The sequence below is a fragment of the Oncorhynchus mykiss genome, chromosome 21 (assembly GCF_013265735.2).
Source record: "Oncorhynchus mykiss isolate Arlee chromosome 21, USDA_OmykA_1.1, whole genome shotgun sequence".
In the NCBI taxonomy this organism is placed as follows: domain Eukaryota; kingdom Metazoa; phylum Chordata; class Actinopteri; order Salmoniformes; family Salmonidae; genus Oncorhynchus; species Oncorhynchus mykiss.
Genome location: NC_048585.1, coordinates 55479570 through 55623748, shown reverse-complemented (window position 1 = coordinate 55623748; position 144179 = coordinate 55479570). Strand labels below are relative to the sequence as shown.

The following is a 144179-nucleotide window of genomic DNA, read 5'->3' as shown; positions in this document are numbered from 1 at the left end:
CTCCTATATACTAAGATAAACACAGATATACTCAGATATACTCAAAAATACTCAGAAACACTCAGGTGTTATCGTTGTTTTCTGTTAAGAGAATGTGTTTCTTGTTAAAAGGCTGAACTGCACTATGTGTAAGCATAGGCACTATGTGTGATCTTGGAATTAAGTGTACTTATTGGTATAATTCTATAATGGCCTATAGTTATCTTGACTTAATCCTATAATGGCCCGTAGTAAAAATGGCATGAGGCAGTCTTACAATTTCCTATAGTAATCTGTACTTATTATTTTTTCGAAATAATGTATAGGCGCGCCGCCAATATAATTGATCCAAGGAACTAGAGGGAAGGGGAAACCCCGCCCAGAGGAAAGAACTTTGATTTGGAAACAATGGTGGAGTAAAGCCAAGGGGATATGGTTATTAGCATAAAGTGGAGGGACTATGAAACTTATATAAGCATGAAACTGTATAAAAGGAGTGTACTGAGGCTGAGTCCGGTATTTGCTCCATGAGCAAACTCGGCTTGTTACTTTGTAATAAAGTCTATTTGAATTCACAGGCCCGGATATCTGAGAAATATTACTGAACCAATATTTCCATTACAAAAATGGCGAGTTTGTCAGGAGTGGCAAAAATGGACCAGAAACTGTGAAAATCTGCAGTTGTGGACGATTTTGGACGAACTACAAAAAACAAGTGGCCACTTAAAAAGGTAAGAAAAGTTATTGCTTAAATAGTACAGAGTTTCTGTGGTTCGCCCCAGGACTTGGCCTCAGCGGTAGGACACCAAGTGGGTCTCTCCAAATTTAACAAACTAAAGATATTGGCAGCTTTTGAATTCAATAGATGCATGCAAAATAATGGAGAAAAACGCGCATAAAAGCTTTGACGGTTGCAACAGTGAAAATATAGTTGAAAAATTGGTGCAACCACTGCAGGGGGGGTAGTTTTGTGCCACATCTGTTTTGATTAGCTCAGTTGAGTGGGGTTATTCACCTGTTATATTCGGGTGATTCATCTGACCAGTTTGTTTAGTCTGTTTGAGTTTGAATTGTTTTGTCTGATTCAGTTTGGCCGGACATGTTTGTTCAACCTGTTTGAGGTCGGGATCACAATTCGTTGCGAGCGCAATTCATTCATCTTATTCAATCAGTCCGGGTCAGGTGGGTCATTAAATTCATCAGGCTCCCTCAGCCACTCATCTGGGGCATTTGTTGGATCTCGTTCAATTCATCTGTCTTCCCTGCTGACTGTTCTGCTCAATCCATTTTGGGACGCCAATTGTCCGTCTGCACTGGCAAATAAAATTAAATAAAAAGCCCTCAGATACTGCTTTACTATGCCGAGGAAGTGTATCAACAAAGGGCTGCACAGGCAAGCAAAAAGACCTCCGCTGAGTTCGGACATTTGGAACAGCAAAAATCCTGTGGTTACCATTTTGTTGTGTTGAGGAAGTGAATCAGCAAAGGACTGTTCAGACAGGTAAAACCCTGTATAATACCGCCTTTCTGTGTCAAGGAAGTGAATCAAAGAAGGTCTGAATTTCCAGGTCGCCTAGGGAAATTGTAAGAAGTGTGTAAATGTGAGTGTGAAAGTCTTCTGTCGTTCGTGGAGATGGGATTACGCACCTCTCCTGGATCACTGCTTAAGTGCAGCCGTGTAGTGAGGACGTGCCCGGGTTTCCACTGGGGCAGGAGAAAGAGTGAACCTCTCCTGGACCATCACCTAAGTGTGACCTGGTAGGGAGGATGCTCTTGGCCTGGATCAAAGTACGAATGTGTGGTGATCAAAAATGTATAGAAAAATGCATGTTACCAGGAGGGCTGGAGTTAAAACTTCTTCAGGATTGGTGGGTCCCCTGCGGGACGGTTGAGATAATGTAGGCTAATGCGATGTGCATGAGGTTGTAAGTAACAAGAACATTTCCCAGGACACAGACATGTGATATTGGCAGAAAACTTACATTTGTGTTAATCTAACTGCACTGTCCAATTTACAGTAGCTATTACAGTGAAATAATACCATGCTATTGTTTAAGGAGAGTGCACAGTTTTGAACATAAAAAGTTATTAATAATCAAATTAGGCCCATTTGGGCAGTTTTGATACAACATTTTGAACATGGATGCAATGGTTCATTGGATCAGTCTAAACCTTTGCACATACACTGCTGCCATCTAGTGGCCAAAATCTAAATTGCACCTGGGATGGAATATTACATTATGGCCTTTCTCTTGCATTTCAAAGATGAAGGTAAAAAAAATATTTCAAAAAGAGTTCGTTTTTTCTTTCTATTATCTTTTTCCAGATCTAATGTGTTATATTCTCCTACATTCCTTTCACATTTCCACAAAGACAAAGTGTTTGCTTCAGGGCCTGAGCTACAGGCAGTTAGATTTGGGTTTGTCATTTTAGGCGAAAATTGAAAAAAGGGGCCGATATGGACTAGCCATCCGGACAGAAATTATCAAAAAATATAAAAGTGAATGGCGGAACAGAATGAGAATAGAGAACAAAAAAAGTTTGGATACTATAAGAAGATAAAGAGATAAAAACACATTGTTGTGAAATTATTAGAATACGAGGATTTGTTTGAACAAAAACACATTTCAACAGAGGAACTCTGCCTCTTCACTGTTGACATTGAGACTGGTGTTTTGCGGGTACTATTTCATGAAGCTGCTAGTCGAAGACTTGTCTGTTTCTCAAACTAGACACTCTAATGTACTTGTTCTCTTGCTCATTTGTGCACCGGGGCCTCCCACTCCTCTTTCTATTTTGGTTAGAGACAGTTTGCACTGTTCTGTGAAGGGAGTAGTACACAGCGTTGTACAAGATCTTCTGCTTATTGGCAATTTCTCCTATGGAATTGCCTTGATTTCTCAGAACAAGAATAGACTGACGAGTTTCCAACGAAAGCTCTTTGTTTCTGGCCATTTTGAGCCTGTAATCGAACCCACAATTGCTGATGCTCCAGATACACAACTAGTCTAAAGAAGGACAGTTTTATTGATTCTTTAATCAGTATGACAGTTTTCAGCGGTGCTAAAATAATTGCATAGGGGTTTTCTAATGATCAATTAGCCTTTAAAAAATGATAAACTTGGATTAGCTAATACAACGTGCCGTTGGAACACAGGAGTGATGGTTGCTGATAATGAGCCCCTGTACGCCAAGGTAGATATTCCATTAAAAATCTGCCATTTCCAGCTACCATAGTCATTTATAACATTAACATTAACATGTCTACACTGTATTTCTGATAAATGTTACATCATTTTAATGGAATTTTCTTTTGCTTTTCCTTCAAAAACAAGGAAATATCTAATTGACCCCAAACTGTTGAACGGTAGTGTATATACTCACATATACAAAGATATACACAGATATACTCAGATCCACTCATATATAGTCATATATATTGAGATATCCTCAGATATACACATATATGTATTCACACATGCCCAGATATACTCACATGTTCACAGATATACATAGATATACTCAGATATACACAGGTATGATCAGATATTCTCAGATATACACAAATATTCTCAGATATACTCAGATATACACAGATATACTCAAATATCAACAAATATACTCAGAGACACACAGTTATACTAAGATATACACAAATATACACATATATACTCAGATATGCGCAGATATACTCAGATACACTGTGATATACTTATTTATACTCATATATATACACACATATACTCATATATACTCAGACTGACAGATATACAAAAATATACTCAGATATACTCAGGTAAATTCAGATATACACAGATATACTCAGATTTGCACATACAGTGGGGAGAACAAGTATTTGATACACTGCCGATTTCGCAGGTTTTCCTATTTACAAAGCATGTAGAGGTCTGTAATTTTTATCATAGGTACACTTCAACTGTGAGAGACAGAATCTAAAAAAAAAAAAAATCTAAAATCTAAAAAATCCAGAAGTAATTAGTTTGCATTTTATTGCATGACATAAGTATTTGATACATCAGAAAAGCAGAACTAAATATTTGATACAGAAACCTTTGTTTGCAATTACAGAGATCATATGTTTCCTGTAGTTCTTGACCAGGTTTGCACACACTGCAGCAAGGATTTTGGCTCATTCCTCCATGCAGACCTTCTCCAGATCCTTCAGGTTTCAGACTGTCGCTGGGCAATACAGACTTTCAGGTCCCTCCGAAGATTTTCTATTGGGTTCAGGTCTGGAGACTGGCTAGGCCACTCAGGGACCTTGAGATGCTTCTTACAGAGCCACTCCTTAGTTGCCCTGGCTGTGTGTTTCGGGTCGTTGTCATGCTGGAAGACCCAGCCACGACCCATCTTCAATGCTCTTATTGAGGGAAGGGGGTTGTTGGCCAAGATCTTGCGATACATGGCCCCATTCATCCTCCCCTCAATACAGTGCAGTCATCCTGTCTCCTTTGCAGAAAAGCATCCCCAAATAATGATGTTTCCACCTCCATGCTTCACGGTTGGGATGGTGATCTTGGGGTTGTACTCATCCTTCATCTTCCTGCAAACACGGCGAGTTTAGACCAAAGTTTAGACCAAAAAGCTCTATTTTTGTCTCATCAGACCACATGACCTTCTCCCATTCCTCCTCTGGATCATCCAGATGGTCATTGGCAAACTTCAGACGGTCCTGGACATGCGCTGGCTTGAGCAGGGGGACCTTGCGTCCATGAATTAAAGCACACTCTGGTGAATACTAAACAAATTGTAACCTTTATTTAACCAGGAAGGGTTCATTGAGATTAAAATATATTTTTCAAGAGCGCCCTGGCCAAGATAGGCAGCACCAAGTCATTATAAAAAATTACAGACAGACAACATGAAAAACTACAAGTAATCTAGTAAAAACCATTGAATTCACAAGAGTATAACAAAATCATAAACAGCTAATTAAAAACATTGACAGGTCATGGAATCAGCCTCAAAATCCTTCATCGGTGATTTAAAAACACCAATCGGGACAAGTTCTTCCAGTTTAAAAGTATTTTGTAAGGCGTTCCAAGACGATGGCGCAGAGTACATAAAAGCCCTTTTACCAAATTCAGTTCGGACATTTGGAACAGTTAGCAGGATAAAGACCAGCGAATGAAGAGAGTACCCACCAAATTTCCCAAATAAAAAGGTAGTAAACCCAAAATGGCTTTGTAAATAAAAGTATGCCAGTGACTGAGCCTACGAGTGACTAGAGAAGGCCAGCCAACCCTGGTATACAACGTGCAGTGGTGCGTAAGGGTTTTGCAGTTTAAAATAAATCTCAAAGTGCCATGGTAAAGAGTGTCAATTGATCTCAAACACTGAGCGGAAGCATTCATATATAAAATATCCCCATAGTCTAGTGAAGGCATAAATGTAGCTGATACTAGCCTCCTTCTGGCTTCAAAAGAAAAACAGGCCTTATTCCTAAAATAAAATCCCAATTTCAGGTTAAATTTTTTTGTAAGTGGTTGAATATGCAATTTACAAGAGAGGCCATCATCAATTCAAATTCCATGATATTTATATGAGGATACAACCTCAATCTCCTTGCCCTGAAAAGGTAGTAATAGGTCTATTTCTTGCATTAAAAAACACCTTAGTTTAGTTTTGTCAGTATTGAGGATAAGCTTCAATTAACACAAGGTATGTTGAACAGTATAAAAAGCAGTGTGCATGTTCTGGAAAGCTTTTGTAAGAGATGAGTCACAACAGTAAATAACAGTATCATCAGCATAAAAATGAAGTTTTTGTCTAAATAATTTATATAAATAGCGAATAAGAGACATTGATAAAATAGAGTTAGTAAATAAAAACTCTTTTAGCTGTTCACTCACAAGGGATTCAAGTATTTTAACCAAGAGTGACAGCTCCTTGAGATTGGCCTATAATTATTTAAAAGAGTTGGATCTCCCCCTTTTATTAAAAGTGGTAGGACAAATGCTGATTTCCAGATCTTTGGAATGTAATTTACATTCCAGGGTTAGATTGAACAGATATGTAAGTGGTTCAGCTATGAAATCAGCTGCCAGATTTAAAAAGCAGGGATCCAGAAGATCAGGACCTCCAGGTGTTCTCTGATCTAAGGATTTCAGGGCTTCATGTACCACCTGTACTGAGAATGGCAAAAAGCTAAAAGTTTGACCAGCTCTCACAGGGTTGTACAGAGACAGAGGACACTGAATCAAACAGCCTACCAGATGATACAAAGTGCTCATTGAAATAATTCAGCATTTCAGTTTTGTCATATACAGCAACAGAGTCCTATAAAAACACATGACGGTAATTCATTAATATTACTGTTAACAGACATAGACCTAATAGCCTTCCAAAACTTTCTAGGGTCATTCAGGTTATCAGTGGTAACAGACATAATATATTCAGACTTGGCCTTCCTGAGAAGAAAATAACACTTATTTCATAACTGCCTAAAAATAAGCCAATCAGCATCAGCACATGATTTCCTTGCTTTAGCCCAGGCTAGTTTACAGTCGTGAATAATACAAGACAGCTCAGAAGAAAACCATGGATTATCCCGCCCTTTAACCCTGAACCTATGGAATGGGGCATGTTTGTTTACTATTTGGGAAAAACCATCATGAAAGAATTTCCAGGCAGTTTCCACATCAGGGATAAGCTCAATCTGCTCCAGTCAAAATAAAACAAATCATGAAAGAAAGCCTGCTCATTAAAACACTTCAAATTTCTCTTATGAATAAAACGTGGGCAAAGCTTTGGCTATCACCTCAACAGTTTATGTGGTAGACAGATACTAAACCAGGCTTTGGTTATCACCTCTACAGTTTATGTGTTAGACAGATAATATACCAGGCTTTGCCTATCACCTCAGTAGTTTATGTGGTAGACAGATTTGTGGTGACTCGCCACACTGTGGCTATTGCAATGAGTCGATGTAGCATGGCCAAAGGCTACCTAGCAGCCCCAACCTGAAAACAGTTGATGGGTCACATGAAAAATGTGTGACTTTAGCAAACACAACAGTTAACAGAAACCAGTTATGTCGCACATAGGCAAAGAGAGAGAGAGAGTAGATATGGGTTATCAAATCCCATACCGTCCTCCCAAGACCTTCATTCCTCCACCGCATGAGAGCGAGAGAGATTGAGAGAGAGAGAGAGAGAGAGAGAGAGAGAGAGAGAGAGAGAGAGAGAGAGAGAGAAAGAGAAAGATTAAAGGCTTTGTGTCTATTTTCATCCTACTTTTCAAAGTATAAGGGTTTGTGTTTTATTACACTGGAAGAGTATAGCCAGCTCTCCACTCCGCCTTCCCCAGCGAAGCCTCCCTTACCTGGGATAAGGACAGAGGGAGACTTGGCTCTGCCTTGATGGCTCTGCTTGGCTCTGCCTTATAATTACTGTCCAGTAGTAGTACTACCGATGTCTGAGTTCAGGAGGCCTCAGCAGTCACAGATGGACCGCAGGCGCCTTGATTAACTAGTATGTTGCTGATATGGTTACTAAACAACTTAAAACAGCTACAAAGACACCTACTAATGTTGTTGTCAGACAAACATGAAGTTATTCAGGTGCTGAACATACTATTTCAAGAACAACCCATATTAACCATGAACATCAGGAAGGATGAAAACACAAATGTTTGTTTTATTCACTTAAAGGGTTAATTGTTCATTGCAACAATCCACACAATCTCTTTTGCATTAAGTACTTGAGCAGACACGCTCTGGACAGAAAACGGTGCATTGCCCTTTCACCATTGTTAGGTCGAAAATCTATTAATTATTGCTTTCTAATCGATGACATTTCCGTTTCCCCCTTCTAAAATACATACCCCCCTCCGCTCCCAGCTGTGCCCTGGACACGATTTGTGAATTGATCGCCCCCCATCTAGCTTAAGAGTTTGTTCTGTTAGGTGACCTAAACTGGGATATGCTTAACACCCCAGCAGTCCTACTATCTAAGCTAGATGCCCTCAATCTCACACATATCATCAAGGAACCCACCAGGTACAACCCTAAATCTGTAAACATGGGCACCCTCATAGACATTATCCTTACCAACTTGCCCTCCAAATACACCTCCGCTGTTTTCAATCAGGATATCAGCAATCACTGCCTCATTGCCTGTATCCGCTATGGTTCCGCGGTCAAACGACCACCCCTCGTCACTATCAAACGCTCCCTAAAACTCTTCTGCAAGCAGGCCTTTCTAATCGAACTGGCCCAGGTATCCTGGAAGGATATTGACCTCATCCCGTCAGTCGTGGATGCCTGGTCATTCTTTAAACGTAATTTCCTCACCGTCTTAGATAAGCAATGCAGAACTAAGAACAGATATAGCCCTTGGTTCGCTCCAGTGGGGGACTGCCATAGCATCAAATAGTCCCCACGAAATGCACCTGTTCAGGGAAGTCAGGAACCGATACACACAGTCAGTCAAGAAAGCAAAGGCTAGCTTTTTCAAGCAGAAATTCTCATCCTGTTGCTCTAACTCCAAAAGGTTTTGGGACACTGTAAAGTCCATGGAGAACAAGAGCACCTCCTCCCAGCTGCCCACTGCACTGAGGCTAGGTAACATGGTCCCCCTATTACCAGCCTGTTCAACCTCTCGTATCGGCCGAGATCCCTAAAGATTGGAAAGCTGCCGCAGTCATCCTTCTCTTCAAAGGGGGTGACACCATAGACCCAAACTTATACAGACCTATATCCATCCTGCCCTGCCTATCTAAAGTATTCGAAAGCCAAGTTAATAAACAGATCACTGACCATTTAGAATCCCACCGTACCTTCTCCGCTGTGCAATCCGGCTTCCGAGCCGGTCACGGGTGCACCTCAGCCACGCTCAAGGTACTAAACGATATCATAACCGCCATCGATGAAAGACAGTACTGTGCAGCCGTCTTCATCGACCTGGCCAAGGTTTTCGACTCTGTCAATTATCGTATTCTTATCGGCAGACTCAATAGCCTGGTTTTTCTGACGACTACCTCGCCTGGTTCACCAACTACTTTGCAGACAGAGTTCAGTGTGTCAAATCGGAGGGCATGTTGTCCGGACCCCTGGCAGTCTCTATGGGGGTACGACAGAGTTCAATTCTCGGGCTGACTCTTTTCTCTGTATAGATCAATGATGTCGCTCTTGCTGCGGGCAATTCCCTGATCCACCTCTACACAGACGACACCAGTCTGTATACTTCTGGCCTTTCCTTGGACACTGTGCTATCTAACCTCCAAACGAGCTTCAATGCCATACAACACTCCTTCCGTGGCCTCCAACTGTTCTTAAACGCTAGTAAAAACCAAATGCATGCTTTCCAACCGTTCTCTGCCCACACCCGCCCGCCCAACTAGCATCACCACCCTGGACGGTTCCGACCTAGAATATGTGGACAACTATAAATACCTAGGTGTCTGGCTAGACTGTAAACTGTTCTTCCAGACTCATATTAAACATCTCCAATCCAAAATCAAATCTAGAATCGGCTTTCTATTTCGCAACAAAGCCTCCTTCACTCACGCCGCCAAACTTACTCTAGTAAAACTGACTATTCTACCGATCCTCGACTTCGGCGATGTCATCTACAAAATAGCTTCCAACACTCTACTCAGCAAACTGGATGCAGTCTATCACAGTGCCATCCATTTTGTTACCAAATCACCTTATACCACCCACCACTGCAACCTGTATGCTCTAGTCGGCTGGCCCTCGCTACATATTCGTCGCCAGACCCACTGGCTCCAGGTCATCTATAAGTCTATGCTAGGTAAAGCTCCGCCTTTTCTCAGTTCACTGGTCACGATAACAACACCCACCCGTAGCACATGTTCCAGCAGGTATATCTCACTGATCATCCCCAAAGCCTTTCCTTCCAGTTCTCAGCTGCCAGTGACTGGAACAAATTGCAAAAATTGCTGAAGTTGGAGACTTTTATTTCCCTCACCAACTTTAAACATCAACTATCTGAGCAGCTAACCGATCACTGCAGCTGTACATTGTCCATCTGTAAATAGCCCACCCAATCCACCTACTTCATCCCCATACTGTTTTTATTTTATTTACTTTTCTGCTTTTTTTGCGTACCAGTATCTCTACTTGCACATCATCATCTGCTAATTTATCACTAATTTATCACTAAATTGTAATTATTCGCTCCTATAGTCTATGTATTGCCTACCTCCTCATGCCTTTTGCACACACTGTATATAGACTCTCTTTTCTCTACTGTGTCATTGACTTGTTTGTGTTATTGGCTTTGTTTATTGTTTACTCCATGTGTAACTCTGTGTTGTTGTCTGTGTCACACTGCTTTGCTTTATCTTGGCCAGGTCGCAGTTGCAAATGAGAACTTGTTCTCAACTAGCCTACCTGGTTACATAAAGGCAAAATAAAAAAAGAAATCTTCATAGGCTATGGCAGACTTGCTAAAAAGATCATTAATCTTAATTTCCGCATCTTTCCCCTCCGAGGGATGGTTAATATTCCATTGGCCGGCAAAATAGCTTTTCAAAATCGCCGTTGTTTGACAACACATCTGACTCTAACATTCTAGAAAAGAGGTCAAAATCAATCAGGCGCCCAGTGACCTTTGACATTCAATAAACGTTGGTGAATATTGATGTGCATCACCAATCCCTGGGTAGAATAACAACTTGCACTTAACTAAAAATGATAGCAATTAAACAGGCCCGGGGCTTCAGCCCTCTCATACACAATATGCATCAGTGATGGATCAGTGATGGGGACAATGAGAGCGGGAGAGAGAGATGGAGAGGGAGGGAAGGAGGGAGGGAGAGCGAGAGAGAGATGAAGAGAGAGGGAAGGAGGGAGGGAGAGGGAGAGAGAGATGAAGAGGGAGGGAAGGAGGGAGGGAGAGGGAGAGAGAGAGATTAAGAGGGAGGGAAGGAGGGAGGGAGAGGGAGAGAGAGATGGAGAGGGAGGGAAGGAGAGGGAGAAATACAGAAAGAGGGGGGACAGAGATAGATACAGAGAGAGAGGAAGGGAGAAAGATACAGAGACAGCGAGAGAGAGATACACAGGGAGAGAGAGGGGGGGGCATTAAATAAATATGGTAATTTGTTGTTTGCTATAACTTGGCTCTACCTCAAACGCTTATGCACAAAGTGAATGGAACCTTTATTAAACTCGTTCTCACAGTGTTTTGGAAAGGACATAAGGCACATACAAGCAGCATCTCTATCAAAACTACAGTCTTGTTACCTACTGCGCAACAGTGTACTCATCGGCTCACATTAAGTACATCTTTGTATAGGCAGTATTGCCTGCATATGGTACTGTGGGTGTACTGTGTAGTATGTGTGATAGTGATCAGTGTTTGTTACTTCCCCCTTCCACATGACTGCGTCCTGGGTCTCCTACTACGGTAGACCATGCAAATCACTCTGGCACCACATCTCAATTTGTTTGTATTGAAATATAGAGTCAAATGGAGTCTTCTCTCAGCCAGGGTAACTTATGAAGCCACTGGTTCATGAAGTGAGAAAATTACACGGCTATTATTTCCATTTGCATTTCTATCTTACCTGTATGTTATACAGTGCCTTGCGAAAGTATTCGGCCCCCTTGAACTTTGCGACCTTTTCCCACATTTCAGGCTTCAAACATAAAGATATAAAACTGTATTTTTTTGTGAAGAATCAACAACATGAGGGACACAATCATGAAGTGGAACAACATTTATTGGATATTTCAAACTTTTTTATCAAATCAAAAACTGAAAAATTGGGCGTGCAAAATTATTCAGCCCCCTTAAGTTAATACTTTGTAGCGTCACCTTTTGCTGCGATTACAGCTGTAAATCGCTTGGGGTATGTCTCTATCAGTTTTGCACATCGAGAGACTGACATTTTTTCTCATTCCTCCTTGCAAAACAGCTCGAGCTCAGTGAGGTTGGATGGAGAGCATTTGTGAACAGCAGTTTTCAGTTCTTTCCACAGATTCTCGATTGGATTCAGGTCTGGACTTTGACTTGGCCATTCTAACACCTGGATATGTTTATTTTTGAACCATTCCATTGTAGATTTTGCTTTATGTTTTGGATCATTGTCTTGTTGGAAGACAAATCTCCGTCCCAGTCTCAGGTCTTTTGCAGACTTCATCAGGTTTTCTTCCAGAATGGTCCTGTATTTGGCTCCATCAATCTTCCCATCAATTTTAACCATCTTCCCTGTCCCTGCTGAAGAAAAGCAGGCCCAAACCATGATGCTGTCACCACCATGTTTGACAGTGGGGATGGTGTGTTCAGCTGTGTTGCTTTTACGCCAAACATAAAGTTTTGCATTGTTGCCAAAAAGTTCAATTTTGATTTCATCTGACCAGAGCACCATCTTCCACATGTTTGGTGTGTCTCCCAGGTGGCTTCTGGCAAACTTTAAACGACACTTTTTATGGATATCTTTAAGAAATGGCTTTCTTCTTGCCACTCTTCCATAAAGGCCAGATTTGTGCAATATACGACTGATTGCTGTCCTATGGACAGAGTCTCCCACCTCAGCTGTAGATCTCTGCAGTTCATCCAGAGTGATCATGGGCCTCTTGGCTGCATCTCTGATCAGTCTTCTCCTTGTATGAGTTGAAAGTTTCGAGGGGCGGCCAGGTCTTGGTGGATTTGCAGTGGTCTGATACTCCTTCCATTTCAATATTATCGCTTGCACAGTGCTCCTTGGGATGTTTAAAGCTTGGGAAATCTTTTTGTATCCAAATCCGGCTTTAAACTTCTTCACAACAGTATCTCGGACCTGCCTGGTGTGTTCCTTGTTCTTCATGATGCTCTCTGCGCTTTTAACGGACCTCTGAGACTATCACAGTGCAGGTGCATTTATACGAAGACTTGATTACACACAGGTGGATTGTATTTATCATCATTAGTCATTTAGGTCAACATTGGATCATTCAGAGATCCTCACTGAACTTCTGGAGAGAGTTTGCTGCACTGAAAGTAAAGGGGCTGAATAATTTTGCACGCCCAATTTTTCAGTTTTTGATTTGTTAAAAAAGTTTGAAATATCCAATAAATGTCGTTCCACTTCATGATTGTGTCCCACTTGTTGTTGATTCTTCACAAAAAAATACAGTTTTATATCTTTATGTTTGAAGCCTGAAATGTGGCAAAAGGTCGCAAAGTTCAAGGGGGCCGAATACTTTCGCAAGGCACTGTACAACCTTGTATATCTACAACTGCATCATCTAATGAATTATCTAAGTGGGTTTCAAACATGGACAGAATATAAATGTTTTCTGATGTTAGTAAATTGTCAATATGATGAATTTTGTTTTGTTTTCTCAGGCTACATACAGTGCCTTAGGAAAGTATTCATAGCCCTTGACTTTTTTCACGTTTTGTTACATTACAGCCTTTATTCTAAAATTGATTGAATAGTTTTTTCCCCTCATCAATCTAGACACAATACCCCATAATGACAAATCAAAATTGTTTTTAATAAATGTTTGCTAATTCATAAATTAAAAAAACTGAAATATGACATTTACATAGGTATTCAGACCCATTACACATTCGTTTGTTGAAGCACCTTTGGCAGCAATTAAAGCCTTGAGTTTTCTTGAGTTTGACGCTGCAAGCTTGGCACACCTGTATTTGAGGAATTTCTCACATTCTTCTCTGCCGATCCTCTCAAGCTCTGTCAGGTTGGATGGGGAGCGTTGCTGCACAGTTATTTTGAGGTCTCTCCAGAGATGTTCGATCGGGTTCAAGTCCAGAATCTGGCTGGGCCATTCAAGGACATTCAGAGACATGTCGTGAAACCACTCCTGCGTTGTCTTGAATGTGTGCTTAGGAACATTGTCCTTTTGCAAGGTGAACCTTCACCCCGGGTCTGAGGTCCTGAGCGCTCCGGAGCATGTTTTGATCAAGGATCTCTCTGTGCTTTGCTCTATTCATCTCTCCCTCGATCCTGACTAGTCTCCCAGTCCCTGCTACTGAAATACATCGCCACAGCATGATGCTGCCACCACCATGCTTCACCGTAGGGATGGTGCCAGGTTTCCTAAAGACGTGATGCTTGGCATTTAGGCCAAAGAGTTCAATAATTGGTTTCATCAGACCAGAGAATCTTTTTTCTCATGGTCTGAGAGTATTTAGGTGCCTTTTGGCAAACTCCAAGCAGGCTGTCATGTGCATTTTACTGAGGAGTGGCTTCCGTCTGGCCACTCTACCATAAAGGCCTTATTGGTGGAGTGCTGCAGAGAAGGTTGTCCTTCTGGAAGGTTCTCCCATCTCCACAGAGGAACTCAAGAGCTCTGTCAGAGTGACCATCGGGTTCTTGGCCACCTCCCTGACCAAGGCCCTTCTCCCCCAATTGCTCAGTATGGCCCGGCGGCCAGCTCAAGGAGGAGTCTTAGTGGTTCCAAACTTTGGAATGAAGGAGACCACTGTGTTCTTGGGGACCTTCAATGCTGAAGAAATGTGTTTCTACCATTCCCCAGATCTGTGCTTTAACACAATCCTGTCTCATAGCTTTACGGACAATTGCTACGACCTCATGGCTTGGTTTTTGCTCTGCACTGTCAACTGTGGGACCTTTCCAAATCATGTCCAACCATTTTAGTTTACCAGAGATGGAATCCAAACAAGTTGTAGTAAATCTCATGGATTTTCAATGGAAATAGGATACACCTGAGCTCAATTTCGAGTCTCATAGCGAAGGGTCTGAATTCTTATGTAAAGAATGTATTTCTGTTTTCGCTTTGTCATTATGGTGTATTGTGTGTAAATTGATGAGGAAAAACATGTATTTAATCAATATTAGATTAAGGCTGTAATGTAACAAAATGTGGAAAAAGTCAAGGGGTCTGAATACTTTCTGAATGCGCTGTATGTTAATATGGGCTATGTTTGGTCCCTTTCTGCTTGCTTGTTTGCTTTTAGTGCTATTCTGAGAGGCTGGTCCGAGTTAGGCATATCAGTGACATTTACATTTGAGCAAATGGTACTGAGTGGGCTTCCCACAGTGAGCTTCTTCCTAAACAGACAGTTCCAGGGCAAACAGTGGAATTCAATTCTATAGGCATATGATTATTGCTGACCATACCCTTAGAAATAAAGGGAGGGAGATATAAAGGGAGAAGGGGGACCGAGAGACAGAGGGAGAGAGATACACAGAAAGAGAGAAAGAGAGAAAAACAGAGAGAACGAGAGAGAGAGACAGAGAGAAAGAGAGAGCAAGACAGACAGACAGACAGAGAGTGAGAGAGAGACAGAGAGACAGAGAGAGAGAGACAGAGAGACAGAGAGAGAGAGAGACAGAGAGACAGAAAGAGAGGAAAACAGAGAGTACGAGAGAGAGAGAGAGAGAGAGAGAGAGAGAGAGAGAGAGAAAGAGAGAGCAAGACAGACAGAGAGTGAGAGAGAGACAGAGAGACAGAGAGAGAGAGAGACAGAGAGACAGAGAGAGAGAGAGACAGAGAGAGAGAGAGACAGAGAGATAGAAAGAGAGGAAAACAGAGAGTACGAGAGAGAGAGAGAGAGAGAGAGAGAGAGAGAGAGAGAGAGAGTGACGGACAGACGGACGGACCAAAATGCCGCTTAACAGCTTCTACCCCCAATCCACAAGACTACTGAACAATTCATCAAATGGCAAGCCGGACTATTTACACTGACCCCCCCTTTTTGTTTTTTACAAATTACTTCGACTAACCTGTACCCCCGCTCATTGACTCGTTATTGTTTAAAAAATGTAATCAAAATCAAAAAGTAACACAAATCAAATCAAATGTATTTATAAAGCCCTTCTTACATCAGCTGATATCTCAAAGTGCTGTACAGAAACCCAGCCTAAAACCCCAAACAGCAAGCAATGCAGGTGTAGAAGCACGTTGGCTCGGAAAAACTCCCTCGAAAGGCCAAAACCTAGGAAGAAACCTAGAGAGGAACCAGGCTATGAGGGGGGGGGGGGGGGGCAGTCCTCTTCTGGCTGTGCCAGGTGGAGATTATAACAGAACATGGCCAAGATGTTCAAATGTTCATAAATGACCAGCATGTTCAAATAATAATAATCACAGTAGTTGTCGAGGGTGCAACAAGTCAGCACCTCAGGAGTAAATGTCAGTTGGCTTTTCATAGCCGATCATTAAGAGTATCTCGACTGCTCCTGCTGTCTCTAGAGAGTTGAAAAAAGCCGGTCTGGGACAGGTAGCACGTCTGGTGAACAGGTCAGGGTTCCATAGGCAGAACAGTTGAAACTGAAGCAGCAGCACGGTCAGGTGGACTGGGGACAGCAAGGAGTGATCATGCAAGGTAGTCATGGGGCATGGTCCTAGGACTCAGGTCCTCCGAAAGAGAGAAAGCATACTTAAATTCACACAGGACACTGGATAAGACAGGAGAAGTACTCCAGATATAACAGACTGACTCTAGCCCCCCGACACATAAACTACTGCAGCATAAATACTGGAGGCTGAGACAGGAGGGGTCAGGAGACACTGTGGCCCCATCCGACGATACCCCCAGACAGGGCCAAACAGGCAGGATATAACCCCACCCACTTTGCCAAAGCACAGCCCCCACACCACTAGAGGGATATCAACCACCAACTTACCATCCTGAGTCAAGGCCGAGTATAGCCCACAAAGACAAGAAAATGACTCGTTATTGCCATGTCATTTTATTGTGTTACTTTTTGATTTTGATTAATTTTTTTTACTTTAGTTAATTTAGTAAATATTTCTGAGCTGCTTTGTTGGTTACGGGCTTGTAATTAAGCATTTCACTGTAAGGTACACCTGTTGTATTCGTAGCATATGCCAAATACAATTGAATTTGTCTTGTTAGATATTGCACAACAGTGTACTCATCAGCTCACATTAAGTACATCTTTGTATAGGCAGTATTGCCTGCATATGGTACTGTGGGTGTACTGTGTAGTATGTGTCAGAGTGATCAGTGTTTGTTACTTCCCCCTTCCACATGACTGCGTCCTGGGTCTCCTACTACGGTAGACCATGCAAATCACTCTGGCACCACATCTCAATTTGTTTGTATTGAAATACAGAGTCAAATAGAGCCTTATCTCAGCCAGGGCAACTTATATAGCCACTGGTCATAAAGTGACAAAATGGTCTGATTGTGATTATGAAATGTAGTATACGATAGATATATAACTTATATATAGTCTATTTAGTATACCATAGATATAGAACTGATATATAGTCTAGTTTACCATAGATTTAGAACTGATATATAGTCCATGTAGTATACCATAGATATAGAACTGATATATAGTCTATGTAGTATACCATAGATATAGAACTGATATATAGTCTATGTAGTATACCATAGATATAGAACTGATATATAGTCTATGTAGTATACCATAGATATAGAACTGATAAATAGTCTATGTATCACAACTCAGGATATGACCCAGATGCAGACACATGAGGCGGATGGTTCGGTTCTCAGAATATTTCTTATCACAAAGGGTCAGGCAAAAAGGACAGGTCGAGGGCAAGCAGATGCTCGTAATCCAAGGCAGAGTCAACAAGGTACAGAACAGCAGGCAGGCTAAGGGTCAGGGGAGGCAGAAAGGTCGGAACCGGGAAGAACAGACAACAAAACTAGAGAGAAGGTAACACACGGAAAACATGATGGGACAACTTGTCTCGACAAGTCGACCCCTGGAAACAGGAGACAAAGGGCTCTGAGACAAAGTTTTAATTATAGGAACATGGAAAGTGGGATGTATACTGAGGGTACTGGGCAACGGAAGATGAACAGGAGAGGGGCTAAGGACTTTAGAGATGGGGAATGGAACAATGAAATAGGGGGAAAGTTTGAGACTCCACCCGGAGGAGCAGATCATGGCTGGACAGCCATACCATCTGCCCTGGCCGATAGCGGGGAGCTGTGGTCCGGTGGCATTCCTCCTGTTTCCACCTGGAGGTGGTCTTAAGAAGATCGGACCGGGCTCTCTTCCAGGCACGACGACAGCGGCTGATGAATATCTGGGCCGAGGGTATGCCTACCTCTTCCTGTTGCTCAGGAAAGAGCGGGGCCTGGTAACCCAAGGAACACTCAAAGGGCGAGAGTCCATTAGCCGAGCAGTGAAGGGAGTTGTGGGTGTGCTCCACCCATAAAAGTTGCTGGCTCCAGGTGGTGGGATTGGCAGAGACGAAGCAGCGAAGATCTCTAGGTCCTGATTGACTCACTTCGATTGGCCATTAGACTGGTGATGAAACCTGGATTACAGGCTGGCCGATGACCCAATGAGGGTGTAGAATGCCTTCCAGAACATGGACGAGACCTGAGGACCCCCCGATCGGAGACCATGTTGACCGTAAGTCCATGGATCCGGAAGACATGCTGCACCATACGCTGGGCCTTCTCCTTGGCTGAGGGTAACTTGGGAAGGGGAATGAAATGTGCATATTTGGAAAACCTATCCAACACAGTATGGATGGTGTTGTTGCCCTTTGGCGGAGGGAGACCAGTGACAAAGTCCAGGGATACATGGCACCAGGGGCGATGAGGAACAGGGAGGAGTTGAAGGAGGCCAGCCGAAGCTTGCCACGGAGTCTTGTTCTGTGCGCACACAGTGCAGGCGGTGACGAATGTGGAGATGTACTGAACCTTGGTGGTTCACCAAAAATGTTGGCGGATGAAAGCGGGAGCCGGGATGACAGGTGAGTTTAGAGGGTTGGGCCCATTCCAGGACTGAGGACCGGGCCGACTCTGGGATGAAAATCCAGTTCATCCCAACATCCGGTACCCCTGACTAGTGTAGCTGATAGGAGGTAGGGAGGATGATCTCAGGGTCAGATTGTGTAGCAGCGGAACTATACAGGCGGGAGAGGGCGTCAGGCTTCACATTCTTGGACCGGCGGCGGTAGGCGATGGTAAATTTTAATCGAGTGAATATCAGAGCACAACGATCCTGCCTTGAGTTGAGGTGCATGACAGTGCAGAGATGTTCCAAATTATTGTGGTCAGTCCACACTAAGAATGGATGTTCCTCCCCTTCAAGTCAGTGCCTCCACTCCTCCAGTTCCATCTTGACTACCAGAAGTTCCTGATTTCCCACGTCATAGTTAATCTCAGCAGAATTGAGACAAGAGGGAGAGGGAAGCACAAGGATGCTGCTTTTGGTCCTGGGCAGAACGCTGGGACAGGAAGGCCCCAACTCCAATGTCCGAGGCGTCAAACTCCACCACAAACTGACGGGACAGGTCTGGATGGATTAGGATGGGAGCTGTGGTGAAATAGTGCTTTTGATCTAGAAACTCCCGGTCAGCAGCAGGGGACCACATGAACGGAAACTTGGGAGAGGTGAGTGGAGAGGGGGGGGGGGGGGACCAGGGTGCTGTAGCCCTGAATAAAGTGGCGGTAGAAATGAGCAAATCCCAGGAAACGTTGCAGCTGCACTCTGGATGTGGGTTGGTTCCAACCCACCATCACGGTCGTCGTGTCAGCATACATCTGAATGTTCCCTACAGCGATGACGTATCCCAGAAAGGAGATAGTGGAATGACGGAACTCACATTTCTCAGCTTTAACAAACAGCTAGTTCTCCAGGAGGCGCTGGAGGACTTGTCATACATGGAGAACATGCTCTTGAGCCGACCAGGAACAGACAAGGACGTCGTCGAGATAGACAAACATAAACCTGTTCAACATGTCACGGAGCACATCGTTGACCGGGGCCTGGAACACTGCGGGAGCGTTGGTCAGACCAAACGACACAATCAGTTACTTGTAGTGTCAGCTAGCCGTGTTGAAGCCTGTCTTCCACTCGTATCCTTCCTGTATCCGAAACAGGTGGTAGGTCCAATTTCGAAAAGATGGTAGTCCCCTGCAGAGCCTCGAAAGCCGAGGAGAGGAGTGGAAGCGGGCAACAATTTTTTTCTGCGATGTCAATGTCTCGGTAGTTGATACACGGGTGCAGGGTTAGTCCTTCTTTTCCACAAAGAAAAACCATGCAGGAGAGGCAGAAAGACACATGATCCTGGCAGCTAGAGAGTCCTCCTCAATGTACAACTCCATGGTCTTGGTCTCCGGGCCAGACAGGGAATAAATCTGTCCCCGAGGTGGTGTGGTGCACGGGAGAAGGTTAATAGCGCAATCGTAGGGTCAATGTGGAGGAAGGTTGTGGTGCGAGCCTTGTTGAAAAGCTCCCGGAGACTCTGGTACTACACGGGAAAGGTGTAAGGCTTTTTTTTCCCAAGGCTTTTCCCAAGCCCACAGAATGATGTCCCAGGGCAGGCTGCACCGCCTTAATGCAATATGTGCGGCAGAACGGGCTCCAAAACAGGATAGAACCAGTAGCACAATCGATCGGGGGTTGTGCCTCTGGCGCTATGAAAATCCAGATATCACAGGTGTATGAGGAAATTCCATTATTAAAAACTGTGTCAACTCACTGTGATTTCCCGACACTCGCAGGTTAATGGAACTTTACTGTCAGTGACCCTGCCAATGGCGCGTCTGTCCAAAGGTCTGGCATCATTGGGGGTGGAAAGGAGTTGAGTAGAGACACCCAGCTCAGATACCAGGGTAGCGTCCATGAAGATCTCGTCAGCCACAGAGTCAATGAGCACCTGGTGAGACTTTAACCTGTCAATCCACAGCAGGATAGCGTGGAGAGGAGTATGAGAAGTAGGAGTTTGTAGACTCCCTGTATGTCCCTCCAGTGTATTTGTATCTTTTACGGGACAGGTGGATATGTAATGTCCTGTAGTATCACAATACAGGCTACTTTTGGAGCTCAGCCTGCGTAAACGTTCACGAGACAAAGTAGCCCTGCCCAGTTGCATGGGTTCATTCCCCAATGACCCCCGTGGGGGCTCGGGTGATTTCGGGTTCTCTCGGGAATGCAGGCGTTGGGAACTTCAGGGTTTCTTTCAGAGGCGAGGGAGAAACCGTGGACGAGCAATTGTGGCACAAAACAGACCTCTTTTTCCTCCTGCGTTCCCGTAGGCGCCCATTGATCCTTATAGTCAAGGCTATGAGGGAGTCAAGGTCCCTAGGGTAACTCCCGTGCTGCAAATTCATCTTTCATTTCCTTCAATAATCCATGAAGGAAGGTGTCGAACAGGGACTCAAGGTTCCAGGCACTCACGGCGGCCAGTGTGTGAAAGTCTACTGTGTAGTCAGCCACACTGCGGGAATCTTGATGCAGACGAAGTAGCTTCTCTCCCGGACACCGGGGAATCGAACACCTTCCTTTCCTCCGCCACAAAATCCTCCAGAATAAGGTAATCGGTGGATTGTTGATCCCAGACTGCCGTAGCCCAAGCAAGCGCCATTTTAGACATCAGCGTTGTAAGATATGCTATCTTTGACCGATCCAAAAGAAACGAAGAGGGCTGTAGTTCAAAAATGAGGGAGCACTGGGATTTCTGTTGTGTCTTACTCTAGTAATGAGTTGAACATATGGTCATGGCTTTCCTCCAAGGTATGGAGTCCCTCCATAAGGTTCTGAAGTAACTCCTTGTGTCTTTCAATGATGTTTTTCTTGCAGGGAGACAGCGTTGTGGAGCTGGTCTGAGTCTGTTGGGTCAGTCATGGCAAGTTCGTACAATCACGACTCAGGATATGATCCAGATGCGGACTGAGGAGGCGGTTGGTTCGGTTCTTAGAAAATGTATTATCAAAAAGGGTCAGGCAAAAAGGTCAGAGGGTAAGCAGAGGTTCGTTCGTTCCAAGGCAGCATCAACAAGGGACAGAAAGGCAGGCAGGCTAAGGGTCAGGGCAGGCAGAAAGGTCGGAATTGGGAAGACTAGAAAACAAAACTAGAGAGAAGGTAACACACGGAAAACATGCTTGGATGACTTGACGAGACAAGATGAACTGGCAACAGATAAACAGAAAACGAAGGTATAAAACACAGGATAATGGGGAAAAGGTAGCCTAGTTTTTAGAACATTGGGCCAGTAACCGAAAGTTGCTAGAATTGAATCCCAGAGCTGACAAGGTAAAAATCTGTAATTCTGCCCCTGAACAAGGCAGTTAACCCACTGTTTCTAGGCCGTCATTGTAAATAATAATGTGTTCTTAACTGGCATTGCCTAGTTAAATAAAGGTTAAATAAATAAATAACAATTAAATATAGAACTGATATATAGTCTATGTAGTATACCACAGATATAGAACTGATATATAGTATGTAGTAGACATATGGTAGAACACTACAAATAAGTCAATACAATAGGCCAAATGTTGTTTATAATGTTCTAAACTTTAGTACAGGGGTATAACTTCATTCAGTGCATGGGTAAAATCAATTGCCCTTTTGGATCTTGTGTTGTGTAGTATTTGTTTTCGTTGCTTTAGCTGCGAGTGTTTGACTTTGCCTGCCTCGTGCAAGGGAATAATCCCAAAAGTGCAAACCCCTCCCATCTGAGCACTAAAATTAGGCTCCATCAAACCGACAAAGTATTTGAAAAGAGAACAAATACTTTTTGAATCCAAGTATGTTATGTTCATTGGACTTGGTGGTCTGGGGGATAATGGTTAGGCTCGATCTGAGTAGGCTACATTCATATTCAACCACCACCCCTCTCTCTCTCACACACATACATATATCCTCACACACACACACACACACACGCACAAAAACATGGCTGAGCAATGCCCCCGTATTTCCCCCAGACAGAAATAATACCCCTGTCACCATCATAATGGGGACATTCTGCACTCACCCATTTTCTCTCTATCTCTCCCTCACCCTCTCCCTCACATTCTTTCTTTGATTGATTGTTTTAATTTAAAAACTACGGTTATCTATTTATTTTCCATTTATTTATTTGCTTGAACGAGCTCCTATCGGTCAGCGGCAGGTCGCGCAATTCCCGTTTCCAGCATCGCCCCAAAATGCAGAATGACTCTAATAATGGCCTTTTACAATCTGTGTCTCTGTCTCTCTCTTTCTCTCACTCTGTCTCTATCTGCCTCTGTGTATCTCTTCCTCTCACTCTGTCTCTCTCTGTTTCTGCCTATTTCTCTGTCTCTTCCCCTATCTTTCCTTTCTCTGTCTCCCATCCTGTATCTCGGTCTCTCTCTCTTAATCTCTTCCTCTCCCTCTCTCTCTCATCCTCTCTCTGTTGCACTAGCTCACTCTCTCTCTCTCGCTCATCCTCTTCCTCGCTCCCTCTTTCTCTCTCTCGCTCATCCTCTTCCTCTCTCACTCTCTCTCTCTCTCGCTCATCCTCTTCCTCTCTCTCTCTCTCTATTTATTTGAACACTCAGGGACAGAGAGACAGGTTAAACAGATGCAGGCTGTGAAAAAAGTATAATGGAGAGAAAATGTATTGGATGCAAAAAGAGAGAGAGTGGAAACGGAATGCAACGGGATACCTGGATGTGAACCGTGTTTTAACACGATGATCTGCCTTGGTCAGTGTACTGGAATGAGACAGAGAGCATATGGGTGACAACACGGAGATAATCTGTAAAATTTTCTGTGAAGCCGATATTCATCATGCATTATACACATACTCATAACAAGTAATAATGTTATATTACATTCCAGTACTCCTAATGCAGTATAAGTATAATCATAATCACTTACAATGTAGAGCAACATTGTGCTTCATAATTACAGGTCTCAAAATACCATGTGATTCTCCTGTGATGGTGAGCTAGCTACAGTGGGGCAAAAAAAGCATTTAGTCAGCCACCAATTGTGCAAGTTCTCCCACTTAAAATCAGTACACTTCAACTATGACAGACAAAATGAGAAAATCCTGAAAATCACATTGTAGGATTTTTAATGAATTTATTTGCAAATGATGGTGGAAAATAAGTATTTGGTCAATAACAAAAGTTTATCTCAATACTTTGTTATTTACGCTTTTTTGGCAATGACAGAGGTCAAACGTTTTCAGTCTTCACAAGGTTTTCACACACTGGTACTGGTATTTTGGCCCATTCCTCCATGCAGATCTCCTCTAGAGCAGGGATGTTTTGGGGCTGTTGCTGGGCAACACGGACTTTCAACTCCCTCCAAAAATTTTCTATGGGGTTGAGATCTGTAGACTGGCTAGGCCACTCCAGGACCTTGAAATGCTTCTTACGAAGCCACTCCTTCGTTGCCCGGGCGGTGTGTTTGGGATCATTGTCATGCTGAAAGACCCAGCAACGTTTCATCTTCAATGCCCTTGCTGATGGAAGGAGGTTTTCACTCAAAATCTCACGATACATGGCCCCATTCATTCTTTCCTTTACACGGATCAGTTGTCCTGGTCCCTTTGCAGAAAAACAGCCCCAAAGCATGATGTTTCCACCCCCATGCCTCACAGTAGGTATTGTGTTCTTTGGATGCAACGCAGCATTCTTTGTCCTCCAAACACGACGAGTTGAGTTTTTACCAAAAAGTTATATTTTGGTTTCATATGACCATATGACATTCTCCCAATCTTCTTCTGGATCATCCAAATGCTCTCTAGCAAACTTCAGACGGGCCTGGACATGTACTGGCTTAAGCAGGGGGACACGTCTGGTACTGCAGGATTTGAGTCCCTGATGGCGTAGTGTGTTACTGATGGTAGGCTTTGTTACTTTGGTCCCAGCACTCTGCAGGTCATTCACTAGGTCCTCCCGTGTGGTTCTGGGATTTTTGCTCACCGTTCTTGTGATCATTTTGACCTCATGGGGTGAGATCTTGCGTGGAGCCCCAGATCGAGGGAGATTATCAGTGGTCTTGTATGTCTTCCATTTCCTAATAATTGCTCCCACAGTTGATTTCTTCAAACCAAGCTGCTTATCTATTGCAGATTCAGTCTTCCCAGCCCGGTGTAGGTCTACAATTTTGTTTCTGGTGTCCTTTGACAGCTCTTTGGTCTTGGCCATAGTGGAGTTTGGAGTGTGACTGTTTGAGGTTGTGGACAGCTGTCTTTTATACTGATAACAAGTTCAAACAGGTGCCATTAATACAGGTAACGAGTGGAGGACAGAGGAGCCTCTTAAAGAAGAAGTTACAGGTCTGTGAGAGCCAGAAATCTTGCTTGTTTGTAGGTGACCAAATACTTATTTTCCACCATAATTTGCAAATAAATTCATAAAAAATCCTACAATGTGATTTTCTGGATTTTTTTTCTCATTTTGTCTGTCATAGTTGAAGTGTACCTATGATGAAAATTACAGGCCTCTCTCATCTTTTTAAGTGGGAGAACTTGCACAATTGGTGGCTGACTAAATACTTTTTTGCCCCACAGTATGTGTACATACAATATTCATCCAAACCATAATTCTCAACTTGACTCAGGAGTTAGCTAGCTCGCAAGCTGGTCATAGAAGTTGAACATAAAATGTTTGGATTAACATTGTAAATGTACACGTAGCGGCTAGAGTGGATCCCACTATCTGTCTATACATTCAGAGCTTTAGCAACAGCTTGTGGGTGTATGACGTCTGTCTGTCATTGGCGTTTCATCACTTTACAGTACTATGTCACGATTATATTTAGCGTTATGAATAGGGGTTCCATAGAAAGTGTTACCAGGATGTTGTTTTTTAGTTGAAGAACAAGTCTTCAACGGCAATAACCAGTACATTTTCATTATGCCAAACATGACGTCTCAATGTTTTTTTGGGGGAATCACGGCTTTCAATTGTCATGGCAAACAATGGTGTTATGCCATAACAGTTGCGCTCTGATATGTTGACACCCTTGCACTTTACAATTTACAATGTTCTCTTTTCTCTTTTCAAAATTTGGTTGAATGGCAACTTTTTCGCTGTAGGGTCCTGCAACTTATCACAGGTGACATAAATTACACATAAACGACAATCACTTGCCTCCAACAGTTGTTTCACTTTCAAATGAAAAATATACATTTCAATTAAGATGTTTATGTCTTGGTCCTGCGCATTTGTATATAAAACTAAAACACACGTGAACATCCAAAGTGTTTATTTGAGAAGAAATTGTGAATCGTGTCAGTGTATAAATCATTAGGGACACCTGCTCTTTCCATGACATAGACCAGGTGAATCCAGGTGAAATCTATAATCACTTATTAAATCCACTTCAATCAGAGTAGATGAAGGGGAGGAGACAGGTTTAAGACATGGATTGTGTATGTATGCCATTCAGAAGGTGGATAGGCAACACAAAAGATGTAAGGGCCTTTCAACGGGGTATAGTAGTAGGTGCAAGGTGCACCAGTTTGTGTCAAGAACTGCAACACTGCCGGGGTTTTTCACGCTTGTATCAAGAGATCTAGCCAACTTGACAGAAATGTGGGACGCATTGGAGTCAACATGGCCCAGCATCCCTGTGGAACGCTTCGACACCTTGTAGAGTCCATGCCCCGACGAACTGAAGCTGTTCTAAAGGCAAAGATGATGATCATTACTTATTAACCACTGAGTACGGGTACACACCTTTGGACCTTCCGAAATGCAATTTCTACAAGAACCCAAGAGTCTGTGTTCCAGGTCACATCAGGAGTAGTAAATATACAATAATGAGTTAGGCCCCTAGATACGGCCCCTGTATAGAGCCACTACATACAGCCACGAGATACTAGATTTGGGCCCTAGATAAGGCCCCTAGCTTTACCTAAGCAAAAGGGTGAGTGAGTGTATTTGATGGTGGTGTGGTGGTGGTGGTGGTGGTGCAGTTAGTCACTAAGCATCTCAAACTCATACCGAGTGGAATGCTCAGTCCACAGTGGCCCATTGACCAATGGGAGAGCTGCAGGCTTTCCATTTAGAGACCAGAGTGCATGGTCAGGCCTCTGAGTGAAAGGACTTTATTCCCATGGCGGAAAGGAGGTAATTCTAGGAGCTCATGGACACGTTCATAAGGCAACTCAGAGTAGGAGCGCTGATCTACACCCCTAGAATCTAAAAGGGTTCTTTGGCTGTCCCCATAGGAGAACCCTTTGAAGAACCCTTTCTGGTTCCAGGTAGAACACTTTTTTCACGTGGTAGAACCCTTTTGGGTTCCATGTAAAACCCTTTCTACAGGGTTCTCCTTTGGGGAAAGCCATAATACCCTTTTGGAACCCTTTTATTCTGAATGTAGGATCCCCCCATGTCCACGTCATTTCATTCATTATGTTCTGAAAGGCAAAACTGATCCTAGATCAGCACACCTAAGCTAATTGTGGTATGTTGTGGTAGTTACAGTACGTAGCCTGCAGGTCCCAGATCTGTTGTCCTTTCTGGCAACTCCTATGGTCATTGTCATAATGACCATAATATAAAAGACCATAATATAAAATATAATACATGCCTTTGTATGTCTTTTATCCAAAGTGACACAGAGGACATGCATACATTTTGCATATGGGTGGCAGTTTGTGGGAATCAAAACAACAATCCTGGCGTTGAAAGCACCATAATCTACCAACTGAACCACACAGCACCACAACACACATGAGAGTTGGTAAGAGGCCACAAACAGATCTGGGACCAGGTTCGTTACTGATGTCACATCATTGTGTGTTCCAGGAAATATCCTGGGTCTGGTTGATGTGGAAAAGTTCCCCTCTGTCTGGTTTGAGGAAGTTATGCAAAATGTAACTAAAGCTCTGGTCAGCAGGACATGGTTCTAAGTGGTACCAGTGTATCAGAGTCCTGAAGAGAGGAGTTGATTACACATTATGTCTAGATGTCTTTATCATCAAGGTAAAATGTAACTAAAGCTCTGGTCAGCAGGACATGGTTCTAACTGGTACCAGTGTATCAGAGTCCTGAAGAGAGGAGTTGATTACACATTATGTCTAGATGTCTTTATCATCAAGGTAAAATGTAACTAAAGCTCTGGTCAGCAGGACATGGTTCTAACTGATTCCAGTGTATCAGAGTCCTGAAGAGAGGAGTTGATTAACATTATGTCTAGATGTCTTTATCATCAAGGTAAAATGTAACTAAAGCTCTGGTCAGCAGGACATGGTTCTAACTGGTACCAGTGTATCAGAGTCCTGAAGAGAGGAGTTGATTACACATTATGTCTAGATGTCTTTATCATCAAGGTAAAATGTAACTAAAGCTCTGGTCAGCAGGACATGGTTCTAACTGATTCCAGTGTATCAGAGTCCTGAAGAGAGGAGTTGATTAACATTATGTCTAGATGTCTTTATCATCAAGGTAAAATGTAACTAAAGCTCTGGTCAGCAGGACATGGTTCTAACTGGTACCAGTGTATCAGAGTCCTGAAGAGAGGAGTTGATTACACATTATGTCTAGATGTCTTTATCATTAAGGTAAAATATGTCAAATAAAAATAAGTTGAAACTTGAAGAATCACAACTCTAGACCGATACTGTCAATCTGTAACAGGTATTTACTTGATCATCAGTAAAGACATCTTCATTAACCAATAAAAAACATGCTGAGACTACATTGGCTATGCAGGATGTAAACTGTGGTCTAAATACATTTCAATTAAAGAAAGTTACATTCCAATTAGAAAAACACATTGATACTCACAGTGCTGTGGAAAAGTATTTGTCCCCTTTTCTGATATTCTCTATTTTTGCAAAATTTTAATACTGAATGTTATTAGATCTTCAACCAAAACCTTATATTAGATAAAGTGAACCTGAGTTACTTATACTTATTTTATCTATTTAATTACAAAGTTATGCAACACCCAACTCCCCTGTGTGAAAAAGTAGTTGCCCCTTTACACTCAATAATTGGTTGTTCCACCTTTAGCTCTAATGACTGCAACCAAACACTTCCTGTAGTTGTTGATCAGTCTCTCACATTGCTGTGGAGGAATTTTGGACCACTCTTCCATGCAGAACTGCTTTAACTCAGCAAAGCATCCTCAAACCATCACAAAAGCCACCACCATGCTTGACTGTTGCTGTGGAATGCAGTGTTTGGTTTTCATCAGACATAAAGGGACCCATCTAGTCCAAACAGTTGACTAAAGTAAGACAAAATGCACCTGGAAGCACATGGATGATCATCCAGACTCTTAGAATAATGTTTTATGGACAGATGAGTCAAAAGTGAGTCCTAATCTTTTGGACGACATTGGTCCCATTATGCCTGGTGAAAACCAAACACTGCATTCCACAGTAAGAACCTCATACCAATGGTAAAGCATGGTGGTGGTAGTGTGATGGTTTGGTGATGCTTTGCTGCCTCAGGACCTGGACGACTTGCCTTAATAGAAGGAACCATGAATTCTGCTCTGCATCAGAGAATTCTACAGGAGAATGTCAGGCCATCCGTCTGTGACCTGATGCTGAAACGCAGGTTGGTCATGCAGCAAGACATTGATCCAAAACACACAATCAGTTCTACATGAAAATGGTTAAAAAAACAACACATTTATAGTTTTGGAATGACCTAGTCAATGTCCAGACCTAATGATCCCATTTGAGATGTTGTGGCAGGACTTGAAATGAGCAGTTCATGATTGAAAACCCACAAATGTCCCTGAGTTTACTTTTTAACACATGAACATTGGGTGTTACATAACTTAGTTATGAAATAAATGAAATAAGTAGGTAATTGTTGTGTTACTTGTTCACTCAAGTTCCCTTCATCTAATATTCTGTTTTCTTTGAAGATCTGATAACATTCTTCATCTTAAATATGTAAAAGTTGAGAAAATTAGAAAGGAGACAAATACTTTTTCTCAGCCCTGAATATCAACATAACTACAAATAACTCATTTACAGACATGATGTGTGAAATGTCTATCTTGAGAACACACCCTGTAATAAAAGTCAAGAAAATGATCAATAAAAACATCTCAAGATAAAACACTATTAAATGTTTATAATTAAACAATTAACTTAAGAAAACACATTTAATTAGGGTGAGAAAAAACATCCCAGTACAGATAATTAATCTAAATAAAAAAGGAGAGAACATTTAACATAATTAGAGTTCTCTCTTTGTCATCATCCTCTTCATCTTCTTCTCCTCCTCTTCTTTCTTGGGAGACCCCTCTTCCTCCTTGTGAAAGACCTTCCCATCAGGCTGCTTTTTCCATGTCACTATGGTGTCTGCAGGTAACCCCTGCTCCTTCAGCTTGTTCCTTATCTGGAGAAACACAGAGACACACAGAGACCCACGTTTATACCATCTATTGCATCTTGTCTATACCGGGTTGGTCATGGCCCATCCAACACACCCAGTGTTCATATGCACATATTCTTATTCCATCCCTTTAATTAAAATTGTGTGTATTAGGTAGTTGTTGTGGAATTGTTAGATTAGTTATTAGAAAAGGTTAAATAAATAAGATTAGATTAGTCGAAACTAGAAGCACAAGCATTTCACAAACTCGCTATACCAACTGCTAACCATGTGTATGTGACCAATAACATCTGCTAACCATGTGTTTGTGACCAATAACAACTGCTAACCATGTGTTTGTGACCAATAACATCTGCTAACCATGTGTTTGTGACCAATAACATCTGCTAACCATGTGTTTGTGACCAATAACATCTGCTAGCCATGTGTTTGTGACCAATAACATCTGCTAACCATGTGTATGTGACCAATAATATCTGCTAACCATGTGTATGTGACCAATAGCATCTGCTAACCATGTGTATGTGACCAATAACATCTGCTAACCATGTGTATGTGACCAATAGCATCTGCTAACCATGTGTTTGTGAAAAATGAGATTTGATTTGATTTGAATATTTAGATGAGACTTCTATTTATCCTATTTCACACATGTACAAGTGTGTTTTAATATACATGTGTCAATTGGAAATGTGTTTTTGGATATCCCACTCTCCCTGAGACACCCTTTGAGAGCGGGGTCACGGCCAGGATAGAAGGTCATCCACAACAGACTAGGACCCAGACCAGAGAGGAGGTCTGTGCAGTTGATATCATTGCTGAGTTGGTTCTTCATGAACAGCGTGACACTCACCTCTTGTAAGATGGAGTCCTGAACAGCAGGATCACTGAGGTTCATATTTGGATCCTTTGGGGTCATCTTCATTCTCACCAACTGTCTCTTCAGTTGAGGTTTCTCAGAGGTCGGGGTGGTAGTCTTGCGTAAGATCTTTGGGAAAATCGTGGTTGGGGTCGGGGTGGAAGGCGTGGTTGTGGTCGGGGTGGAAGGCGTGGTTGTGGTCGGGGTGGAAGGCATGGTTGTTGTCGGGGTGGAAGGCGTGGTTGTGGTTGTTGTCAGGGTGGAAGGTGTGGTTGTGGTTGTTGTCGAGGTGGAAGGCGTGGTTGTTGTCGGGGTGGAAGGCGTCGTTGTTGTTGGGGTGGAAGTCGTGGTTGTGGTTGTGGTCGGGGTGGAAGGCGTGGTTGTGGTTGTTGTCAGGGTGGAAGGCGTGGTTGTGGTTGTTGTCGGGGTGGAAGGTGTGGTTGTTGTCGGGGTGGAAGGCATGGTTGTCGTCGGGGTGGAAGGCGTGGTTGTGGTTGTGGTCGGGGTGGAAGGCATGGTTGTGGTTGTTGTCAGGGTGGAAGGCGTGGTTGTGGTTGTTGTCGGGGTGGATGCTGTGGTTGTTGGTGGGGTAGTAGTCATGGTTGTGGTTGGGGTCGGGGTGGAAGGCGTGGTTGTGGTTGTGGTCGGGGTGGAAGGCGTGGTTGTGGTTGTTGTCACTGTGGAAGGTGTGGTTGTGGTTGTTGTCGGGGTGGAAGCTGTGGTTGTTGGTGGGGTGGAAGGCGTGGTTGTTGTCGGGGTGGTAGTCGTGGTTGAGGTTGTGGTTGGGGTGGTAGTCATGGTTGTGGTTGTGGTCGGGGTGGTAGTCGTGGTTGTGGTTGTTGTCTGATTGGAAGGCGTGGTTGTGGTCGGGGTGGAAGGCGTGGTTGTTGTCGGGGTGGAAGGCATGGTTGTGGTTGTTGTCAGGGTGGAAGGCGTCGTTGTTGTCGGGGTGGAAGGCGTGGTTGTGGTTGTGGTCGGGGTGGAAGGCATGGTTGTGGTCGGGGTGGAAGGCATGGTTGTGGTCGGGGTGGAAGGCATGGTTGTTGTCGGGGTGGAAGGCATGGTTGTGGTTGTGGTCAGGGTGGAAGGCACGGTTGTGGTTGGGGTGGAAGGCATGGTTGTGGTTGTGGTCGGGGTGGAAGGGGTGGAAGGCAGGGTTGTTGTTGGGGTGGAAGGCATGGTTGTGGTTGTGGTCAGGGTGGAAGGCACGGTTGTGGTTGTTGTTGGGGTGGAAGGCACGGTTGTGGTTGTGGTCGGGGTGGAAGGCGTGGTTGTGGGTGTGGGCAGAGGAGCAGTCGTAGTCTTCACATCTGGGTCTACAAGAGAATAAAATCCAACAATGAAAGTGGTGAATCTTGGGGGAAACATTAGAGTTCTCATGTCATCATTATATCAGGTAGATCAAGTGGAGAATATTGTAATTTACCAGAATTGCAGATGAAATTATGTCTGTGGTCACAGGGATGTTTTACCCATTTAGCAGAATTAACTGATTCAAAAAACAATGCAACACAGTTCTGTCCTGAAGCATCAGGATGTCCTAATGTCCCGTTTCTAAATGAGGAGTCACTCTGGTCTGACCATCTCCAGGAGTCTTGAAACAGACCGATCCACACAGGAAGTCCCCTCAGTGATATCTTCTGTTTCATCTCTGTGTTCTCAGTCTGGTTCCTTACACTGACCAGGTCTATGTGATGCTGTCTGCAGTAACTCTGAGCATCTATCCAGGTCCTGTTCTCCTGAATTAAGACGTATGTTAGGTTGGTGTCTTGTTCTCCTGAATTAAGACGTATGTTAGGTTGGTGACTTGTTTTCCTGCAAAAGTCTAATTTAAAAATCAATTCAAATATCCAATGAAACATCATCTAATGATCATCTATAGTACATGTTGTCATTGATTTGATAACAGATCAATAACTGATTAACAACTTAAAGCTATCATGGGTCTATGTTTCAACTCAATGGCAGCCCCAGCACTTAGAACAGGCTTCATCATTAGTATGTAAACACTCACCATCATAACAGATGAAGTGATGCTGGTCATCACAGGAGGTGTTGTTCCACAGACCAGCTGTACTCATTAAAACACAGTTACCATTTTGGGTTGTCCCAGTGTCCCAGTTTCTGAACTCAGTTTCCCCCTCTCTGTAGAAACGTCTGTCTGCCAGAGACCAGTGCCACTTCATGGAGTCTCCCTTTTTCAGTCCGATCCAGAACCAATCATCAAAACTGACACTGGTAATCAGCCTGTTCTGGTCCTCCATGTCATCTACTGTAGCCAGATCAGTGTAATGTGCTCTGCAGTAACTCTGGGCATCAGTCCAGATCAGATTGATGGTAATGAGGTGATACTGATGAAGACATGAGGAAGGTGTGTAGAATCCTGTTAACAGAATAATGATTAATGAGGGACATTTTTTCCAGCAACTTCTCAACCCCAACCACACTATCTGTGGATCTGTTAACATACATTACACACTGGTGTGCAAACACACACACACATAAATATACACACACACACACCTAGCAAACATCACAGCATTCGCCCTTTGAGGGTATTCAGTATCCAAGGTGGTTACGTGCTAGCCAACAGCAATCCCAGCACAGGCTATCCAACAGCAATCCCACAGCAACATCACAGTGAATGACAGCAGCAACGATGTTGTCTTTCTGGTGTAATGTAACACATAAGATAAATAAGGTAGTTTTCACACTTAGTCATTTTCAGCCATTTTCTGTGATCTCGGTGTAGTTCGCTTATTTTTTTGTGCAGATTGACCACTCCAAAGCAACTCAAACCCTCAAATTCAGTGTGTTCAGTTCACTTGAATTCCGATATCCAGTTCCCTTTTTTAGGACAATGTGATCACAAAGCTCCTCAGGTTTGCTTGTCATTATTCCCGCACCACACACTAGACTACTACAACACTGTTTCCTCTGACATAGCCCCTCACACTAGACTACCTGATATAATGATGACATGAGAACTCTAATGTTTCCCCCAAGATTCACCACTTTCATTGTTGGATTTTATTCTCTTGTAGACCCAGATGTGAAGACTACGACTGCTCCTCTGCCCACACCCACAACCACGCCTTCCACCCCGACCACAACCACAACCGTGCCTTCCACCCCAACAACAACCACAACCGTGCCTTCCACCCTGACCACAACCACAACCATGCCTTCCACCCCAACAACAACCCTGCCTTCCACCCCTTCCACCCCGACCACAACCACAACCATGCCTTCCACCCCAACCACAACCGTGCCTTCCACCCTGACCACAACCACAACCATGCCTTCCACCCCGACAACAACCATGCCTTCCACCCCGACCACAACCATGCCTTCCACCCCGACCACAACCATGCCTTCCACCCCGACCACAACCACAACCACGCCTTCCACCCCGACAACAACGACGCCTTCCACCCTGACAACAACCACAACCATGCCTTCCACACCGACAACAACCACGCCTTCCACCCCGACCACAACCACGCCTTCCAATCAGACAACAACCACAACCACGACTACCACCCCGACCACAACCACAACCATGACTACCACCCCAACCACAACCTCAACCACGACTACCACCCCGACAACAACCACGCCTTCCACCCCACCAACAACCACAGCTTCCACCCCGACAACAACCACAACCACACCTTCCACAGTGACAACAACCACAACCACGCCTTCCACCCCGACCACAACCACAACCACGCCTTCCACCCCGACCCCAACCACAACCATGACTACTACCCCACCAACAACCACAGCATCCACCCCGACAACAACCACAACCACGCCTTCCACCCTGACATAACCCCTCACACTAGACTACTGACATAACCCCTACTGACATAACCCCTCACACTAGACTACTGACATAACCCCTCACACTAGACTACTGACATAACCCCTCACACTAGACTACTGACATAACCCCTCACACTAGACTACTGACATAACCTCTCACACTAGACTACTGACATAACCCCTCACACTAGACTACCGACATAACCCCTCACACTAGACTACTGACATAACCCCTCACACTAGAGTACTGACATAACCCCTCACACTAGACTACTGACATAACCCCTCACACTAGACTACTGCAACACTGTTTCCCCTGACATAACCCCTCACACTAGACCACTGACATAACCTCTCACATTAGACTACATACATAACCCCTCACACTAGACTACTGACATAACCCCTCACACTAGACTACTGACATAACCGCTCACACTAGACCACTGACATAACCCCTCACACTAGACCACTGACATAACCCCTCACACTAGACCACTGACATAACCCCTCACACTAGACCACTGACATAACCTCTCACACTAGACTACTGACATAACCCCTCACACTAGACCACTGACATAACCCCTCACACTAGACCACTGACATAACCCCTCACACTAGACCACTGACATAACCCCTCACACTAGACTGCTGACATAACCCCTCACACTAGACTACTGACATAACCCCTCACACTAGACCACTGACATAACCCCTCACACTAGACCACTGACATAACCCCTCACACTAGACTACTGACATGACCCCTCACACTAGACAACTGACATAACCCCTCACACTAGACTACTGACATAACCCCTCACACTAGACTACTGACAAAACCCCTCACACTAGACTACTGACATAACCCCTCACACTAGACTACTGACATAACCCCTCACACTAGACTACTACAACACTGTTTCCCCTGACATAACCCTTCACACTAGACTACTGACATAACCCCTCACACTAGACTATTGACATAACCCCTCACACTAGACTACTGACATAACCCCTCACACTAGACTACTGACATAACCCCTCACACTAGACTACTGACATAACCCCTCACACTAGACTACTGACATAACCCCTACTGACATAACCCCTCACACTAGACTACTGACATAACCCCTCACACTAGACTACTGACATAACCCCTCACACTAGACCACTGACATAACCCCTCACACTAGACTACTGACATAACCCCTACTGACATAACCCCTCACACTAGACTCCTGACATAACCCCTCACACTAGACTACTGACATAACCTCTCACACTAGACTGCTGACATAACCCCTCACACTAGACTACTGACATAACCGCTCACACTAGACTACTGACATAACCCCTCACACTGGACTACTGACATAACCGCTCACACTAGACCACTGACATAACCCCTCACACTAGACCACTGACATAACCCCCCACACTAGACCACTGACATAACCCCTCACACTAGACCACTGACATAACCTCTCACACTAGACTACTGACATAACCCCTCACACTAGACTACTGACATAACCCCTCACACTAGACCACTGACATAACCCCTCACACTAGACTACTGACATAACCCCTCACACTAGACCACTGACATAACCCCTCACACTAGACTACTGACGTAACCCCTACTGACATAACCCTTCACACTAGACTACTGACATAACCCCTCACACTAGACTACTGACATAACCCCTCACACTAGACTACTGACATAACCCCTCACACTGGACTACTGACATAACCTCTCACACTACACTACTGACATAACCCCTCACACTAGACTACTGACATAACCCCTCACACTAGACTACTGACATAACCCCTCACACTAGACTACTGACATAACCCCTCACACTAGACTACTGACATAACCCCTCACACTAGACTACTGACATAACCCCTACTGACATAACCCCTCACACTAGACTACTGACATAACCCCTCACACTAGACTACTGACATAACCCCTCACACTAGACTACTGACATAACCCCTCACACTAGACTACTGACATAACCTCTCACACTAGACTACTGACATAACCCCTCACACTAGACTACCGACATAACCCCTCACACTAGACTACTGACATAACCCCTCACACTAGAGTACTGACATAACCCCTCACACTAGACTACTGACATAACCCCTCACACTAGACTACTGCAACACTGTTTCCCCTGACATAACCCCTCACACTAGACCACTGACATAACCTCTCACATTAGACTACATACATAACCCCTCACACTAGACTACTGACATAACCCCTCACACTAGACTACTGACATAACCGCTCACACTAGACCACTGACATAACCCCTCACACTAGACCACTGACATAACCCCTCACACTAGACCACTGACATAACCCCTCACACTAGACCACTGACATAACCTCTCACACTAGACTACTGACATAACCCCTCACACTAGACCACTGACATAACCCCTCACACTAGACCACTGACATAACCCCTCACACTAGGCCACTGACATAACCCCTCACACTAGACTGCTGACATAACCCCTCACACTAGACTACTGACATAACCCCTCACACTAGACCACTGACATAACCCCTCACACTAGACCACTGACATAACCCCTCACACTAGACTACTGACATGACCCCTCACACTAGACAACTGACATAACCCCTCACACTAGACTACTGACATAACCCCTCACACTAGACTACTGACAAAACCCCTCACACTAGACTACTGACATAACCCCTCACACTAGACTACTGACATAACCCCTCACACTAGACTACTGACAAAACCCCTCACACTAGACTACTGACATAACCCCTCACACTAGACTACTGACATAACCCCTCACACTAGACTACTGACATAACCACTCACACTAGACTTTCTGACATAACCCCTCACACTCAAACCCTCAAGTTCAGTGTGTTCAGTTCGCTTGAATTCCGATATCCAGTTCCCTTTTTTAGGACAATGTGATCACAAAGCTCCTCAGGTTTGCTTGTCATTATTCCCGCATGACACACTAGACTACTACAACACTGTTTCCTCTGACATAGCCCCTCACACTAGACTACTGACATAACCCCTCACACTAGACTACTGACATAACCCCTCACACTAGACTACTGACATAACCCCTCACACTAGACTACTACAACACTGTTTCCCCTGACATAACCCCTCACACTAGACTACTGACATAACCCCTCACACTAGACTATTGACATAACCCCTCACACTAGACTACTGACATAACCCCTCACACTAGACTACTGACATAACCCCTCACACTAGACTACTGACATAACCCCTCACACTAGACTACTGACATAACCCCTACTGACATAACCCCTCACACTAGACTACTGACATAACCCCTCACACTAGACTACTGACATAACCCCTCACACTAGACCACTGACATAACCCCTCACACTAGACTACTGACATAACCCCTACTGACATAACCCCTCACACTAGACTCCTGACATAACCCCTCACACTAGACTACTGACATAACCTCTCACACTAGACTGCTGACATAACCCCTCACACTAGACTACTGACATAACCGCTCACACTAGACTACTGACATAACCCCTCACACTGGACTACTGACATAACCGCTCACACTAGACCACTGACATAACCCCTCACACTAGACCACTGACATAACCCCCCACACTAGACCACTGACATAACCCCTCACACTAGACCACTGACATAACCTCTCACACTAGACTACTGACATAACCCCTCACACTAGACTACTGACATAACCCCTCACACTAGACCACTGACATAACCCCTCACACTAGACTACTGACATAACCCCTCACACTAGACCACTGACATAACCCCTCACACTAGACTACTGACGTAACCCCTACTGACATAACCCTTCACACTAGACTACTGACATAACCCCTCACACTAGACTACTGACATAACCCCTCACACTAGACTACTGACATAACCCCTCACACTGGACTACTGACATAACCTCTCACACTACACTACTGACATAACCCCTCACACTAGACTACTGACATAACCCCTCACACTAGACTACTGACATAACCCCTCACACTAGACTACTGACATAACCCCTCACACTAGACTACTGACATAACCCCTCACACTAGACTACTGACATAACCCCTACTGACATAACCCCTCACACTAGACTACTGACATAACCCCTCACACTAGACTACTGACATAACCCCTCACACTAGACTACTGACATAACCCCTCACACTAGACTACTGACATAACCTCTCACACTAGACTACTGACATAACCCCTCACACTAGACTACCGACATAACCCCTCACACTAGACTACTGACATAACCCCTCACACTAGAGTACTGACATAACCCCTCACACTAGACTACTGACATAACCCCTCACACTAGACTACTGCAACACTGTTTCCCCTGACATAACCCCTCACACTAGACCACTGACATAACCTCTCACATTAGACTACATACATAACCCCTCACACTAGACTACTGACATAACCCCTCACACTAGACTACTGACATAACCGCTCACACTAGACCACTGACATAACCCCTCACACTAGACCACTGACATAACCCCTCACACTAGACCACTGACATAACCCCTCACACTAGACCACTGACATAACCTCTCACACTAGACTACTGACATAACCCCTCACACTAGACCACTGACATAACCCCTCACACTAGACCACTGACATAACCCCTCACACTAGACCACTGACATAACCCCTCACACTAGACTGCTGACATAACCCCTCACACTAGACTACTGACATAACCCCTCACACTAGACCACTGACATAACCCCTCACACTAGACCACTGACATAACCCCTCACACTAGACCACTGACATAACCCCTCACACTAGACCACTGACATAACCCCTCACACTAGACTACTGACATAACCCCTCACACTAGACGACTACAACACTGTTTCCCCTGATATAACCCCTCACACTAGACTACTGACATAACCCCTCACACTAGACTATTGACATAACCCCTCACACTAGACTACTGACATAACCCCTCACACTAGACTACTGACATAACCCCTCACACTAGACTACTGACATAACCCCTCACACTAGACTACTGACATAACCCCTCACACTAGACTACTGACATAACCCCTACTGACATAACCTCTCACACTAGACTACTGACATAACCCCTCACACTAGACTACTGACATAACCCCTCACACTAGACCACTGACATAACCCCTCACACTAGACTACTGACCTTATCCCTACTGACATAACCCCTCACACTAGACCACTGACATAACCCCTCACACTAGACCACTGACATAACCCCTCACACTAGACCACTGACATAACCCCTCACACTAGACCACTGACATAACCCCTCACACTAGACTACTGACATAACCCCTCACACTAGACGACTACAATACTGTTTCCCCTGACATAACCCCTCACACTAGACTACTGACATAACCCCTCACACTAGACTATTGACATAACCCCTCACACTAGACTACTGACATAACCCCTCACACTAGACTACTGACATAACCCCTCACACTAGACTACTGACATAACCCCTCACACTAGACTACTGACATAACCCCTCACACTAGACTACTGACATAACCCCTACTGACATAACCCCTCACACTAGACTACTGACATAACCCCTCACACTAGACTACTGACATAACCCCTCACACTAGACCACTGACATAACCCCTCACACTAGACCACTGACATAACCCCTCACACTAGACTGCTGACATAACCCCTCACACTAGACTACTGACATAACCCCTCACACTAGACCACTGACATAACCCCTCACACTAGACCACTGACATAACCCCTCACACTAGACCACTGACATAACCCCTCACACTAGACCACTGACATAACCCCTCACACTAGACTACTGACATAACCCCTCACACTAGACGACTACAACACTGTTTCCCCTGATATAACCCCTCACACTAGACTACTGACATAACCCCTCACACTAGACTATTGACATAACCCCTCACACTAGACTACTGACATAACCCCTCACACTAGACTACTGACATAACCCCTCACACTAGACTACTGACATAACCCCTCACACTAGACTACTGACATAACCCCTCACACTAGACTACTGACATAACCCCTACTGACATAACCTCTCACACTAGACTACTGACATAACCCCTCACACTAGACTACTGACATAACCCCTCACACTAGACCACTGACATAACCCCTCACACTAGACTACTGACCTTATCCCTACTGACATAACCCCTCACACTAGAATACTGACATAACCCCTCACACTAGACTACTGACATAACCCCTCACACTAGACCACTGAAATAACCCCTCACACTAGACCACTGACATAACCCCTCACACTAGACCACTGACATAACCCCTCACACTAGACCACTGACATAACCCCTCACACTAGACTACTGACATAACCCCTCACACTAGACGACTACAATACTGTTTCCCCTGACATAACCCCTCACACTAGACTACTGACATAACCCCTCACACTAGACTATTGACATAACCCCTCACACTAGACTACTGACATAACCCCTCACACTAGACTACTGACATAACCCCTCACACTAGACTACTGACATAACCCCTCACACTAGACTACTGACATAACCCCTCACACTAGACTACTGACATAACCCCTACTGACATAACCCCTCACACTAGACTACTGACATAACCCCTCACACTAGACTACTGACATAACCCCTCACACTAGACCACTGACATAACCCCTCACACTAGACTACTGACCTTATCCCTACTGACATAACCCCTCACACTAGAATACTGACATAACCCCTCACAATAGACTACTGACATAACCTCTCACACTAGACTGCTGACATAACCCCTCACACTAGACTACTGACATAACCGCTCACACTAGACTACTGACATAACCCCTCACACTAGACTACTGACATAACCGCTCACACTAGACCACTGACATAACCCCTCACACTAGACCACTGACATAACCCCTCACACTAGACCACCGACATAACCCCTCACACTAGACCACTGACATAACCTCTCACACTAGACTACTGACATAACCCCTCACACTAGACTACTGACATAACCCCTCACACTAGACCACTGACATAACCCCTCACACTAGACCACTGACATAACCCCTCACACTAGACCACTGACATAACCCCTCACACTAGACCACTGACATAACCCCTCACACTAGACCACTGACATAACCCCTCACACTAGACCACTGACATAACCCCTCACACTAGACCACTGACATAACCCCTCACACTAGACCACTGACATAACCCCTCACAGTAGACCACTGACATAACCTCTCACACTAGACTACTGACATAACCCCTCACACTAGACTACTGACATAACCCCTCACACTAGACTACTGACATAACCCCTCACACTAGACTACTGACATAACCCCTCACACTAGACTACTGACATAACCCCTCACACTAGACTACTGACATAACCCCTACTGACATAACCTCTCACACTAGACTACTGACATAACCCCTCACACTAGACTACTGACATAACCCCTCACACTAGACCACTGACATAACCCCTCACACTAGACTACTGACCTTATCCCTACTGACATAACCCCTCACACTAGAATACTGACATAACCCCTCACACTAGACTACTGACATAACCCCTCACACTAGACCACTGACATAACCCCTCACACTAGACCACTGACATAACCCCTCACACTAGACCACTGACATAACCCCTCACACTAGACCACTGACATAACCCCTCACACTAGACTACTGACATAACCCCTCACACTAGACGACTACAATACTGTTTCCCCTGACATAACCCCTCACACTAGACTACTGACATAACCCCTCACACTAGACTATTGACATAACCCCTCACACTAGACTACTGACATAACCCCTCACACTAGACTACTGACATAACCCCTCACACTAGACTACTGACATAACCCCTCACACTAGACTACTGACATAACCCCTCACACTAGACTACTGACATAACCCCTACTGACATAACCCCTCACACTAGACTACTGACATAACCCCTCACACTAGACTACTGACATAACCCCTCACACTAGACCACTGACATAACCCATCACACTAGACCACTGACATAACCCCTCACACTAGACTGCTGACATAACCCCTCACACTAGACTACTGACATAACCCCTCACACTAGACCACTGACATAACCCCTCACACTAGACCACTGACATAACCCCTCACACTAGACCACTGACATAACCCCTCACACTAGACCACTGACATAACCCCTCACACTAGACTACTGACATAACCCCTCACACTAGACGACTACAACACTGTTTCCCCTGATATAACCCCTCACACTAGACTACTGACATAACCCCTCACACTAGACTATTGACATAACCCCTCACACTAGACTACTGACATAACCCCTCACACTAGACTACTGACATAACCCCTCACACTAGACTACTGACATAACCCCTCACACTAGACTACTGACATAACCCCTCACACTAGACTACTGACATAACCCCTACTGACATAACCTCTCACACTAGACTACTGACATAACCCCTCACACTAGACTACTGACATAACCCCTCACACTAGACCACTGACATAACCCCTCACACTAGACTACTGACCTTATCCCTACTGACATAACCCCTCACACTAGAATACTGACATAACCCCTCACACTAGACTACTGACATAACCCCTCACACTAGACCACTGACATAACCCCTCACACTAGACCACTGACATAACCCCTCACACTAGACCACTGACATAACCCCTCACACTAGACCACTGACATAACCCCTCACACTAGACTACTGACATAACCCCTCACACTAGACGACTACAATACTGTTTCCCCTGACATAACCCCTCACACTAGACTACTGACATAACCCCTCACACTAGACTATTGACATAACCCCTCACACTAGACTACTGACATAACCCCTCACACTAGACTACTGACATAACCCCTCACACTAGACTACTGACATAACCCCTCACACTAGACTACTGACATAACCCCTCACACTAGACTACTGACATAACCCCTACTGACATAACCCCTCACACTAGACTACTGACATAACCCCTCACACTAGACTACTGACATAACCCCTCACACTAGACCACTGACATAACCCCTCACACTAGACTACTGACCTTATCCCTACTGACATAACCCCTCACACTAGAATACTGACATAACCCCTCACAATAGACTACTGACATAACCTCTCACACTAGACTGCTGACATAACCCCTCACACTAGACTACTGACATAACCGCTCACACTAGACTACTGACATAACCCCTCACACTAGACTACTGACATAACCGCTCACACTAGACCACTGACATAACCCCTCACACTAGACCACTGACATAACCCCTCACACTAGACCACCGACATAACCCCTCACACTAGACCACTGACATAACCTCTCACACTAGACTACTGACATAACCCCTCACACTAGACTACTGACATAACCCCTCACACTAGACCACTGACATAACCCCTCACACTAGACCACTGACATAACCCCTCACACTAGACCACTGACATAACCCCTCACACTAGACCACTGACATAACCCCTCACACTAGACCACTGACATAACCCCTCACACTAGACCACTGACATAACCCCTCACACTAGACCACTGACATAACCCCTCACACTAGACCACTGACATAACCCCTCACAGTAGACCACTGACATAACCTCTCACACTAGACTACTGACATAACCCCTCACACTAGACCACTGACATAACCCCTCACACTAGACCACTGACATAACCCCTCACACTAGACTACTGACATAACCCCTCACACTAGACCACTGACATAACCCCTCACACTAGACTACTGACATAACCCCTACTGACATAACCCTTCACACTAGACTACTGACATAACCCCTCACACTAGACTACTGACATAACCCCTCACACTAGACTACTGACATAACCCCTCACACTGGAATACTGACATAACCCCTCACACTGCACTACTGACATAACCCCTCACACTAGACTACTGACATAACCCCTCACACTAGACTACTGACATAACCCCTCACACTAGACTACTGACATAACCCCTCACACTAGACTACTGACATAACCCCTCACACTAGACTACTGACATAACCCCTACTGACATAACCCCTCACACTAGACTACTGACATAACCCCTCACACTAGACTACTGACATAACCCCTCACACTAGACTACTGACATAACCCCTCACACTAGACTACTGACATAACCTCTCACAATAGACTACTGACATAACCCCTCACACTAGACTACCGACATAACCCCTCACACTAGACTACTGACATAACCCCTCACACTAGAGTACTGACATAACCCCTCACACTAGACTACTGACATAACCCCTCACACTAGACTACTGCAACACTGTTTCCCCTGACATAACCCCTCACACTAGACCACTGACATAACCCCTCACACTAGACCACTGACATAACCTCTCACACTAGACTACTGACATAACCCCTCACACTAGACCACTGACATAACCCCTCACACTAGACCACTGACATAACCCCTCACACTAAACCACTGACATAACCCCTCACACTAGACTACTACAACACTGTTTCCCCTGACATAACCCCTCACATTAGACTACTGACATAACCCCTCACACTAGACTATTGACATAACCCCTCACACTAGACTACTGACATAACCCCTCACACTAGACTACTGACATAACCCCTCACACTAGACTACTGACATAACCCCTCACACTAGACTACTGACATAACCCCTCACACTAGACTACTGACATAACCCCTACTGACATAACCCCTCACACTAGACTACTGACATAACCCCTCACACTAGACTACTGACATAACCCCTCACACTAGACCACTGACATAACCCCTCACACTAGACTACTGACATAACCCCTCACACTAGACTACTGACATAACCCCTCACACTAGACTACTACAACACTGTTTCCCCTGACATAACCCCTCACACTAGACTACTGACATAACCCCTCACACTAGACTATTGACATAACCCCTCAAACTAGACTACTGACATAACCCCTCACACTAGACTACTGACATAACCCCTCACACTAGACTACTACAACACTGTTTCCCCTGACATAACCCCTCACACTAGACTACTGACATAACCCCTCACACTAGACTATTGACATAACCCCTCACACTAGACTACTGACATAACCCCTCACACTAGACTACTGACATAACCCCTCACACTAGACTACTGACATAACCCCTCACACTAGACTACTGACATAACCCCTCACACTAGACTACTGACATAACCCCTCACACTAGACTACTGACATAACCCCTCACACTAGACTACTGACATAACCCCTCACACTAGACCACTGACATAACCCCTCACACTAGACTACTGACATAACCCCTCACACTAGACGACTACAACACTGTTTCCCCTGACATAACCCCTCACACTAGACTACTGACATAACCCCTCACACTAGACTATTGACATAACCCCTCACACTAGACTACTGACATAACCCCTCACACTAGACTACTGACATAACCCCTCACACTAGACTACTGACATAACCCCTCACACTAGACTACTGACATAACCCCTACTGACATAACCCCTCACACTAGACTACTGACATAACCCCTCACACTAGACTACTGACATAACCCCTCACACTAGACCACTGACATAACCCCTCACACTAGACTACTGACCTTATCCCTACTGACATAACCCCTCACACTAGAATACTGACATAACCCCTCACACTAGACTACTGACATAACCTCTCACACTAGACTGCTGACATAACCCCTCACACTAGACTACTGACATAACCGCTCACACTAGACTACTGACATAACCCCTCACACTAGACTACTGACATAACCGCTCACACTAGACCACTGACATAACCCCTCACACTAGACCACTGACATAACCCCTCACACTAGACCACTGACATAACCCCTCACACTAGACTACTGACATAACCCCTCACACTAGACGACTACAACACTGTTTCCCCTGACATAACCCCTCACACTAGACTACTGACATAACCCCTCACACTAGACCACTGACATAACCCCTCACACTAGACCACTGACATAACCCCTCACACTAGACCACTGACATAACCCCTCACACTAGACCACTGACATAACCCCTCACACTAGACCACTGACATAACCCCTCACACTAGACCACTGACATAACCCCTCACACTAGACCACTGACATAACCCCTCACACTAGACCACTGACATAACCCCTCACACTAGACCACTGACATAACCTCTCACACTAGACTACTGACATAACCCCTCACACTAGACTACTGACATAACCCCTCACACTAGACCACTGACATAACCCCTCACACTAGACTACTGACATAACCCCTCACACTAGACCACTGACATAACCCCTCACACTAGACTACTGACATAACCCCTACTGACATAACCCTTCACACTAGACTACTGACATAACCCCTCACACTAGACTACTGACATAACCCCTCACACTAGACTACTGACATAACCCCTCACACTGGACTACTGACATAACCCCTCACACTACACTACTGACATAACCCCTCACACTAGATTACTGACATAACCCCTCACACTAGACTACTGACATAACCCCTCACACTAGACTACTGACATAACCCCTCACACTAGACTACTGACATAACCCCTCACACTAGACTACTGACATAACCCCTACTGACATAACCCCTCACACTAGACTACTGACATAACCCCTCACACTAGACTACTGACATAACCCCTCACACTAGACTACTGACATAACCTCTCACACTAGACTACTGACATAACCCCTCACACTAGACTACCGACATAACCCCTCACACTAGACTACTGACATAACCCCTCACACTAGAGTACTGACATAACCCCTCACACTAGACTACTGACATAACCCCTCACACTAGACTACTGCAACACTGTTTCCCCTGACATAACCCCTCACACTAGACCACCGACATAGCCCCTCACACTAGACTACTGACATAACCCCTCACACTAGACTACTGACATAACCGCTCACACTAGACCACTGACATAACCCCTCACACTAGACCACTGACATAACCCCTCACACTAGACCACTGACATAACCCCTCACACTAGACCACTGACATAACCTCTCACACTAGACTACTGACATAACCCCTCACACTAGACCACTGACATAACCCCTCACACTAGACCACTGACATAACCCCTCACACTAGACCACTGACATAACCCCTCACACTAGACTACTACAACACTGTTTCCCCTGACATAACCCCTCACACTAGACTACTGACATAACCCCTCACACTAGACTAATGACATAACCCCTCACACTAGACTACTGACATAACCCCTCACACTAGACTACTGACATAACCCCTCACACTAGACTACTGACATAACCCCTCACACTAGACTACTGACATAACCCCTACTGACATAACCCCTCACACTAGACTACTGACATAACCCCTCACACTAGACTACTGACATAACCCCTCACACTAGACCACTGACATAACCCCTCACACTAGACTACTGACATAACCCCTCACACTAGACTACTACAACACTGTTTCCCCTGACATAACCCCTCACACTAGACTACTGACATAACCCCTCACACTAGACTATTGACATAACCCCTCACACTAGACTACTGACATAACCCCTCACACTAGACTACTGACATAACCCCTCACACTAGACTACTACAACACTGTTTCCCCTGACATAACCCCTCACACTAGACTACTGACATAACCCCTCACACTAGACTATTGACATAACCCCTCAAACTAGACTACTGACATAACCCCTCACACTAGACTACTGACATAACCCCTCACACTAGACTACTGCCATAACCCCTCACAGTAGACTACTGACATAACCCCTCACACTAGACTACTGACATAACCCCTACTGACATAACCCCTCACACTAGACTACTGACATAACCCCTCACACTAGACTACTGACATAACCCCTCACACTAGACTACTACAACACTGTTTCCCCTGACATAACCCCTCACACTAGACTACTGACATAACCCCTCACACTAGACTATTGACATAACCCCTCACACTAGACTACTGACATAACCCCTCACACTAGACTGCTGACATAACCCCTCACACTAGACTACTGACATAACCCCTCACACTAGACTACTGACATAACCCCTGACACTAGACTACTGACATAACCCCTACTGACATAACCCCTCACACTAGACTACTGGCATAACCCCTCACACTAGACTACTGACATAACCCCTCACACTAGACCACTGACATAACCCCTCACACTAGACTACTGACATAACCCCTACTGACATAACCCCTCACACTAGACTACTGACATAACCCCTCACACTAGACTACTGACATAACCTCTCACACTAGACTGCTGACATAACCCCTCACACTAGACTACTGACATAACCGCTCACACTAGACTACTGACATAACCCCTCACACTAGACTACTGACATAACCGCTCACACTAGACCACTGACATAACCCCTCACACTAGACCACTGACATAACCCCTCACACTAGACCACTGACATAACCCCTCACACTAGACCACTGACATAACCTCTCACACTAGACTACTGACATAACCCCTCACACTAGACTACTGACATAACCCCTCACACTAGACCACTGACATAACCCCTCACACTAGACTACTGACATAACCCCTCACACTAGACCACTGACATAACCCCTCACACTAGACTACTGACATAACCCCTACTGACATAACCCTTCACACTAGACTACTGACATAACCCCTCACACTAGACTACTGACATAACCCCTCACACTAGACTACTGACATAACCCATCACACTGGACTACTGACATAACCTCTCACACTACACTACTGACATAACCCCTCACACTAGACTACTGACATAACCCCTCAAACTAGACTACTTACATAACCCCTCACACTAGACTACTGACATAACCCCTCACACTAGACTACTGACATAACCCCTACTGACATAACCCCTCACACTAGACTACTGACATAACCCCTCACACTAGACCACTGACATAACCTCTCACACTAGACTACTGACATAACCCCTCACACTAGACCACCGACATAACCCCTCACACTAGACTACTGACATAACCCCTCACACTAGAGTACTGACATAACCCCTCACACTAGACTACTGACATAACCCCTCACACTAGACTACTGCAACACTGTTTCCCCTGATATAACCCCTCACACTAGACCACTGACATAACCTCTCACACTAGACTACATACATAACCCCTCACACTAGACTACTGACATAACCCCTCACACTAGACTACTGACATAACCGCTCACACTAGACCACTGACATAACCCCTCACACTAGACCACTGACATAACCCCTCACACTAGACCACTGACATAACCCCTCACACTAGACCACTGACATAACCTCTCACACTAGACTACTGACATAACCCCTCACACTAGACCACTGACATAACCCCTCACACTAGACCACTGACATAACCCCTCACACTAGACCACTGACATAACCCCTCACACTAGACTGTTGACATAACCCCTCACACTAGACTACTGACATAACCCCTCACACTAGACCACTGACATAACCCCTCACACTAGACCACTGACATAACCCCTCACACTAGACTACTGACATAACCCCTCACACTAGACTACTGACATAACCCCTCACACTAGACTACTGACATAACCCCTCACACTAGACTACTACAACACTGTTTCCCCTGACATAACCCCTCACACTAGACTACTGACATAACCCCTCACACTAGACTATTGACATAACCCCTCACACTAGACTACTGACATAACCCCTCACACTAGACTACTGACATAACCCCTCACACTAGACTACTGACATAACCCCTCACACTAGACTACTGACATAACCCCTCACACTAGACTACTGACATAACCCCTCACACTAGACTACTGACATAACCCCTCACACTAGACTACTGACATAACCCCTCACACTAGACCACTGACATAACCCCTCACACTAGACTACTGACATAACCCCTCACACTAGACGACTACAACACTGTTTCCCCTGACATAACCCCTCACACTAGACTACTGACATAACCCCTCACACTAGACTATTGACATAACCCCTCACACTAGACTACTGACATAACCCCTCACACTAGACTACTGACATAACCCCTCACACTAGACTACTGACATAACCCCTCACACTAGACTACTGACATAACCCCTCACACTAGACTACTGACATAACCCCTACTGACATAACCCCTCACACTAGACTACTGACATAACCCCTCACACTAGACTACTGACATAACCCCTCACACTAGACCACTGACATAACCCCTCACACTAGACTACTGACCTTATCCCTACTGACATAACCCCTCACACTAGAATACTGACATAACCCCTCACACTAGACTACTGACATAACCTCTCACACTAGACTGCTGACATAACCCCTCACACTACACTACTGACATAACCGCTCACACTAGACTACTGACATAACCCCTCACACTAGACTACTGACATAACCCCTCACACTAGACTACTGACATAACCTCTCACACTAGACTGCTGACATAACCCCTCACACTAGACTACTGACATAACCGCTCACACTAGACTACTGACATAACCCCTCACACTAGACTACTGACATAACCGCTCACACTAGACCACTGACATAACCCCTCACACTAGACCACTGACATAACCCCTCACACTAGACCACTGACATAACCCCTCACACTAGACCACTGACATAACCTCTCACACTAGACTACTGACATAACCCCTCACACTAGACTACTGACATAACCCCTCACACTAGACCACTGACATAACCCCTCACACTAGACTACTGACATAACCCCTCACACTAGACCACTGACATAACCCCTCACACTAGACTACTGACATAACCCCTACTGACATAACCCTTCACACTAGACTACTGACATAACCCCTCACACTAGACTACTGACATAACCCCTCACACTAGACTACTGACATAACCCATCACACTGGACTACTGACATAACCTCTCACACTACACTACTGACATAACCCCTCACACTAGACTACTGACATAACCCCTCAAACTAGACTACTTACATAACCCCTCACACTAGACTACTGACATAACCCCTCACACTAGACTACTGACATAACCCCTACTGACATAACCCCTCACACTAGACTACTGACATAACCCCTCACACTAGACCACTGACATAACCTCTCACACTAGACTACTGACATAACCCCTCACACTAGACTACCGACATAACCCCTCACACTAGACTACTGACATAACCCCTCACACTAGAGTACTGACATAACCCCTCACACTAGACTACTGACATAACCCCTCACACTAGACTACTGCAACACTGTTTCCCCTGATATAACCCCTCACACTAGACCACTGACATAACCTCTCACACTAGACTACATACATAACCCCTCACACTAGACTACTGACATAACCCCTCACACTAGACTACTGACATAACCGCTCACACTAGACCACTGACATAACCCCTCACACTAGACCACTGACATAACCCCTCACACTAGACCACTGACATAACCCCTCACACTAGACCACTGACATAACCTCTCACACTAGACTACTGACATAACCCCTCACACTAGACCACTGACATAACCCCTCACACTAGACCACTGACATAACCCCTCACACTAGACCACTGACATAACCCCTCACACTAGACTGTTGACATAACCCCTCACACTAGACTACTGACATAACCCCTCACACTAGACCACTGACATAACCCCTCACACTAGACCACTGACATAACCCCTCACACTAGACTACTGACATAACCCCTCACACTAGACTACTGACATAACCCCTCACACTAGACTACTGACATAACCCCTCACACTAGACTACTACAACACTGTTTCCCCTGACATAACCCCTCACACTAGACTACTGACATAACCCCTCACACTAGACTATTGACATAACCCCTCACACTAGACTACTGACATAACCCCTCACACTAGACTACTGACATAACCCCTCACACTAGACTACTGACATAACCCCTCACACTAGACTACTGACATAACCCCTCACACTAGACTACTGACATAACCCCTCACACTAGACTACTGACATAACCCCTCACACTAGACTACTGACATAACCCCTCACACTAGACCACTGACATAACCCCTCACACTAGACTACTGACATAACCCCTCACACTAGACGACTACAACACTGTTTCCCCTGACATAACCCCTCACACTAGACTACTGACATAACCCCTCACACTAGACTATTGACATAACCCCTCACACTAGACTACTGACATAACCCCTCACACTAGACTACTGACATAACCCCTCACACTAGACTACTGACATAACCCCTCACACTAGACTACTGACATAACCCCTCACACTAGACTACTGACATAACCCCTACTGACATAACCCCTCACACTAGACTACTGACATAACCCCTCACACTAGACTACTGACATAACCCCTCACACTAGACCACTGACATAACCCCTCACACTAGACTACTGACCTTATCCCTACTGACATAACCCCTCACACTAGAATACTGACATAACCCCTCACACTAGACTACTGACATAACCTCTCACACTAGACTGCTGACATAACCCCTCACACTAGACTACTGACATAACCGCTCACACTAGACTACTGACATAACCCCTCACACTAGACTACTGACATAACCGCTCACACTAGACCACTGACATAACCCCTCACACTAGACCACTGACATAACCCCTCACACTAGACCACTGACATAACCCCTCACACTAGACTACTGACATAACCCCTCACACTAGACGACTACAACACTGTTTCCCCTGACATAACCCCTCACACTAGACTACTGACATAACCCCTCACACTAGACCACTGACATAACCCCTCACACTAGACCACTGACATAACCCCTCACACTAGACCACTGACATAACCCCTCACACTAGACCACTGACATAACCCCTCACACTAGACCACTGACATAACCCCTCACACTAGACCACTGACATAACCCCTCACACTAGACCACTGACATAACCCCTCACACTAGACCACTGACATAACCCCTCACACTAGACCACTGACATAACCTCTCACACTAGACTACTGACATAACCCCTCACACTAGACTACTGACATAACCCCTCACACTAGACCACTGACATAACCCCTCACACTAGACTACTGACATAACCCCTCACACTAGACCACTGACATAACCCCTCACACTAGACTACTGACATAACCCCTACTGACATAACCCTTCACACTAGACTACTGACATAACCCCTCACACTAGACTACTGACATAACCCCTCACACTAGACTACTGACATAACCCCTCACACTGGACTACTGACATAACCCCTCACACTACACTACTGACATAACCCCTCACACTAGATTACTGACATAACCCCTCACACTAGACTACTGACATAACCCCTCACACTAGACTACTGACATAACCCCTCACACTAGACTACTGACATAACCCCTCACACTAGACTACTGACATAACCCCTACTGACATAACCCCTCACACTAGACTACTGACATAACCCCTCACACTAGACTACTGACATAACCCCTCACACTAGACTACTGACATAACCTCTCACACTAGACTACTGACATAACCCCTCACACTAGACTACCGACATAACCCCTCACACTAGACTACTGACATAACCCCTCACACTAGAGTACTGACATAACCCCTCACACTAGACTACTGACATAACCCCTCACACTAGACTACTGCAACACTGTTTCCCCTGACATAACCCCTCACACTAGACCACCGACATAGCCCCTCACACTAGACTACTGACTTAACCCCTCACACTAGACTACTGACATAACCGCTCACACTAGACCACTGACATAACCCCTCACACTAGACCACTGACATAACCCCTCACACTAGACCACTGACATAACCCCTCACACTAGACCACTGACATAACCTCTCACACTAGACTACTGACATAACCCCTCACACTAGACCACTGACATAACCCCTCACACTAGACCACTGACATAACCCCTCACACTAGACCACTGACATAACCCCTCACACTAGACTAATGACATAACCCCTCACACTAGACTACTGACATAACCCCTCACACTAGACTAATGACATAACCCCTCACACTAGACTACTGACATAACCCCTCACACTAGACTACTGACATAACCCCTCACACTAGACTACTGACATAACCCCTCACACTAGACTACTGACATAACCCCTACTGACATAACCCCTCACACTAGACTACTGACATAACCCCTCACACTAGACTACTGACATAACCCCTCACACTAGACCACTGACATAACCCCTCACACTAGACTACTGACATAACCCCTCACACTAGACTACTACAACACTGTTTCCCCTGACATAACCCCTCACACTAGACTACTGACATAACCCCTCACACTAGACTATTGACATAACCCCTCACACTAGACTACTGACATAACCCCTCATACTAGACTACTGACATAACCCCTCACACTAGACTACTACAACACTGTTTCCCCTGACATAACCCCTCACACTAGACTACTGACATAACCCCTCACACTAGACTATTGACATAACCCCTCAAACTAGACTACTGACATAACCCCTCACACTAGACTACTGACATAACCCCTCACACTAGACTACTGCCATAACCCCTCACAGTAGACTACTGACATAACCCCTCACACTAGACTACTGACATAACCCCTACTGACATAACCCCTCACACTAGACTACTGACATAACCCCTCACACTAGACTACTGACATAACCCCTCACACTAGACTACTACAACACTGTTTCCCCTGACATAACCCCTCACACTAGACTACTGACATAACCCCTCACACTAGACTATTGACATAACCCCTCACACTAGACTACTGACATAACCCCTCACACTAGACTGCTGACATAACCCCTCACACTAGACTACTGACATAACCCCTCACACTAGACTACTGACATAACCCCTGACACTAGACTACTGACATAACCCCTACTGACATAACCCCTCACACTAGACTACTGACATAACCCCTCACACTAGACTACTGACATAACCCCTCACACTAGACCACTGACATAACCCCTCACACTAGACTACTGACATAACCCCTACTGACATAACCCCTCACACTAGACTACTGACATAACCCCTCACACTAGACTACTGACATAACCTCTCACACTAGACTGCTGACATAACCCCTCACACTAGACTACTGACATAACCGCTCACACTAGACTACTGACATAACCCCTCACACTAGACTACTGACATAACCGCTCACACTAGACCACTGACATAACCCCTCACACTAGACCACTGACATAACCCCTCACACTAGACCACTGACATAACCCCTCACACTAGACCACTGACATAACCTCTCACACTAGACTACTGACATAACCCCTCACACTAGACTACTGACATAACCCCTCACACTAGACCACTGACATAACCCCTCACACTAGACTACTGACATAACCCCTCACACTAGACAACTGACATAACCCCTCACACTAGACTACTGACATAACCCCTACTGACATAACCCTTCACACTAGACTACTGACATAACCCCTCACACTAGACTACTGACATAACCCCTCACACTAGACTACTGACATAACCCATCACACTGGACTACTGACATAACCTCTCACACTACACTACTGACATAACCCCTCACACTAGACTACTGACATAACCCCTCAAACTAGACTACTTACATAACCCCTCACACTAGACTACTGACATAACCCCTCACACTAGACTACTGACATAACCCCTACTGACATAACCCCTCACACTAGACTACTGACATAACCCCTCACACTAGACCACTGACATAACCTCTCACACTAGACTACTGACATAACCCCTCACACTAGACTACCGACATAACCCCTCACACTAGACTACTGACATAACCCCTCACACTAGAGTACTGACATAACCCCTCACACTAGACTACTGACATAACCCCTCACACTAGACTACTGCAACACTGTTTCCCCTGATATAACCCCTCACACTAGACCACTGACATAACCTCTCACACTAGACTACATACATAACCCCTCACACTAGACTACTGACATAACCCCTCACACTAGACTACTGACATAACCGCTCACACTAGACCACTGACATAACCCCTCACACTAGACCACTGACATAACCCCTCACACTAGACCACTGACATAACCCCTCACACTAGACCACTGACATAACCTCTCACACTAGACTACTGACATAACCCCTCACACTAGACCACTGACATAACCCCTCACACTAGACCACTGACATAACCCCTCACACTAGACCGTTGACATAACCCCTCACACTAGACTACTGACATAACCCCTCACACTAGACTACTGACATAACCCCTCACACTAGACCACTGACATAACCCCTCACACTAGACCACTGACATAACCCCTCACACTAGACCACTGACATAACCCCTCACACTAGACCACTGACATAACCCCTCACACTAGACTACTGACATAACCCCTCACACTAGACTACTACAACACTGTTTCCCCTGACATAACCCCTCACACTAGACTACTGACATAACCCCTCACACTAGACTATTGACATAACCCCTCACACTAGACTACTGACATAACCCCTCACACTAGACTACTGACATAACCCCTCACACTAGACTACTGACATAACCCCTCACACTAGACTACTGACATAACCCCTCACACTAAACTACTGACATAACCCCTACTGACATAACCCCTCACAATAGACTACTGACATAACCCCTCACACTAGACTACTGACATAACCCCTCACACTAGACCACTGACATAACCCCTCACACTAGACTACTGACCTTATCCCTACTGACATAACCCCTCACACTAGAATACTGACATAACCCCTCACACTAGACTACTGACATAACCTCTCACACTAGACTGCTGACATAACCCCTCACACTAGACTACTGACATAACCCCTCACACTAGACCACTGACATAACCCCTCACACTAGACTACTGACATAACCCCTACTGACATAACCCTTCACACTAGACTACTGACATAACCCCTCACACTGGACTACTGACATAACCCCTCACACTACACTACTGACATAACCCCTCACACTAGACTACTGACATAACCCCTCACACTAGACTACTGACATAACCCCTCACACTAGACTACTGACATAACCCCTCACACTAGACTACTGACATAACCCCTCACACTAGACTACTGACATAACCCCTACTGACATAACCCCTCACACTAGACTACTGACATAACCCCTCACACTAGACTACTGACATAACCCCTCACACTAGACTACTGACATAACCTCTCACACTAGACTACTGACATAACCCCTCACACTAGACTACCGACATAACCCCTCACACTAGACAACTGACATAACCCCTCACACTAGAGTACTGACATAACCCCTCACACTAGACTACTGACATAACCCCTCACACTAGACTACTGCAACACTGTTTCCCCTGACATAACCCCTCACACTAGACCACTGACATAACCCCTCACACTAGACTACTGACATAACCCCTCACACTAGACTACTGACATAACCGCTCACACTAGACCACTGACATAACCCCTCACACTAGACCACTGACATAACCCCTCACACTAGACCACTGACATAACCCCTCACACTAGACCACTGACATAACCTCTCACACTAGACTACTGACATAACCCCTCACACTAGACCACTGACATAACCCCTCACACTAGACCACTGACATAACCCCTCACACTAGACCACTGACATAACCCCTCACACTAGACTGCTGACATAACCCCTCACACTAGACTACTGACATAACCCCTCACACTAGACCACTGACATAACCCCTCACACTAGACCACTGACATAACCCCTCATACTAGACCACTGACATAACCCCTCACACTAGACCACTGACATAACCCCTCACACTAGACCACTGACATAACCCCTCACACTAGACTGCTGACATAACCCCTCACACTAGACTGCTGACATAACCCCTCACACTAGACTACTGTAACACTGTTTCCCCTGACATAGCCTCTCACACTAGACCACTGATTACAATTATTATGTCTATATCAATTATCTTTCAAAATGTAAGTCTGTTTATCTAGCTGTCTGATAACACATTCTGATTGAATGGCTTGTCCTGCACTTTGTAAAAACCCAGAGTGCATTGAATGAATGTTGGAAAAAGATCTTGGTTCCTTTCTAAACATAGAAATGGGAAGCAAAGAGGACTCTGTCCACAAAATAGGTGAAGTGAACTAGCAAAGAGTTGAGTCCTCATTCAAAGGCAGGGGCAGAGTGAATACAAAGAGAACAGAGTTATGTTGGGGCGACAGGTAGCCTAGATCGAACCTTGCTAGATCGAATCCCTTAGCTGACAAGGTAAACATCTGTTGTTCTGATCCTGAACAAGGCAGTTAACCCACTGTTACTTGGCAGTCATTGTACATAGGAATTTGACTTTCCTAGTTGAATAAAAATAAATAAACGTTTGTTGCTCTATTTTGTCTCTCCTACTGTGTGTCTGTCATCCCATGTTTGTCCCTATTTAAACCTTACACGGCTCCTCATTTGCTTGAATTTGTTATTCATCTCTAAACAAACAAAACTGTCATGTGACATTTATCCCACTGGAAAAGGGGTTGAACAGAGATCAGATATTTTAAACAGGACCACATGTGAAAACACCTTACAGAACTTAGGGCTCATAAATGTTACAATTGATTCTTTACTTTGGCAATATTTGATTTAACTTGAACTAAATCAATGATATATAAATAAAGACCGATAACTGAGAAATTATCATGAGGTGGTCAAAACACACAGGACAAATACATAAGATCATTTTGGGGAACAAATGGGCCCAAAACGGACAGCTGATCCAAAGAGTTATCTTATTTCAGGAACAGTGAAGACTGTCCTCACGAGATATGGGCTGCCCACACTGGGCCACACAGGGCAAACTGGGACACACTGAGACAATGTCTTGGGGGACAATCTGTAGCTGATTAGCATGAAAGCTTTGGCCCAATGTGGGCATATTTGCTGGGACACACACACAGTAAACTGACCTGAGATTAGCAGGGTGAGATACAACAACGTTTCCATCACTGTGAAATTCAAAGGATATATGATTAAAATGAATGCACTTCAAGGTTGCAACACTTTACCAACACAAACTGTCTTTCTCCTTCTTTACTGATATGACCTGGCAGGACAGGTGGAGATAATGCTCCCCACATAGAGGGTTATCACCTGTTCAGAGACAGGAACAATCAGTGATTGTTAGGTTAGGTTTCTAAAGTATTGGAAGTGGGTAGGGATGAAAAACCTCAACACAACGTTTCCAGAGAGTAGGAACACATGGTGGATTATTCTACACTGGAACCTTCAAAACTAGGAATTTAAAAAGTATCTTATAAATATTATACACATTTCTCTACAATGAAATATGAAATATCTACAATCACAAATAACCTCACCTGTTGTTTGAAGAAAACTCTCTATCTCGCTATCCAACTCTCTCCCCTTTCTCTCTGTCTGTCTCTCCTACTGTGTGTCTGTCATCACATGTTTGTCCCTATTTAAACCTTACACGGCTCCTCATTTGCTTGAATTTGTTATTCATCTATAAACAAACAAAACTGTGATGTGACATTTATCCCACTGGAAAAGGGGTTGAACAGAGCTAGAGAAGGAAACAGTTAGAGGCTATACAGAACATGTTCATGTGATGGTTCTGTTGATCCTAACGAGATATCCCAGTCCTCTAGATAGACATATTGTCCAGAAATTGCCTCATTGTTTTCCGAAAAGGACCCAACTCCTTTTAATGAAAGGGTTGAGTAATTTCAAGAATTGTTCAGGTCAGTGAGAATTGAGAGTGATACAAGGTATCAAGAGAGTTCCAGAAGGACGATGGTCCAAGTCAACACCAATGCATCCCACAAGTTGTGTCAAGTAGGCTGGTAGTGGATTTCTACTCGAAATAGATCGTTCCATCGAATCCCTCATGATCAATTGGATTGATATCTGCTGACTGGTAAATTACTGTTAACTGTCATGGAGAGAGCAGGTGGTCCTAGATAAATACCTCCAGCATTGGGTGCTCTGCCCTCCCTCTCCTCTTTCATTGGGTGCTGTGACCTCCCTCTCCTCTGTCATTGGGTGCTCTGCCCTCCCTCTCCTCTTTCATTGGGTGCGCTGCCCTCCCTCTCCTCTGTCATTGGGTGCTCTGCCCTCTGCTCAAGTTTTGAAGGAGCGTGCAATTGACATGCTCATTTCAGGAATGTCCACCGGAGCTGTTACCAGAGAATTTAATGTTAATTTATCTACCATAAGCTGCCTCCAACATCGTTTTAGAGATTTTAGCAGTACGTCCAACCGGCCTCACAACCGCAGACACTATGTAGTGTGTGGTGTGTGGTGTGGACTAGTGGTTTGCAACGTTGTGAACAGAGTGCCCAATGGTGCAGGTAGGGTTATGGTATGGACAGGCATAATGAGTGCATAAAAATACTGTGACTAGGTCCTAAGGACAATCTATGACTAACAGTTAACTGTGACTAACAGTTATCTGTGACTAACAGTTATCTGTGACTAACAGTTATCTGTGACTAACAGTGGCATGTCTGTATTCCCTGCGAAATCAATAGATTAGGGCCTAATCAATTTATGTTCAGCGGGAAAATAATTAAGACATCTTCACTTTTTCCACATTTTGTTATGTTACATCCTCATTCTAAAATTGTTTTTTTTAATCCTCGTCAATCGACACACAAAACCCCTTTAGTGTCAAAGCAAAAACAGGTTTTTTAGAAATTTCTACAAAAACAAAATATTTAAAGAATACCTTATTTACAAAAGATTTATTTATATTCAGCCCCTTTGCTATATGACTCTATACTGAGCTCAAGTCAATCCTGTTTCAATTGACCATCCTTGATGTTTCTACTACAGTTATTGATTGGAGTTCAACTGTGGTAAACTCAATTGATTGGATATGATTTGGAAAGGCACACACCTGTCTATACAAGGTATAGCAGTTGACAATGCATGTCAGAGCAAAATAACAGGTCATGGGGTCGAAGGAATAATCCATAGAGCCCTGAGACTGGATAATCTCGAGGCACAGATCTGATCTGGGAAAGGGTACTAAAATATTTATGCAGCATGTAACTTCTCTAGGGTAGGGTGCAGCATTGGGAATTTTGGAAGAAAAGCATGCCCAAATTAAACTGCCTGCTACTCTGCCATGAAAGCTAGAATATGCATACAATTAGTAGATTTGGATAGAAAACACTCTGACGTTTCTAAAACTATTTGAATGATGTCTGTGAGTATAACAGAACTCATATGGCAGGCAAAAACCTGAGACACAATCCAACCCGGAAATGAGAAATCTGAGGTTTGTTGTTTTTTTACTCTTGCCCAATCGAATACACAGTGTCTATGGGGTCATGTTGCACTTCCTAAGGCTTCCACTAGATGTCAACAGTCTTTAGAAACTTGTTTGATGCTTCAACTGTGAAATGTGGCCGAATGAGAGGGGAATGAGTCAGGGGTCTGCCAGCAGCCACGAGCTCAGTCTCGCGCGTTCACGTGAGAATGACCTGCGTTCCATTGCATTTCTGAAGACAAAGGAATTCTCCGGTTGGAACATTATTGAAGATGTATGTTTAAAATATCCTAAAGATTGATTCTATACAACGTTTGACATGTTTCTACGGACTGTAACGGAACTTTTGGACATTTCGTCTGCAACTAGTGAACGCGCTTCATGACTTTGGATTTGTTTACAAAACATGCTAACAAAAGTAGCTATTTGGACATAAATGATGAACATCATCAAACAAAACAAACATTTATTGTGGAACTGGGATTCCTGGGAGTGCATTCTGATGAAGACCATCAAAGGTAAGTGAATATTTTTAATGCTATTTCTGACTAATGTTGACTCCAACATGGCGGATATCAATATGGCTTGATTTGTCGTCTGAGCACCGTACTCAGATTATTGCATGGTTTGCAAGTTTAAAAAAAATCTGACACAGCGGTTGCATTAAGGAGAAATATGGCTTTAATTCTGTGAATAACACTTAATAAGCCTTTTTGAAATCGGACACTGTGGCTGGATTTACAAAAAGTGTATCTTGAAAATGGTGTAAAATACATGTATGTTTGAGGAATTTTAGTCATGGGATTTCTGTTGTTTTGAATTTGGTGCCCTGCAGTTTCACTGGCTGTTGACAGGTGGAACGCTACCATCCCACATACCCTAGAGAGGTTAAAGGTCCCCAAGAACACTGTGGCCTCATGGAAGAAATTTAGAACCACCAAGACACTTCCTAGAGCTGGCCTCCGGGTAAAACTGAGCAATCGGGGGAGAAGGGCCTTGGTTAGGGAGGTGACCAAGAACCCGATGGTTACTCTGACAGAGCTCTAGGGTTCCTCTGTGGAAATGGGAGAAAATTCCAGAAGGACAACCATCTCAGCAAGATTCCACCAGTCAGGCCAATGCGGTAGAGTGGCCAGACGGAAGCAACTCCTCTGTAAAAGGCACATGACAGCATGCTTGAAGTTTGCCAAAAGGCAGATGAAGACTCTCAGACAATGAGAAAAAAGATTCTCTGATCTTATGAAACCAAGATTGAGCTCTTTGGCTTGAATGCCAACCGTCACGTCTGGAGGAAACCTGGCACCATAACAACGGGTGAAGCATGGTGGTGGCAGCAACGAGGGTGCCCAGTCCGGGGTCGGCGGTTAGGGTCCCCACACCAAAGACGTCACCAAAGCGGGGTGAGCCAGAGGTGGAGCGGGATCTACGTCCCGCACCAGAGCCGCCACCGCAAATAGATGCCCACCCAGACCCTCCCCTTTTGGTTCAAGTTTTGAAGTTTACTTTGTTAGAGGCAGTATAGCCGAAGTTAAGCTTCACGGTTGATTCTTCCTTTGTTGTTTTGTTGGCAACATTTTAAATAAAAGGAAAATGTATGCTCACCAAGCTGCACCTTGGTCTACTGGTCTACTTCTTTCGTCGGTCGTGACAAAAGCACGATGCTCTACAAACTGAGCCACACAGCACCACAACACACATGAGAGTTGGTAAGAGGCCACAAGATCATTGTTTGTTCCAGGAAATATCCTGGGTCTGGGTTGATGTGGAAAGTTCCCCTCTGTCTAATTTGAGGAAGTTATGTAAAATGTAACTAAAGCTCTGGTCAGCAGGACATGGTTCTAACTGATACCAGTGTATCAGAGTCCTGAAGAGAGGAGTTGATTAACATTATGTCTAGATGTCTTTATCATCAAGGTAAAATGTAACTAAAGCTCTGGTCAGCAGTACATGGTTCTAACTGGTACCAGTGTATCAGAGTCCTGAAGAGAGGAGTTGATTACACATTATGTCTAGATGTCTTTATCATTAAGGTAAAATATGTCAAATAAAAATAAGTTGAAACTTGAAGAATCACAACTCTAGACCGATAATGTCAATCTGTAACAGGTATTTACTTGATCATCAGTAAAGACATCTTCATTAACCAATAAAAAACATGCTGAGACTACATTGGCTATGCAGTATGTAAACTATGGTCTAAATACATTTACAATTAAAGTAATTTACATTCCAATTAGAAAAACACATTGATACTCACAGCGCTGTGAAAAAGTATTTGCCCCCTTTCTGATATTCTCTATTTTTGCAATATTTTAATACTGAATGTTATTAGATCTTCAACCAAAACCTAAAATTAGATAAAGGGAACCTGAGTTTGCAAAATGACAAACCATATTTATACTTATTTTGTCTGTTTAATTTACAAAGTTATGCAACACCCAATTCCCCTGTGTGAAAAAGTAATTGCCCCTTTACACTCAATAATTGGTTGTTCCACCTTTAGCTCTAATGACTGCAACCAAACACTTCCTGTAGTTGTTGATCACTCTCACATTGCTGTGGAGGAATTTTGGCCCACTCTTCCACGCAGAACTGCTGTAACTCAGCAAAGCATCCTCAAACCATCACACTACCACCACCATGCTTGACAATTTATATGAAGTGTTTTACTGAGGAATGCAGTGTTTGGTTTTCAGCAGAGACAATGGGACCCATCTAGTCCAAACAGTTAGTAGAAGGAACCATGAGTTCTGCTCAGTATCAAGTATCAGCAAGACAATGATCCAAAATCACAATCAAGTCAACATGAAAATGTTCAAAAGCAACACATTTGTAGTTTTGGAATGACCTCGTCAATGTCCAGACCTAATGATCCCATTTGAGATGTTGTGGCAGGACTTGAAATGAGCAGTTCATGATTGAAAACCCACAGATACTTTTTAAAACATGAACATTGGGTGTTACATAACTTTGTTGTGAAATAAATTAAATTAGTATGTAATTGTTGTGTTACTTGTTCACTCATGTTCCCTTCATCTAATATTCTGTTTTCTTTGAAGATCTGATAACATTCTTCATCTTAAATCTGTAAAATGTGAGAAAATTAGAAAGGAGACAAATACTTTTTCACGGCCCTGAATATCAACATAACTACGAATAACTCATTTACAGACATGATGTGTGAAATGTCTATCTTGAGAACACACCCTGTAATAAAACAACATGTCAAGAAAATTATCAAGAAAAACATCTCATGATAAAACACTATTGATGTTTATACTTAAACAATTTACTTAATAAGACACATTTAATTAGGTTCAGAAAATACATCCCAGTACAGATAATTAATCTAAATTTAAAAAAGAGAAAAGTTAGGAGAACATTTAACATAATTAGAGTTCTCTCTTTGTCATCTTCCTCTTCATCTTCTTCTCCTCTTCTTTCTTGGGAGACCCCTCTTCCTCCTTGTGGAAGACCTTCCCATCAGGCTGCTTTTTCCATGTCACTTTGATGTCTGCAGGTAACCCCTGCTCCTTCAGCTTGTTCCTTATCTGGAGAAACACAAAGACACACAGAGACACACAATATTGCACTCTGTAATAGTAATTCTAAAGATCTACAACTACCAATCCTTCCTGCTTTGCAGAGACATTCTTGACTTCAAACCTTTGACTCTATGAGGAGATCATAGAGGTGAACTGTAGAGTTTAAATCATTATTGAGTGGTTCTTCATGAACAGGGGGAAACTCACATCTTGTAAGATGGTGTCTTGAACAGCAGGATCGCTGATGTTCAGATGTTGATCCTTTGGGGTCATCTTCATTCTCACCACCTGTCTCTTCAGTTGAGGTTTCTCAGGGGTCTCCACAGCTGGACCTACAAGATAATACAATCCCACAATGACAGTAGTGAATCATGGGGGAATTAGAATTATCTTGTCATTATATTATTAAGACCAGGAGGAGAATGTTGTAACTTACCATAGCAGATGAAAGGACAGTTGAGGCCACAGGGATGATTTATCCATGGAGCATAATAATAATAATAATAATCATAATAATAACGATTAGAAGACATCAGAGTGCAGGTGTATCCCTGATCTGTTGAAGGCCATCCTGGCAACCAGTTTCTGAATGAGGAGTCACTCTGGTCTGACCATCTCCAGGAGTCTAGAAACAGACCGATCCACACAGGAAGTCCCATCAGGGAAATCTTCTTCTCTATCTCTGTGTTCTCAGTCTGGTTCCTCACACTGACCAGGTCTGTGTGATGCTGTCTGCAGTAACTCTGAGCATCTATCCAGGCCTTGTTCTCCTGAATTAAGACATATGTTAGGTTGGTGTCTTGTTTTCCTGCAAAAGTCAAATGTAATAATCAATATAAATATCCAGTGAAATATAATCTACTGATCATTTATAGTACATGTTGTCATTGATTTGATAACAGATCAATAACTGATTAACAACTTAAAGCTATCATGAGTCTATGTTTCAACTCAATGGCAGCTCCAGCACTTAGAACAGGCTTCATCATTAGTATGTAAACACTCACCATCATAACAGAGGAAGTGATGCTGGTCATCACAGGAGGCGTTGTTCCACAGCCCAGCTGTACTCATTAAAGCACAGTTACCATTTTGGGGTGTCCCAGTGTCCCAGTTTCTGAACTCAGTCTCCCCCTCTCTGTAGAAACGTCTGTCTGCCAGAGACCACTTCATGGAGTCTCCCTTCTTCAGTCCAATCCATAACCAGGAATTATAACTACTGACACTGGTACTCAGCCTGTTCTGGTCCTCCATGTCATCTACTGTAGCCAGATCAGTGTAATGTGCTCTGCAGTAACTCTGGGCATCAGTCCAGGTCATAGGGTTGGTAATGAGGTGATACTGATGAAGGCTTGAGGAAGGTGTGTAGAATCCTGTGAACAGAATAATGATTCATGAGGTACGTTTTCTCCATCACCTTCTCAACCCCGACCATATTATCTATGGATCTGTTCACATGCAGTACACACTGGTGTGCAAACACACACACACACACACACGCACGCGCACACGCACGCACACGCTCACGCATGCACACGCACACGCACACACACACACACACACACACGCACGCACACACACACACACACACACACACACACACACACATCCATAAACACAGTTTGTAGAGCATGGTGCATCCATAAACACACACACACACACACACACACACACACACACACTTTGGCTTCCTGTCAAAGCAAGGGCTGATTTCAAGGTGTTACTGCTAACCTACAAAGCATTACATGGGCTTGCTCCTACCTATCTCTCTGATTTGGTCCTGCCGTACATACCTACACGTACGCTACGGTCACAAGACGCAGGCCTCCTAATTGTCCCTGGAATTTCTAAGCAAACAGCTGAAGGCAGGGCTTTCTCCTATAGAGCTCCATTTTTATGGAACGGTCTGCCTACCCATGTCAGAGACGCAAACTCGGTCTTAACCTTTAAGTCTTTACTGAAGACTCATCTCTTCAGTGGGTCATATGATTGTGTGTAGTCTGGCCCAGGAGTGGGAAGGTGAACGGAAAGGCTCTGGAGCAACGAACCGCCCTTGCTGTCTCTGCCTGGCAGGTTCCCCTCTTTCCACTGGGATTCTCTGCCTCTAACCCTATTACAGGGGCTGAGTCACTGGCTTACTGGGGCTCTCTCATGCCGTCCTTGGAAGGGGTGCGTCACCTGAGTGGGTTGATTCACTGATGTGGTCATCCTGTCTGGGTTGACGCCCCCCCCTTGGGTTGTGCCATGGCGGAGATCTTTGTGGGCTATACTCAGGTGTGGGGGCTGTGCTTTGGCAAAGTGGGTGGGGTTATATCCTTCCTGTTTGGCCCTGTCCGGGGGTGTCCTTGGATGGGTCCACAGTGTCTCCTGACCCCTCCTGTCTCAGCCTCCAGTATTTATGCTGCAGTAGTTTATGTGTCGGGGGGCTAGGGTCAGTTTGTGATATCTGGAGTACTTCTCCTGTCCTATTCGGTGTCCTGTGTGAACCTAAGTGTGTGTTCTCTAATTCTCTCCTTCTCTCTTTCTTTCTCTCTCTCGGAGGACCTGAGCCCTAGGACCATGCCCCAGGACTACCTGACATGATGACTCCTTGCTGTCCCCAGTCCACCTGGCCGTGCTGCTGCTCCAGTTTCAACTGTTCTGCCTTATTATTATTCGACCATGCTGGTCATTTATGAACATTTGAACATTTTGGCCATGTTCTGTTGTAATCTCCACCCGGCACAGCCAGAAGAGGACTGGCCACCCCACATAGCCTAGTTCCTCTCTAGGTTTCTTCCTAGGTTTTGGCCTTTCTAGGGAGTTTTTCCGAGCCACCGTGCTTCTACACCTGCATTGCTTGCTGTTTGGGGTTTTAGGCTGGGTTTCTGTACAACACTTTGAGATATCAGCTGATAAGAATCATGAACAAAAATAAATAAGAACAAATATATGAACACGTAAAGTGTTTGGTCCCATGTTTCACGAGTTTAAATAAAAGATCCCAGAAATTCTTCATACGCACAAAAAAGCATATTTCTAAAAATGTTTTATTTATTTACAAACCTGTTAGTGATCATTTCTCCTTTCCCAAGATAAACCATCCACCTGACAGGTGTGTCATATCAAGAAGCTGACTAAACAGCATGCTCATTACACAGGTCCACCTTGTGCTGGGGACAATAAAATGCCACTTAAAATGTGCAGTTATGTCACACAACACAATTCCACATTTTCTGAATACTTATGTCAATTTAATATTTCCATTTTTTATTTGTAATGCATGTACAAAAATGTCTAAAACCTGTTTTTGGTATGTCATTATGGAGTATTGTGTGTAGATTGATGAGGGGGGGGGGGGGTAAAAAGGATTCAATCAACTTTAGAATAAGGCTGTAACGTACATTTTTTGGGGACAAAGTGTTTTAAGTAACTGTTTAAAGTAACTGATCTCAGTCCTGTTTAAAGTGAACTGTGGTATAAAATAGAGAAATATAACTCTGTTCTCTTTGTATTCACTCTGCCCCTGGCTTTGAAGGAGGACTCAACTCTTTGCTAGTTCACTTCACCTATTTTGTGGACAGAGTCCTCTTTGCTTCACACTTCTATGTTTAGAAAGGAACCAAAATGCACCCTGGGGTTTTACAAAGTGCAGGACATGACACTCAATCAGAATGTGTTACTGGACATCTAGATAAACATTTTACCTTGATGATGGAGACAGCTAGACATAATGTGTAATCAACTCCTCTCTTCAGGACTCACTGGTATCAGTTAAAACCATATACTGTTGAGCTTTAGTTACATTTTGCATTACTTTCTCAAATCAGACAGGGGAACTTTCCACTTTCCACACAGACCCAGGATATTTCCTGGAACACACAATGATGTGACATCAGTAATGAACCTGGTCTCAGATCTGTTTGTGGGCTCTTGCCAACTCTCATGTGTGTTGTGGTGCTGTGTGGCTCAGTTTGTAGAGCAAGGTGCTTTCAATGCCATGATTGTTGGTTTGTTTCCCCTGAGGCCACCAATATGGAAAATGTATGCTTGACTACTTTTGGATGAAAGGCTCTATTATATTTTATATTATTGTCTGCAGTGCATTCGGAAAGTATTCAGACCCCTTGACTTTTTCCACATTTTTTTAAACGTTGCAGCCTTATTCTAAAGTTGATTGAAAACTTTTTACCCCCCCCTCCCCCTCATCAATCTACACACAATACCCCATAATGACAAACCAAAAACAGGTTTTAGACATTTTTGTACATGCATTACAAATAAAAAATGGATATATTTGATTTTCATAAGTATTCAGAAAATGTGGAATTGTGTTGTGTGACATAACTGCACATTTTAAGTTGCATTTATTGTCCCCAGCACAAGGTGGACCTGTGTAATGATCGTGCTGTTTAGTCAGTTTCTTAATATGCCACACCTCTCAGGTGTATTTTTTATCCTGGAAAAGGAGAAATGCTCACTAACAGGTTGGTAAATAAATAAAACATTTTTATAAATAAGCTTTTCAACTCATGAAACTGTAATGAGTTTCGTCTTCATACGAAGGAGAGTCGGACCAAAATGCAGCGTGTGGTTTACGATCCATGTTTATTAATAATACGAAACACGAATCTCCAATACAATACTACAAAACCAAACGAAACGAAACCCTAACAGCCTATATAGTGTGAACACAGGGACACATAGGACAGGAACAATCACCCACAAACACACAGTGAACCCCAGGCTACCTAAATATGGTTCCCAATCAGAGACAATGACGAACACCTGCCTCTGACTGAGAACCATATCAGGCTGAACATAGAAATAGACAAACAAGACATGAAACATAGAATGCCCACTCAGATCACACCCTGACCAATCAAAACATAGAAAATACAAAGTAAACTATGGTCAGGGCGTGACAGTACCCCCCCCCCAAGGTGCGGACTCCGGCCGCAAAACCTGAACCTATAGGGGAGGGTCTGGGTGGGCATCTGTCCGCGGTGGCGGCTCTGGCGCTGGACGTGGACCCCACTCCACGACAGTTTTAATCCCCCTCCTAAACGTCCCTAAATAGGTTACCCACCACAATGATAACATGGGACAGAGGGACAGCTCGGGACAGAGATAACTCGGGACAGATGGGTAGCTCAGCACTGAGAGGAAGCTCAGCACTGAGAAGAAGCTCAGCACTGAGAGGAAGCCCAGGCAGGTAGTAGAAACTACCAGAACCTGGCTGGCTGGCGGTTTCAGCAGATCCTGGTCGACTAGCAGATCTGGAAGAATCTGGTCGACTGGCAGATCTGGGAGAATCTGGTCGACTGGCGGATCTGGGAGAATCTGGTCGACTGGCGGATCTGGGAGAATCTGGTCGACTGGCGGATCTGGGAGAATCTGGTCGACTGGCGGATCTGGGAGAATCTGGTCGACTGGCGGATCTGGGAGAATCTGGTCGACTGGCGGATCTGGGAGAATCTGGTCGACTGGCGGATCTGGGAGAATCTGGTCGACTGGCGGATCTGGGAGAATCTGGTCGACTGGCGGATCTGGGAGAATCTGGTCGACTGGCGGATCTGGGAGAATCTGGTCGACTGGCGGATCTGGGAGAATCTGGTCGACTGGCGGATCTGGGAGAATCTGGTCGACTGGCGGATCTGGGAGAATCTGGTCGACTGGCGGATCTGGGAGAATCTGGTCGACTGGCGGATCTGGGAGAATCTGGTCGACTGGCGGATCTGGGAGAATCTGGTCGACTGGCGGATCTGGGAGAATCTGGTCGACTGGCGGATCTGGGAGAATCTGGTCGACTGGCGGATCTGGGAGAATCTGGTCGACTGGCGGATCTGAGAGAATCTGGTCGACTGGCGGATCTGAGAGAATCTGGTCGACTGGCAGATCTGGGAGAATCTGGACGACTGGCAGATCTGGAAGAGTCTGGACGACTGGCAGATCTGGAAGAGTCTGGACGACTGGCAGATCTGGAAGAGTCTGGTCGACTGGCAGATCTGGAAGAGTCTGGTCGACTGGCAGATCTGGAAGAGTCTGGTCGACTGGCAGATCTGGAAGAGTCTGGTCGACTGGCAGATCTGGAAGAGTCTGGTCGACTGGCAGATCTGGAAGAGTCTGGTCGACTGGCAGATCTGGAAGAGTCTGGTCGACTGGCAGATCTGGAAGAGTCTGGTCGACTGGCAGATCTGGAAGAGTCTGGTCGACTGGCAGATCTGGAAGAGTCTGGTCGACTGGCAGATCTGGAAGAGTCTGGTCGACTGGCAGATCTGGAAGAGTCTGGTCGACTGGCAGATCTGGAAGAGTCTGGTCGACTGGCAGATCTGGAAGAGTCTGGTCGACTGGCAGATCTGGAAGAGTCTGGACGACTGGCAGATCTGGAAGAGTCTGGTCGACTGGCAGATCTGGAAGAGTCTGGACGACTGGCAGATCTGGAAGAGTCTGGTCGACTGGCAGATCTGGAAGAGTCTGGTCGACACAGACTGGCTGCTCTGGCTGCTCCATGCTGACTGGCAGCTCTGGCTGCTCCATGCTGGCAGACTGCTCTGGCTGCTCCATGCTGACTGGCAGCTCTGGCTGCTCCATGCTGACTGGCAGCTCTGGCTGCTCCATGCTGACTGGCGGCCCTGGCTGCTCTGGCTGCTCCATGCTGACTGGCGGCCCTGGCTGCTCTGGCTGCTCCATGCTGACTGGCGGCCCTGGCTGCTCTGGCTGCTCCATGCTGACTGGCGGCCCTGGCTGCTCCATGCTGACTGGCGGCCCTGGCTGCTCCCTGCTAACTGGCGGCCCTGGCTGCTCCCTGCTAACTGGCGGCCCTGGCTGCTCCTTACAAACTGGCAGCTCCGGCGGCTCCTTACAAACTGGCAGCTCTGGCGGCTCCTTGCAGACTGGCAGCTTTGGCAGCATCCTGCAGACTGGCAGCTCTGGCGGCTCCTTGCAGACTGGCAGCTCCTTGCAGACTGGCAGCTCTATGCATACTGGCAGCTCCTTGCTGACTGGCAGCTCTATACAAACTGGCAGCTCCATGCAGACTGGCAGCTCCATGCAGACTGGCAGCTCCATGCAGACTGGCAGCTCCATGCAGACTGGCAGCTCCATGCAGACTGGCAGCTCCGAACAGGCGGGAGACTTCGGCAACGCTGTAGAGGCGGAAAGCTCTGACAGCGCTAAACAGGCGGGAGACTCCAACAGCGCTGAAGAGGAGGAAGGCTCTGGCAGCGCTGAACAGGTGAGAGACTCCGACAGCGCTGGAGAGGAGGAAGGCTCCGACAGCGCTAAACAGGCGAGGCGCACTGTAGGCCTGATGCGTGGTGCTGGCACTGGTGGTACTGGGCCGAGGACACGCACAGGAAGCCTAGTGCGGGGAGCTGCTACCGGAGGGCTGGGGTGTGGAGGTGGCACAGGATGGGTTAGACCGTGAAGGCGTACTGGAGATCTTGAGAGCGGTGTTGGCACAGGACATGCAAGGCTAGGGAGGTACACAGGAGGCCTGGTGCGTGAGACTGGCACTGTCTTCACCAGCTGACTAGCACGCACCTCAGGACGAGTAGAGAGCACTGACCCAGGTGCCAATAAATCCCCGACACGCTCCTTCGGGCGAATATCATATTTAAAGCACCAACACAGCAACTCCCTCATTTCACTCTCCTCCAATTTCTCCATTAACTCCTTCACAGTCTCTGCTTCGCTTACCTCCAACACCGGTTCTGGTCTCCTCCTTGGCTCCTCACGATAAACAGGGGGAGTTGGCTCAGGTCTGCGACCTGGCGTAGCCATACTCCCTGTTAGCCCCCCCCCAAGAAATTTTTGAGGCTTACTCTCGGGCTTCCATCCGCTCCGTCGTGCTACTTCCTCATATTTGCGCCTCTCAGCTTTCGCCGCCTCCAGTTCTTCCTTGGGACGGCGATATTCTCCCGGTTGAGCCCATGGTCCACCATTATCTAATTCATACTCCCATGACGCTCTCTCCCACTGCGGCTGCTGCTGCTCCTGCTGCCTCTGTTCCTTCTTCGGCTGCACCTTGGTGCGGCTATACTCCCCTGGTTTAACCCAGGGTCCTCTCCCGTCGAGGATTTCCTCCCATGTCCAGAAATCCTTACAACGTAACTCCTCTTTTTGCTGCTGCTGCTGCCTGTTGACACGCCGCTTGGTCCGTTGGTGGTGGGTGATTCTGTAATGAGTTTCGTCTTCATACGAAGGAGAGTCGGACCAAAATGCAGCGTGTGGTTTACGATCCATGTTTATTAATAATACGAAACACGAATCTCCAATACAATACTACAAAACCAAACGAAACGAAACCCTAACAGCCTATATAGTGTGAACACAGGGACACATAGGACAGGAACAATCACCCACAAACACACAGTGAACCCCAGGCTACCTAAATATGGTTCCCAATCAGAGACAATGACGAACACCTGCCTCTGACTGAGAACCATATCAGGCTGAACATAGAAATAGACAAACAAGACATGAAACATAGAATGCCCACTCAGATCACACCCTGACCAATCAAAACATAGAAAATACAAAGTAAACTATGGTCAGGGCGTGACAGAAACATGGGACCAAAAACTTTACGTGTAGCGTTCAGATATTTGTTCATATATTTGTTCATATATTTGTTAATATATTTGTTCATATATTTGTTCATATTTTTGTTCATATTTTTGTTCATGGTTCTTATCAAGCTATAAATTACAATAACCATAGGAGTTGCCAGACAGCACAACAGATCTGGGACCTGCAGGCTACATTCTGTAACTACCACACAATGGTGGTTGTATTCATTGGACAACCCTTTGAATAACCCTTTCTGGATCCACATTTTATCACAGCTAGAACCCTTTTGGGTTCTTTGTAGAACCCTCTGTGTAAAGGGTTTTACATGCCAGAACAATGACAGAGGAGAGAGAGGGCACAAAACCCAATGAAAGAGGAGAGGGAGGGCAGAGCACCCAATGACGGAGGAGAGCGAGGTCAGAGAACCCAATGACATAGGGGAGGGCCAAACACCCAACTACAGAGGAGAGGGAGGTCAGAGTACCCAACGACTAAGTAGTTTATGTTGATCTTAATTACTTTTTATCATAGCAACCAATAATAACCTTGAGAACATTGTTAAGATTAACAACTGATAAATTACCATGAGGTGGTCAATACACACAGGGCCAATACATAAGTTCATTTTGGGGACCAAATGGGCCCAAAACGGACAGCTGATCCAAGGAGTGGGCTTATTTGGTGGTAAAATGGCAGCGTAAGAAATGGCGGCAGTGTTACAACCAATTGTGTTGTTATGTGGGGGTTTTTCACGTTATTTGTAACTTATTTTGTACATAATGTTTCTGCAACTGTATCTTACAGCAAAAAAGACCTTCTGGATTTCAGGACAGCGATCACTCACCTCGGATTAGACGAAGCAGGACGCACAGGACATTCTCAGAACACCCGACAAGGCCAATATCCCAGTTATTTGCAAGAGGAAGAGACGCAGGTACAGAGGACACAGCTGGATGCCTCGTATTGATCCGCAGAAGGCAAGTGGTAAAGCTGCGGTTACCGTCAATATTGCTCGCCAACGTGCAACCATTGGATAATGAATTAGACAAGGTACGATCACGAATATCCTACCAACGGGACATCAAAAACTGTAATATCCTATGTTTCACGGAATCGTGGCTGAATGATGACATGATATTCAGCTAGAAGGATATACGCTGCACCGGCAAGATAGAACAGCACACTCCGGTAAGACGAGGGGGTACGGTCTGTGCATATTTGTAAACAACAGCTGGTGCACGAAATCTAAGGAAGTCTCTAGATTTTGCTTGCCTGAAGTAGAGTATATTGTGATAAATTGCAGACCACTCTACTTGCCTAGATAGTTTCCAGCTAAAATTTTAGTGGCTGTTTATTTACCACCACAGAAGGATGCTGGCATTAAGACCACACTCAGTCAGTTGTTTAAGGAAATAAGCAAACAGGAAACCACTCACCCAGATGCGGCGCTCCTTGTGGCCGGAGACTTTAATGCAGGGAAACAAATCAGTTCTACCTAATTTCTATCAACATGTTAAATGTGCAACCAAAGGTAAAATAATTCTGGATCACCTGTACTCCACACGCAGAGACTTATACAAAGCTCTCCCACGCCCTGCATTTGGTAAATCCGACTACAACTCTATACCCATGATTCCTGCTTACAAGCACAAATTAAAGCAGGAAGCACCAGTGACTAGGTCTATAAAAAAAGTGGTCAGATGAAGCAGATGCTAAACTACAGGACTGTTTGCTTTCACAGACTGGAACATGTTCCGGGGATTCTTACGATAGCATTGAGGAGTACACCACATCAGTCAATGGCTTCATCAATAAGTGCAACGATGACGTCGTCCCCACAGTGACTGTACGTACATTCCCCAACCAGAAGCCATGGATTACAGGCAACATTCGCACAGAGCTAAAGGGTAGAGCTGCTGCTTTCAAGATGTGGGACTCTAACCCGGAAGCTTATAAGAATTCCTGCTATGCCCTGTGACGAACCATCAAACAGGCAAAGCATCAATACAGGGCTAAGATTGAATTGTACTACACCGGCTCCGAAGCTTGTCTTATGTTGCAGGGCTTGCAAACTATTACAGACTACAAAGGGAAGCACAGCCGCGAGCTGACCAGTGACACGAGCCTACCAGACAAGCTAAATCACTTCTATGCTCGCTTCGAGGCAAGCAACAATGAGGCATGTATGAGATCATCAGCTGTTCCGGACGACTGCGTGATCACGCTTCCCGTAGCCGATGTAACAGGTCAACATTCACAAGGCTGCGGGGCCAGACGGATTACCAGGACGTGTGCTCTGGGCATGTGCTGACCAACTGGCAGGTGTCTTCACACGACATTTTTAACATGTCCCTGATTGAGTCTGTAATACCAACATGTTTCAAGCATACCCCCATAGTCCCTGTTCCGAAGAACACAAAGGCACCCTGCCTAATTGACTACAGACCCATAGCACTCACGTCCAAAGCCATGAAGTGCTTTGAAAGGCTGGTAATGGCTTACATCAACACCATTATCCCAGGAACCCTAGACCCACTCCAATTTGCATACCGCCAAAACAGATCAACAGATGACGCAATCTCTATTGCACTCCACACTGCCCTTTCCCACCTGGACAAAAGGAACACTTATGTGAGAATGCTATAAATCGACTACAGCAACAAAATAGTACCCTCAAAGTGCATCACTAAGGTAAGGATCCTGGGACTTAACACCTCCCTCTGCAACTGGATCCTGGACTTCCTGACGGGACGCCCCAAGTGGTGAGGAAGGTAGCAACACATCTGCCACGCTGATCCTCAACACTGGAGGTCCCCAGGGGTGCTTGCTCAGTCCCCTCCTGAACTCCTTATTCACCCACAACTGCATGGCCAGGCACGACTCCAACACCATAATTAAGTTTGCTGATGACACAACAGTGGTAGGCCTGATCACCGACCACAACGAGACACCCTATAGGGAGGAGGTCAGAGACCTGGCCGGGTGGTGCCAGAATAACAACCCATCCCTCAAAGTAACCAAGACTAAGGAGATGATTGTGGACTACAGGAAAGGGAGGACCGAGCACACCCCCATTCTCATCGACGGGGTGGTAGTGGAGCAGGTTGAGAGCTTCAAGTTCCTTGGTGTCCACATCACCAACAAACTAGAATGGTCCAAAAACACCAAGACAGTCGTGAAGTGGGCACGACAAAGCCTATACCCTCTCAGGAAACTAAAAAGATTTGGCATGGGTCCTCAGATCCTCAAAAGGTTCTACAGCTGCAACATCAAGAGCATCCTGACTGGTTGCATCACTGCCTAGTAGGGCAATTGCTCGGCCTTCGACTGCAAGGCACTACAGAGCGTAGTGTGTACTGCCCAGTACATCACTGGGGCTAAGCTGCCTGCCATCCAGGATCTCTACACCAGGCAGTGTCAAAGGAAGGCCCTAAAAATTGTCAAAGACCCCAGCCACCCCAGTCATAGACTGTTCTCTCTACTACTGCATGGCAAGCGGTACCGGAGTGCCAAGTCTAGGACTTAAAGGCCTCCTGAACAAGAAATAAAATTGCTACCCTGACAATGTGCATTGTGTGCCTCCCCCACCCCTCTTTTATCCTGCTGCTACTTTCTGTTTATCAGATAGTCACTTTAACTATACATTCATGTACATACTACCTCAACTGGCCTGACCAACCAGTGCCCCTGCACATTGGCTAATCGGTTTACTTGCATTGTGTCCCGCCACCCACCAACTGTCAACCCCTATTTTACGCTACTGCTACTCTCTGTTTATCATAAATGCATAGTCACGTTAACCATACCTACATGTACATACTACCTCAATCAGCCTGACTAACTGGTGCCTGTATATAGCCTTGCTACTGTTTTAGCCTCGCTCCTGTATATAGCCTCGCTACAGTATATAGCCTCTCTACTGTATATAGCCTCGCTACTGTATATAGCCTCACTACTGTATATAGCCTCGCTACTGTATATAGCCTCTCTACTGTATATAGCCTTGCTACTGTTATAGCCTCGCTACTGTATATAGCCTGGCTACAGTAGATAGCCTCACTACTGTATATAGCCTCACTACATTATATAGCCTCACTACTGTATATAGCCTCACTACTGTATATAGCCTAGCTACTGTACATAGCCTCTCTACTGTATATAGCCTCTCTACTGTATATAGCCTCACTACTGCATATAGCCTCGCTACTGTATATAGCCTCTCTACTGTATATAGCCTCTCTACTGTATATAGCCTCTCTACTGTATATAGCCTCACTACTGTATACAGCCTCGCTACTGTATATAGCCTCTCTACTGAATATAGCCTCGCTACTGTATATAGCCTCACTACTGTATATAGCCTAGCTACTGTACATAGCCTCTCTACTGTATATCGCCTAGCTACTGTATATAGCCTCACTACAGTATATAGCCTCACTACTGTATATAGCCTCACTACTGTATATAGCCTAGTTACTGTACATAGCCTCTCTACTGTATATAGCCTCTCTACTGTATATAGCCTCTCTACTGTATATAGCCTCACTACTGTATATAGCCTCTCTACTGCATAGAGCCTTTCTACTGTATGTAGCCTCTCTACTGTATATAGCCTCTCTACTGTATATAGCCTCGCTACTGTATATAGCCTCTCTACTGTATATAGCCTCGCTACTGTATATAGCCTCACTACTGTATATAGCCTCGCTACTGTATATAGCCTCTCTACTGTATATAGCCTTGCTACTGTTATAGCCTCGCTACTGTATATAGCCTGGCTACAGTATATAGCCTCACTACTGTATATAGCCTCACTACATTATATAGCCTCACTACTGTATATAGCCTCACTACTGTATATAGCCTAGCTACTGTACATAGCCTCTCTACTGTATATAGCCTCTCTACTGTATATAGCCTCACTACTGCATATAGCCTCGCTACTGTATATAGCCTCTCTACTGTATATAGCCTCTCTACTGTATATAGCCTCTCTACTGTATATAGCCTCACTACTGTATACAGCCTCGCTACTGTATGTAGCCTCTCTACTGAATATAGCCTCGCTACTGTATATAGCCTCACTACTGTATATAGCCTAGCTACTGTACATAGCCTCTCTACTGTATATCGCCTAGCTACTGTATATAGCCTCACTACAGTATATAGCCTCACTACTGTATATAGCCTCACTACTGTATATAGCCTAGCTACTGTACATAGCCTCTCTACTGTATATAGCCTCTCTACTGTATATAGCCTCTCTACTGTATATAGCCTCACTACTGTATATAGCCTCTCTACTGCATAGAGCCTTTCTACTGTATGTAGCCTCTCTACTGTATATAGCCTCACTACTGTATATAGCCTCTCTACTGTATATAGCCTCTCTACTGTATATAGCCTCTCTACTGTTATTTTTCACTGTCTTTTTACTGTTGTATTTATTTCTTTACTTACCTATGTTTCACCTAATACCTTTTTTGCACTGTTTGGTTAGAGCCTTTAAGCATTTCACTGTAAGGTCTAAACATGCTGTATTCGGCGAACGTGACAAATGAACTTTAATTTGATTTGATTATTTCAGGAACAGTGAAGGCTGTCCTCACCAGATATGAGCGGACAACACTTGGACACACTGGGCCACCCTGGTCAATGTCTTGGGGATAATATGGAGCTGATTATCAAGATCACATCGGCCCAATGTGGGCATATTTGCTGGGACACACACACAGTAAACTGACCTGAGATTAGCAGGGTGAGATACAACAACGTTTCCATCACTGTGAAATTCAAAGGATATATGATTAAAATGAATGCACTTCAAGGTTGCAACACTTTACCAACACAAACTGTCTTTCTCCTTCTTTACTGATATGACGTGGTAGGACAGGTGGAGATAATGCTCCCCACATAGAGGGTTATCACCTGTTCAGAGACAGGAACAATCAGTGATTGTTAGGTTAGGTTTCTAAAGTATTGGAAGTGGGAAGGGATGAAAAACCTCAACATAACGTTTCCAGAGAGTAAGAACACATGGTGGATTATTCTACACTGGAACCTTCAAAACTAGGAATTTAAAAAGTATCTTATAAATATTATACACATTTCTCTACAATGAAAAATGAAATATCTACAATCACAAATAACCTCACCTGTTGTTTGAAGAAAACTCTCTTACTCTCGCTCTGTCTCTCTCTGTCTCTCTATCTCTATCTTGCTATCCAACTCTCTCCCCTTTCTCTCTCTCTGTCTCTCCTACTGTGTGTCTGTCATCACATGTTTGTCCCTATTTAAACCTTACACGGCTCCTCATTTGCTTGAATTTGTTATTCATCTCTAAACAAACAAAACTGTGATGTGACATTTATCCCACTGGAAAAGGGGTTGAACAGAGCTAGAGAAGGAAACAGTTAGAGGCTATACAGAACATGTTCATGTGATGGTTCTGTTGATCCAAAGGAGATAACTCAGTCCTCTAGATAGACATATTGCCCAGAAATTGCCTCATTGTACCGAAAAGGACCCAAGTCCTAAAAATCAAATGGTTGTGTAATTTCAAGAATTGTTCAGGTCAGTGAGGCCTGAATTGAGAGTGATACAAGGTATCAAGAGAGTTCCAGAAGGACGATGGTCCAAGTCAACACCAATACTTCCCACAGTTGTGGTCAAGTTGGCTGGTAATGGATCTGTACTCGAAATTGCTCATTCCATCTCTTCCCTCATCATCAATTGGATTGATATCTGGTGACTGGTGAATGACTGTTAACTGTCATGGAAACAACAGGTGGTCTTACTGTTTTGTCCACTCATTGTGTACATCAGCATAAACTACTCCAGCATTGGGTGTTCAGCCCTCTCTCTCCTCTTTCATTGGGTGCTCTGACCTCCCTCCCCTCTGTCATTGGGTGCTCTGCCCTCCCTCTCTTCTGTCATTGGGTGCTCTGACCTCCCTCCCCTCTGTCATTGGGTGCTCTGACCTCCCTCTCTTCTGTCATTGGGTGCTCTGACCTCCCTCCCCTCTGTCATTGGGTTCTCTGCCCTCCCTCTCCTCTTTCATTGGGTGCTCTGACCTCCCTCCCCTCTGTCATTGGGTTCTCTGCCCTCCCTCTCCTCTTTCATTGGGTGCTCTGCCCTCCCTCTCCTCTGTCATTGAGTATTCTGCACTCCCTCTCCTCTGTCATTTGGTGCTCTCAAATCAAATCACATTTTTATTGGTCACTTACACTTGTTTAGCAGATGTTAATCCGAGGTCTAGTCGATGTGGATAGGGGGTGCTCCCTCTGCTGTTTCCTGAAATCCACGATTATCTCCTTTTGTTTTGTTGACTTTGAGTGAGAGGTTATTTTCCTGGCACTACTCTCCCAGAGCCCTCATCTGTCGGAGCGATGAACTGAGAATCCAGATTGCTGGACAGACTCGGACAGTATATCCTGAGAGAGACATGTTTCCGTGAAAAAAGTATGTTACAATCTCTGATATCTTGCTGAAAGGAAACTCTTGCCCTGAGCTCGTCAACTTTATTATGCAAGGACTAAACATTAGCGAGTAATATACTCGGAAGGGGTGGGTGGTGTGTCGTCTCCTAAGTCGGACTAAAAAACCACTCCGAGTAACACTCCTTGGCCAGTGTTGTTTTTGGTCGGTCTCTGGAATCAGTTCAATTTCCCTGGGTTGTGCGAACAAGGGATCCACTTCGGAAAAGTTGTATTCCTGGTCGTAATGCTGGTAGTGCTGGTGAGTTACAGTCGCTCTGATATCCAATAGTTCTTCCCGGCTGTAAGACATAACATTTTCTTGTCTAAAAATGTAAGAAATAATACATTAAAAATAAAAAATACTGCAAAGTTTCCCAAGAACTCTGTGTCGGCTCCATTTTACAATTCTCCACTCCCTCTCACCTGTCATTGGGTGTTCTGCACTCTTTCTCCTCTGACATTTAGAGTGAATTCATGCAAAGCTTCTGTCTTTTCCAAATGCAAACCATTGGTCAGCAGATCATGGTTACAGCTGACATTTGTTTGCTGGTTGTGATGGGTCTTAATGAGTAACAAAACAAACACACCCTACACTCATATTACATTTTCAACAAACCTTTATTTGGTCATAAAAAAATGTATAGTTTAATTAATATAAAACCTTGTTGATAAATGAGAGATTATTTATTGAAATCTAAATTAATTTACAGTAAGGAAATACAGAGCTGTTAGGATGGTAATCTGACATGAGATCTGTGCTTGCAACTGGGACTTTCACCTGAATCATTCATTGATGTCAATCTACAGAAATTCCAGTGATCAGATCTCAAGTCTGAATTCTGTCTATAATGACTGAGGATAAAGAGCATCTCTCACTATCACACATCATGTTATTTATTCATTTTCCAAATGAACCATCAAGTCTACAGTTGAAACTAGGTTCTAATATATAAACTAACAAAAGAGATTCAAACAATGAACAATGTTAAAGATTTGTAATGTAATATCACATCCTTTGATAAAACAATATTAATATATGATAAAACAATATTAATATATGATAAAACAATATTACATTTATTATAAAACAATATTAATTTATGATAAAACAATATTACATTTATTATAAAACAATATTAATATATGATAAAACAATATTACATTTATTATAAAACAATATTAATAAATGATAAAACAATATCATGTATGGTAAAACAATATTAAATATATGATCAAATGATTACTGTATCTCAGATTAATACCTGTTTTAAACTGAGAAAATCTAGACCAGTACAGATAATTAATGTAAATAAAATGAGAAATGTAGGGAGAACATGTGACATATCTAGAGTTCTCTTTTTGTCATCATCCTCTTCTTCATCCTCTTCGTCTTCTTCTCCTCCTCTTCTTTCTTGGGAGACCCCTCTTCCTCCTTGTGGAAGACCTTCCCATCAGGCTGCTTTTTCCATGTCACTTTGGTGTCTGCAGGTAACCCCTGCTCCTTCAGCTTGTCTCTTATCTGGAGAGACACACTCATACAGAGACCCACAATATTTCACTTTGTAATAGTCATTGTGAAGATCTACAACTACTATTCATTCCTGCTATACTGAGATGTTCTTCACTTTAACCCTTCGACTCTATGAGGAGATGAGGCTTATATTTGTCCTGTTTCTGTAAGGACCGACGCTGGAGTTGAGAAGCAGGTACCGGGAGTCATCATTTAATTAGGAACAAACATGGAACAAGACAGGAACAGAGTCAACACACTGGTACACAAAGACAGACGAAAATCAATGCTGAAGCAGGGAACAGAGCAGGGGAACAGACAGATACAGTGGGGCAAAAAAGTATTTAGTCAGCCACCAATTGTGCAAGTTCTCTCACTTAAAAAGATGAGAGAGATCTGTAATTTTCATCATAGGTACACTTCAAATAAGACAGACAAAATGAGAAAAAAAATCCAGAAAATCACATTGTAGGATTTTTTATGAATTTATTTGCAAATTATGGTGGAAAATAAGTATTTGGTCACCTACAAACAATCAAGATTTCTGGCTCTCACAGACCTGTAACTCCTTCTTTAAGAGGCTCCTCTGTCCTCCACTCGTTACCTGTATTAATGGCACCTGTTTGAACTTGTTATCAGTATAAAAGACACCTGTCCGCAACCTAATTTCTCATTTTAGCGTGATTTGAAGAAGAAGGATTATCACACTCCAAACTCCACTATGGCCAAGACCAAAGAGATATCAAAGGACACCAGAAACAAAATTGTAGACCTGCACCAGGCTGTGAAGACTGAATCTGCAATAGGTAAGCAGCTTGATTTGAAGAAATCAACTGTGGGAGCAATTATTAGGAAATGTTTTTCTGCAAAGGGACCAGGACGACTGATCCATATCGTGAGATTTTGGCCGTGTATCGTGAGATTTTGAGTGAAAACCTCCTTCCATCAGCAAGGGCATTGAAGATGAAACGTGGCTGGGTCTTTCAACATGACAATGATCCCAAACACACCGCCCGGGCAACGAAGGAGGGGCTTCATAAGAAGCATTTCAAGGTCCTGGAGTGGCCTAGCCAATCTCCAGATCTCAACCCCATAGAAAATCTTTGGAGGGAGTTGAAAGTCTGTGTTGCCCAGCAACAGCCCCAAAACATCACTGCTCTAGTAGAGGAGATCTGCATGGAGGAATGGGCCAAAATACCAGCAATAGTGTGTGAAAACCTTGTGAAGACTTACAGAAAACATTTGACCTCTGTCATTGCCAACAAAGGGTATATAACAAAGTATTGAGATAAACTTTTGTTATTGACCAAATACTTATTTTCCACCATAATTTGCAAATAAATTCATTAAAAATCTGTCATAGTTGAAGTGTACCTATGATGGAAATTACAGGCCTCTCTCATCTTTTTAAGTGGGAGAACTTGCACAATTGGTGGCTGACTAAATATTTGTTTGCCCCTCTGTATAGGGGAGGTAATGACAGAGTTGACATAAGTCCAGGTGAGTCCAATAATTGCTGATGCGCCTGACGAGGAAAGGCAGGTATGCGTAATGACGGTGGCAGGAGTGCGTAATGCTGGGGAGCCTGGCGCCCTCGAGCGCCAGGAGGTAAGAGTGGGAGAAGGAGTGACAGTGCCTGGGGGAGCCTGACGGGCTGGCCGAGGCACGGGCACGGTACAAGCCGGCTGGGTGTGATATCCTGACGAACCGGCAGAGGCGTGAGAGTCTGGTGAGCCGGCTGATGCATAGGAGCCTGACAATCTGGCTGAGGCAGGAAGGCCTGTCGATACCGCTGAGGTGTGGGAAGTCAATGATCCGGAGAAGGCGTACCAGCCTGAAGAGCCGGCTGGGTGAAAAACCTGACGATCCGACTGAGGCCTGACGTGGGATTGGCGCCTTCCGAGCCAACCGGGGCAAGGAACCGCTAGAGCCAGCTTCGGCGTGACAGCCAGACAAACTGGCTTAGGCACCCCCGGTTCCATCGGTGGCGGCCCCCGGACACGACGCCACCACTAACCAGAAAGCCAGCACTCAGAGATGCTTCATTTGGGGGTTTCAGCATTCTGTAAAGTCCGACGCTGGAATCGGGAAGCAGGTACCGGGAGTCAACATTTAATTAGGAGTAAACATGGAACAAGACAGGTACAGCGTCAGCACACTGGTACACAAAGACAGACGACAATCAATGCTGAAGCAGGGAACAGAGCAGGGGAACAGACAGATATAGGGGAGATGACAGAGGTGATTAAGTCCATGTGAGTCCAATAATCGCTGATTGCTCGTGACGGAGGAAGGCAGGTGTGCGTAATGCTGGGGATACTGGCGACCCACATGCGCCAGAGGGGAAGAGCAGGAGCAGGCGTGACAATTTCACACATGTACAAGTGCGTGAATTGGAAATGTGTTTTTGCTAATTCCACTCTCCCTGAGACACCTTCGGAGAGTGGGGTCACAGCCAGGATAAAACATCATCCACACCAGACTAAGACCAAAATTAGAGAGGAGGTCATTCACAACAGACTAGGACCCAGACCAGAGAGGAGGTCATCCACAACATCCACAAGAGTTGGTTCTTCATGAACAGGGGGAAACTGACCTCTTGTAAGATGGCGTCCTGAACAGCAAGATCTCTGAGGTTCAGATTTTGATCCTTTGGGGTCATCTTCACTCTCACCACCTGTCTCTTCAGTTGAGCTTTCTTGGTCGTGAGCAGGGGGGTAGTCATGGTTGTGGGCATGGGGGTAGTCTTGGTTGTGGGCAGGGGGATAGTCATGGTTGTGGGCATGGGGGTAGTCGTGGTCGTGGGCAGGGGGGTAGTCGTTGTCGTGGGCAGGAGGGTAGTCGTGGGCAGGGGAGTAGTCATGGTCGTGGGCATCGGGGTAGTCGTGGTCTTGGGCAGGGGGGTAGTCGTGGTCGTGGGCATCGGGGTAGTCGTGGTCGTGGGCAAGGGGGTAGTCGTAGGCAGGGAGGTAGTCGTGGTTGTGGGCATCCGGGTAGTCATGGTTGTGGGCATCGGGTTAGTCGTGGTCGTGGGCAGGGGGGTAGTCGTGGTCGTGGGCATCAGGGTAGTCGTGGTCGTGGGCAGAGGGGTAGTCGTGGTCGTGGGCATGGGGGTAGTCGTGGTTGTGGGCAGGGGGGTAGTCGTGGTCGTGGACAGGGGGGTAGTCGTGGTCGTGGGCATGGGGGTAGTCGTGGTCGTGGGCAGGGGGGTAGTCGTGGTTGTGGGCAGGGGGGTAGTCGTGGTCGTGGGCAGGGGGATAGTTGTGGTCGCTGTAGTCGTTGTGGTCTCCACAGCTATGCCAAGAAGAGAATAAAATCCCACAATGACAGTAGTGAATCACGGGGGCAACATTAGAGTTCTCCTGTCATCATAGTATCAGGTAGATCAGGAGGAGAAAATGGTAACTTACCGGAGCAGATGAAAGGAAAGGTGTCATCAGAGGGATAATTTCTCATTTTAGCGTGATTTGAAGAAGAAGGATTAGAATGCACCAGAGTGCAGTTGTATCTCTGTTCTGTTGAAAGCCATCCTGGCAACCAGTTTCTGAATGAGGAGTCACTCTGGTCTGACCATCTCCAGGAGTCTAGAAACAGACCGATCCACACAGGAAGTCCCCTCAGTGTTATCTTCTTATTTATCTCTGTGTTCTCAGTCTGGTTTCTCACACTGACCAGGTCTGTGTGATACTGTCTGCAGTAACTCTGAGCATCTATCCAGGCCTTGTTCTCCTGAATTAAGACGTATGTTAGGTTGGTGACTTGTTTTCCTGCAAAAGCAAAATGTAATAATCAATACAAATATCCAATGAAACATCATCTAATGATCCTCTATAGTAAATGTTCTGATTGATTTGATAACAGATCAATGATGAAACAGCGTCTGTGCCACCAGTAAGTACAGATAGTAGTATAAATCCCCTGGCACAGTCCCCGCAGCCGGACAACTTTCTCACGGTTTCTGGAAGGAAATGCTGTAGGAACGCTCAACCGGTGTCGCTCATTCAGCCGACAGAAACTTTCAACCGGTTTTCCCCATTAAGCAGCGGGTCGGATTCAGAGGCCGAGTCTTCTCTGGTCTCTACTCCTCCCGTTACGGGGTCTGAGACGCCGAAGCTTCCCACCATTAGCTCTGACAAATTGAAAACTCTAGTCATTGGCGACTCAATTACCCGCAGTATTAGACTTGAGAATCATCCAGCGATCATACACTGTTTACCGGGGGGCAGGGCTACCGACGTTAAGGCTAATCTGAAGATGGTGCTGGCTAAAGCTAAAACTGGCGAGTGTAGAGAGTATAGAGATATTGTTATCCACGTCGGCACCAACGATGTTAGGATGAAACAGTCAGAGATCACCAAGCGCAACATAGCTTCTGCGTGTAAATCAGCTAGAAAGATGTGTCGGCATCGAGTAATTGTCTCTGGCCCCCTCCCAGTTAGGGGGAGTGATGAGCTCTACAGCAGAGTCTCACAACTCAATCGCTGGTTGAAAACTGTTTTCTGCCCCTCCCAAAAGATAGAATTTGTAGATAATTGGCCCTCTTTCTGGGACTCACCCACAAACAGGACCAAGCCTGACCTGCTGAGGAGTGACGGACTCCATCCTAGCTGGAGGGGTGCTCTCATTTTATCTACCAACATAGACAGGGCTCTAACTCCTCTAGCTCCACAATGAAATAGGGTGCAGGCCAGGCAGCAGGCTGTTAGCCAGCCTGCCAGCATAGTGGAGTCTGCCACTAGCACAGTCAGTGTAGTCAGCTCAGCTATCACCATTGAGACCGTGTCTGTGCCTCGACCTAGGTTGGGCAAAACTAAACATGGCGGTGTTCGCCTTAGCAATCTCACTAGGATAAAGACCACCTCCATTCCTGTCATTATTGAAAGAGATCATGATACCTCACATCTCAAAATAGGGCTACTTAATGTTAGATCCCTTACTTCAAAGGCAATTATAGTCAATGAACTAATCACTGATCATATTCTTGATGTGATTGGCCTGACTGAAACATGGCTTAAGCCTGATGAATTTACTGTGTTAAATGAGGCCTCACCTCCTGGCTACACTAGTGACCATATCCCCCGTGCATCCCGCAAAGGCGGAGGTGTTGCTAACATTTACGATAGCAAATTTCAATTTACAAAAAAAAAAAAGACGTTTTCGTCTTTTGAGCTTCTAGTCATGAAATCTATGCAGCCTACTCAATCACTTTTTATAGCTACTGTTTACAGGCCTCCTGGGCCATATACAGCGTTCCTCACTGAGTTCCCTGAATTCCTATCGGACCTTGTAGTCATAGCGGATAATATTCTAATCTTTGGTGACTTTAATATTCACATGGAAAAGTCCACAGACCCACTCCAAAAGGCTTTCGGAGCCATCATCGACTCAGTGGGTTTTGTCCAACATGTCTCTGGACCCACTCACTGTCACAGTCATACGCTGGACCTAGTTTTGTCCCATGGAATAAATGTTGTGGATCTTAATGTTTTTCCTCATAATCCTGGACTATCGGACCACCATTTTATTACGTTTGCAATTGCAACAAATAATCTGCTCAGACCCCAACCAAGGATCATCAAAAGTCGTGCTATAAATTCACAGACAACACAAAGATTCCTTGATGTCCTTCCAGACTCCTTCTGCCTACCCAAGGACGCCAGAGGACAAAAATCAGTTAACCACCTAACTGAGGAACTCAACTTAACCTTGCGCAATACCCTAGATGCAGTTGCACCCCTAAAAACTAAAAACATTTCTCATAAGAAACTAGCTCCCTGGTACACAGAAAATACCCGAGCTCTGAAGCAAGCTTCCAGAAAATTGGAACGGAAATGGCGCCACACCAAACTGGAAGTCTTCCGACTAGCTTGGAAAGACAGTACTGTGCAGTACCGAAGAGCCCTTACTGCTGCTCGATCATCCTATTTTTCTAACTTAATTGAGGAAAATAAGAACAATCCGAAATTCCTTTTTGATACTGTCGCAAAGCTAACTAAAAAGCAGCATTCCCCAAGAGAGGATGACTTTCACTTTAGCAGTGATAAATTCATGAACTTCTTTGAGGAAAAGATTATGATTATTAGAAAGCAAATTACGGACTCTTCCTTAAATCTGCGTATTCCTTCAAAGCTCAGTTGTCCTGAGTCTGCACAACTCTGCCAGGACCTAGGATCAAGAGAGACACTCAAGTGTTTTAGTACTATATCTCTTGACACAATGATGAAAATAATCATGGCCTCTAAACCTTCAAGCTGCATACTGGACCCTATTCCAACTAAACTACTGAAAGAGCTGCTTCCTGTGCTTGGCCCTCCTATGTTGAACATAATAAACGGCTCTCTATCCACCGGATGTGTACCAAACTCACTAAAAGTGGCAGTAATAAAGCCTCTCTTGAAAAAGCCAAACCTTGACCCAGAAAATATAAAAAACTATCGGCCTATATCGAATCTTCCATTCCTCTCAAAAATTTTAGAAAAGGCTGTTGCGCAACAACTCACTGCCTTCCTGAAGACAAACAATGTATACGAAATGCTTCAGTCTGGTTTTAGACCCCATCATAGCACTGAGACGGCACTTGTGAAGGTGGTAAATTACATTTTAATGGCATCGGACCGAGGCTCTGCATCTGTCCTCGTGCTCCTAGACCTTAGTGCTGCTTTTGATACCATCGATCACCACATTCTTTTGGAGAGATTGGAAACCCAAATTGGTCTACACGGACAAGTTCTGGCCTGGTTTAGATCTTATCTGTCGGAAAGATATCAGTTTGTCTCTGTGAATGGTCTGTCCTCTGACAAATCAACTGTAAATTTCGGTGTTCCTCAAGGTTCCGTTTTAGGACCACTATTGTTTTCACTATATATTTTACCTCTTGGGGATGTTATTCGAAAACATAATGTTAACTTTCACTGCTATGCGGATGACACACAGCTGTACATTTCAATTAAACATGGTGAAGCCCCAAAATTGCCCTTGCTAGAAGAATGTGTTTCAGACATAAGGAAGTGAATGGCTGCAAACTTTCTACTTTTAAACTCGGACAAAACAGAGATGCTTGTTCTAGGTCCCAAGAAACAAAGAGATCTTCTGTTGAATCTGACAATTAATCTTAATGGTTGTACAGTCGTCTCAAATAAAACTGTGAAGGACCTCGGCGTTACTCTGGACCCTGATCTCTCTTTTGAAGAACATATCAAGACCATTTCAAGGACAGCTTTTTTCCATCTACGTAACATTGCAAAAATCAGGAACTTTCTGTCCAAAAATGATGCAGAAAAATTAATCCATGCTTTTGTCACTTCCAGGTTAGACTACTGCAATGCTCTACCCGGATAAAGCACTAAATAAACTTCAGTTAGTGCTAAATACGGCTGCTAGAATCCTGACTAGAACCAAAAAATGTGATCATATTACTCCAGTGCTAGCCTCTCTACACTGGCTTCCTGTCAAAGCAAGGGCTGATTTCAAGGTTTTACTGCTAACCTACAAAGCATTACATGGGCTTGCTCCTATCTATCTCTCTGATTCGGTCCTGCCGTACATACCTACACGTACGCTACGGTCACAAGACGCAGGCCTCCTAATTGTCCCTAGAATTTTTAAGCAAACAGCTGGAGGCAGGGCTTTCTCCTATAGAGCTCCATTTTTATGGAACGGTCTGCCTACCCATGTCAGAGACGCAAACTCGGTCTCAACCTTTAAGTCTCTACTGAAGACTCATCTCTTCAGTGGGTCATATGATTGAGTGTAGTCTGGCCCAGGAGTGGGAGGGTGAACGGAAAGGCTCTGGAGCAACGAACCACCCTTGCTGTCTCTGCCTGGCCGGTTCCCCTCTTTCCACTGGGATTCTCTGCCTCTAACCCTATTACAGGGGCTGAGTCACTGGCTTTACTGGGGCTCTCTCATGCCGTCCCTGGAGGAGGTGCGTCACCTGAGTGGGTTGAGTCACTGATGTGGTCATCCTGTCTGGGTTGGCGCCCCCCCCCCCCTTAAGTTGTGCCGTGGCGGAGGTCTTTGTGGGCTATACTCAGCCTTGTCTCAGGATGGTAGGTTGGTGGTTGAAGATATCCCTCTAGTGGTGTGGGGGCTGTGCTTTGGCAAAGTGGGTGGGGTTATATCCTTCCTGTTTGGCCCTGTCCGGGGGTGTCCTCGGAGTGGGCCACAGTGTCTCCTGACCCCTCCTGACCCCTTATGCTGCAGTAGTTTATGTGTCGGGGGGCTAGGGTCAGTTTGTTATATCTGGAGTACTTCTCCTGTCCTATTCGGTGTCCTGTGTGAATCTAAGTGTGCGTTCTCTAATTCTCTCCTTCTCTCTTTCTCTCTCTCGGAGGACCTGAGCCCTAGGACCATGCCCCAGGACTACCTGACATGATGACTCCTTGCTGTCCCCAGTCCACCTGGCTGTGCTGCTGCTCCAGTTTCAACTGTTCTGCCTTATTATTATTCGACCATGCTGATCATTTATGAACATTTGAACATCTTGGCCATGTTCTGTTATAATCTCCACCCGGCACAGCCAGAAGAGGACTGGCCATCCCACATATGCTCTCTCTAATTCTCTCTTTCTTTCTCTCTCTCGGAGGACCTGTGCCCTAGGACCATGCCCCAGTTATACCTGACATGATGACTCCTTGCTGTCCCCAGTCCACCTGACTGTGCTGCTGCTCCAGTTTCAACTATTCTGCCTTATTATTATTCGACCATGCTGGTCATTTATGAACATTTGAACATCTTGACCATGTTTTGTTATAATCTCCACCCGGCACAGCCAGAAGAGGACTGGCCACCCCACATAGCCTGGTTCCTCTCTAGGTTTCTTCCTAGGTTTTGGCCTTTCTAGGGAGTTTTTCCTAGCCACCGTGCTTCTTCACCTGCATTGCTTGCTGTTTGGGGTTTTAGGCTGGGTTTCTGTACAGCACTTTGAGATATCAGCTGATGTACGAAGGGCTATATAAATAAATTTGATTTGATTTGATCAATAACTGATTAACAACTTAAAACCTGTTACGGATGATGCGAATTCTTGCAGCTTTTCGCAACTTTCTGTTAAAAATCGTGCGACATTTCAACGTCCAGCTACTCATTCCAGGAATATAGTATATGCATATGATATGTATGTGTGTATAGAACACACTCTGAAGTTTCTAAAACTGGTTAAATCATGTATGTGGCTATAACAGAACGTGTTCAGGAGTAAAAATCCCAGGGAAAACTGTTCACCAAAAACACAAAATAAATATTCATCCGCCAGTCTTTGAATTGTCTAAGGCGATAGAAAATAGATGAGTTCCGTTTACAACGCCTACAGCTTCCACCCGATGTCGCCAATACTGGCATTTCATTGCAAGTTTATCCTTGGTGGGATGATGTATAGGCACTTCCTGTCTTGGGGTGCACCCAGGAAATTATGAAAGTGAAAAAAATGGACGATGATTTCAAGACTTGCTGTTATCGAATACAGATCGCCCCGTGATCAATTTGATCGATTATTAGCGTTTATTAATACCTAAAGTTGGTTTACAAAAGTAGTTTGAAGTGATTTGTAAAAGTTTATAGGCAACTTTTTTAATTTTAAAAAGTGACGTTGCGTCTTGTAAAGTTGAATTTTCCTTGGATCAGACGGCCTTCATAAATGGACATTTTGGGCATACTTTGACGGATTTAATCGGGAAAAATACCCAATTGTGATGTTTATGGGACATATAGGAGTGCCAACAAAGAAGCTTGTCAAAGGTAATGAATGTTTTATATTTTATTTCTGCGTTTTGTGTAGCGCCGGCTACCGCAAAATCTTTTGTTTAGGTCTCGTTCAGGTATTTTGAGGGGTGCATGCTATCAGATAATAGCTTCTCATGCTTTCGCCGAAAAGCATTTTACAAATCTGACATGTTGGCTAGATTCACAACGAGTGTAGCTTTAATTGAGTACCTTGCATGTGTGTTTTAATGAAAGTTTGAGTTTTATCGAGTACTACGAGTGGCGCTCTGAAATTTCCGCTGACTTTGGTTCCTGTACAGGAACCACAATACGTAAGAGGATTTATTAAAGCTATCATGACAGCACTTAGAACAGGCTTCATCATTAGTATGTAAACACTCACCATCATAACAGATGAAGTGATGCTGGTCATCACAGGAGGCGTTGTTCCACAACCCAGCTGTACTCATAAAAACACAGTTGCCATTTTGGGGTGTCCCAGTGTCCCAGTTTCTGAACTCAGTCTCCCCCTCTCTGTAGAAACGTCTGTCTGCCAGAGACCAGTGCCACTTCATTGAGTCTCCCTTCTTCAGTCCAATCCAGTACCAGAATTTATAGTCATTGGCACTGGTAATCAGCCTGTTCAGGTCCTCCATGTCATCTACTGTAGCCAGGTCAGTGTATTTCTCTCTGCAGTAACTCTGGGCATCAGTCCAGGTCTTTTCTATGTTTATGACGTGATACTGACAAATAAGACACGAGGAAGGTGTGTAGAACCCTGCGAAGAGAATAATGATTCATGACAGACATTTTATCCAGCAACCACAATCATCTATGCGTCTTTACACGTGGTACACCAAATTGTGCAAGCAAACACACACGTGTCACACACACACCCGTGTCACACACACACGTACAAACACACTCACATCTAACTGACCTGAGATTAGGAGGATGAGGTACAAAGAAGTTTCCATCAGTGTGAAATTCAAAGGAAATATGGCTAAAGATGTGATCAGAGACTCCTACACTCAGTTTAGAGTTGTGTTCCAAGAGATTTCAAAAGGTACCAATTACATCTGAAATGTAACCAGAATGATTGAAAAAAAACTGGGTTACATTCATTTCTCTACATTAATGCTAAAAATATTATACATTTTAAACATGGCCTAACCTGTTGTTTGTAGGAAACTCTGTCTCGCTCCGTCTATCTTGCTCTCTCCAGATCTCTCTCTCCTTCTGTGTCTATCTCCGTTGCTTGGCCCTATATACATCTTAAACTGATACCCATTGATTTGAATTTGTTTTTCATATTCTTTGTTTCCAAATAGGGGTATGCAAAAAGGAGTAGACATTCTCATGAAGTTATTATCTTAGTCAAACAAACAGATGGCACGTAACATCTATCACTATGGCAACAGGGTTGGACATAGCCAGGGACACCAGCTGAGCGTTTTGTCAAAGTTCAGAAACAGGTATTTGTAGTTGTCCACATATTCTAAGTCCAGAGTAGTGATGTTGGACAGGCGGGCAGGTGCAGGCAGCTGTCACACCCTGACCATAGTTTGCTTTGTGTTTCTATGTTTTGTTTGGTCAGGGTGTGATCTGAGTGGGCATTCTATGTTGGATGTCTAGTTTGTCTGTTTCTGTGTTTGGCCTGATATGGTTCTCAATCAGATGCAGGTGTTAGTCGTTGTCTCTAATTGGTAGCCGTATTTAGGTAGCCTGTTTTGTCATTGTGGGTTGTGGGTGATTGTCTATGTTCGTTGTTTGTGTCAGCACAGTTCTCATTATAGCTACACGGTCGTTATTCGTTTATTGTTTTGTATAGTTTGTATTCAGTGTTCAGTGCTTTCTTTAATTAAAAAACCATCATGAACACATACCACGCTGCATTTTGGTCCGCTCCTTACGACGATCGTGACAGCAGCGATCGGTTGAAGAGCATGCATTTAGTTTTATTTGTATTTAAGAACAGTTGGAGGCCACGGAAGGAGAGTTGTATGGCATTGAAGCTCGCCTGGAGGGTTGTTAACACAGTGTCCAAAGAAGGGCCAGAAGTATACAGAATGGCGTCGTCTGCGTAGAGGTGGATCAGAGACTCACCAGCAGCAAGAGGGACTGTATCTCATTCCCTTTCACACTCTCTTCATCCCTCTGTATTTAGGACCCTCTTCATCCCTCTATATTTAGGACCCTCTTCATCCCTCTTTATTTAGGACCCTCTCCATCCCTTTCACACTCTTCATCTGTTCCTCTCTCTGTGTTCTCCCCTCTCTCTTTTTCTCCCTCTCCATCCCTCTTCATTTAGGACCCTCTTCATCCCTCTGTGTTCTCCCCCTCTCTCTTTTTCTCCCTCTCCATCTCTCTCAGAAAGACATGACATCTTTCTCTCACCTTGCCCGTGTTTGTTTCTGTCACTTTACTAGTGCTACACTCTATCACTCATTCATTTTGTTTCAGTCCAGTCCAGTTCTGTGTGTGTGTTTGTGTTTTTTTTGCTAAACTATCCTTGTAGGGAACAAGAATCTCTCACAAGGATAGCTAAACATGGATCATTCGGACATTTTGCCCATCCCCACAAAATATGGGATGGGTAAAATATGGGGTAAGGGTTACAATTATGGTTAGGATTTAGGTTAGGGATTACAGTTAGGTTTAGGGTTAGGATTAAGGTTAATGGTTAGGGTTAGGATTAAGTTTAGGGTTAGGGGTTACGGTAGGTTTACGAGTTAGGGTTAGGATTCAGGTTAGGGTTAGGGTTAGGATTAAGGTTAGGGTTAGGGGTTACGGTAGGTTTAGGAGTCAGGGTTAGGATTAAGGTTAGGGTTAGGGGTTACGGTAGGTTTAGGAGTTAGGGTTAGGATTAAGGTTAGGGTTAGGATTAGGGTTAGGGGTTACAGTAAATTTTAGGGTTAAAATTAAGGTTAGGGTTAGGGGTTACGGTAGGTTTAGGGTTAGGATTAAGGTTAGGGTTAGGGTTAGGATTAATGTTAGGGTTAGGGGTTACGGTAGGTTTAGGATTAGGATTAAGGTTAGGGTTAGGGATTACGGTAGGTTTAGGGTTAGGATTAATGTTAGGGTTAGGGGTTACGGTAGGTTTAGGGATAGAAGTTACGGTTAGGTATAGTTTTAGGGTTATGTGTTTGGGGTTCAGTTTAGAGGTTATTATTAGGTTTAGGGTTACTGTTAATATTTAGGGAGAATAGGATTTTGGATGGGAATCAATTGTTTGGTCCCCACAAGGATAGCAATACAAGACTGTGTGTGTGTGTCCGTGTGCCTCTTTTGCTACACATAACAAAAAGCCTGAACTCTGTCTGTTGTTGTTGTTGTTAGGCTAACAGTCCCTTTAGTGGTGAGCATCGCTGTCTGATGTAAAATAGGTCCTGTCAGGTTTCTATTACCACGATCTCTTCCATTGAGGTCAAAATAGTTTGCATACAGATTGAAGGAGAACAAAGCATATGGAGAGATAGAGAGAGAGAAAGTTCTACTTTCTACGTTCAATTCCTTTTGAAAAAAACACTATGTTGTAAAGAATGACTATAAAAGCTATTTCAATAGCATCGCCTCAAATTCTCCATCCCTTTGTTTGTGGTTTTTACAAGTCTGTTGCTGAACATGGGGAGGTTGAGAGGCAGGTAGGAGTGAGATGAGCAGGTTCTCATGGGGTCAATGCGTAGGGCCCTAAATCACCTAAATGATGTCACTATTGGAATTGAAGGGGATTTCTTAGTGCTTTGAGAGTTGCTTTGTGGTTTGACTGGAGATCAGGAAATGACATGTACAGAAGAAACATAAAAACAAGAACAGACGCAATACCAATCAGATGTGTTAGCCACCATCACACAAGTAGAACTTACCACGCTGTGCTTTGGTCCAATCCTTCTTCATCAGACAACCATTACCGAACTACCCACCACAAGCGGACCAAGCAGCGTGGTATGGAGGAGCAGAGGGTTCAGGATTCGTGGACTTGGGAGGAAATCCTGGACGGGAAATTACCCTGGAGGCAGGCTGGGGAATATCGCTGTCCGAAAGAGGAACTGGAGGCAGCTAAAGCTGAGAGGCTGAGATATGAAGCAAGTCAGCGAAACAGGCACAAGAGGCAGCCCCCGCCAAAAAATGTGGGGGGTGCACACAGGGAGATTGGCGGAGTCAGGCTATAGACCTGAGGCAACACCCTGTGCTTACCGGAAGCAGCGTGGGACTGGTCAGGTGTTATGCGGTAAAGCGCACGGTGTCTCCAGGGCGCGCTCATACCCCGGTGCGCTGTATGCCAGCCCTCTGCAAGTGCCACGTGCGAGTGGGCATCCAGCCAGGGCAGATTGTGGCAGCTCAGCGTGCTTGGTCTCCGGTGTGTTGTTTTGGCCCAGGGTATCCTGCGCCGGCTCTGCGCACTGTGTCTCCGGTGCGCTGGGACTGTTCAGGTCCTCCATGTCATCTACTGTAGCCAGATCAGTGTAATGTGCTCTGCAGTAACTCTGGGCATCAGTCCAGTTCGTATTGTTGCTAATGAGGTGATACTGATGAAGGCATGAGGAAGGTGTGTAGAACCCTGTTAACAGAATAATGATTAATGAGGGATATTTTCTCCAGCAACTTCTCAACCCCAACCACACTATCTATTGATCTGTTAACATACTGTACAGTACACCATGGTGTGCAAACACACACACACCAACGACATCCATAAACACACACACCTGCAGCCATCATCACACACACCCATCATACATGACCGCACATTCCCTGCGTGGGTATTCCCACTAGGCCACCTGCCACCCCAAAATATGTGAAAACACCTAACAGACATTAGGGCTCATAAATATTACAGTTTATTCATTACTTTAGCAATATTTGATTTAACTTGTACTAATAAAATGATGTAAAAATACCTATACAAAAGAGATTTAACTGATAAAATGCAATAAGGTGGTCATCAACTTCATTTTAGGGACCAAATGGGCCCAATACGGACAGCCGATCCAAAGAGTGGGCTTATTGCAGGAACAGTGAAGTCTGTCCTCACCAGATATGAGCTGCCAACACTGGGCAACACTGGGCCAATGGGATAATATGGAGCTGATTAGCAAGAAAGTATCAGCCCAATGTGGGCATGTTTGCTGGGACACACACACAGTAAACTGACCTGAGATTAGCAGGGTGAGATACAACAACGTTTCCATCACTGTGAAATTCAAAGGATATATGATTAAAATGAATGCACTTCAAGGTTGCAACACTTTACCAACACAAACTGTCTCTCTCCTTCTTTACTGATATGACCTGACAGGACAGGTGAAGATAACCCTCTATGTATTATCACCTGTTCAGAGACAGGAACAGTCAGTGATTGTTAGGTTATGTTTCTAAAGTATTGGAGGTGGGTAGGGATGAAAAACCTCAACATAACGTTTCCAGAGAGTAGGAACACATGGTGGATTATTCTACACTGGAACCTTCAAAACTAGGAATTTAAAAAGTATCTTATAAATATTATACACATTTCTCTACAATGAAAAATGAAATATCAACAATCACAAATAACCTCACCTGTTGTTTGAAGAAAACTCTCTTACTCTCGCTCTGTCTCTCTATCTCTATCTCGCTAGTCAACTCTCTCCCCTTTCTGTCTCTCTGTCTCTCCTACTGTGTGTCTGTCATCACATGTTTGTCCCTTTTTAAACATGACACTGCTCCTCATTTGCTTGAATTTGTTATTCATCTCTAAACAAACAAAACTGTGATGTGACATTTATCCCACTGGAAAAGGCGTTGAACAGAGCCAGGGAAGGAAACAGTTAGAGGCTATACAGAACATGTTCATGTGATGGTTCTGTTGATCCAAAGGAGATAACCCAGTCCTCTAGATAGACATATTGCCCAGAAATTGCCTCATTGTACCGAAAAGGACCCAAGTCCTAAAAATCAAATGGTTGTGTAATTTCAAGAATTGTTCAGGTCAGTGAGGCCTGAATTGAGAGTGATACAAGGTATCAAGAGAGTTCCAGAAGGACGATGGTCCAAGTCAACACCAATACTTCCCACAGTTGTGGTCAAGTTGGCTGGTAATGGATCTGTACTCGAAATTACTCATTCCATCTCTTCCCTCATCATCAATTGGATTGATATCTGGTGACTGGTGAATGACTGTTAACTGTCATGGAAACAACAGGTGGTCTTACTGTTTTGTCCACTCATTGTGTACATCAGCATAAACTACTCCAGCATTGGGTGTTCAGCCCTCTCTCTCTCGTCTTTCATTGGGTGCTCTGACCTCCCTCCCCTCTGTCATTGGGTGCTCTGCCCTCCCTCTCTTCTGTCATTCAAGGTGCTCTGACCTCCCTCCCCTCTGTCATTGGGTGCTCTGCCCTCCCTCTCTTCTGTCATTGGGTGCTCTGACCTCCCTCCCCACTTTCATTGGGTTCTCTGCCCTCCCTCTCCTCTTTCATTGGGTGCTCTGACCTCCCTCCCCTCTGTCATTGGGTTCTCTGCCCTCCCTCTCCTCTTTCATTGGGTGCTCTGCCCTCCCTCTCCTCTGTCATTGAGTATTCTGCACTCCCTCTCCTCTGTCATTTGGTGCTCTCAAATCAAATCACATTTTTATTGGTCACTTACACTTGTTTAGCAGATGTTAATCCGAGGTCTAGTCGATGTGGATAGGGGGTGCTCCCTCTGCTGTTTCCTGAAATCCATGATTATCTCCTTTGTTTTGTTGTCTTTGAGTGAGAGGTTATTTTCCTGGCACTACTCTCCCAGAGCCCTCATCTGTCGGAGCGATGAACTGAGAATCCAGATTGCTGGACAGACTCGGACAGTATATCCTGAGAGAGACATGTTTCCGTGAAAAAAGTATGTTACAATCTCTGATATCTCGCTGAAAGGAAACTCTTGCCCTGAGCTCGTCAACTTTATTATGCAAGGACTAAACATTAGCGAGTAATATACTCGGAAGGGGTGGGTGGTGTGTCGTCTCCTAAGTCGGACTAAAAAACCACTCCGAGTAACACTCCTTAGCCAGTGTTGTTTTTGGTCGGTCTCTGGAATCAGTTCAATTTCCCTGGGTTGTGCGAACAAGGGATCCACTTCGGAAAAGTTGTATTCCTGGTCGTAATGCTGGTAGTGCTGGTGAGTTACAGTCGCTCTGATATCCAATAGTTCTTCCCGGCTGTAAGACATAACATTTTCTTGTCTAAAAATGTAAGAAATAATACATTAAAAATAAAAAATACTGCAAAGTTTCCCAAGAACTCTGTGTCGGCTCCATTTTACAATTCTCCACTCCCTCTCACCTGTCATTGGGTGTTCTGCACTCTTTCTCCTCTGACATTTAGAGTGAATTCATGCAAAGCTTCTGTCTTTTCCAAATGCAAACCATTGGTCAGCAGATCATGGTTACAGCTGACATTTGTTTGCTGGTTGTGATGGGTCTTAATGAGTAACAAAACAAACACACCCTACACTCATACACTCTTATTTGGTCATAAAAAAAATGTATAGTTTAATTAATATAAAACCTTGTTGATAAATGAGAGATTATTTATTGAAATCTAAATTAATTTACAGTAAGGAAATACAGAGCTGTTAGGATGGTAATCTGACATGAGATCTGTGCTTGCAACTGGGACTTTCACCTGAATCATTCATTGATGTCAATCTACAGAAATTCCAGTGATCAGATCTCAAGTCTGAATTCTGTCTATAATGACTGAGGATAAAGAGCATCTCTCACTATCACACATCATGTTATTTATTCATTTTCCAAATGAACCATCAAGTCTACAGTTGAAACTAGGTTCTAATATATAAACTAACAAAAGAGATTCAAACAATGAACAATGTTAAAGATTTGTAATGTAATATCACATCCTTTGATAAAACAATATTAATATATGATAAAACAATATTAATATATGATAAAACAATATTAATATATGATAAAACAATATTACATTTATTATAAAACAATATTAATATATGATAAAACAATATTACATTTATTGTAAAACAATATTAATATATGATAAAACAATATTACATTTATTATAAAACAATATTAATATATGATAAAACAATATTACATTTATTATAAAACAATATTAATATATGATAAAACAATATTACATTTATTATAAAACAATATTAATATATGATAAAACAATATCATGTATGGTAAAACAATATTAAATATATGATCAAATGATTACTGTATCTCAGATTAATACCTGTTTTAAACTGAGAAAATCTAGACCAGTACAGATAATTAATGTTAATAAAATGAGAAATGTAGGGAGAACATGTGACATAACTAGAGTTCTCTTTTTGTCATCATCCTCTTCTTCATCCTCTTCGTCTTCTTCTCCTCCTCTTCTTTCTTGGGAGACCCCTCTTCCTCCTTGTGGAAGACCTTCCCATCAGGCTGCTTTTTCCATGTCACTTTGGTGTCTGCAGGTAACCCCTGCTCCTTCAGCTTGTCTCTTATCTGGAGAGACACACTCATACAGAGACCCACAATATTTCACTTTGTAATAGTCATTGTGAAGATCTACAACTACTATTCATTCCTGCTATACTGAGATGTTCTTCACTTTAACCCTTTGACTCTATGAGGAGATAAGGCTTATATTTGTCCTGTTTCTGTAAGGACCGACGCTGGAGTTGAGAAGCAGGTACCGGGAGTCAACATTTAATTAGGAACAAACATGGAACAAGACAGGAACAGAGTCAACACACTGGTACACAAAGACAGACGAAAATCAATGCTGAAGCAGGGAACAGAGCAGGGGAACAGACAGATACAGTGGGGCAAAAAAGTATTTAGTCAGCCACCAATTGTGCAAGTTCTCTCACTTAAAAAGATGAGAGAGATATGTAATTTTCATCATAGGTACACTTCAAATAAGACAGACAAAATGAGAAAAAAAATCCAGAAAATCACATTGTAGGATTTTTTTTATTAATTTATTTGCAAATTATGGTGGAAAATAAGTATTTGGTCACCTACAAACAATCAAGATTTCTGGCTCTCACAGACCTGTAACTCCTTCTTTAAGAGGCTCCTCTGTCCTCCACTCGTTACCTGTATTAATGGCACCTGTTTGAACTTGTTATCAGTATAAAATACACCTGTCCGCAACCTAATTTCTCATTTTAGCGTGATTTGAAGAAGAAGGATTATCACACTCCAAACTCCACTATGGCCAAGACCAAAGAGCTATCAAAGGACACCAGAAACAAAATTGTAGACCTGCACCAGGCTGGGAAGACTGAATCTGCAATAGGTAAGCAGCTTGATTTGAAGAAATCAACTGTGGGAGCAATTATTAGGAAATGTTTTTCTGCAAAGGGACCAGGACGACCGATCCATATCGTGAGATTTTGGCCGTGTATCGTGAGATTTTGAGTGAAAACCTCCTTCCATCAGCAAGGGCATTGAAGATGAAACGTGGCTGGGTCTTTCAACATGACAATGTTCCCAAACACACCGCCCGGGCAACGAAGGAGGGGCTTCATAAGAAGCATTTCAAGGTCCTGGAGTGGCCTAGCCAATCTCCAGATCTCAACCCCATAGAAAATCTTTGGAGGGAGTTGAAAGTCTGTGTTGCCCAGCAACAGCCCCAAAACATCACTGCTCTAGTAGAGGAGATCTGCATGGAGGAATGGGCCAAAATACCAGCAATAGTGTGTGAAAACCTTGTGAAGACTTACAGAAAACATTTGACCTCTGTCATTGCCAACAAAGGGTATATAACAAAGTATTGAGATAAACTTTTGTTATTGACCAAATACTTATTTTCCACCATAATTTGCAAATAAATTCATTAAAAATCTGTCATAGTTGAAGTGTACCTATGATGGAAATTACAGGCCTCTCTCATCTTTTTAAGTGGGAGAACTTGCACAATTGGTGGCTGACTAAATATTGTTTTGCCCCTCTGTATAGGGGAGGTAATGACAGAGTTGACATAAGTCCAGGTGAGTCCAATAATTGCTGATGCGCCTGACGAGGAAAGGCAGGTATGCGTAATGACGGTGGCAGGAGTGCGTAATGCTGGGGAGCCTGGCGCCCTCGAGCGCCAGGAGGTAAGAGTGGGAGGAGACGTGACAGTGCCTGGGGGAGCCTGACGGGCTGGCCGAGGCACGGGCACGGTACAAGCCGGCTGGGTGTGATATCCTGACGAACCGGCAGAGGCGTGAGAGTCTGGTGAGCCGGCTGATGCATAGGAGCCTGACAATCTGGCTGAGGCAGGAAGGCCTGTCGATACCGCTGAGGTGTGGGAAGTCAATGATCCGGAGAAGGCGTACCAGCCTGAAGAGCCGGTTGGGTGAAAAACCTGACGATCCGACTGAGGCCTGACGTGGGATTGGCGCCTTCCGAGCCAACCGGGGCAAGGAACCGCTAGAGCCAGCTTCGGCGTGACAGCCAGACAAACTGGCTTAGGCACCCCCGGTTCCATCGGTGGCGGCCCCCGGACACGACGCCACCACTAACCAGAAAGCCAGCACTCAGAGATGCTTCATTTGGGGGTTTCAGCATTCTGTAAAGTCCGACGCTGGAATCGGGAAGCAGGTACCGGGAGTCAACATTTAATTAGGAGTAAACATGGAACAAGACTGGTACAGCGTCAGCACACTGGTACACAAAGACAGACGACAATCAATGCTGAAGCAGGGAACAGAGCAGGGGAACAGACAGATATAGGGGAGATGACAGAGGTGATTAAGTCCATGTGAGTCCAATAATCGCTGATTGCTCGTGACGGAGGAAGGCAGGTGTGCGTAATGCTGGGGATACTGGCGACCCACATGCGCCAGAGGGGAAGAGCAGGAGCAGGCGTGACAATTTCACACATGTACAAGTGCGTGAATTGGAAATGTGTTTTTGCTAATTCCACTCTCCCTGAGACACCTTCGGAGAGTGGGGTCACAGCCAGGATAAAACATCATCCACACCAGACTAAGACCCAAATTAGAGAGGAGGTCATTCACAACAGACTAGGACCCAGACCAGAGAGGAGGTCATCCACAACATCCACAAGAGTTGGTTCTTCATGAACAGGGGGAAACTGACCTCTTGTAAGATGGCGTCCTGAACAGCAAGATCTCTGAGGTTCAGATTTTGATCCTTTGGGGTCATCTTCACTCTCACCACCTGTCTCTTCAGTTGAGCTTTCTTGGTCGTGGGCAGGGGGGTAGTCATGGTTGTGGGCATGGGGGTAGTCTTGGTTGTGGGCAGGGGGATAGTCATGGTTGTGGGCATGGGGGTAGTCGTGGTCGTGGGCAGGGGGGTAGTCGTTGTCGTGGGCAGGGGGGTAGTCGTGGGCAGGGGAGTAGTCGTGGTCGTGGGCATCGGGGTAGTCGTGGTCGTGGGCAGGGGGGTAGTCGTGGTCGTGGGCAAGGGGGTAGTCGTAGGCAGGGAGGTAGTCGTGGTTGTGGGCATCGGGGTAGTCATGGTTGTGGGCATCGGGTTAGTCGTGGTCGTGGGCAGGGGGGTAGTTGTGGTCGTGGGCATCAGGGTAGTCGTGGTCGTGGGCAGGGGGGTAGTCGTGGTCGTGGGCATGGGGGCAGTCGTGGTCGTGGGCAGGGGGGTAGTCGTGGTCGTGGGCAGGGGGGTAGTCGTGGTCGTGGGCATGGGGGTAGTCGTGGTCGTGGGCAGGGGGGTAGTCGTGGTTGTGGGCAGGGGGGTTGTCGTGGTCGTGGGCAGGGGGATAGTTGTGGTCGCTGTAGTCGTTGTGGTCTCCACAGCTATGCCAAGAAGAGAATAAAATCCCACAATGACAGTAGTGAATCACGGGGGCAACATTAGAGTTCTCCTGTCATCATAGTATCAGGTAGATCAGGAGGAGAAAACGGTAACTTACCGGAGCAGATGAAAGGAAAGGTGTCATCAGAGGGATAATTTCTCATTTTAGCGTGATTTGAAGAAGAAGGATTAGAATGCACCAGAGTGCAGTTGTATGTCTGTTCTGTTGAAAGCCATCCTGGCAACCAGTTTCTGAATGAGGAGTCACTCTGGTCTGACCATCTCCAGGAGTCTAGAAACAGACCGATCCACACAGGAAGTCCCCTCAGTGTTATCTTCTTATTTATCTCTGTGTTCTCAGTCTGGTTTCTCACACTGACCAGGTCTGTGTGATACTGTCTGCAGTAACTCTGAGCATCTATCCAGGTCTTGTTCTCCTGAAGTAAGACGTATGTTAGGTTGGTGCCTTGTTTTCCTGCAAAAGCAAAATGTAATAATCAATACAAATATTCAATGAAACATCATCTAATTATCCTCTATAGTAAATGTTCTGATTGATTTGATAACAGATCAATAACTGATTAACAACTTAAAACCTGTTACGGATGATGCGAATTCTCGCAGCTTTTCGCAACTTTCTGTTAAAAATCGCGCAACATTTCAACGTCCAGCTACTCATTCCAGGAATATAGTATATGCATATGATAAGTATGTGTGTATAGAACACACTCTGAAGTTTCTAAAACTGGTTAAATCATGTCTGTGGCTATAACAGAACGTGTTCAGGAGTAAAAATCCCAGGGAAAACTGTTCACCAAAAACACAAAATAAATATTAATCCGCCAGTCTTTGAATTGTCTAAGGCGATAGAAAATAGATGAGTTCCGTTTACAACGCCTACAGCTTCCACCCGATGTCGCCAATACTGGCATTTCATTGCAAGTTTATCCTTGGTGGGATGATGTATAGGCACTTCCTGTCTTGGGGTGCACCCAGGAAATTATGAAAGTGAAAAAAATGGACGATGATTTCAAGACTTGCTGTTATCGAATACAGATCGCCCCGTGATCAATTTGATCGATTATTAGCGTTTATTAATACCTAAAGTTGGTTTACAAAAGTAGTTTGAAGTGATTTGTAAAAGTTTATAGGCAACTTTTTTAATTTTAAAAAGTGTCGTTGCGTCTTGTAAAGTTGAATTTTCCTTGGATCAGACGGCCTTCATAAATGGACATTTTGGGCATACTTTGACGGATTTAATCGGGAAAAATACCCAATTGTGATGTTTATGGGACATATAGGAGTGCCAACAAAGAAGCTCGTCAAAGGTAATGAATGTTTTATATTTTATTTCTGTGTTTTGTGTAGCGCCGGCTACCGCAAAATCTTTTGTTTAGGTCTCGTTCAGGTATTTTGAGGGGTGCATGCTATCAGATAATAGCTTCTCATGCTTTCGCCGAAAAGCATTTTACAAATCTGACATGTTGGCTAGATTCACAACGAGTGTAGCTTTAATTGAGTACCTTGCATGTGTGTTTTAATGAAAGTTTGAGTTTTATCGAGTACTACGAGTGGCGCTCTGAAATTTCCGCTGACTTTGGTTCCTGTACAGGAACCACAATACGTAAGAGGATTTATTAAAGCTATCATGAGTCTATGTTTCAACTCAATGGCAGCCCCAGCACTTAGAACAGGCTTCATCATTAGTATGTAAACACTCACCATCATAACAGATGAAGTGATGCTGGTCATCACAGGAGGCGTTGTTCCACAACCCAGCTGTACTCATAAAAACACAGTTGCCATTTTGGGGTGTCCCAGTGTCCCAGTTTCTGAACTCAGTCTCCCCCTCTCTGTAGAAACGTCTGTCTGCCAGAGACCAGTGCCACTTCATTGAGTCTCCCTTCTTCAGTCCAATCCAGTACCAGAATTTATAGTCATTGGCACTGGTAATCAGCCTGTTCAGGTCCTCCATGTCATCTACTGTAGCCAGGTCAGTGTATTTCTCTCTGCAGTAACTCTGGGCATCAGTCCAGGTCTTTTCTATGTTTATGACGTGATACTGACAAATAAGACACGAGGAAGGTGTGTAGAACCCTGCGAAGAGAATAATGATTCATGACAGACATTTTATCCAGCAACCACAATCATCTATGCATCTTTACACGTGGTACACCAAATTGTGCAAGCAAACACACACGTGTCACACACACACACGTGTCACACACACACGTACAAACACACTCACATCTAACTGACCTGAGATTAGGAGGATGAGGTACAAAGAAGTTTCCATCAGTGTGAAATTCAAAGGAAATATGGCTAAAGATGTGATCAGAGACTCCTACACTCAGTTTAGAGTTGTGTTCCAAGAGATTTCAAAAGGTACCAATTACATCTGAAATGTAACCAGAATGATTGAAAAAAAACTGGGTTACATTCATTTCTCTACATTAATGCTAAAAATATTATACATTTTAAACATGGCCTAACCTGTTGTTTGTAGGAAACTCTGTCTCGCTCCGTCTATCTTGCTCTCTCCAGATCTCTCTCTCCTTCTGTGTCTATCTCCGTTGCTTGGCCCTATATACATCTTAAACTGATACCCATTGATTTGAATTTGTTTTTCATATTCTTTGTTTCCAAATAGGGGTATGCAAAAAGGAGTAGACATTCTCATGAAGTTATTATCTTAGTCAAACAAACAGATGGCACGTAACATCTATCACTATGGCAACAGGGTTGGACATAGCCAGGGACACCAGCTGAGCGTTTTGTCAAAGTTCAGAAACAGGTATTTGTAGTTGTCCACATATTCTAAGTCCAGAGTAGTGATGTTGGACAGGCGGGCAGGTGCAGGCAGCTGTCACACCCTGACCATAGTTTGCTTTGTGTTTCTATGTTTTGTTTGGTCAGGGTGTGATCTGAGTGGGCATTCTATGTTGGATGTCTAGTTTGTCTGTTTCTGTGTTTGGCCTGATATGGTTCTCAATCAGATGCAGGTGTTAGTCGTTGTCTCTAATTGGTAGCCGTATTTAGGTAGCCTGTTTTGTCATTGTGGGTTGTGGGTGATTGTCTATGTTTGTTGTTTGTGTCAGCACAGTTCTCATTATAGCTACACGGTCGTTATTCGTTTATTGTTTTGTATAGTTTGTATTCAGTGTTCAGTGCTTTCTTTAATTAAAAAACCATCATGAACACATACCACGCTGCATTTTGGTCCGCTCCTTACGACGATCGTGACAGCAGCGATCGGTTGAAGAGCATGCATTTAGTTTTATTTGTATTTAAGAGCAGTTGGAGGCCACGGAAGGAGAGTTGTATGGCATTGAAGCTCGTCTGGAGGGTTGTTAACACAGTGTCCAAAGAAGGGCCAGAAGTATACAGAATGGTGTCGTCTGCGTAGAGGTGGATCAGAGACTCACCAGCAGCAAGAGGGACTGTATCTCATTCCCTTTCACACTCTCTTCATCCCTCTGTATTTAGGACCCTCTTCATCCCTCTATATTTAGGACCCTCTTCATCCCTCTTTATTTAGGACCCTCTCCATCCCTTTCACACTCTTCATCTGTTCCTCTCTCTGTGTTCTCCCCCTCTCTCTTTTTCTCCCTCTCCATCCCTCTTCATTTAGGACCCTCTTCATCCCTCTGTGTTCTCCCCCTCTCTCTTTTTCTCCCTCTCAATCTCTCTCAGAAAGACATGACATCTTTCTTTCACCTTGCCCGTGTTTGTTTCTGTCACTTTACTAGTGCTACACTCTATCACTCATTCATTTTGTTTCAGTCCAGTCCAGTTCTGTGTGTTTGTGTTTTTTTTGCTAAACTATCCTTGTAGGGAACAAGAATCTCTCACAAGCATAGCTAAACATGGATCATTCGGACAATTGCGGACATTTTGCCCATCCCCACAAAATATGGGATGGGTAAAATATGGGGTAAGGGTTACAATTATGGTTAGGATTTAGGTTAGGGATTACAGTTAGGTTTAGGGTTAGGATTAAGGTTAATGGTTAGGGTTAGGATTAAGTTTAGGGTTAGGGGTTACGGTAGGTTTACGAGTTAGGGTTAGGATTCAGGTTAGGGTTAGGGTTAGGATTAAGGTTAGGGTTAGGGGTTACGGTAGGTTTAGGAGTCAGGGTTAGGATTAAGGTTAGGGTTAGGGGTTACGGTAGGTTTAGGAGTTAGGGTTAGGATTAAGGTTAGGGTTAGGATTAGGGTTAGGGGTTACAGTAAATTTTAGGGTTAAGATTAAGGTTAGGGTTAGGGGTTACGGTAGGTTTAGGGTTAGGATTAAGGTTAGGGTTAGGATTAATGTTAGGGTTAGGGGTTACGGTAGGTTTAGGATTAGGATTAAGGTTAGGGTTAGGGATTACGGTAGGTTTAGGGTTAGGATTAATGTTAGGGTTAGGGGTTACGGTAGGTTTAGGGATAGAAGTTACGGTTAGGTATAGTTTTAGGGTTATGTGTTTGGGGTTCAGTTTAGAGGTTATTATTAGGTTTAGGGTTACTGTTAATATTTAGGGAGAATAGGATTTTGGATGGGAATCAATTGTTTGGTCCCCACAAGGATAGCAATACAAGACTGTGCGTGTGTGTCCGTGTGCCTCTTTTGCTACACATAACAAAAAGCCTGAACTCTGTCTGTTGTTGTTGTTGTTAGGCTAACAGTCCCTTTAGTGGTGAGCATCGCTGTCTGTGATGTAAAATAGGTCCTGTCAGGTTTCTATTACCACGATCTCTTCCATTGAGGTCAAAATAGTTTGCATACAGATTGAAGGAGAATAAAGCATATGGAGAGATAGAGAGAGAGAAAGTTCTACTTTCTACGTTCAATTCCTTTTGAAAAAAACACTATGTTGTAAAGAATGACTATAAAAGCTATATCAATAGCATCGCCTCAAATTCTCCATCCCTTTGTTTGTGGTTTTTACAAGTCTGTTGCTGAACATGGGGAGGTTGAGAGGCAGGTAGGAGCGAGATGAGCAGGTTCTCATGGGGTCACTGCTCAGGGCCCTAAATCACCTAAATGATTTCACTATTGGAATTGAAGGGGATTCCTTAGTGCTTTGAGAGTTGCTTTGTGGTTTGACTGGAGATCAGGAAATGACATGTACAGAAGAAACATAAAAACAGGAACAGACGCAATACCAATCAGATGTGTTAGCCACCATCACACAAGTAGAACTTACCACGCTGTGCTTTGGTCCAATCCTTCTTCATCAGACAACCGTTACCGAACTACCCACCACAAGCGGACCAAGCAGCGTGGTATGGAGGAGCAGAGGGTTCAGGATTCGTGGACTTGGGAGGAAATCCTGGACGGGAAATCACCCTGGAGGCAGGCTGGGGAATATCGCTGTCCGAAAGAGGAACTGGAGGCAGCTAAAGCTGAGAGGCTGAGATATGAAGCAAGTCAGCGAAACAGGCACAAGAGGCAGCCCCCGCCAAAAAATGTGGGGGGTGCACACAGGGAGATTGGCGGAGTCAGGCTATAGACCTGAGGCAACACCCTGTGCTTACCGGAAGCAGCGTGGGACTGGTCAGGTGTTATGCGGTAAAGCGCACGGTGTCTCCAGGGTGCGCTCATACCCCGGTGCGCTGTATGCCAGCCCTCTGCAAGTGCCACGTGCGAGTGGGCATCCAGCCAGGGCAGATTGTGGCAGCTCAGCGTGCTTGGTCTCCGGTGTGTTGTTTTGGCCCAGGGTATCCTGCGCCGGCTCTGCGCACTGTGTCTCCGGTGCGCTGGGACTGTTCAGGTCCTCCATGTCATCTACTGTAGCCAGATCAGTGTAATGTGCTCTGCAGTAACTCTGGGCATCAGTCCAGTTCGTATTGTTGCTAATGAGGTGATACTGATGAAGGCATGAGGAAGGTGTGTAGAACCCTGTTAACAGAATAATGATTAATGAGGGATATTTTCTCCAGCAACTTCTCAACCCCAACCACACTATCTATTGATCTGTTAACATACTGTACAGTACACCATGGTGTGCAAACACACACACACCAACGACATCCATAAACACACACACCTGCAGCCATCATCACACACACCCATCATACATGACCGCACATTCCCTGCGTGGGTATTCCCACTAGGCCACCTGCCACCCCAAAATATGTGAAAACACCTAACAGACATTAGGGCTCATAAATATTACAGTTTATTCATTACTTTAGCAATATTTGATTTAACTTGTACTAATAAAATGATGTAAAAATACCTATACAAAAGAGATTTAACTGATAAAATGCAATAAGGTGGTCATCAACTTCATTTTAGGGACCAAATGGGCCCAATACGGACAGCCGATCCAAAGAGTGGGCTTATTGCAGGAACAGTGAAGTCTGTCCTCACCAGATATGAGCTGCCAACACTGGGCAACACTGGGCCAATGGGATAATATGGAGCTGATTAGCAAGAAAGTATCAGCCCAATGTGGGCATGTTTGCTGGGACACACACACAGTAAACTGACCTGAGATTAGCAGGGTGAGATACAACAACGTTTCCATCACTGTGAAATTCAAAGGATATATGATTAAAATGAATGCACTTCAAGGTTGCAACACTTTACCAACACAAACTGTCTTTCTCCTTCTTTACTGATATGACCTGACAGGACAGGTGGAGATAATGCTCCCCACATAGAGGGTTATCACCTGTTCTTTCTCCTTCTTTACTGATATGACGTGGCAGGACAGGTGGAGATAATGCTCCCCACATAGAGGGTTATCACCTGTTCAGAGACAGGAACAATCAGTGATTGTTAGGTTAGGTTTCTAAAGTATTGGAAGTGGGTAGGGATGAAAAACCTCAACATAACGTTTCCAGAGAGTAGGAACACATGGTGGATTATTCTACACTGGAACCTTCAAAACTAGGAATAAAAAAAGTATCTAAAAAATATACACATTTCTCTACAATGAAATATGAAATATCTACAATCACAAATAACCTCACCTGTTGTTTGAAGAAAACTCTCTTACTCTCGCTCTGTCTCTCTCTGTCTCTCTATCTCTATCTTGCTATCCAACTCTCTCCCCATTCTGTCTCTCTGTCTCTCCTACTGTGTGTCTGTCATCACGTTTGTCCCTTTTTAAACATGACACGGCTCCTCATTTGCTTGAATTTGTTATTAATCTCTAAACAAACAAAACTGTGATGTGACATTTATCCCACTGGAAAAGGCGTTGAACAGAGCCAGAGAAGGAAACAGTTAGAGAGGCTATACAGAACATGTTCATGTGATGGTTCTGTTGATCCAAAGGAGATAACCCAGTCCTCTAGATAGACATATTGCCCAGAAATTGCCTCATTGTTCCAAAAAGGACCCAACTCCTAAAAAGGGTTGAGTAATTTCAAGAATTGTTCAGGTCAGTGAGGGCTGAATTGAGAGTGATACAAGGTATCAAGAGTTCCAGAAGGACGATGGTCCAAGTCAACACCAATACTTCCCACAAGTTGTGTCAAGTAGGCTGGTAGTGGATTTCTACTCGAAATAGATCGTTCCATCTAATCCCTCATGATCAATTGGATTGATATCTGGTGACTGGTAAATGACTGTTAACTGTCATGGAGAGAGCAGGTGGTCCTGATGTCTTGTACACTCAGTGTCTAGATAAATACCTCCAGCATTGGGTGCTCTGCCCTCCCTCTCCTCTGTCATTGGGTGCTGTGAACTCCCTCTCCTCTGTCATTGGGTGCTGTGAACTCCCTCTCCTCTGTCATTGGGTGCTGTGAACTCCCTCTCCTCTGTTATTGGGTGCTGTGAACTCCCTCTCCTCTGTCATTGGATGCTCCGCCCTCCCTCTCCTTTTTCATTGGGTGCTCCGCCCTCCCTCTCCTCTGTCATTGGGTGCTCTGCCCTCCCTCTCCTCTTTCATTGGGTGCTCTGCCCTCCCTCTCCTCTGTCAATGGGTGCTCTGCCCTCCCTCTCCTCTTTCATTGGGTGCTCTGCCCTCCCTCTCCTCTGTCATTGGGTGCTCTGCCCTCCCTCTCCTCTTTCATTGGGTGCGCTGCCCTCCCTCTCCTCTGTCATTGGGTGCTCTGCCCTCTGCTCAAGTTTTGAAGGAGCGTGCAATTGACATGCTCATTTCAGGAATGTCCACCAGAGCTGTTACCATAGAATTTAATGTTACTTTATCTACCATAAGCTGCCTCCAACATCGTTTTAGAGATTTTAGCACTACGTCCAACCGGCCTCACAACCACAGACACTATGTAGTGTGTGGTATGGACTAGTGGTTTGCAACGTTGTGAACAGAGTGCCCAATGGTGGATGTAGGGTTATGGTATGGACAGGCATAATGAGTGCATAAAAATAATGTGACTAGGTCCTAAGGACAATCTGTGACTAACAGTAATCTGTGACTAACAGTAATCTGTGACTAACAGTTGTCTGTGACTAACAGTTGTCTGTGACTAACAGTTATCTGTGACTAACAGTTATCTGTGACTAACAGTTGTCTGTGACTAACAGTTGTCTGTGACTAACAGTTATCTGTGACTAACAGTTATCTGTGACTAACAGTTGTCTGTGACTAACAGTTGTCTGTGACTAACAGTTATCTGTGACTAACAGTTATCTGTGACTAACAGTGGCATGTCTGTATTCCCTGTCATGTGAAATCCATAGATTAGGGCCTAATTAATTTATGTTCAGCATTCGGGAAAATAATTAAGACATATTCCCTTTTTCCACATTTTGTTATGTTACATCCTCATTCTAAAATAGTTTTTTTATAATCCTTATCAATCGAAACACAAAACCCCTTAATGACAAAGCAAAAAAAGGTTTTTAGAAATTTCTACAAATGTATAAAAACAAAATATTTAAATAATACCTTATTTACAAATGATTTATTTATATTCAGACCCTTTGCTATATGACTCGAAACTGAGCTCAGGTCAATCCTGTTTCAATTGACCATCCTTGATGTTTCTACTACAGTTCTTGATTGGAGTTCAACTGTGGTAAACTCAATTCATTGGACATGATTTGGAACGGCACACACCTGTCTATATAAGGTACAGCAGTTGACGATGCATGTCAGAGCAAAATAACAGGTCATGGGGTCGAAGGAATAATCCGTAGAGCCCTGAGACAGGATAATCTCGAGGCACAGATCTGATCTGGGAAAGGGTACTAAAATATTTATGCAGCATGTAACTTCTCTAGGGTAGGGTGCAGCATTGGGAATTTTGGAAGAAAAGCGTGCCCAAATTAAACTGCCTGCTACTCTGCCATGAAAGCTAGAATATGCATGTAATTAGTAGATTTGGATAGAAAACACTCTGACGTTTCTAAAACTATTTGAATGATGTCTGTGAGCATAACAGAACTCATATGGCAGGCAAAAACCTGAGACACAATCCAACCCGGAAATGAGAAATCTGAGGTTTGTTGTTTTTTGACTCTTGCCCAATCGAATACACAGTGTCTATGGGGTCATGTTGCACTTCCTAAGGCTTCCACTAGATGTCAACAGTCTTTAGAAACTTGTTTGATGCTTCAACTGTGAAGTGTGGCCGAATGAGAGGGGAATGAGTCAGGTGTCTGCCAGCAGCCACGAGCTCAGTCTCGCGCGTTCACGTGAGAGCGACCTGCATTCCATTGCATTTCTGAAGACAAAGGAATGCTCCGGTTGGAACATTATTGAAGATTTATGTTTAAAACATTCTAAAGATTGATTCCATACATCGTTTGACATGTTTCTACAGACTGTAATGGAACTTTTGGACATTTCGTCTGCTTCTAGTGAACGCACTTCGTGACTTTGGATTTGTTTACAAAACGTCCTAACAAAAGTAGCTATTTGGACACAAATGATGAACATTATCAAACAAAACAAACATTTATTGTGGAACTGGGATTCCTGGGAGTGCATTCTGATGAAGATCATCAAAGGTAAGTGAATATTTTTAATGCTATTTCTGACTAATGTTGACTCCAACATGGCGGACATCAATTTGGCTTGATTTGTCGTCTGAGCACCGTACTCAGATTATTGCATGGTTTGCAAGTTTTTTTTAAATCTGACACAGCGGTTGAATTAAGGAGAAATATGTATTTAATTCTGTGAATAACACTTGTATCGTTTATCAATGTTTTATTATGAGTGTTTTTGTGAATTGATGTGGCTCTCTGCAAAATCATGTTTTGGAACTACTGAACATAATGCGCCAAAGTAAACTCAGATTTTTGGATATAAATATGAACTTTACCGAACAAAACATACACGTATTGTGTACCATGAAGTCCTATGAGTGTCATCTGATGAAGATCATCAAAGGTTAGTGATTCATTTTATCTATATTTCTGATTTTTGTGACTCCTCTCTTTGGCTGGAAAAATGGCTGTGTTTTTCTGTGACTTGGCTCTGACCTAACATAATCGATTGGTTTGTTTTCGTCGTGAAGCCTTTTTGAAATCGGACACTGTGGCTGGATTTACAAAAAGTGTCTTTAATCTTTAAAATGGTGTAAAATACATGTATGTTTGAGGAATTTTAGTTATGGGATTTCTGTTGTTTTGAATTTGGCGCCCTGCAGTTTCACTGGCTGTTGACAGGTGGAACGTTACCGTCTCACATACCCTAGAGAGGTTAAAGGTCTCCAAGAACACTGTGGCCTCATGGAAGAAATTTAGAACCACCAAGACACTTCCTAGAGCTGGCCGCCGGGCAAAACTGAGCAATCGGGGGAGAAGGGCCTTGGTTAGTGAGGTGACCAAGAACCCGATGGTTCCTCTGACAGAGCTCTAGGGTTCCTCTGTGGAAATGGGAGAAAATTCCAGAACGACAACCATCTCAGCAAGACTCCACCAGTCAGGCCAATGCGGTAGAGTGGCCAGACGGAAGCCACTCCTCTGTAAAAGGCACATGACAGCATGCTTGAAGTTCGCCAAAAGGCAGATGAAGACTCTCAGACAATGAGAAAAAAGATTCAATGGTCTTATGAAACCAAGATTGAGCTCTTTGCCGGACTTCAAACCGTCCAACCTGACAGAGCTTTTAGAGGATCTGCAGAGAAGAATGGGAGAATCTCCCCAAATACAGGTGTGCCAAGCTTGTAACATCAATTACAAGAAGACTTGAGGCTGTAATCACTGCTAAGGGTGCTTCAACAAAGAACTGAATTAAGTGTCCGAATACTTATGTAAATCTAATATTTAAATTTGTATTTGTAATACATTTGCATAGAAATCTAAGAACCTGTTTATTCTTTGTCATTATGGGGTATTGTGTGTAGATTGATGAGGGGAATAAACTGTTATGGAAAAAGTCAAGGGGTCTGAATACTTTCCCAAATTCACTGCAGACCATAATATAAAATATAATAGAACATTTCATCCAAAAGTAGTTAAGCATACATTTTCCATATTGGTGGTCCCAGGGAAAACAAACCAACAATCATGGCATTGAAAGCTGTCACGCCCTGACCTTAGAGAGCCGTTTTATTTATAATAAAACTTTTCACTCCACATTTCATGTGGAAAGGGATGTTGTGTCTTGAATGGGGGGGAAACCAGAATGGTCCCTTCCAACTCTCGGTCACACTACCTCTCCATCTAGCTACAACCTATTTGGTTAGGTCAGGGTGTGATGTGGGGTGGGCATTCTATGTTTTGTTTTCTATGTTTCTTAATTTCTATGTTTTGGCCGGGTATGTTTCTCAATCAGGGACAGCTGTCTATCATTGTCTCTGATTGGGAATCATACTTAGGTAGCCCTTTTTCCCTCCTTTCAGTGTGGGTAGTTTACTTTGTTAGAGGCAGTATAGCCGAAGTTAAGCCTCACGGTTGTATCTTTGTTTGTTGTTTTGTTGGCGACATTTTAAATAAAAGGAAAATGTATACTCACCACGCTGTACCTTGGTCTTCTTCTTATGATGCCCGTGACAGAACTACCCACCACCAAAGGACCAAGCAGCGTGGCCATGAGCAGCAGAGATCCTGGGCCCGGGAAAAGAGAGAATGGAGGACATCTTGGACATGGGAGGAGGTTATGGCAGGGGACAAGATCCTGCCATGGAAACAGGCTGAAGCAGCGAATGAGGAGTGACTTTGCTACCAGGAGTCACAGCAACGGAGCAGGCACGCTCCAGCCAGGTCGGAGGGTGCCGGCTCAGAGCATCTGGCCGCCAGTACGTCTCTACGGCCCAGGATATCCTGCGCCGGCTCTGCGCACTGTGTCGCCGGTGCGTCTGCGCAGCCCAGTGCGTCCTATGCCTGCGCCCCGAATTTTGGCCCACTCTTCCATGCAAAAGCATCCTCAAACCATCACACTACCACCACCATGCTTGACAATTGATATGAAGTGTTTTATCAAATCAAATCAAATTACTGAGGAATGCAGTGTTTGGTTTTCAGCAGAGACAATGGGACCCATCTAGTCCAAAACGTTAGTAGAAGGAACCATGAGTTCTGCTCAGTATCAAGTATCAGCAAGACAATGATCCAAAACACACAATCAAGTCAACATGAAAATGTTCAAAAGCAACACATTTGTAGTTTTGGAATGACCTCGTCAATGTCCAGACCTAATGATCCCATTTGAGATGTTGTGGCAGGACTTGTAATGAGCAGTTCATGATTGAAAACCCACAAATGTCCCTGAGTTTACTTTTTAACACATGATCATTGGGTGTTACTGTCACGTTCTGACCTTTATTTCCTTTGTTTTGTCGTTATTTAGTATGGTCAGGGTGTGAGTTGGGGTGGGCAGTCTATGTTTGTTTTTCTATGATTTGGGTATTTCTATGTTTCGGCCTAGTATGGTTCTCAATCAGAGGCAGGTGTCATTAGTTGTCTCTGATTGAGAATCATACTTGGGTAGCCTGGGTTTCACTGTGTGTTTGTGGGTGATTGTTCCTGTCTCTGTGTTTTGCACCAGACAGGGCTGTTTTTGGTTTTCCACGTTTATTGTTTTGTAGTGTTCGTGTTTATCGTTTTTTATTAAACATGAATCAATATAACCACGCTGCGTTTTGGTCCGCCTCTACTTCACCACAGGAAAACCCTTACAGTTACATAACATTGTTTATGAAATAAATGAAATAAGTATGTAATTGTTGTGTTACTTGTTCACTCAGGTTCCCTTCATCTAATATTCTGTTTTCTTTGAAGATCTGATAACATTCTTCATCTTAAATATGTAAAAGTTGAGAAAATTAGAAAGGAGACAAATACTTTTTCACAGCCCTGTATATCAACATAACTACAAATAACTAATTTACAGACATGATGTGTGAAATGTCTATCTTGAGAACAAACCCTGTAATAAAACAACCAAGTCAAGAAAATTAGCAATAAAAACATCTCATGATAAAACACTATTGATGTTTACACTTAAACAATTTATTTAATAAAACACATTTATTTAGGGTGAAAAAATACATCCCAGTACAGAGAATTAATATAACTAAAAAATAGAAATTAAAGGAGAACATTTTACATAACTAGAGTTCTCTCTTTGTCATCATCCTCTTCATCTTCTTCTCCTCCTCTTCTTTCTTGGGAGACCCCTCTTCCTCCTTGTGGAAGACCTTCCCATCAGGCTGCTTTTTCCATGTCACTTTGGTGTCTGCAGGTAACCCCTGCTCCTTCAGCTTGTTCCTTATCTGGAGAAACACAAAGACACACAGAGACCCACAATATTTCTCTTTCTAATAGTAATTCTAAAGATCTACAACTACAATTCCTTCCTGCTTTGCAGAGACATTCTTGACTTCAAACCTTTGAATCTATGAGGAGATCATAGAGGTGATCTGTAGAGTTTGCATCATTACTGAGTGGTTCTTCATGAACAGGGGGAAACTCACATCTTGTAAGATGGTTTCCTGAACAGCAGGGTCACTGATGTTCAGATGTTGATCCTTTGGGGTCATCTTCATTCTCACCACATGTCTCTTCAGTTGAGGTTTCTCAGTGGTCTCCACAGCAGGACCTACAAGATAATACAATCCCACAATGACAGTAGTGAATCATGGGGGAATTAGAATTATCTTGTCATCATTATATTATTAAGACCAGGAGGAGAATGTTGTAACTTACCATAGCAGATGAAAGGATAGTTGAGACCACAGGGATGATTTATCCATTTAGAATGATACCAGTAATAATAATGATCATAATAAAGACTAGAATACACCAGAGTGCAGTTGTATCCCTGATCTGTTGAAGGCCATCCTGGCAACCAGTTTCTGAATGAGGAGTCACTCTGGTCTGACCATCTCCAGGAGTCTAGAAACAGACCGATCCACACAGGAAGTCCACTCAGTGATATCTTATTCTCTATCTCTGTGTTCTCAGTCTGGTTCCTCACACTGACCAGGTCTGTGTGATTCTGTCTGCAGTAACTCTGAGCATCTATCCAGGCCTTGTTCTCCTGAATTAAGACGTATGTTTGGTTGGTTCCTTGTTTTCCTGCAAAAGTCAAATGTAATAATCAATATAAATATCCAATGAAACATCATCTACTGATCATCTATAGTACATGTCATTGATTTGATAACAGATCAATAACTGATTAACAACTTAAAGCTATCATGGGTCTATGTTTCAAGTCAATGGCAGCTCCAGCACTTAGAACAGGCTTCATCATTAGTATGTAAACACTCACCATCATAACAGAGGAAGTGATGCTGGTCATCACAGGAGGTGTTGTTCCACAGACCAGCTGTACTCATAAAAGCACAGTTACCATTTTGGGGCGTCCCAGTGTCCCAGTTTCTGAACTCAGTCTCCCCCTCTCTGTAGAAACGTCTGTCTGCCAGAGACCAGTGCCACTTCATTGAGTCTCCCTTCTTCAGTCCGATCCAGAACGAATCATCAAAACTGACACTGGTAATCAGCCTGTTCTGGTCCTCCATGTCATCTACTGTAGCCAGATCAGTGTAATGTGCTCTACAGTAACTCTGGGCATCAGTCCAGTTCGTATTGTTGCTAATGAGGTGATACTGATGAAGGCATGAGGAAGGTGTGTAGAACCCTGTTAACAGAATAATGATTAATGAGGGATATTTTCTCCAGCATCTCCTCAACCCCAACCACACTATCTATGGATATGTTAACATACAGTACAGTACACCATGGTGTGCAAACACACAAACACACACCAACGACATCCATAAACACACACCCATCATACATGACCGCACATTCCCTGCATGGGTATTCCCACTAGGCCACCTGCCACCCCAACATATGTAAAAACACCTAACAGAAAATAGGGCTCATAAATATAAAAATGTATTAAATAATTTAGCAATATTTGATTTAACTTGTACTAAATAAATGATATATGAATAAATACCTATACAAAAGAGATTTAACTGATAAATGCCATAAGTTGGTCATCAAGATCATTTTGTGAACCAAATGGGACCAAAATGGACAGCCGATCCAAAGAGTGGGTTTATTTCAGGAACAGTGAAGTCTGTCCTCATCAGATATGAGCTGCCAACACTGGGCAACACTGGGCCAATGGGATAATATGGAGCTGATTAGCAAGGACGTATCGCTGGGACACACACACAGAAAACTGACCTGAGATTAGCAGGGTGAGATACAGTAAACTAACCTGAGATTAGCAGGGTGAGATACAATAAACTGACCTGAGATTAGCAGGGTGAGATACAATAAACTGACCTGAGATTAGCAGGGTGAGATACAACAACGTTTCCATCACTGTGAAATTCAAAGGATATATGATTAAAATGAATGCACTTCAAGGTTGCAACACTTCACCAACACAAACTGTCTTTCTCCTTCTTTACTGATATGACGTGGCAGGACAGGTGGAGATAATGCTCCCCACATAGAGGGTTATCACCTGTTCAGAGACAGGAACAATCAGTGATTGTTAGGTTAGGTTTCTAAAGTATTGGAAGTGGGTAGGGATGAAAAACCTCAACATAACATTTCCAGTGAGCCAACAAGGGTTAGAACACATGGTTGATTATTCTACAATGGAAACTTCAAAAATGGTAATAAAAACAGTATCTTATAAATAATATAAGCATTTATCTACAATAAAATATGTTAGAATTACAAAATGATTTCACAACCCAAAAAAGGCCTCACCTGTTTGTAGAAATCTCTTACTCTCTGTCTATCTCTCTCTCGCTATATTACTCTCTCCCCTTTCTCTCTCTCTGTCCCTCCTACTGTGTGCATGTTATCCCATGTTTATCCATATTTAAACCTTACACTGTTCCTCATTTGCTTGAATTTGTTATTCATCTCAAGTTAAAACAAAACTGTGACGTGACATGCATCTCACTGGATAAGGGGTTGGACAGAACTAGAGAAGGAAACAGTTACATTTGCATGTGATGTTGCTCTTGATTCAAAGGAGATAACACACTCCTCCACTCTAGTCTATTACCCAGAAATTGCTTCATTGTACAGAAAAGGGTTGAGTGATATCTAGTATTGTTCAGGTGAGTGAGTGAGGCCTTATTTGACAGTGACACTCCCAGGTAAAGTCATGAACAGGGCTGGAGGTACCACACAGAGACAGACAGGAACCCAATGGACCTGGTCTCAGCTCTCACTGGTATAAGCTCTCACTGGTCTCAGCTCTCACTCTCTGAAAATTTGTTTTTTTAAGACACATTGTTTTTTTTCACCCTGTTTATATTTGAATGTTATTCAGGAAATGATTGTGTTGCTATGGTAAAAATGTACACTGAGCGCACAAAACATTAGGAACACCTACAGTTGCCCTCAAAACAGCCTCAATCGAGCCTCAATTCATCGAGGCATGAACTCTACAAGGTGTCAAAAGCGTTCCACAGGGATGCTGGCCCAAGTCAACACCAATGCTTCCCACAGTTGTGTCAAGTTGGCTGGTAGTGGATCTCTTCTCCAAATAGCTCGTTGCATCTCATCCCTCATGATCAATTGGATTGATATCTGCTGACTGGTGAATGACTGTTAACTGTCATGGAGAGAGCAGGTGGTCCTGATGTTTTGAAAATGTCTAGATAAACACCTCCAGCGTTGGGTTCTCTGACTTCCCTCTCCTCTGTTATTGGGTGCTCTGCTCTCCCTCTCCTCTGTCATTAGGTGTTCTGCCCTCCCTCTCCTCTGTTATTGGGTGCTCTGCTTTCCCTCTCCTCTATTATTGGGTGTTCTGCCCTCCCTCTCCTCTGTTATTGGGTGCTCTGCTTTCCCTCTCCTCTGTTATTGGGTGCTCTGCTCTCCCTCTCCTCTGTCATTAGGTGTTCTGCCCTCCCTCTCCTCTGTTATTGGGTGCTCTGCTTTCCCTCTCCTCTGTTATTGGGTGCTCTGCTCTCCCTCTCCTCTGTCATTAGGTGTTCTGCCCTCCCTCTCCTCTGTTATTGGGTGCTCTGCTTTCCCTCTCCTCTGTTATTGGGTGCTCTGACCTCCCTCTCCTCTGTCATTGGGTGCTCTGCTTTCCCTCTCCTCTGTCATTAGGTGTTCTGCCTTCCCTCTCCTCTGTTATTGGGTGCTCTGCTCTCCCTCTCCTCTGTCATTGGGTGCTCTGACCTCCCTCTCCTCTGTCATTGGGTGCTCTGCTTTCCCTCTCCTCTGTCATTAGGTGTTCTGCCTTCCCTCTCCTCTGTTATTGGGTGTTCTGCTCTCCCTCTCCTCTGTCATTGGGTGCTCTGACCTCCCTCCCCTCTGTCATTGGGTGTTCTGCACTCTCTCTCTCTCCCCTTTCATTGACTGTGAATTAATGCAAAACTTCAGTATTTTTCAAATGCAAATCATTGGTCAGCAGGTCATGGTTACAGTTGACACCTGTTTGGTGGTTGTGATGGGTATTAATGACTAACATATACATGAAATATGAACCAAATGTAACAAACACACCAATGTAAACCTTTATTTGGTCATAAAAAATGTGTAATTCACATAAAACCTTGTTGATGAATGACAGATTATTTCTTGAAATCTAAATGAACTTCCAGGATGGTAATCTGACATGAGATCTGTGCTTACAACTGGGACTTTCACCTGAATCATTCATTGATGTCAATCTACAGAAATTCCAGTGATCAGATCTCAAGTCTGAATACTGTCTATAATGACTGAGGAAAAAGAGCATCTCTCACCATGTTATTTATTCATATTCCAAATGAACCATCAAGTCTACAGTTGAAACTAGGTTCTAATATATAAACTAACAAAAGAGATTCAAACAATGAACAATGTTAAAGATTTGTAACTTAAAATCACATCCTATGATAAAACAATACTAATATACAATAAAACAAAATTCAATATTTTCACGCCCTGACTGTAGATTGCTTTGTATGTTTCCTGTTTAGTGTTTTGTTTCACCTTTCAGGACTGTTCGTTTGTCGTTTTTTTTTCTCGTATATGACCACTTACCACGCTGCACCTTGGTCCTCCTCTCCATCCACCAACGAAAGCCGTTACAAATATATGATTGAACAATATTAAATATGACCAGTACAGATAATTAATGTAAATAAAAAGAGAACTGTAAGGAGAACATTTAACATAATTAGAGTTCTCTCTCTGTCCTCATCCTCTTCATCTTCTTCTCCTCCTCTTCTTTCTTGGGAGACCCCTCTTCCTCCTTGTGGAAGACCTTCCCATCAGGCTGCTTTTTCCATGTCACTTTGGTGTCTGCAGGTAACCCCTGCTCCTTCAGCTTGTTCCTTATCTGGAGAAACACACACACAGAGACCCACAATATTTCACTCTGTATTAGTCATTCTGAAGATCTACAACTACCATTCCTTCCTGCTATACTGAGACGATCTTCACTTTAACCCTTTGACTCTATGAGGAGATAAGGCTTATATTTGTCCTGTTTCTGTAAGGACCGACGCTGGAGTTGAGAAGCAGGTACCGGGAGTCATCATTTAATTAGGAACAAACATGGAACAAGACAGGAACAGCGTCAATACACTGATACACACTCTGTCCATAGGACAACAATCAGTCGTATATTGCACAATCTGGCCTTTATGGAAGAGTGGCAAGAAGAAAGCCATTTCTTAAAGATATCCATAAAAAGTGTCATTTAAAGTTTGCCACAAGCCACCTGGGAGACACACCAAACATGTGGAAGAAGGTGCTCTGGTCAGATGAAACCAAAATTGAACTTTTTGGCAACAATGCAAAACGTTATGTTTGGCGTAAAAGCAACACAGCTCATCACCCTAAGCACCCTATCCCCACTGTCAAACATGGTGGTGGCAGCATTATGGTTTGGGCCTGCTTTTCTTCAGCAGGGACAGGGAAGATGGTTAAAATTTATGGGAAGATGGATGGAGCCAAATACAGGACCATTCTGGAAGAAAACCTGATGGAGTCTGCAAAAGACCTGAGACTGGGACAGAGATTTGTCTTCCAACAAGACAATGATCCAAAACATAAAGCAAAATCTACAATGGAATGGTTCAAAAATAAACATATCCAGGTGTTAGAATGGCCAAGTCAAAGTCCAGACCTGAATCCAATCGAGAATCTGTGGAAAGAACTGAAAACTGCTGTTCACAAATGCTCTCCATCCAACCTCACTGAGCTCGAGCTGTTTTGCAAGGAGGAATGGGAAAAAATGTCAGTCTCTCGATGTGCAAAACTGATAGAGACATACCCCAAGCGACTTACAGCTGTAATCGCAGCAAAAGGTGGCGCTACAAAGTATTAACTTAAGGGGGCTGAATAATTTTGCACGCCCAATTTTTCAGTTTTTGATTTGTTAAAAAAGTTTGAAATATCCAATAAATGTCGTTCCACTTCATGATTGTGTCCCACTTGTTGTTGATTCTTCACAAAAAAATACAGTTTTATATCTTTATGTTTGAAGCCTGAAATGTGGCAAAAGGTCGCAAAGTTCAAGGTGGCCGAATACTTTCGCAAGGCACTGTATTACACATTTTTAACATGGCCTAACCTGTTGTTTGTAGGAAACTCTGTCTCGCTCCGTCTATCTTGCTCTCTCCAGATCTCTCTCCTTCTGTGTCTATCTCCCTTGCTTGGTCCTATATACATCTTAAACTGATACTCATTGCTTTTAATTTGTTTTTCATATTCTGTTTCCAAACAGGGGTATGCAAAAAGGAGTAGACATTCTCATAAAGTTATTATCTTACTCAAACAAACAGATGGCTCGTAACATCTATCACTATAGCAAAAGGGTTGGACAAAGCCAGGGACACCAGCTGAGCGTTTTGTCAAAGTTTAGAAACAGTTTTTTGAAGGAAGAATTCATGAAAATCAATTGATTTTAATTAGTCACAGTATCAACTGAAACATGATCCAGTGCCTTTTTCACATTCAATGTACCTTTAATCTTCGCTTTAATTAGCTTTTAAAATATAACTAAATGTGTGGATTGTATAAAATTAGCTACAAAACTGCAGATTTACACTCTGGCCAAACGTGTAGAATTGTAGGAAATTAAAACAGAGGGAGGAAGAGAGAGTGGGGTATATGAGGTAAATTGACCAAAAGTGGTAGCGGGGGAGGGGCATAGAGTTAATAGAAGAGGGGGGTGGGGGTGGGGGGGGGTGAATGTGGCCTAAATTGAGTTTGACACTCCCAGGTAAAGACACTTGACTGGAACAGGACTGGAGGTACACCACAGAGACGGGCGGGAACCCAGCGGCCCTGGTCTCAGCTCTCACTGGTCTCAGCTCCCTGACCAGCACTACTCCCCCTACATCAGCAGTAAATATCATAACCCAGCGACCCTGGTATCAGCTCTCACTCCCTGACCAGCACTACTCCCTCTACATCAGCAGTAAATATCATAACCCAGCGACCCTGGTATCAGCTCTCACTCCCTGACCAGCACTACTCCCCCTACATCAGCAGTAAATATCATAACCCAGCAACCCTGGTATCAGCTCTCACTCCCTGACCAGCACTACTCCCTCTACATCAGCAGTAAATATCATATCATAACCCAGCGACCCTGGTATCAGCTCTCACTCCCTGACCAGCACTACCCCCTCTACATCAGCAGTAAATATCATAACCCAGCGACCCTGGTATCAGCTCTCACTCCCTGACCAGCACTACTCCCCCTACATCAGCAGTAAATATCATAACCCAGCGACCCTGGTATCAGCTCTCAGCTCCCTGACCAGCACTACTCCCCTACATCAGCAGTAAATATCATAACCCAGCGACCCTGGTATCAGCTCTCAGCTCCCTGACCAGCACTACTCCCCTACATCAGCAGTAAATATCATAACCCAGCAACCCTGGTATCAGCTCTCAGCTCCCTGACCAGCACTACTCCCCTACATCAGCAGTAAATATCATAACCCAGCGACCCTGGTATCAGCTCTCACTCCCTGACCAGCACTACTCCCCCTACATCAGCAGTAAATATCATAACCCAGCGACCCTGGTATCAGCTCTCACTCCCTGACCAGCACTACTCCCCTACATCAGCAGTAAATATCATAACCCACTGCGTCTGTACTGATGAAATATGCTCCGTTTCTCCATACTCTCTCTCTCTCTCCCACACTCTCACTTTCTTTCTCTCTCATCTGGTCCCTCTATATTTATGTCCCTCTCCGTTCTCCCTCTCTTTTTCTCCCTCTCAATCTCTCTCAGAAAGACATGACATCTTTCTCTCATCTTGCAGGTGTTTGTTTATGTCACTTTAGTAGTGCTTCACTCGTTCACTCTTTTTTCCAGTCCAGTTCTGTTTAATGTGTTTAACCATCCTTGTAGGTACCAGAAGTCCTCACAAGGAAAGTTCAACAACCCAAAAAAAAATTCAGGCAGGTGGGGACATTTTGCCAGTCCCCTCGTGGAAAAAGGCTATTTTAGGCTTAGGGGTTAGGTCTAGGGTTACAATTAGGGTTATAATTAAGGTTTGGGGTTATGTTGCTGTACCCCAGGAAAAGTAGCAGCAGCTATTTGGGATCCTTAATAAATACACATCAGTACAAATACAGTTAGGTATAGTTTTAGGGTTAAGGTTAGGCATAGGGTTATGTTTAGGTTAAGGTTAGGGTTGGATTTAGGGTTAGGGTTTAGGGAAAATAGGATTTTGATTTGGTCCCCACAAGGACAGCAATACAACATTTTCTGTCTGTCTTTTTCTGTAACAATCAATAGCTTGTAAATAGGCTTATGGAGGTCATGAGCCCAATACTCTATCTCTGCTGATGCTGTTGTTGTTGTTGTGTTAACAGTCCCTTATCGCATTTAGTGGTGAGCATCGCTGTTCGTAAAGTACAAAAGGTCCTGTCAGGTTTCTACTATCATGATCTCTGCCATTGAGGGCGAAATAGTTTGCATAAAGATAGTGAAGGAAAATACAGCATATGGAGAGAGATCCGGATCAAAGCTACAAAACAATGTACGCAAGGCAGAATTAGGCCAATATCCACTAATAATAAAAACTCAAAAGAGAAATAAAGTTTTAGAAACATCTAAAATACAGTGACCCCATCTCATATCAATACCAAGCCCTGCAATGCCAAGAGCAGAGCAAATAAGAGTCCCCTCATTCAGCTGGTTCACGAACCTGGTCTACGAACACACTGAAGCCTCAGGATCAGAACATCCAATCAACCAAATTACAACACAGTCAAAACAAAACTACATTACCTACTGGGAAACACAAGCACAAAACAATATTCAGTTCTATCTGGCCCTAAATAATTGTGGCTAACTATTTGACCATGGTTACTGATCAAAACCTAAGAAGAAAATTGACAAAGTACAGGCTCAGTGAGCACAGCTTTGCCATTGAGAAGGGTAGACACAGGAAAACCTGACTCCCTGTAGAGGAAAGGCTGTGCAACCACTGCACAACAGCAGAACCCAAGACAGAGCTGCATTTCGTGACAAAGGTCAAAAATATAAAACAATTAATTGTCATTTCCCCAAATTTGAAACCCTTATTCAAGGTTTCAAAGACCTGTCTGATGATGATAGAGTACCTGTCCTGTTGGGGGAGGAAGCTGAGAGCTGCGTTGCTGCCGGCCATAAGATGAGGGACAGTGTCTGACGGACCAACCAACCTGCACATGTCCTCTATGTTTATTCTTATTGTTCAGTGTATGGTTATATTGACCCTTGGTTATTGTTGTCCCGCTGACAATTTTGATTATTATTATTAATTATGTTAATATTGTACATCTCCAAAGTAAGCTTCGGCAATGTGTACATCGTACCGATAAAGCAAATTGAACTGACTTGAGAGAGAGAGAGTTCTACTTCCTATGTTCAACTACTACTTTGTAAAGAATGACTATAAAAGCTATATCAATAGCATCGGATCAAATCCACCATCCCTTTGTTTGTGGTTTTTACAGGTCTGTTACTGAACATGGGGAGGTTGAGAGTCAGGTAGGAGTGAGATGAGCAGGTTCTCATGGGGTCACTGCTCAGGGCCCTAAATCACCTAAATGATGTCACTATTGGAATTGAAGGGGATTCCTTAGTGCTTTGAGAGTTGCTTTGTGGTTTGACTGGAGATCAGGAAATGACATGTACAGAAGAAACATAAAAACAGGAACAGACGCAATACCAATCAGATAGCCAATCAGACAGCCAATCAGACAGCCAATCAGACAGCCAATCAGACAGCCACACACACTGGATGTGTAATGCACCAACACACAAGTAGCAGATGCAAACACACTCACTCACTCATTCACACACACACACACACACACACACACACACACACACACGTAACATGCAGAGAAACCTATTCACATAAAACTCTGTTATGTTGGATGTTACGACAAAAACACTTATATGGTTTCTTGTTTGGAGGTTATCATGTATCTGACAATACACTGTTTAATCAGATTCACGCCGGCTTCCCACACTGGACCCCACGCCGGCTGCCCAGACTGGACCCCACGCCGGCTTCCCACACTGGACCCCACGCCGGCTTCCCACACTGGACCCCACGCCGGCTTCCCACACTGGACCCCACGCCGGCTGCCCACACTGGACCCCACGCCGGCTTCCCAGACTGGACCCCACGCCGGCTTCCCACACTGGACCCCACGCCGGCTTCCCACACTGGACCCCACGCCGGCTGCCCAGACTGGACCCCACGCCGGCTTCCCACACTGGACCCCACGCCGGCTTCCCACACTGGACCCCACGCCGGCTTCCCACACTGGACCCCACGCCGGCTGCCCACACTGGACCCCACGCCGGCTGCCCAGACTGGACCCCACGCCGGCTCCCCACACTGGACCCCACGCCGGCTTCCCACACTGGACCCCACGCCGGCTTCCCACACTGGACCCCACGCCGGCTTCCCACACTGGACCCCACGCCGGCTTCCCACACTGGACCCCACGCCGGCTGCCCACACTGGACCCCACGTAGGCTGCCCACAATGAGGTGAATCACCTTTGCTCAGCAGCTCCATATTGGCCCCAGGGCAGGAGACCCCAAGGGCAGTCTTCACTTGGTCTGAAATAAGCCCACTCTTTTGGATTGACTTCCTGTTACATTGTGTCAGAAAAACAACCAAGTTGTAGCTATCATATACAGTGGGGCAAAAAAAAGTATTTAGTCAGCCACCAATTGTGCAAGTTATCCCACTTAAAAAGATGAGAGAGGCCTGTAATTTTCATCATAGGTACACTTCAACTATGACAGACAAAATGAGAGAAGAAAATCCAGAAAATCACATTTTAGGATTTTTAATGAATTTATTTGCAAATTATGGTGGGAAATAAGTATTTGGTCACCTACAAACAAGCAAGATTTCTGGCTCTCACAGACCTGTAACTTCGTCTTTAAGAGGCTCCTCTGTCCTCCACTCGTTACCTGTATTAATGGCACCTGTTTGAACTTGTTATCAGTATAAAAGACAGCTGTCCACAACCTCAAACAGTCACACTCCAAACTCCACTATGGCCAAGACCAAAGAGCTGTCAAAGGACACCAGAAACAAAATTGTAGACCTACACCAGGCTGGGAAGACTGAATCTGCAATAGATAAGCAGCTTGGCTTGAAGAAATTAACTGTGGGAGCAATTATTAGGAAATGGAAGACATACAAGACCACTGATAATCTCCCTCGATCTGGGGCTCCACGCAAGAACTCACCCCGTGGGGTCAAAATGATCACAAGAACGGTGAGCAAAAATCCCAGGGACCTAGTGAATGACCTGCAGAGAGCTGGGACCAAAGTAACAAAGCCTACCATCAGTAACACACTACGCTGCCAGGGACTCAAATTCTGCAGTGCCAGACGTGTCCCCCTGCTTAAGCTGGTACATGTCCAGGCCCATCTGAAGTTTGCTAGAGAGCATTTGGATGATCCAGAAAAAGATTGGGAGAATGTCATATGGTCAGATGAAACCAAAATATAACTTTTTGGTAAAAACTCAACTCGTCGTGTTTGAGGACAAAGAATGCTGAGTTGCATCCAAAGAACACCATACCTACTGTGAAGCATGGGGGTGGAAACATCATTCTTTGGGGCTGTTTTTCTGCAAAGGGACCAGGACGACTGATCCGTGTAAAGGAAAGAATGAATGGGGCCATGTATCGTGAGATTTTGAGGGAAAACCTCCTTCCATCAGCAAGTGCATTGAAGATGAAACGTGGCTGGGTCTTTCAGCATGACAATGATCCCAAACACACCGCCCGGGCAACGAAGAAGTGGCTTCGTAAGAAGCATTTCAAGGTCCTGGAGTGGCCTAGCCAGTCTCCAGATCTCAACCCCATAGAAAATCTTTGGAGGGAGTTGAAAGTCCGTGTTGCCCAGCAACAGCCCCAAAACATCACTGCTTTAGAGGAGATCTGCATGGAGGAATGGGCCAAAATACCAGCAACAGTGTGTGAAAACCTTGTGAAGACTTACAGAAAACGTTTGACCTCTGTCATTTCCAACAAAGGGTATATAACAAAGTATTGAGATAAACTTTTTTTTATTGACCAAATACTTATTTTCCACCATAATTTGCAAATAAATTCATAAAAAATCTACAATGTGATTTTCTGGATTTTTTTTCATCATTTTGTCTGTCATAGTTGAAGTGTACCTATGATGAAAATTACAGGCCTCTCATCGTTTTTTAAGTGGGAGAACTTGCACAATTGGTGGCTGACTAAATACTTTTTTGCCCCACTGTATACAGTATATACTGTAACTACACTGAGCAACAATATAAATGCAGCAATCAACAATTTGAAAGTGTTTACTGACTTACATTTAAAGAAGTTTCTGTACATTGCTTGCTGTTTGGGGTTTTAGGCTGGGTTTCAGTACAGCACTTTGTGACATCAGCTGATGTAAGAAGGGCTTTATAAATACATTTGATTTGAATTTGATTTGAACGAAGTAAATCAGTCAATTTAAATAAATTCATTAGACCCTAATCTTTGGATTTCACATGACTCGGAATACAGATATATGCATCTATTTGTCACAGATGCCTTAAAAAAAAAAGGCAGGGGCATGGATCAGAAAACTAGTCAGTATGGTGTGACCACGATTTGGCTCAGGCAGCGAGACATATCTCATTCACATAGAGTTGATCAGGCTGTTGATTGTGGCCTGTGGAATGTTGTCCCACTGCTCTATAATGGCTGTGCGAAGTTGCTGGATATTGGTGGGAACTAGAAAACTCTGTCGTACATGTCAATCCAGAGCACCCCAAACATGCTCACTGGGTGACATGTCTGGTGAGTATGCAGGCCATGGAAGAATTGCGACATTTTCAGCTTCCAGGAATTGTGTACAGATCCTTGCTACACGTGCATGTACATTATCATGCTGAAACATGAGATGATGGTGGAGGATGAAAGGCATGACAATGGGCCTCCAGGATCTTGTCACGGTATCTGTGCATTGAAATTGGCATAGATAAAATGCAATTGTGTTCATTGTCCTAGCTTATGCCTGCTCATGCCATAACCCCACCGCCACCATGGGGCACTCTGTTCACAATGTTGACATCAGGGAACCGCTCGCCCACAGGACGCCATGCGATCCACCCGGTACAGTTAAAACCGGGATTCATCTGTGAAAAGCAGCCCTCTCCATCGTACCAGTGGCCATCGGAGGTGAGCATTTGCCCACTGAAATCGGTTACGACGCCGAACTGCAGTCAAGTTGATACCTTGGTGAGGACGAAGAGCATGAAGATGAGCTTACCTGAGATGATTTCTGACAGTTTGTGTAGAAATTATTCAGTTCTGCCAACTACAGTTTCATCAGCTGTCCAGGTGACTGGTGTCAGACAATCCTGCAGGTGAAGAAGCCGGACGTGGAGGTTCTGGACGGGCGTGGTTACACATGGTCAACGGTTGTGAGGTCGGTTGAACATATAGCCAAATTCTCTAAAACTATGTTGGAGGCGGCGTATGGTAGAGAAATTAACATTCAATTCTCTGGCAACAGCTCTGGTGGACATTCCTGCAGTCAGCATGCCAATTGCACGCTCCCTCAAACGTTAGACATCTGTGGCAATGTGTTGTGTGATAAAACTGCACATTTTAGAGTGGCTTTTTATTGTCCCGAGCATAAGGTGCACCTGTGTAATGATCATACCGTTTGATTTGCTTCTTGATATGCCACACCTGTCTGGTGGGTGGATTTCTGTATGGTGCCGGAGCGCCAAGTCTAGGTCCAAAAGGTTACTTAACAGCTTCTATCCCCAAGCCATTATACTGCTGAACAATTCATCAAATGGCTACCCAGACTATGTACATTGACCCCCCCCCCCCCCCCACTTTGTTTTTACACTGCTGCTACTCTATGTTTATTATCTATGCAGTCACTTACCCCTTACATGTACAAATTTCCTTGACTAACCTGTACCCCCGCACATTGACTCGGTACCGGTACCCCCTGTATGTGACCTCGGTATTGTTATTTTATTTAGTTAGGACTTGGACTTCATTGTAGGTTAATTAAGGGCTTGTAAGTAAAAACGTCACATGTAGGCTTAGTGTGGGCAAACCTGTGCTGGCCTTGGTGTGGGGAAACCTGTGTTGGGCTTGGTGTGGGGAAACCTGTGTTGGGCTTGGTGTGGGGAAACCTGTGTTGGGCTTGGTGTGGGCTAGCCTGTGTTGGGCTTGGTGTGCTCTAACCTGTGTTGGGCTGGTGTGGGCTAACCTATGTTGGGCTGGTGTGGGCTAACCTGTGTTGGGCTTGGTGTGGGCCTGTCTGTGTTGGGCTTGGTGTGAGCTAGCCTGTGCTGGGCTTGGTGTGGGCTAGCCTGTGCTGGGCTTGGTGTGGGCTAGCCTGTGCTGGGCTTGGTGTGGGCTAGCCCCTGTCCACCTTGCCCACCAAATACCCACATGGGGCCAATGGTGTCATGTTTGCTGGAAGTCTCCCGGGTGAGAGAGAGGTTTCTGTTCTTCCTTAAATTATTCAGTTTCTGTAAATGGCATGGAATCAGGAATAGAGTTTTAATTTTCATTCCAAACCAAACGGGCTCAGGCCGGGCAAGGCCTGAATTTCTGAGTATTGAATGGGGCCGGTTTTGAGCTTGAACATAGAACAACAGGGCAATGCTACAGTATGCGTGTCACTAAAGCCACATGTTAGCATACAGTTGCTTAGCATACGCAAATGACAAACAAAGTAGCCTTCCACCACCTTCCATGTTACATCACAACCACAGTACAATATCACCTTCTGTAGACAACATCTGTGTAGGTGCAAGGAGTCACCAGGCTCTCTGGTGAGAGAGAGGTGTCAGTTCTTACCTTAAATTATACATTTTCTGTAAATGGCATGGAATCAGGAATAAACGCCACCTCATTTGTTGTCCGTGGTAAAATAAAGCACTTTGGACGTAAAAAAAATAAATACGTTTTAATGTTTTAATGTAGAAGCACCCAAATGATTGTCTTGTTAGTTTTGGTTGATTTCCAACATGGTGGCTCACTGTCTGGCTTGGAACTGTGTGGAAAGAGTCTTTTCCCTCTCCTTAGAAAAACCTCATAGACAGTCACATACAAACGCACAGATGAAGACTGGCAGGCCAGCAGGCAAACACACGTGCATACACGCACACACAATCTGAATAGCTTCATTGTGGCCTGCACAATAGGGAGGTGTCATCATTTAGTAATATAGCAGGATCAAAGGAAGAGATGGGAAATACACTTTTCTTAAGTCACTAATAAAATAAATAAGTGTAACTGGTTCTGTACTGGTACCTTTCTGTGTTGTGGAAGGGAAGAGAAAGTTCTGGACACAATTACATGACTGCATGTAACAGATGTATATTTTATTTTAACTAGGCAAGTCAGTTAAGAACAAATTCTTATTTTCAATGACGGCCTAGGAACAGTGGGTTAACTGCCTGTTCAGGGGCAGAACGACAGATTTGTACCTTGTCAGCTCGGGGATTTGAACTTGCAACCTTCCGGTTACTAGTCCAACGCTCTAACCACTAAGCTACTATGTACTCTCCATGCGTTGTGTTTTCTCAAAATGAATCACTTCGGCCAGTGGTCCCAGTTGAGCATTTATTTCTGTTGTTAAATGGGAAACAGCACGTTAGTTGTGCAGGGCTGAACAGTATTGATAGCTGTCGATGGTAAAATCTGTAGCATGAAGAAAACTGTGTTAGCAGTGGGCTTATGTGACCATTACATCGGTGTATGCTAGCTAACACACATATTTACAGCAATCATATGCCAAAGCACATCCCAGAAAGCCCCCCAATCCCTAACAGGTACCATATACCCACACATGTATAAATCAGTAACGTATAGCAAACTTGTACACATTGTAAAATATAAATATAGAATACAGTATTCAGAACGTGACCTACCCCTTGCATCACATTTTCATACTGGGGAGACCTGACGTTCGCGATCTCCCCCTATCTGCAAGCGGGGCCAATCACAACACACCTTATTGTCATCAGAGTTGAACTAACCAATAAGAATGCTTGAACATTAAATACACATTTCTTTAGAGGCAAGTGGAAACATAACCAACCCTGTTACATTCTCCCCTGCTGAATTACACTTGCATACTACAAAGAAACATAATGAGGTATGCAATACCTTGCAATACATATGTCACCAAACATTCCAGTGCAAAGACTATTCTCTAAAGAGAATTATGGGGAATTCAAAGACCCCGTAGGTAAAAATGCCTGTTACATGTTCAGTACACTCAGTGACAATAAGAACCTCAGACAGAAAAACCTTGGCCTACATGACCTCTGACCCATTACCTCAATGGGGTCTCTTGAAAGTTAAAAGTTTAAAAAAACGTTGGGGGGGGCTACAGGCTTGGATTCTAATCCTACACCCACACAGGTACTCTAATGAATTCTGTATGAAAAACCATCTGTGTCTGCATAGTCTCCATGAGTCTCACTGGGCGTTTCCTAACCCAACCAGCCCCTGACCTGACAGTCCTAACAGAGTTATCATTAAGTTTAACCTGTTCAACTACAACCAACATTGATGGGTCACTGTCCACAGTCGGTGGATAGTCAAGGTCAAGGGTTCTGTGACTGTTGCTGGAACTTGTGCCACCAGCGGCATCTTCAGAACGCCATCTTCAGATGGAGAGACGGAGCATATTGAATCAGTATAGATGCATGGGGTGAATGTTATTTACTGCTGATATAGGGGGAGTAGTGCTGTTCAGGGGTTATGATATTTACTGTTGGGTTAGGATATTTACTGTTGGGTTAGGATATTTACTGTTGGGTTAGGATATTTACTGCTGATGTAGGGGGAGTAGTGCTATTTAGGGAGCTGAGACCAGTAAGAGCTGAGACCAGTGAGAGCTGAGACCAGGGCCACTGGGTTCCTGCCAGTCTCTGTGGTGTACCTCCAGTCCTGTTCCAGTCAAGTGTCTTTACCTGGGAGTGTCAAACTCAATTTAGGCCACACATGTAGATTACATCTCACATTCCAGTGTTCCTAATGGAGGTGTAGATTCCATCTCACATTCCAGTGTTCCTAATGGAGGTGTAGATTCCATCTCACATTCCAGTGTTCCTAATGGAGGTGTAGATTACATCTCACATTCCAGTGTTCCTAATGGAGGTGTAGATTCCATCTCACATTCCAGTGTTCCTTATGGAGGTGTAGATTACATCACACATTCCAGTGTTCCTAATGGAGGTGTAGATTACATCTCACATTCCAGTGTTCCTAATGGAGGTGTAGATTACATCTCACATTCCAGTGTTCCTTATGGAGGTGTAGATTCCATCTCACATTCCAGTGTTCCTAATGGAGGTGTAGATTCCATCTCACATTCCAGTGTTCCTAATGGAGGTGTAGATTCCATCTCACATTCCAGTGTTCCTAATGGAGGTGTAGATTACATCTCACATTCCAGTGTTCCTAATGGAGGTGTAGATTACATCTCACATTCCAGTGTTCCTAATGGAGGTGTAGATTCCATCTCACATTCCAGTGTTCCTAATGGAGGTGTAGATTACATCTCACATTCCAGTGTTCCAAATGGAGGTGTAGATTACATCTCACATTCCAGTGTTCCTAATGGAGGTGTAGATTACATCTCACATTCCAGTGTTCCTAATGGAGGTGTAGATTACATTCCAGTGTTCCTAAAGAAGGTGTAGATTACATCTCACATTCCAGTGTTCCTAATGGAGGTGTAGATTACATCTCACATTCCAGTGTTCCTAATGGAGGTGTAGATTACATTCCAGTGTTCCTAAAGAAGGTGTAGATTACATCTCACATTCCAGTGTTCCTAATGGAGGTGTAGATTACATTCCAGTGTTCCTAAAGAAGGTGTAGATTACATCTCACATTCCAGTGTTCCAAATGGAGGTGTAGATTACATCTCACATTCCAGTGTTCCTAAAGAAGGTGTAGATTACATCTCACATTCCAGTGTTCCTAATGGAGGTGTAGATTACATTCCAGTGTTCCTAAAGAAGGTGTAGATTCCATCTCACATTCCAGTGTTCCTAATGGAGGTGTAGATTCCATCTCACATTCCAGTGTTCCTAATGGAGGTGTAGATTACATCTCACATTCCAGTGTTCCTAACGGAGGTGTAGATTCCATCTCACATTCCAGTGTTCCTAATGGAGGTGTAGATTACATCTCACATTCCAGTGTTCCTAATGGAGGTGTAGATTCCATCTCACATTCCAGTGTTCCTAATGGAGGTGTAGATTACATCTCACATTCCAGTGTTCCTAATGGAGGTGTAGATTCCATCTCACATTCCAGTGTTCCTAATGGAGGTGTAGATTACATCTCACATTCCAGTGTTCCTAATGGAGGTGTAGATTACATCTCACATTCCAGTGTTCCTAATGGAGGTGTAGATTACATTCCAGTGTTCCTAAAGAAGGTGTAGATTACATCTCACATTCCAGTGTTCCTAATGGAGGTGTAGATAACATTCCAGTGTTCCTAATGGAGGTTTAGATTACATCTCACATTCCAGTGTTCCTAAAGAAGGTGTAGATTACATCTCACATTCCAGTGTTCCAAATGGAGGTGTAGATTCCATCTCACATTCCAGTGTTCCTAATGGAGGTGTAGATTACATCTCACATTCCAGTGTTCCTAATGGAGGTGTAGATTACATCTCACATTCCAGTGTTCCTAATGGAGGTGTAGATTACATCTCACATTCCAGTGTTCCAAATGGAGGTGTAGATTCCATCTCACATTCCAGTGTTCCTAATGGAGGTGTAGATTCCATCTCACATTCCAGTGTTCCTAATGGAGGTGTAGATTACATCTCACATTCCAGTGTTCCTAATGGAGGTGTAGATTACATCTCACATTCCAGTGTTCCAAATGGAGGTGTAGATTCCATCTCACATTCCAGTGTTCCTAATGGAGGTGTAGATTACATCTCACATTCCAGTGTTCCTAATGGAGGTGTAGATTCCATCTCACATTCCAGTGTTCCTAATGGAGGTGTAGATTCCATCTCACATTCCAGTGTTCCTAATGGAGGTGTAGATTACATCTCACATTCCAGTGTTCCTAATGGAGGTGTAGATTACATCTCACATTCCAGTGTTCCTAATGGAGGTGTAGATTCCATCTCACATTCCAGTGTTCCTAATGGAGGTGTAGATTACATCTCACATTCCAGTGTTCCAAATGGAGGTGTAGATTACATCTCACATTCCAGTGTTCCTAATGGAGGTGTAGATTACATCTCACATTCCAGTGTTCCTAATGGAGGTGTAGATTACATTCCAGTGTTCCTAAAGAAGGTGTAGATTACATCTCACATTCCAGTGTTCCTAATGGAGGTGTAGATTACATCTCACATTCCAGTGTTCCTAATGGAGGTGTAGATTACATTCCAGTGTTCCTAAAGAAGGTGTAGATTACATCTCACATTCCAGTGTTCCTAATGGAGGTGTAGATTACATTCCAGTGTTCCTAAAGAAGGTGTAGATTACATCTCACATTCCAGTGTTCCAAATGGAGGTGTAGATTACATCTCACATTCCAGTGTTCCTAAAGAAGGTGTAGATTACATCTCACATTCCAGTGTTCCTAATGGAGGTGTAGATTACATTCCAGTGTTCCTAAAGAAGGTGTAGATTCCATCTCACATTCCAGTGTTCCTAATGGAGGTGTAGATTCCATCTCACATTCCAGTGTTCCTAATGGAGGTGTAGATTACATCTCACATTCCAGTGTTCCTAACGGAGGTGTAGATTCCATCTCACATTCCAGTGTTCCTAATGGAGGTGTAGATTACATCTCACATTCCAGTGTTCCTAATGGAGGTGTAGATTCCATCTCACATTCCAGTGTTCCTAATGGAGGTGTAGATTACATCTCACATTCCAGTGTTCCTAATGGAGGTGTAGATTCCATCTCACATTCCAGTGTTCCTAATGGAGGTGTAGATTCCATCTCACATTCCAGTGTTCCTAATGGAGGTGTAGATTACATCTCACATTCCAGTGTTCCTAATGGAGGTGTAGATTACATCTCACATTCCAGTGTTCCTAATGGAGGTGTAGATTACATTCCAGTGTTCCTAAAGAAGGTGTAGATTACATCTCACATTCCAGTGTTCCTAATGGAGGTGTAGATAACATTCCAGTGTTCCTAATGGAGGTTTAGATTACATCTCACATTCCAGTGTTCCTAAAGAAGGTGTAGATTACATCTCACATTCCAGTGTTCCAAATGGAGGTGTAGATTCCATCTCACATTCCAGTGTTCCTAATGGAGGTGTAGATTACATCTCACATTCCAGTGTTCCTAATGGAGGTGTAGATTACATCTCACATTCCAGTGTTCCTAATGGAGGTGTAGATTACATCTCACATTCCAGTGTTCCAAATGGAGGTGTAGATTCCATCTCACATTCCAGTGTTCCTAATGGAGGTGTAGATTACATCTCACATTCCAGTGTTCCTAATGGAGGTGTAGATTACATCTCACATTCCAGTGTTCCTAATGGAGGTGTAGATTACATCTCACATTCCAGTGTTCCAAATGGAGGTGTAGATTCCATCTCACATTCCAGTGTTCCTAATGGAGGTGTAGATTCCATCTCACATTCCAGTGTTCCTAATGGAGGTGTAGATTACATCTCACATTCCAGTGTTCCTAATGGAGGTGTAGATTCCATCTCACATTCCAGTGTTCCTAATGGAGGTGTAGATTACATCTCACATTCCAGTGTTCCTAATGGAGGTGTAGATTCCATCTCACATTCCAGTGTTCCTAATGGAGGTGTAGATTACATCTCACATTCCAGTGTTCCTAATGGAGGTGTAGATTACATCTCACATTCCAGTGTTCCTAATGGAGGTGTAGATTACATTCCAGTGTTCCTAAAGAAGGTGTAGATTACATCTCACATTCCAGTGTTCCTAATGGAGGTGTAGATTACATTCCAGTGTTCCTAATGGAGGTGTAGATTACATCTCACATTCCAGTGTTCCTAATGGAGGTGTAGATTACATCTCACATTCCAGTGTTTCTAATGGAGGTGTAGATTACATCTCACATTCCAGTGTTCCTAATGGAGGTGTAGATTACATCTCACATTCCAGTGTTTCTAATGGAGGTGTAGATTACGTCTCACATTCCAGTGTTCCTAATGAAGGTGTAGATTACATCTCACATTCCAGTGTTCCTAATGGAGGTGTAGATTACATCTCACATTCCAGTGTTAACTAAAATGTGTTAGTCATGTGATATCTCATTTGGTCCAATGGGGGGCACTGCATCACTTCCGGGCAAAACTGAGCAATCGGGGGAGAAGGGCCTTGGTTAGGGAGGTGACCAAGAACCCGATGGTTACTCTGACAGAGCTCTAGGGGTCCTCTGTGGAAATGGAGAGGGACAACCATCCAGAAGGACAACCATCTCAGCAGGACTCCGTCAGTCAGGCCAATGCGGTAGAGTGGCCAGACGGAAGCCACTCCTCTGTAAAAGGCACATGACAGCATGCTTGAAGTTTGCCAAAAGGCAGATGAAGACTCTCAGACAATGAGAAAAAAGATTCTCTGGTCTTATGAAACCAAGATTGAGCTCTTTGGCTTGAATGCCAACCGTCACGTCTGGAGGAAACATAGCATCATAACAACGGGTGAAGCATGGTGGTGGCAGCATCATGCTGTGGGGATGTTTTTCAATGGCAGGGACTGTGAGAGACTAGTCAGGATCGAGGGAAAGATGAGCCGAGAAAAGTACAGAGAGATCCTTTATGAAAACCTGCTCCAGAGCTCTCAAGACGTCAGACTGGGGCGAAAGTTCACCTTCCAACAGGTCTAAGCAGACAGCCAAGACAATGCAGGAGTGGCTTCGGGACAAGTCTCTGAATGTCCTAGAGTGGCCCAGCCAGATGCCGGACTTCAAACCGATCAAACATCTATGGAGAGACTTGAAATATTTGTGCAGCGACGCTTCCGTCCAACCTGACAGAGCTTTTAGAGGATCTGCAGAGAAGAATGGGAGAATCTCCCCAAATACAGGTTTGCCAAGCTTGTAGCGTCAATTCCAAGAAGACTCGAGGCTGTAATCACTGCTAAGGGTGCTTCAACAAAGTACTGAATAAAGTGTCCGAATAATTATGTAAATCTAATATTTCCTTTTTTATTTGTAAAACATTTGCATAGAAATCTAAGAACCTGTTTATTCTTTGTCATTATGGGTTATTGTGTGTAGATTGATGAGGGGAAAAAAACTGTTGTGGAAAAAGTCAAGGGGTCTGAATACTTTCCCAAATTCAATGCAGACAATAATATAAAATATAATATAACCTTTCATCCAAAAGTAGTCAAGCATACATTTTCCATATTGGCGGCCTCAGGGGAAACAAACCAACAATCCTGGCATTGAAAGCTGTCACGCCCTGACCTTAGAGAGCCGTTTTATTTCTAATAAAACTTTTCACTCCACATGTGGAAAGGGATGTTGTGTCTTGAATGAGGGGGGAAACCAGAATGGTCCCTTCCAACTCTCGCTCACACTTCCTCTCCATCTAGCTATAACCTATTTGGTTAGGTCAGGGTGTGATGTGGGGTGGGCATTCTATGTTTTGTTTTCTATGTTTCTTAATTTCTATGTTTTGGCCAGGTATGTTTCTCAATCAGGGACAGCTGTCTATCATTGTCTCTGATTGGGAATCATACTTAGGTAGCCCTTTTCCCTTCTTTCAGTGTGGGTAGTTTACTTTGTTAGAGGCAGTATAGCCGAAGTTAAGCCTCACGGTTGTATCTTCGTTTTTTGTTTTGTTGGCGACATTTTAAATAAAAGGAAAATCTATACTCACCACGCTGTACCTTGGTCTTCTTCTTATGATGCCTGTGACAGAACTACCCACCACCAAAGGACCAAGCAGCGTGGCCATGAGCAGCAGGGATCCTGGGCCCGGGAGAAGAGAGAATGGAGGACATCTTGGACATGGGAGGAGGTTATGGCAGGGGACAAGACCCTGCCATGGAAACAGGCTGAAGCAGCGAAGGAGGAACGACTTTGCTACCAGGAGTCACAGCAACTGAGCAGGCACGCTCCAGCCAGGTCGGAGGGTGCCGGCTCAGAGCATCTGGCCGCCAGTACGTCTCTACGGCCCAGGATATCCTGCGCCGGCTCTGTGCACTGCGTCGCCGGTGCGACTGCGCAGCCCAGTGCGTCCTATGCCTGCACCCCGAACGTGCCGTGCGAAAGTCACAGTCCAGCCAAGACGGGTTGTGCAGGCTCTTCGCTCGAGACCTCCAGTGCACCTCCACGGCCCAGCGTATCCTGTGCCCGCTCCCAAAACCAAGCCTCCTGTATGTCTTCCCAGCTTAGTGAGTCCTTGCCTGCTCCCAGAGCCAGGCCTCCTGTGTGTCTCCCCACTCCAGAGATGGTCCATGTCACGAAGCCTCCAGTGATGATCCATGGCAAGAAGCCTCCAGTGATGATCCATGGCAAGAAGACTCCAGTGATGATCCATGTCAAGAAGCCTCCAGTGATGATCCATGTCAAGAAGCATCCAGTGATGATCCATAGCACGAAGCCTCCTGTGATGATACAGTCGGGAGCCTCCGGCGATGGACTCCAGTCCGGAGCCTCCGGCGTCGGCCCCCATTCCTGTGCCCAGTCCGGGGCCCGCAGTGAGGTTGCCCAGTCCGGGGCCCGCAACGAGGGTGCTCAGTCCGGGGCCCGCAACGAGGGTGCTCAGTCCGGGGCCCGCAACAAGGTTGCTCAGTCCGGGGCCCGCAACGAGGTTGCCCAGTCCGGGGCCTGCAACGAGGGTCCCCATTCCGGGGCCCGCAACGAGGGTCCCCAGTCCGGAGCCCGCAACGAGGGTCCCTAGTCCGGGGTCGGCGGTTAGGGTCCACACACCAGAGATGCCACCAAAGCGGGGTGAGCCAGAGGTGGAGCGGGGTCTACGTCCCGCACCAGTGCCGCCACCGCGAATAGATGCCCACACAGACCCTCCCCTTTTGGTTCAAGTTTTGCGGCCGGAGTCCACACTTTTGGGGGAGGGGGGGGGGGGGTACTGTCACTCCCTGACCTTAGAGAGACGTATTATTTCTCTATTTGGTTAGGTCAGGGTGTGATGTGGGTTGGGCATTCTATGTTTAGTTTTCTATGTTTCTTTATTTCTATGTTTTGGCCAGGTATGGTTCTCAATCAGGGACAGCTGTCTATTGTTGTCTCTGATTTGGAATCATACTTAGGTAGACCTTTTTCCTTCCTTTCAGTGTGGGAAATTTACTTTGTTAGAGGCAGTATAGAAGTTAAGCATTTTGTTGGCGACTTGGTCTACTGGTCTACTTCTTTCGTCGGCCATGACAAAAGCACGATGCTCTCCAAACTGAGCCACACAGCACCACAACACACATGAGAGTTGGCAAGAGGCCACAAACAGATCTGAGACCAGGTTCATTACTGATGTCACATCATTGTGTGTTCCAGGAAATATCCTGGGTCTGGTTGATGTGGAAAGTTCCCCTCTGTCTAATTTGAGGAAGTTATGCAAAATGTAACTAGAGCTCTGGTCAGCAGGACATGGTTCTAACTGATACCAGTGTATCAGAGTCCTGAAGAGAGGAGTTGATTACACATTATGTCTAGATGCCTTTATCATCAAGGTAAAATATGTCAAATAAAAATAAGTTGAAACTTGAAGAATCACAACTCTAGACCGATACTGTCAATCTGTAACAGGTATTTACTTGATCATCAGTAAAGACATCTTCATTAACCAATAAAAAACATGCTGAGACTACATTGGCTATGCAGGATGTAAACTGTGGTCTAAATACATTTCAATTAAAGAAAGTTACATTCCAATTAGAAAAACACATTGATACTTACAGTGCTGTGAAAAGTATTTACCCCCTTTCTGATATTCTCTATTTTTGCAAAATTTTAATACTGAATGTTATTAGATCTTCAACCAAAACCTAAATTTAGATAAAGTGAACCTGAGTTTGCTAAATAACAAACCATATTTATACTTATTTTGTCTATTTAATTAACAAAGTTATGCAACACCCAATTCCCCTGTGTGAAAAAGTAATTGCCCCTTTACACTCAATAATTGGTTGTTCCACCTTTAGCTCTAATGACTACAACCAAACACTTCCTGTAGTTGTTGATCACTCTCACATTGCTGTGGAGGAATTTTGGCCCACTCTTCCACGCAGAACTGCTGTAACTCAGCAAAGCATCCTCAAACCATCACACTACCACCACC

At 44.3% G+C, this 144179-nt stretch overlaps 5 protein-coding genes and 2 long non-coding RNA genes across 7 annotated transcripts; 1 reads left to right on the top strand and 6 right to left on the bottom strand.

Annotated features, from left to right (window-relative positions):
• Positions 1-29086: 29086 nt before the first annotated feature.
• On the bottom strand, positions 29087-31415 carry LOC118942793 (integumentary mucin C.1-like). Its single transcript, XM_036956497.1, has 2 exons — positions 30826-31415; positions 29087-29975 (listed from the first exon to the last, which is right to left on the bottom strand). Exons 1-2 carry the CDS (start codon positions 31345-31347, stop codon positions 29814-29816), a joined length of 684 nt encoding a protein of 227 aa, XP_036812392.1. The 5' UTR covers positions 31348-31415; the 3' UTR covers positions 29087-29813.
• A 233-nt stretch (positions 31416-31648) lies between these two features.
• LOC110500754 (macrophage mannose receptor 1-like) lies at positions 31649-33299 on the bottom strand. Its single transcript, XM_036956523.1, has 2 exons — positions 32846-33299; positions 31649-32665 (listed from the first exon to the last, which is right to left on the bottom strand). The coding sequence occupies exons 1-2, from the start codon at positions 33297-33299 to the stop codon at positions 32208-32210; spliced, it is 912 nt and encodes a 303-aa protein (XP_036812418.1). The 3' UTR covers positions 31649-32207.
• A 191-nt stretch (positions 33300-33490) lies between these two features.
• LOC118942808 (histidine-rich glycoprotein-like) lies at positions 33491-61758 on the top strand. The gene is made up of 3 exons (XM_036956522.1): positions 33491-33495; positions 33876-34618; positions 61745-61758. The coding sequence occupies exons 1-3, from the start codon at positions 33491-33493 to the stop codon at positions 61756-61758; spliced, it is 762 nt and encodes a 253-aa protein (XP_036812417.1).
• A 4088-nt stretch (positions 61759-65846) lies between these two features.
• Positions 65847-107180, bottom strand: LOC118936467 (the record flags this gene model as incomplete). Its single annotated transcript, XM_036956521.1, has 13 exons — positions 65847-66087; positions 66289-66413; positions 66518-66889; positions 85259-85634; positions 86219-86512; positions 86658-86916; positions 87161-87410; positions 93725-94099; positions 98357-98385; positions 101637-101809; positions 104399-105072; positions 105189-105545; positions 106793-107180. Coding segments are annotated over 13 exons (3831 nt in total), but the record flags the coding sequence as incomplete, so codon positions are not given.
• On the bottom strand, positions 67094-80891 carry LOC110500898. Its single transcript, XR_005038651.1, has 3 exons — positions 80790-80891; positions 80379-80417; positions 67094-67454 (listed from the first exon to the last, which is right to left on the bottom strand). It is a non-coding gene; the product is annotated as an uncharacterized LOC110500898 (long non-coding RNA).
• Positions 107181-110796: 3616 nt separating the features above from the next.
• Positions 110797-112342, bottom strand: LOC118942952. Its single transcript, XR_005038649.1, has 3 exons — positions 112033-112342; positions 111548-111586; positions 110797-110953 (listed from the first exon to the last, which is right to left on the bottom strand). It is a non-coding gene; the product is annotated as an uncharacterized LOC118942952 (long non-coding RNA).
• A 6093-nt stretch (positions 112343-118435) lies between these two features.
• On the bottom strand, positions 118436-121209 carry LOC110500897 (macrophage mannose receptor 1-like). Its single transcript, XM_036958261.1, has 6 exons — positions 121157-121209; positions 120722-120760; positions 119694-120062; positions 119126-119497; positions 118894-119018; positions 118436-118692 (listed from the first exon to the last, which is right to left on the bottom strand). The coding sequence occupies exons 2-6, from the start codon at positions 120756-120758 to the stop codon at positions 118531-118533; spliced, it is 1065 nt and encodes a 354-aa protein (XP_036814156.1). The 5' UTR covers positions 120759-120760; positions 121157-121209; the 3' UTR covers positions 118436-118530.
• Positions 121210-144179: the final 22970 nt, after the last annotated feature.

What these genes read in the sequence shown, in the direction of transcription:
- LOC110500754 (XM_036956523.1), bottom strand. Translation starts at nt 33,299, where the DNA reads ATGTTAACAGATCCACAGATAGTGTGGTTGGGGTTGAGAAGTTGCTGG. An exon ending in TCACTTCATCTGTTATGATG is followed by an intron (nt 32,666 to 32,845) that starts GTGAGTGTTTAC and finishes TTGAATTGATTT; the next exon opens with TTAAATTAGACTTTTGCAGG.
- LOC110500897 (XM_036958261.1), bottom strand. Translation starts at nt 120,758, where the DNA reads ATGGAAACGTTGTTGTATCTCACCCTGCTAATCTCAG. An exon ending in CTATCCTTTCATCTGCTATG is followed by an intron (nt 119,019 to 119,125) that starts GTAAGTTACAAC and finishes ATTATCTTGTAG; the next exon opens with GTCCTGCTGTGGAGACCACT. An exon ending in AGGAAACCATCTTACAAGAT is followed by an intron (nt 118,693 to 118,893) that starts GTGAGTTTCCCC and finishes GTGTTTCTCCAG; the next exon opens with ATAAGGAACAAGCTGAAGGA.
- LOC118942793 (XM_036956497.1), bottom strand. Translation starts at nt 31,347, where the DNA reads ATGCCTTCCACCCCGACCACAACCACAACCACGCCTTCCACCCCGACG. An exon ending in AGGACTCCATCTTACAAGAG is followed by an intron (nt 29,976 to 30,825) that starts GTGAGTGTCACG and finishes GTGTTTCTCCAG; the next exon opens with ATAAGGAACAAGCTGAAGGA.